The sequence below is a fragment of the Cervus canadensis genome, chromosome 18 (assembly GCF_019320065.1).
Source record: "Cervus canadensis isolate Bull #8, Minnesota chromosome 18, ASM1932006v1, whole genome shotgun sequence".
Lineage (NCBI taxonomy): Eukaryota > Metazoa > Chordata > Mammalia > Artiodactyla > Cervidae > Cervus > Cervus canadensis.
This window is the reverse complement of record NC_057403.1, coordinates 12,649,189-12,781,468: the sequence shown is the minus strand read 5'-3', so window position 1 is coordinate 12,781,468 and position 132,280 is coordinate 12,649,189. Positions and strand designations below refer to the sequence as shown.

Genomic DNA, 132,280 nt, shown 5'->3' with positions numbered 1-132,280 from the left:
CCTGAGCTCCCAGGCCCCCAGGCTTTGCCCACCTCACACCCCTGCCCTCTCTACACCCCCCAAAGGCTGCCACACCTGAAGACCCCCAGGATGTGACCTATGCCCAACTGGACCACTCAATCAAGCAGGGGGCAACCACGCCCGCCAACCAGCAGCCAGGGGAGTGCCCCGCAGAGCCCAGCGTGTACGCCACTCTCGCCTTGCACTAGCCCAGGAGGACCCAGAGCCCACCTCCAGGGGCCCCAGGAGCTGCCCACACGGACACTCAGTTCAGCCCCAGCCAGCCTGGACCCCTGACACCAGCAGCCCTGGGACCTCCCAGGTAGGCCAGGCTGCGAGCACAATGCTGCAGGCAAATCCTGAGTTGTAACCTGCAGATTGGCACAAGAGCCCCAGGCCCCCAGGGCACGCCTGCAGCTGCTGCGCTTGCTCAACCCCGATTTCTCATTTCCTGAGACCAAGACAGAGAAAAGGGAAGCCTGCCTCCCGCCTGACCATGAGGTCTTCAGCAGGGGGGGGGTTGGTGGCAGGGCTCCCCCTTCCTGTTTGGGAAATGGCCCCTCTCCGAGAACTGGTTTTGGCTGTTGGGTGTTCACTGGGAAGCAGGGGCTTACTTCCTCCACCAGGGACTGACCGTGAACCCGCATCACAGCAGGGCAAGGCGGGTTCACTGGGACCGCCAGTGAATCTCTTAGTTTCGTCTTTGCCCGTACTGTGGGTCCCCTGGAAGTGTGACGGAGTGATGTGTAGATGTGTGTCAGGATACAGTAAACCCAGGCCTGAGGAGAATGAAGACCACCATCCAGCAACGGCCCCCCGGGCGGGAAGGAAGCTCAGCCGCTCCAACCAGCCCAAGGCGGCGGCCGCTGCCGCAGGGTGTGTGTCAGAGGGGGAAGGAGACAGCAGTAAAGACCAGTCCCACAGCGTGGATATCCTGCTTTATTATCTGAGGCCCGCCAGCGCTCCGCCAGCCCAGGGCACTGCCCGGGCTCAGTCCTCCTCCTCGTCGTCGCCGGCTCCGGCCCCGCCCTGGCCCTTCTTGGCGTTCTTCCTCTTCACACGGCCCGGGCGGCCCCCGCCGTACGGGGAGCGCAGGGAGAAGTCGATGTGCTTCTGGGAGTCCAGGCGCACGATGAAGGACGGGATGTTCACCACCTGCTTGCGGACCCTGGGGGGGAGCGGCGGGTGAGGGCCGGGCCGCGGCCGGCAGGGCGCTCCAGGCGCAGCGCGCGCTCCTGGTCCTCCGGAGCGCCTGTGTCCTGGACACTCGCTCACCTCTCACGGAGGGCAGGGGAATCCCGGCCCAGAACGAACACGGGGGTGGCAGCGTGTTCACACTGAGGCCTGATTTTCAAACACTGAAGTGTGCCAGACAGCTCTGAACTGCGTGCCTCCCACTGAGCTTTCGTCTCCACCAGGGGTCCTCTCACTGTCTCTCAAGCGCCACCCCACGAAGACCGGGGCGGTTTCATTCCAGACAAGCAGCATGAGAGGCTCCTGCCCATGAGTCACGGGGGCTCCTGAGAGGCTACACAGCCCCCGTGACCGGGGCCCCATGTTCATGGGGTAAACTGAGCACCCAGATAGATCCATCTGGCCTCTGCTCTTCACCACGGCAGCTGCCAGGAGTGCGCGCTGTGTGACCACAAGGGCCCAACCCACCCAAGTCAGCTGAGCTCCCGGGACGGCTCTCCATGGGGCACCAAGAGCTGTTACCTGCCAGCTCCCGGCTCGCCTGCTGGAGCCTTCGCAAGGTGTACGGCTCCGGCCGCAGTGACCCTTGCGCAGGGCTCTGGGGGGTGAGGCTGCCCCCAGCCCCCCCATGAGCTGTCTGTAGGGACCACTGTCCCCTTAAGGTGAGCTCACACCATCACTTCCGAGGGCTGCACAGAAGACAGGGGCAGGGGGCTCAGAGAGGGCGTCCCTTCAGGGGGCAGGGCGGGGGAGGCTCCGGGAGCCCTGAGGCGGTACCTGATGTGGCGCTGGCGGATGAGCACGCGGGCGTGGTGGATGGACTTGGCCAGGCCCAGCTTGAAGACCTGGGTCTGCAGGCGTCTCTCCAAGAAATCCTCAATCTTCAGGCCCAGGATGTAATCCAGCTTCATCTTGCCTTCGTCCAGCACCCCGATACGGACGAGCCGCCGCAACAGGGCGTTACCTGGTGACGGGGCAGAGGCTTGTCTCAGCCTTCCAGTTTAAATCCAGCACCTCCACACCATGGCAGTGAGACCCAGCAGGAAGGAGAGCTAGTTCTGATACAGGACTCAACGCACTACTGCATGAGCCACCGTGACTCCCGGAATCCTCACTACCCTGAGGCAGACGACAGCCCACACCTCGTGTGACCCTCCAGGGCTCTTAGAAGAGTGCAAGTCCACGCGCCGCTGCCCCTCCACTAGTCCCCCCGTAACACAGCATGGGGCTATGAGCTAATACGCTGGAGTCCAAAAGGCCCTACCAATCAAACGCACTCAAACCACCTCCCTCATCTGACACTGGAACAGCGTCAGTACCTGTCTGTTAGGCCTGCAAGAGACTCGGCATACTTAAGAACTGAGTACTTGTCATCCATTTCATCACTGAGATTTTCTACTAAGATGGTGAGGATAACCTCAATGCCTGGTAAAGTAAACTAGTAACGACTGTCACCTTCTCCCTGGCACGCAACAACTCCAGGTTCAGGAGGCCTTGCCTGTGGGCATCCAAAGCTCCACTCAGGTGAGCTCCTGGGACGCTGCTGGCTCGCACTCCGTGGGCTGGTTATCATCACAGAGGATTTTAATTTATCAGCACCTAAAAGCACCATTACCACCACCCCCCTCTTGCCCCCAGACAAAGCCTGAAGGAAAGCTGGCTGACTTTGTGACGGCAGTCTTCCTGGCAGACTAGGAGCCAAGGAGAATCTAAATGGAGAAGCATACTATACCTTTTCCAACACCCCAGGTACTAATTCGCACTGAAGAAATACTGAACACAAGTCAAGGATACTCTCCCATTTACAACTGCATAAAAATTTTAGTTAAAAGCCTGCACAATGAAAACTTCAAGACATTAATCAAAGAAATTAAAGACACAAACAAAGAAATTCAGTGCTCACAGACTGAAACAGCAGTTAAAAAAATGCCCATACTACCTATAGCATTATACAGATTTGAGGCAATCCCTATTAAAATTCCAACGCCATTTTTCACAGAAAAAGAACAAGCAATCCTAAAATCTTTATGGAACCAGAAAAGACCCTGAATAGCTAAAGCCAATCTTGAGGAAAAACGAAGTGGTAAAAAAGACAAAAACAAAAAGTAAAGAGAAAAAAAAACCCCACAAAGTTGTACACATTATAGTAATCAAAATAGTATGACACTGGCCTAAAAACAGATCAAGGGAATAGAATAGAGACTAGAAATAAACCCATATATATAAATGGTCAATTAAGTTACAACAGAGGAGTGAGAAATATACAATAGAGAAAGAAAAGTCTCTCAATAATGGTGTCTAGAAAACTGGACAGTCACATGCAAGAACAAGACTGAACCCCTATCTTATCCTGTACATGAAAGTTAACTCAAAATCATGAATTTCCAAAAGATCCAGCAGTGAGGACTCGGGGATCGGTGATTTCACTGCAGTGGCCGGGGCTGCTCCACTGGCTCAGTGGTAAAGAATCTGCCTGCAACACAGTTAATTCGTGTTCAATCCCTGGGAAGGGAAGATCCCAGGGAGAAGGAAATGGCAACCTACTCTATTATTCTTGCCTGGGAAATCCCATGGACAGAGGAGCCTGGTGGGCTACGGTCCATGGGGTCCACTGGGAGTTGGACATGACAGCGGCTAAACAACTGGCAAGGAAGATCCCTTAAGCTGTACAGCAGAGGGGAAAAAACTCCAAATGGATTAAAAACATGAATGTAAGACCCGAAACCATGAAACTCCAAGAAGAAAACTAGGCAGTAACCTCCCTGACCTAAGTCTTGGAGATGACTTTTTGGATCTGATTCTGAAGTAAAGGTAACAAAACCAAAAATCAACAAGTTGGACCACATCAAACTAAAAAGCTTCTGCAGAGCATAACAAAATTAAAAACAACCTACAGAATGGGAGAAAATATTTACAAATCACGTATTTCATAAGGGGTTAACACCCCAAATATATAAGGAAATCATCCAACTCAACAGCAAAAAAAACAACAAAAAACACTTCAATTGAAAAATGGGAAGATGATCTGATGTTAGCTAGACTTACCATGGAGGTCATTTCACAATATACAAATATATCATTCTGTTCTGTACTAATGTCAAATTATACAATTTAAAAACTGAACATAATAATCAATTATTATTACAAAACATATCCAAAGGTAAATAAAAGTGAGTTTGGAATTATCTACCAGTTTGGACACTTCATGTCTTTTTGTCCTTACATTAGAAAATAGACACCTGACAATCACTCAACCTGTATTACTTCAAAAACATATTTCACTTACTATTATTAGCCCACCTACATCCTTTAATAGTGGGGAGGGCCATCAATACAGAAAAAATCTTACTGGATATGAAGACAAAAATAAAACTGATAAACTTGCAGCCTTCAACAAGAGGAGTGTGTCCAGCTACTAAAAATTGATAAATGGCTTTCATTTGGCCAAAAAATGAAATAACAATCAGAATCAGCCAAATCAAAGTTTGTTTCTTAGAAAAAAACAAAACAACACTGTATGCCAGTAGGCACCTCAATGGCCAAGGGGCCCTTGTCTCAATGGCATGAGGCAAGCATTTAAGTGCCTTGGTTTCTAATATGATGTGTTACTCACTCAGTGTGTCCCAACTCTTTGCCAGGCCCCTCTGTCCATGGAATTCTCCAGCTAAGAACAGGCTGGAGTGGGTTGCCATTCCTACTCCAGGGATCAAACTCCCACTAAGGTGTGAGTCTTATCTGACAAAAAGAGTTACTGGTTCATTTCAGTTATTCACAGGTATCAACTTTCACCTCACACCAGCACAGGGTAAAGAATCTGCCTGCAATGGAGGAGACCCAGGATTGGTCTTTACCCGGTGCTGGTGTGAGGTTAGAGTTGATACCTGTGAATAACTGAATGAAATGAACCAGTACTCTTTTTGTCACATAAGACTCACACCTTAGCAGGAAAAGCTGGACCTCAAACAAGGCCAAGCTGCAGCAGGAGCAAACACCTCGGAGCTCCCAGGCTTCTCCTCTCCATCCCAGCAATCTGGCTTCACTCACCAAATCCCTGGACACCCGCTGGTCAACCCTGCCCTGTGCCATCTCTGTCACATGACTGCTTGCACCTAAGTTTCTCTGTGTTTAACTCTTCAGCAAGTTCCTGAGACCAGAACAAGCTGAGGTCTGTCCCCCAAACTCTGGGACAGAGTTCCACCCAATACCAACATCCACCAGGGAGATTCCCAAATTCTCATGAGTGTCAAAAGAGCTTCCAAACTAAGAAAGGTTAAAAATGAAAACCTCTCACACCCTTGGAACTGGGATAGATCAAAGTGATGAACCTGTCTGTGTTAGTACAACACCTCTCCAAACCTCTCTCAACCTCTCCTATGGATGACCACTCATGCTTAACAGAAGTATAAGAGCACTTCCATCCTTAACCATGGTTTGGGAGAAAAATCAGACTAGCCACTCCAATTGGACATAAAAAGCCAACTGCCCAAGTGAGCCCAGTCCCTCCTAACTTTCACCAGCATCAAGATTTCCTAGGGTCAAACCAAAAGCAGCATCAAGATAATACCGAAGAAACGGCCAATTTTAGAGGTAACTAAAAACAAATCTTAGATACTGTGAGCACACTTCCTGTTGTGTCAAGTTTATCCTAATAAAAGGCGCTACAAAAAAGAGAATCACCTACAGCCAGACTAGCATCTGTTAGAATCACAAACTGTGTATCAAGCTCTTCCACACCCAGGATACAATGTAGCACAAATGCTAACCAAGTTTACTGACTACTCTTACATTTAGGAATGGTTTCAACTTTTGGCATGTTACCTAAGCATCATCTAAGAAGCCTCCTTCAACTCCCAACCCTGAGCTCACATGCACTCCAGTCCCATCTATTGCCGGAAGTCTCTGATCACTTGCTCATTTGAAGACTATGATCAGTACCCCTGCCAATCTACTTGTGCAAATCAAATAATGTACACCAAGAGCTTAGAAAAAGATATTCACTGAGCCTTATAAAGTACCAGCTTTCTTAATATTTTCAACATCTTACAACCTGAGAGGTCCTACTAAAATATGAGTGATATAGTCCCTTCCAAAAGCCAATCAACCTCACATCTTACAGCAGACATTTAGACCTTAAGAGTCTAAAAGATGGCAGTTTGTAAAGTATACTGCACCATAATTTTTTAAATTTTAAACCATATGGTATCATCTGTATTCCCTCTAAGATCACCTGGAACCGTTCTTTCCTGTGAAACCCACAGGTCCTCTACTGTTCAGACCCTGAGTAAATGTCCTTCACCATCGTGTTAAAGAAGGCAAAAATACACACTCAAGTTCCACCCTGGGTGGAACTTCTCAAATTTCACTGTCTAGTCCCACCAGCAGTAAACAATAACATAAGGAGCAATACTGTTCTGTTATAGATATATCCAGGTGCCCAATGCTTGGCATTGTTAGTTCTAATCCCCTGGAAATCGATTCTCAGTGTTTGAATAAACCAGTCTAGATCAGAAAAAAGGTAGGTACTCGGATTCAGACCTATTTTCCTACTCCATAACTCCTATTAAAGGCTGGATACAATGTCGTGCTCCATGTGTCGCACAACCCTAGAAGGAAGAACAGCAGCAGCTCTCCTGGGGGCTCACATACATACCTTCGAACAGACGCCGCGGGTCTTTCTCATCCAGCGTCAGCAGCTCCCGGGCAGCCTTTCGGATCTTGGCCAGGGTGAATTTGACCCTCCAGACCTCACGTTTGTTCCGGAGCCCATACTCGCCTGCAGAATGAGTGAAAAAACTCAGTCCCATGGACTAGTGAAAAAGGATTAGTGATTTCGGGATACAGAAAAACAACAGACGATCCCGAAACTGGGTGAACACACTGGAGATTATTAAACAGAACGAGCACGTGGGGGGCCTCACCCATGTGTCAGCTTCCCCAGCCCGGGAAACAGAAACCTAGCTTTAGCCACTCACCGATCAGCTTCAGCTCTTGGTCGAGCCGGGACTTCTCGAAGGGTCTCCGCGGGGTCACATAGGTTTTGCGACAAACCCAGCTCCGGGCGACCGGCATGCTGGCTCTGTTTGCCCGTCTGCGCCTGCGCGAGAGGGAGAAGGTGGCCGGGGGGGGGGGGGCCTGTGAGGACGGCGCCTGCGCAGTCCCAGAACTACGCTATGAACCTCGCGGCACCTAGGGAAGCTATCGCGAGAACCGTCCCTGAAGAGTTTTATAACCGACTATCATTTCTACCACTTTCCAGTTACGCTCATTTCACCTCCAACTGCTTTAGCGTATTCATTAAAGGTCGAATAGCCCGCAAGATTTTACGACCCACACCCAAAATACAGAACACGGCTGCAGAGCTCACCTGAGCGAACGCTCTGGAAACCAAGAAAGAGGCGCACGCGTTCGCCGGCCGCGTTCTTATAGCAACGTCGCCCTCTTGTGACGTCAGCACGCACAGCGCAAGTCTGCACCAATCAGGAAAGGCCTTGGCGGGCGGCCAAAGCTTTCCAGAGGAGAGGTTGGACTAGAGTGGCGTGCTAAACTGGGAGAACTGATGAGGGATTAGTGCTACGTCTGGTGCGACGTGAGGCCTCCTCTCCGCCCTTGGGTATTGACTTACGTCACCACTCAGCTAACGTCTGAGTCGCGGTATAAAGTTGGAGTAGTCACTGCCACCGCCGCATGCTCCGTCTCTCTGAAAAGATCTCCAGAGGATTGGACCTATGCGAATTCAAAGCTCCTTCCAAGATGCTCTGTTATATCCATGAATAATAAAAAAAAAATCATTTTTCATATCAGAATGTCTACCCGAGGCACAGCCAGAACTCAATCTGCCCTTTTGAACCCTTCAACAGCCCCTCTATTAGTGAAACTTTGAGCCTAAGGGAAGAGGGGGAAAAATAATAACAAGATTATTTCAGATTGCTGCTGTGAAGAAAATAAATTACTGATAATGACTGAGCTTCCCTGATGACTCAGTCGGTAAAGAATCCGCCTGCAATGCGGGAGACCTGGGTTCAATCCCTGGGTTGGGAAGATCCCCTGGAGAAGGGAACGACTACCCACTTCAGTATCGTGGCCTGGGGAGTCCATGGACAGAGGAGCCTGGCAGGCTACAGTCCACGGGGTCGCAAAGAGTCGGACACGGTTGAGCGACTAAGCACATCTCTCAATGACTGAGGGAAAATGGTATTTCAGAAAGAATGGTCAGGGAAGCCTCCTTAAGAAGGTAACTGACGAAAACTGTGTGTGTGTGTGTATACGTAAAGGTAACTGACTTTTTTTTAAACTTGAGATCCAATGATTGAAAGACTTTGTGCCTCTTTGTGAAAGACAGCAGTTTATATCCTGAGGTTTCCTTTGGGTTTCCAGAACAGGGGAAATGTTCTGAAACCTCTTGCTATAAACCTGGAACAATTTATATATATCCTCTCAGACAGCCCCAGGATTATTTCCTCTAGTGCTTTTCTGTCTGGGATAATCCCATTCACACCAATGACTTTATCGTGGTTAGATAATATTTAACAAGCACTCTAAATGTCCTAGGCTTTGGGCTAAACACCTTACAGTTTGGGGGGTTTTTTGTTGTTTATGTTTTAATTCGTGTGACCCATTATTTCTATCACTAAAAATAATAATAGGTGGCATTCTAGAATACTTAAGTACAATACATCAGGCCCCGTTCAAAGAGTTGTACCCATGTTAATTTACTTAATCCCGGGCTTCCCAGTGGCGCTAGTGGACAGAGAAGCCAGTCAGGCTACAGTGTGTGCATACTAAGTTGCTTCAGTCGTATCCAACTCTTTGCAACCCCGTGAACTGTAGCCCACCAGACCCCTCTGTCCATGGTTTTCTTCAGACAAGATACTGAAGTAGGTTGCCATGCCCTCCAGGGAATCTTCCCAGCCCAGGGATCAAACCCACGTCTCTTGTCCCTTATATTATCAGGCTGGTTCTTTGCCTGTAGTGCCACCTGGGAAGCCCTATAGTTCCCTGTGCTATCTAGTAAATTCTTGTCTTTCACCTACTTTACATATTGTAGTGTGTATATATTAATCCCAAACTTATAATTTATCTTTCCTCCCCTCACTGTTCCCTTTGGTGACCATAAGTTTGTTTTCTATGTCTGTGAGTCTGATTGTTTTGTAATTAAGTTCATTTTTATCTATTTTTTTTAAGATTCTACATGAAAGTGATTACCATATAATACTTGTCATTGCCTGACTTCATTTAGTTATCATTACCTGTGATAATCTCTAGGTCCACTCATTTTGCTGCAAATGGCAATATTTCATTCTTTTTTATGGCTGAGTAATATTCCATTGCATATATGTACCAAATCTTCTTTATCCATTCATCTGTTGATGGACACTTAGGTTGCTTCCATGTCTTGGTTATTGTAAATAGTGCTGCGTGCATCTTTTCAAAGTATGGTTTTCTCAGTATACATGCCCAGTAGTGTGATTGCTGGGTCATTTGGTAGTTCTATTTTTAGTTTTTTAAGGAACCTCCATACTGTTCTCCCAAGTGGTTACACCAATTTACATTGCCACCAATAGTGTAAGAGGGTTCCCTTTTCTCCACACCCTCTCCAGTTCCTGGTTGGGAACTAGATCCACATGCCACAACTAAGACCTGGTGCAGCCAAATAAATAGATAAAAAATTTTTTAAAAATCAGTTTCTTAAATATTGGAAGTTGGTACTGGTAATGTTCTAGTAATTTGTTAAGCAGAAAGGCAGCTCTGCAGATTGTTTTACAAATGCATATTTCATACGTATGTGTTTTAGCTTTTGTAAAAAATTGTGGAATACAGCATACATATAAAGGAGGATCTAGAATATAAATGTACGGTATAAAAAGTAATTCTCCCAACACCTGAATAAACAATACCCAATCCAAGAGCAAGACCACCTCGGATATTCCCCTCCCTACTCCTTAAAACTGCAACAGTTGCCTCCTGTTTTTCATGAGTTATTTTTTATTTATGCCTTTGTATGCATCTGAAATGTCTTAAAGTTTTTCCAAGGTAAGTGTATGCAGTGGAAGAGCTCAGACTTCAGAGTCAGAAAGACCAGGTTTTAAACCCCAGCTCAGATGGTAAAGAATCTGCCTGCAATGCAGGAGACCTGGATTCGATTCCTGGGTCCAGAAAATCCCCTGCAGAAGAAAATGGTTTCCCACTCCAATATTCTTGCCTGGAGAATCCCCATGGACAGAGGAACCTGCATTTAGTTGCTCAGTCATGTCCGACTCTGTGTGACCCCATGGACTATAGCCCATCAGGCTCTTCTGTCCATGGAGATTCTCCAGGCAGGAATACTGAAGTGGGTTGCCATGCCCTCCTCCAGGGGATCTTCCCAACCCAGGGATCGAACCCAGGTCTACCACATTGGAGGCGTACTCTTTACCATTTGATCCACCAGGGAAGCCCATGGTCACAAAGAGTTGGACACAACTCAGTGACTAACACACCTGCTCCTTACTAGAGGTGGGACCTGGGGCAAGTCATTTCCCCTCCCCCAGGCTTTTCCTCATCTGCCCAAACACCTGCAGCAAATGCCCACATCTCCCAGGATTGTCTTAAGGATTCAAACCACAAACTCCACACTGATTCAACAAATTTATTGAGACCTCTTGGGACCTAAGCCCTGTAGAAAAGAGAGATGAATCAGCTTTCACACTCAGGAAGGTCATGGTTGGAAACTGGTAACTATAAAAACAACACAGCCACTAAGTGCTTTGGATTGGGAAGGGATATAAGGAGGATGTAGTGTTTATAAATCTGGAATCGAACACTAACCGCCAAGAGAGGCAGGAGGTTGGGCGGGACCTCCCACGAAGAGATGAGCTTGGAACCATCTAGAAAGGGTCTTGCCACTGACATAGCCGAGTGCCCACAGGTCTCTGGAGCTCACTGCAGGCTGGCCCACTGCAGGGACGTGTAGACCACCTTACCATCGGGCTGCGGGGAGCAAAGCAGCAGTGTCTTTCTGACACTGGTGCCCAGGCGGCCAGCCGAAACCAGGTCCTGGAGTGGGATGGGATCCCCGGGAGCCCAGCACTGGGCGATGTAATGAGCGTGGAAACGCAGCGGGTCGCCTGGGTGAAGGAGAGAGGCAGGTAGCAGTTTCCACTGGTGGAGAACTGGAAGACACCGGGACCTCCAACACGGAGGGGATCTCAATGCATCCAGCCATCACTACCAATATTGCAAAAGACACCCTTGGGCCTGGGGGGTGGAGCAAGTTGACACATTATGTATATCTTATTTAAAAACAAGTAACTGAATATATCACTGTCAGTCAAAGTCATGAGGAACTCAAAGGGTATCATGTATATCGTATCATAAATATCCAATGAGAAGTGACTCAGACTAAAAGAAGAGAACGATTTACAACAGGAGGGCATAATAAAATAGAATTAAGGAGTCAACCAAATTTTTCTGAAAAGGGTCAGATAGTAAATATTTTCAGTTTTGTGGGCCATGCTGCAAATACTCAACTCTGCCAATCTAGCACCATAGCATCCACTGACCATATGTAAACAAACAGAGCTGTGTTCCAATAAAACTTTATTAAAAAAAAACCTGTCTGTGCCTCATTTGATGGGCTAGGGGGAGGGGGGCTATACTCTGCTCCCAGGTTAGATGAACCTGACCAAGTAGAGTAGGACCCTGAGTAAGGCACTATACAGAAAACTAACAGGTAACATAAATCTAAAAGAGCAAGTCTTCCAGCAATTCCCTGGGTATTTATCTGAAAAAAAGTGAAAACACTAATTCAAGAAGATAAACGCACCCCTATGTACATTGCAACATTATTTACAATAGCCAAGATATGGAAGGGCTTCCCAAGTGGCTCAGTGGTAAAGAATCTGCAATGTATATGTATTATTAAATATAGTAATGTACATAACACTACAAAATAAGATTTACGTTTTATTCTATATGTCTTCTGTGAGAGTTTTTTTCCCCCTCTTTGTTCATTTACTAAACTGCTCTCCAAAAAAGCTTGGGTTCCCAAGTGTTTCCTGTTTTTCCATGGTTTCAGAGGCTGAGAAAAGGAGACCAAAAAAGGGGGGAAACGCAGACCGTGGTGGGATTGTGAAGAAAAATGTCACCAGAGGTCCCGACACAAACTCACCAGGATAGACCAGGAAGTCGCCCCCGAACTTGCCAGCGGCACTGAGGAAGAAGCCTCGTTCCCACAGGTCTCTGTAGATGCTGTAGCGAAGCTCGTGGGCAGGGCGGCCAGCATGGGGCCAGTCTTTGGACTGGACACGCCAGTCCAGGGGCCTAGCCTTGATGGGCCGCGGCCGAGCAGTGGCCAACTGGATAAGCAGAGCAGACCTCGGTAAGGGGGCCACTCCATTTGAAGGCCCTGGCTGGGGAGAGGAGCCTGGTGGGGAAGAATCCAAGAGAGTTTGATGAATCCAAGGGGCAAGGCTTTTTTGTCAGGCCCCAGGGAGGATCAGCCAAAAATCCCCCAAGGATCTCTTCCCTCTTTCCCCTGGTCCGTGGACTCCAACCCCCACCTTCAAATGCTTCCTCATGCTCTCCAGCAGCCTGGCCAGCACTGGCCTCATTCTCTTCGGCAGCTTGCTTCCCACCGGCCTCCTGGCTCCCACTGGTCCCTGATTCCTGTTCCAGCTTTAGCTTCTTCGCAGCCTGGCCCTCTGTAATCTTCTCTAGGAGCTCCTGACGACGGATCTCTCGGGCCTCAGCTGCCAGAGCGCTTTGCTCCTGGAAACCCTGCTCTTGCTGACGCTTGAAGGATGCCAGTGCCTGAGAAGTAAACTTTGCTGTATTATCAGGATTCAGACATGCCCTGCCTTAGAAATCCTAACTCTGGCCCTTCCAAACCTCGGGAAGTGAACCCGGGGATCCTACTATCCTACTCTCACAGAATTCCAGAATCCAGGACTCTCAGAGCCCTCCCACCCAGGAATCAGTCGTCCCCAGCCTCTCCTCCTGCAGGTCCCCTGGAGGGGCGCCCCTAGCCTGCCCCCACTTACCAGGCTGTGTTGGCGGGGGTCCGGGCGCGGGGCGCTGACTAGGGTCACTGCGCCGATCTCGGCCAGCAGTCGCGCCTCCTCAGGCATCAGCAGCAGTGGGAGGCCCAGGCGCGAGTTCTGGCGGGGCCCGCGGGGCAGGGCGCCCACCGTGCGGCCCCCCACGCCCAGGCGCTCCCGCAGCGCCTGCACCGCCTCGGCCCCCCATACCAGGGAGCGGCCGTTCGCCACCTCCACCACCAGCATCCTCCTGCGGGAAGCCAGGGGCACAACAGTCACACACCGGGCAGCACGCCTCTCGCCGCGGGATTCGCGCCGCTGGGAGGGTGCCCACCGCCTAGCTGGGGGTCTCGGCGAGGCCCCGCCCCTGAGGCTCGTGGGGCGGAGCCTCGCTCCGAGCTGCGTTCGCCACCTGCTGAGCGGGAGCGCCAGTCCCGCCCCCTGGGCGCCGGGCTCCGCCCCCGGGCGATCCCGCCAGGCCCCGGGGCTGACCCAGACGAGGACCCGCCCCGAAAGGAGCGCCGGGGCCCCGCCGGGGCGCCTCGGGCCCTGCGGTCAGCATTCTGGCCAGGGGCGAGACTGGCCGCGCGGGCCCCCGCGCCTGGCGGCAAAGCCTGCCGTAGGGCGGACCACGCCCCCTCCGAAAGGTCCTTTTCGGCGTCGCCCTCCGGTGTTCCCGTCAGGTGTCGGGACCTCCGGAGACCAAAGCCCCCCGAGGCCACTACCCCTTGGGGGTTCCTCGGGGACCCTTCTTTCTGAGCCCTCGAGGTCCAGCCTCAGGTCCCCGCTCTGAGTCCGGCTCGCAGAATGCGAAGCCCCGCCCCCGCCCGAGCGCGGCCGCTTCGTACGTTCGGAAGTCCTCGGCTCAGCCCATCGCGGCCCCGCCCCCTCCCGAAGACGCGGGGTTAGGCGTTCGGACATCCTCGGCTCAGCCGATCGCGGCCCCGCCCCCTCCCGAAGACTAGGCGTCAGGCGTTAGGACGGCCTCGGCTCACGTCAAGCCCACAACCTGAGGCCCCACCCCCTTCGGCCGCGGGCTCTCTCCCCGGTTGGAGTTCCCGCCACACGACCGAACCCACAGCCGGAAGCCCAGTGCGTTCTCCGCTCGGGCGGGCTCAACCCGCTCGTGAGCGCTCCCTTCAGAATGTGGCACCGTCCTCTGACGGAACCAGCTATTCACCTCGTAAACACCAGCTCGCAGTCCCGGCGGAGCCACCCCCTACGTAGCGCGCCACGCGGGGTTTCCTCCACCCCCCCATGCCGACCCCCTGCGTCGGTGTCGTCACGCCGCCACCTCAGCGGAGCGGGAAGTCTGGAGCCCGCCCCGTAGGGCCGAAGCCCTGCCTTCCCCCTAAAGTGTAAATCCCTCGAGCCCGCCCCTCGAAGCGCACCTCCCTCCTCGGTTCCGGAACTAGGAAACGGGCAGCTCGCCACGCTGGCCCCGCCCCTTGAGGTCGGACGCTGTTTGCTCCACCCCCTAGGGGGGGGCTTCTGGGCCCCGCCTCTTTCGTAAGGCCAAAGCCCGTGGCTCCGCCTCCGTCCTAAACCTGAGACTCCGCCTATGAGCAACCCAAGGTCGCGTCTACTCGACTACCTCCGAAGGGAGCCGAGACTGTGGCCCCGCCCACGTCCGGCCGAAGCTCTTGGCTCCGCCCACAACCGAACCTACTCGACCACCTCCGAAAAAATCCGAAGCTTGTGGCCCCGCCTCCAAATCGCCCCCGGATTCTGGCTGAAGGAACCTGGAGCGGAGGCCCCGCCTCCCCCTGACAGCTCAGCTCCAGGTCCCGCCTCTTTCCGGGGTCCCGCGGCGCCCTCGGAGCCCGAAGCTTCTGGCCCCACCCCTTCCCGAGCCGAAGCCCCGCCCTTGGCGTGCTCGCAGCGGGGTAGATCCGAGCCTGGCCGGGTCCCGCCGCCGGGTAGTGCTCTCGGCGCCGCGACCGCGCTCCTTCCCCGTCCAGCCCGGACACCGCTAGGCGCTGCGCGCACGACCCCGGACCGCGCAGCTCTGCAGGCCCCCCGAAAGAGGCTGGGGGGTGCGGGGGCGTGCTGGGCGGGGTAGGCGTGGCCGGACCCACGATAGCCCGCGGGCCAGGACTGCTCGGCCGCCTCTTGCCCTGCGGGCGGCGCAGAGCCGCGGGTCCAGGTGGGCCGGGGTGTGGAGGCGCCCAGGAGACCGGGAGGGGTCTGGACAGTGTGGGGTCGCTACGGATCGGCGGACTGATGGGGTGCGGGGGCGGCGCCGGGAGCGCGGCCGAGCTCCGGGGTGGCATGGTCGAGCTCCCGGGTGGCGTAACCGCCTGTGGCTTTGCCCAGAGCGGATATGAGCCGCGCTTGGTGATATGAGCCCCGGGACTCGGGCTGGTACTGGGGAGCGGGCAGGTTCTCCGGCTTCAGACAGGAGAAGGAACTCGAGCTCGGAGAAAGGTGGAGGCTGGAGACCTGGACTCCTCTGAGGCCCCCTCGAAGAACGGCAGGGGCTTTGGAGAGCAGTGTTTTCGGAGGAGGGAGCGCCCAGGGATAAGAGGAGAGGGGCTGGTGTTGCTTGATCGTTTACGGAGGAGGGGGCCGCCAGGTTTGGATTCCTGAGTTCTCAAAGGAGAAGAGATCTGGGGGGCCTGGATTCTCAAAAGAGAGGTCCTGGGGTTAACCCTCTATCCTCAAAGGAGGAAGGGCCTGGAGGTCGGGATTCCTGTGTTCTCAGAGGAGAGGAGCTGAGGGTAGGGCTCCTTGATCTTTGACAACTGGGAATTCGGACGGGGGCAGATTCCTAAATCCTCTGAGGACGAGGGGCTGGCGGCTGGACTTCTGGGTTCTCACTGTGAACGTCTGCCCCTCCCCTAGAACATGTCGCCCGAAGAATGGACATATCTAGTGGTTCTTCTTATCTCCATCCCAATCGGCTTCCTCTTTAAGAAAGCTGGTGAGTCAGGTTCCCTCCTCAGCGGAGAATAAGGGGGGGCGGGCAGAATGGGGGACCCCGTGGAAAGTTCTACACTGATGCTGTGCCTTCTCCCTGCAGGACCTGGGCTGAAGAGATGGGGGGCGGCGGCCGTGGGCCTGGGGCTCACCTTGTTCACCTGTGGCCCCCACACTTTGCATTCTCTGGTCACCATCCTTGGGACCTGGGCGCTCATTCAGGCCCAGCCCTGGTGAGGATTTGGTGGGAGGAGGAGGGGGAGCACAGAGCGGGTGGAGGATGCAACCTGTTTCCTCTTGGGGTCTTTCTCTGTTTCCGCCTCGGTCTCTGGATGTCTCTTGTGCGCCTCGAGATTCTCTGTGTCACATGTCTGGTCTGTTCCTCCTCTCCTGCCTTTTTCTGGGTCTCGTCCCTGTGTGTTTGGCCTGTCCCTTGACGGCCATGTCATGGATTTAGGAGAGAGGAGGGCGTTACTGGTCTGCTGGCCCTGGTATTCTCTCTCTTTCTCCCTCCCCTCTCTCCCTCCCTCCCAGAAACAAATGGAGGCGTGAAGGGTCTTCACCCCGCAGCCTCTCTCTCCATCCCGTCCTTGTTCCGTGTTGCTGTGTTTCTCTGCAGCTCTTTCAGTCATGTTCATTCCATACACTCCCCTCTCCTGTCTCTGAAAGTGGGTGGTGGGGGGTGGGATCTGCAGCTGGAATCCAGGGGGGACCGAGGCAAGACCTCCGGCACCCAGCGCAACAGACCTCCTGTCTTGTCTCAGCTCCTGCCACGCCCTGGCCCTCGCCTGGACCTTCTCCTACCTGCTTTTCTTCCGTGCGCTCAGCCTGCTGGGCCTGCCCACTCCCACGCCCTTCACCAACGCCGTCCAACTGCTGCTGACGCTGAAGGTCAGGCTCCCCCCACACCCCCAGCCCTCCCTGGGTGCCCGTGAACCAGCCCATCTTTACCTTCTCCTCCCTGGGGAGGCAGAGGAGGCGGGTCGGTCTCTCCCACGCACTCCGCTGAGGGCAGGACTTCACCTCTCAGCTCTTCCCCAGGGTAAAAAAAGTACCCAAAGCTATATAACTGTGGGTGTCAGTGGGTGGCTGGGCTAAAGTGCATCTTTGTAGCAAGCCACGTTGCAAAGGAGGAAAAAAAAAACAGCTTTGGGCAGAGAGCACTGAGCTGAGGGCACAAAAGCAGAACACCATGTCTGGCTTCCCATGACCTGGGAAGATGAGAGAAAACAGGTCTGCAGGCCCCACCGAGGGAGAAGAGGTTGCGCGCTCCTCCCGGGTGCTTCCTCTCGGTGATCGGAAGGGTCAGGCGGCAGTGGCGGCAGGGCTCTTCCAGCATCCCGTATTCCCGGGCGGGAGCTGAGGGGTGGGCAGGAGTGGGTCAGGAGTTGGAGGAAACCAGAGCCTCTCGGGACGCAGGGAGCAGCATGCTTGGAAGGGAGCCGGCCGCGTGCCGCCAGCCGTGTGCCAGGCACATGGACTGTCCATCAAGGGGAGACCGCAGCGCTGGCCAAGTCGGGCAGGGCCTGGCTGGCCCCAGTGAGGAGTTCCAACTTCTTCCTGTGGGGGCCCAAGAGGTTTTTCTGAAAACCTGTGAACAGGTTTACAGGTTTAAAAATACTTCCTCCAGATGCTGAAAAAACTGCAGCAGGAAGGGTAAGGTGAGGTGACATGGGACTCCTTTATCTAAGTCCAGCTGACAAACTGGCGGCTTGAGGCAGGCCTGGGGCAGCTAATCAGGGCCCCACCAGGAGGCCTGGCATGTAGGATAACCTGGGGCGAGTTTTTGTTGATGTTTACCTCGGCCAGGGCTGGATGAGGAAGGGTCCTGGTCCCAAGGGGCCGAGAGGAGGAAGCCCAGAAGGAAAAGGACTTGGGTAGATTCGAGAAGGTCGGTCAAGGGTCACGGCCAGGCCCCAGGCAGTCTTATCAATAAAGGGATTAAAAACACGGGAATACAAACCCAAGGTTCACTCCTGCCTGCCTCCACCATCTGCCAGCTGAACCCCGGCTGAAGCTGGAAGACACATGTCAGGCCAGCCTGGGGTCTGTGTGCAGAAGGATAGAGAGCAGGCTGGGGGGCCAGGCTCAGCATATTCAGCCCAGTGGTGGAGGCAAAGTGAAAGGGACAGACTCAGAGACTTCAGGGACTCGACCTGGGGAGCGAGGAAGGTTTCCAGTCTAAGCAGCTTTTGAATGCTCATTAGCATTTGATGGGGCTTCCCTGGTGGCTCAGCTGGTAAACAATCCGCCTGCAATGCAGGAGACCTGGGTTCGATCCCTGGGTTGGAAAGATCCCCTGGGGAAGGGAAAGGCTACCCACTCCAGCATTCTGGCCTGGAGAATCCCAAGGACTGGCATTTGACGAGGGGAGAGACCAGATGAACACCTGCTTCGGGGAATAGCTAAAACCGTTTTACACTTGGGATGTGTTAAATTCGAGGTGCCCAGAAGTCATCCATCCATGTATTAATGACAAGATGCAGCTGCTTTTTTTTTTTTTTTTTTAATTTATTTTGGCCATGCCACATGGCTTGTGGGATCTTGTTTCCCAACCAAGCATCATCAAACCCGGGCCCTGGTAGTGAAAGCAACAAGTCCTAACCGCTGGACCCCCGGGGAATTCCCTGGAGGCAGCTTGGTGGACAGGCTTGGAGCTTGGAACACGGAAAGATGGAACTTAGAGAAAAAAAGACAGAGGGGCCCAGGAGGGAGCCCTTACTCGTCATTAGATGCTCAGAGCTGCCCGAGGAGCAGCGCCTTGGCATCCAGCCCCATGGGGCCGCCCAGCACGGTCGTGAACGGGAGGTGGGTGTGAGGAGGCCGGGGTCTGAGCTGTCCTCCCGCATGCCCCTTCCTCCCAGCTGGTGAGTCTGGCCAGTGAAGTTCAGGACCTGCACGTGGCCCAGAGGAAGGAAATGGCCTCGGGCTTCAGCAAGGGGCCCCCCCTGGGGCTGCTGCCGGACGTGCCCTCTCTGATGGAGACCCTCAGCTACAGCTACTGCTACGTGGGAATCATGACAGGTGAGCGTGCCCGCCCCGGGCCTGCCTCTGCCCGGACTCTGCTGTCTGTTCTGTGTTCCTGCCCCCCGCCCCCGGCCCCCCATTCCAGCCTCTGCTGCTCTGAGCGTGAGCCTCTGAGCCCCAGTCCATGTCTCCCTCTCCCACTGGCCCCAGGGACCCTCCAGAGTAGACACAGATTGTTCTCAGCCTCAGTGATTCCTTGTAACTTACTGGGAGCACACAGGAGATTAAGGAGAAAGATGGATGTCACCCTAATGTGTCTGCCGCCCAGGCCACAAGGATTCACAGCGTATGATCCCATTTTTAGTTTCAGGACGTATTTTTCATTACCGTTGACCTCGTAGAAGGTTTTGACTTCTGTAACAACTGTATCGAGCTGTGATTACCATATTCACCCATTCACAACCACATCCAGTTTGCTGGGTTTGAGTCTCTCTATGGAGAAAGAAATGGCAACCCACTCCAGTGTTCTTGCCTGGAAAATCCCATGGACGGAGGAGCCTGGTAGGCTACAGTCCATGGGGTCGCAAAGAGTCGGACACGACTGAGTGACTTCACTTTCACTTTCACAGAGTTTTGCAACATGACTACTGTGCAATTTCGTCACCTCAGAAAGAACCCCTGCACCCTTTACCATCATCTGCCCAACCTCCAACTGCCTCCATTCCCTGAAAGCACTAATTGACTTTCTCTATGTGTTTGCCTACCCTGAACATCTATAAATGGAATCATACAGCGTGTGGTCCTCTGTTAGACTTTCAGCACTTCTGTTAAAGCCCTCTGCTCCCTCCCCAGGCCAAGCCATCATTTTATCCAAAGTGTAGCAGTCCCCTCTTTTCCGTCACTGTCCCTCTGCAGCCCCTCCCTGCTCAGTGGCTGAGGGGTCTCCTGAAAAAGCAAAATAATAATCTAGCCCTTCCCTGGTGGGAGAGGCCTTCAGTGTTTACCCTAGCGCTGAGAAAAAACCCCCAGAGTCCTTGGAGAAGGAAATGGCTACCCACGCCAGTACTCTTTCCTTGGCAATCCCACAGACAGAGGAGCCTGGCGGGCTACAGTCCATGGGTTTGCCGAGAGTTAGATGTGACTGAATGCATACACATGCATGCTCAACAAATACAAACAAGTTGGTGGTTTTACACAAACAGAAAGCATGCTTACAGCCAGCACCCCATCAGGTAATCTTCCCAGCACACCGCTGGTCCCTCCTGCTGCCTTAGTTGCTGCCGCCCGAGGGCAACCACTCTCTGGACTGCTAAGAGCATAGGTTAGTGTTGTCTGCTTGGGGACATTATGTGAATAGAATCAAATACAGTATGTGTTCTTCTGTACTGGCTTATTTGCTCAATGGTATGCAGGACTTCTGCTGCATGGACTTGTACCTGGTTTGTTTTCCTGGCTGGATAGTATTCCATTGAGTGGATAAACCACAAGTTATCCAAAAATATACATACATATATATAAAACCAAACCCAAAGCCCTGGTCAGATCCCCCCCGGGTCTTGCCCCTGACACCCTCTGATTTCTTCTCAGGCCCCTGTCTTCCTCAAGGGATGCGCTGGTGCGCCTCCTGTTCCTCCCAGACCCCCAGGCCCCCCTGCCCACCTCCCTCCAAGTGTGCCAGGACCCCCTGGTTCTCGGACTCCTCTGTCCGAGACGCTCCCTAAGTGTCTGCTCCTCTTTCCCGCCGGGTCCCCTGTCTCCCCCTTTGTCCGCTCTCCCTTGCTCTCCGTTCTCCTCTCTCCCTGGTTCCCCCGGGCTCCCTGGTCCCTGGCCCATCTCCCCCGCCCGGAGACCGGCGCTCTGCCCGCCATCCCCACGCGCACATGCGCCTGACCGCGGCCCGCCCTCCCGCCACAGGCCCGTTCTTCCGCTACCGCACCTACCTGGACTGGCTGGAGCAGCCCTTCCCGGGGGCCGTGCCCAGCCTGCGGCCCCTACTGCGCCGCGCCTGGCCGGCCCCGCTCTTCGGCCTGCTCTTCCTGCTCTCATCACACCTCTTCCCGCTGGAGGCCGTGCGCGAGGACGCCTTCTACGCCCGCCCGCTGCCCGCCCGCCTCTTCTACATGATCCCCGTGTTCTTCGCCTTCCGCATGCGCTTCTACGTGGCCTGGATTGCCGCCGAGTGCGGCTGCATTGCCGCCGGCTTCGGGGCCTACCCCGTGGCCGCCAAAGCCCGGGCCGGGGGCGGCCCCACCCTCCAATGCCCACCCCCCAGCAGGTCAGGCGGCGGGAGGGAGGTGTCCCAAGACCCGGCCGGCCCCATCACCGCGGGCTGGCCCTGCCCCTAGCAGGGAGGAGAGTGGGGAGCAGCGGCGGGAGGGGGGCTGGTCTCCCACCGGTTGTCAACAGAGTGTCCCCCTTGGCCAGCACAGCCCTCCTCCCCTGTTCTCGGAAAACTCCTGAAACCTACAGGTCGCCCCCTGTTGTGTGCTTGTCAGCCCCTGGGGTAGTGAATTGCTCTCTGTTGCTAGGAAAAGGAAGGTGTATTCTAGCAACCACCGTGCTGCCCCTCTGTTGCCATGGTAGTGTCAGCCCGGTAACCCGGTTGTTCCTGGTTGCTCAGGATGCCATCGCTGGGCAGTGAGGAGCAGCCCCTTGTTGCTAGGGAAACCATTCCCTAGCAACAGAACTGCCCCTTTTTGCCTTTGTTGCTATGAGAACGGCGTCCCCTAAACTGCCCCCTTCTTCTCACAGGCCCTCCCCGTGAGACGTCATCACATAACATTTAAATGGCATTCGCTTTATTTATTTCTGGCTGCTGGGCACAGGCTTTCTCTGGTTGGGGCGAGCGGGGGCTACTCTTCGTCTGGGAGGCAAGGTTCTCCTTCCGGTGGCTTCTCTCCTTGCGGAGCACAGGCTCAGGAGCTGTTGCCCACCACCTCAGCTGCTCCAGGACATGTGGGGTCTTCCCAGACCAGCTATGGAACCCGTGTCAGCCCCCTGCATTGGCAGGCGGATCCTTACCCACCTGGGAAGTCCCAGAAATGGCATTCTCCACCATGCTGTCCTCTGGCCTGGGGTGGGGGGGGGGGCGGTGGCAGCGGACACCATTCTTAGTAACCACCAGAAGCCCTAGTAACTATGGATTAAGCTTGTTGCTGGCGAAGCTACTAGCCTAGTTCCTTCATCACGAGGCAGAGCACACTGCTAGTAGCCAGGGACTCCCTTGTTGCTAAGGATATGTTGCTCCTGTGTTGCTGGGGAAGTGGCACCCTGGCAGTCAGGAGTGGGCCCTCCCTCGGTTCCCTGCAGCTGTCCTCTGGCATTCAGGCTGGGGCTGGAAAAGCAGCCCCCTGATGTAAATTTTGAACGACTCCTTACTAGGGTTGGGCCATCCCCTCATAGTCACAACAGCCATTCCCTTGTGGGGGAAGTGGTGCCCCCACGCAACATTTCTTCCTTCTGCCAGAGTAACCAAAGGCAGGCCTCCAGTTGCTAGCGGGTATCCCCCAGAAGACGTCAAGCAGGAGCTGAAAGCTTTTCTAAACCTTCTGGGCCCTGCTCTTAATGGAAGCCCCGCTTCCATTATCAGAAGCAGCCAGTGGTTCAGGCAGGTCAGTGATAATCCCCCACTGCTCTGAGCGTTGGCACTGGTGACCCCGGAACCGCTGTATTGCTGGAGCTGATCCTTCTAGAACAGTCCTACAGACTGATAGCCAGCAAAGGCCTTTTCAGGACGCTTTTTTTAAACATCCTAGGCTTGTCGCTAAGCAATGCCCTTTCCCTAGCAACAGAGACCATCTAGGTGACAGGCGGGCCTAGAACATCTCCCTAGCAACCATGGACCACCTCGCTGTTAGGGCTGCTGTTTCCCCAACCACTGAAGGGTCCGAGGAGTTTAGAAAGGACTACTTGGAGGCTTCTCTGGATATGCTGAACTTGGTTGCTAAGGAACGGCCTTACCCTAGCATCTGAGACCATTGGCAGGTCAGGTTGCTAAGGACTCATAGCTTAGCAACCGTAACGCTTGCAGACTTTTCTGGCTGTTGCAGGCCCCCTTCCTAAGAGAAGGAGAATCCTATTGCTGTGGATCTGTGCACGTCCCACCCCACCCCCCAAAAAGGCACCCTCTGGGCTCCCCTCCCCTGTTGCCCTAGCAAATGCGACAGCCTGGGAGCTGTTGCCTGGCCAGACTCCCCTCCTTCGCGTCCGGGGCTGGGACAGGAGCCAGCGTCGGGAGGGGGCCTGGCTGAGCTGCATGTCTGTCCCCCACCCTGGTCCTCCACCCCTCCCCCAGTCCGGAGACGGCGGCTTCCGTGGAGTACGACTATGAGACCATCCGCAACATCGACTGCTACGGCACGGACTTCTGCGTGCGCGTGCGGGAGGGCATGCGCTACTGGAACATGACGGTGCAGTGGTGGCTGGCGCAGTACGTCTACAAGAGCGCGCCCGCCCGCTCCTACGTCCTCAGGTGAGCCCCCGGGCGCGGAGGACGGCACCAACTACATCCCCCAGCGGCCCCGGGGGCGCCCTGCGGCTCCCCCGGCGGGCCTCCGCCCCTGACGGTCATGGGAGCTGTAGTTTCTTGCGGCTCGGACTGCGTTACCGGGGTAAGCTCGTTCCTCTTTTTAATTTTTCTTTTCTTTTCTTTTTTTTCTTTGCTTTTTTCCCGCTGTGCTTTGCAACCTGCAGGATCTTAGCTCCCCGACCAGGATCTGAACCCACCCCCAGCAGTGAAAGGGCAGAGTCCTAACCACTGGACTGCCAGGGAGTTCCCTATCTATTCTTTTTCAGATTATTTTCCCTTATAAGCTATTACAGAGTATTGAGTAGAATTCCCTATACACAGTAACCAATACATTAAGTCCTGGTTGGTTATGTATTTTATATAGTTGTGTATGTTAACCGGAAACTCCCAATTTGTCCCTCCCCACGACCCAGTGTCCCCAACTCTTAAATGTGAGTAATGCTGTTAACCTGTTGTCATAGGTTGACGCAAGGAATAAGTGAGAGAAACTGTTAAATGCACTTACTGTGAGGCCTGAGCAGCTTTTATTATCCTTCACTCACCTGGTAATTCCTGAGTGGAGACTTTCTGTAAAGATAAGATAAACTGACAAATTTAGGAAGTAGGAGATCTTAAAGATGAAGAGATCTAGGCTCAGAGAGGTCAGGCCACCTGCCGAGTATCCGTCCGTCTTCCCCTCGACGCCAGGAGAGGTCAGGATGGATACACCATAACATGTCCTCATGATGAAGCAGTTAATCATGGCACCTCTGGAGCTAGACCTACCTGGATGTGCTGTCTAGTTTGGATTTAAAGACCCGCTCTGACCTTGTATGGGGAATGGAATAAAGGTGGGGAGGGGAGCAGGAGATGAGGCAGGGACTGGCCCGGTGGGCACTGATGGTGGCCTAGCGTAGGGACCAGTGGCCTAGAAGTGGATGAACTGGAGAGGTGAGGTCAGGGCTCGGCCCCCACCTGGATGGGGGTCGTGAGAGGAAATGCAGCGGGGTGCCCAGGTGGTGGGCGTGGGTGATGAAGGAGAGGAAGTCTGCGCAGGAGGAAGTTTCAGAAGCTGGCAGGCCAAGGAAGCCAGACTTGGGTTTAGTCTCGTTGAGTTTGAGGTGACGGTTGGATTTCCAGCCGGGGTGATTGGATAGACACCGAGTTGTGTGATTCTGGTGTGTTAGGGAGAGGTTGGTGTAAGAAGTGGACCCGTGAGCATCGTCAGCTGTGGTTGGAGCTTAAAGCTCTGGGGTCAAAGCACAGAGTGGACCCACATTTAGACCAGGGATTTTCAATGTCTGAGCTGCTCACTGGTGTCTGACTCTCTGCAACCCCACGGACTGTAGCCCGCCAGGCTCCTCTGTCCATGGGATTCTCCAGGCAAGAATACTGGAGTGGGTTGCCATTCCCTTCTCCAGGGCATCTTCCCGACCCAGGAATTGAACCCAGGTCTCCTGCATTGCAGGTGAATTCTTTACCATCAGAATCACCAGGGAAGCCCCGGACACTCTCAATGAGGGGGTGAGGGTGGGCAATTGTGCTGCGCCCCCAGGGGGCATTTGGCATGTCTGGAGACGCTCTATCATAATGGAGTCTAGTAGGCGGAGGCCTAAACGCCCACCCCCACCCCCACCCATCCTGAAGAATGACCCAGCCCCAGATGTCTGTAGCGCCAACAATGAGGGACCCTGGTGTAGACTGGGGGCCAGAGGAGGGGCCGGTGCAGACTCAGCCAGGGAGATAGGACAATGGCAAAGCATTTCTTCATTCCCTTCAGAGGAGCGAGGGTGTCAAGGAGGAGAGGCAGGAGGGAGGGTGTGTCTGCCCAGGCCAGGAGCTCCGGGGGGCGAGGGCAAATGTGACCCTGGGTGCGGGGGGGGCATGGTGGGAGGAAGTCCCCCGCATCCTTGCAAGGTGAAGTGAAAGCAAGATTGGAGTGGGTTCAAGAGAGGATGGAGTTGGGAGGCTAGAAGATTCTCAGGAGAGTGTTCACTGCATGGGGGAGGGCGGGGCCCGAGAAACTGGGAGAGACAGTAGCTGAGGGAGGGGCCAAGAGCTGGCTGTGCACACCCGGAGTTGGAGATGCTGGGCTCACTCTCACGAGCGTCCTCCTGTAAAGTCCTATCGGTTCTGGCAGCGCACAGCCAGAGGTAAAAGAAAGGAAACAGTATTGGTCCTGAGTGAGCATTAAACCAGATTTCAATGCGCAGCACAAGTAACCTCCTGCTGAGAAGTATCAAGATGGAAAGAAATCTCACCCTTTAAAAAAAAAAAAAAGTTCATCCATTTTATTTTTATTTTTTAAGTTGGAGTAGAGTTGTGTTCGTTTCAGGGGTACAGCAGAGTGAACCAGTTATATACATATACACGTATCCATTCTTTTTTGGTTTCTTTTCCCATACAGGTCATCACAAAGTATTGAGCAGAGTTCCCTGTGATATACAGTAGGTCCTTATTGAAAGGGAAAGTGTTCGTCACTCAGTCCTGTCTGACTCTTTGCAACCCCATGGTCTGGCCATGGAATTCTCTAGGCGAGAATCCTGGAGTGGGTTGCCAGTTCCCTTCTCCAGGGGGATCTTCCCCACCTAGGAACTGAACTCAGGTCTCTTGAATTTCTTCACCAACTGAGCCACCAGGAAAGCCACAAGAATACTGGAGCGGGTAGCCATTCCCTTCTCCAGGGCATCTTCCTGACCCAGGGGTCAAACCCAGGTCTCCCACACTGCAGGCAGATTCTTTAGCATCTGAGCCACCAGGGAAGCCTGTGGTCCTTATTAGTTATCTAGAAACCTCTCTCTTTTTTTACTATCCACTGCCACTTACAGGCCTTTACATAGCATGTTCTCAAGAGACACACAGCACTGTCCCTGCTTCCAGGTTCATCTGAAGTTCCCCTGGCAATTTCTTTGCCACCTGTGCTAGTTAAGGGTCTTTATCAACAAACCGCCTATCTCTGTCACCAGTGGGATAAAGCCACACAGCTGCAGGGAGATGGCTCCCAGGCCCTCAAGGAAAACATTCCTGGGCAGTAACAATTTCTAGAGGCCTCTTTCACCTTTTCAGAGATTGATATCTGCATCCAAAGAACAAAGGAAAGATGCTCAAACAGTAGATTTTTTTTTTTCTTCAAGGAACTGGCCTAAGGAAAGAAAAGGAGGGAAACATCTCCCCTGTCAACAACAGGGAGAATTTAGCCTTTTTATGGACATTGCTCCCTCCCCCACCTACCCCCACACAGCGGTCAGCGTCATTCCCTTCACTGAGTTTTTTGTTGTTGTTCAGTCACTAAGTCATGTCCGATTCTTTGCCATCATGGACTGCGGCACGCCAGGCTTCTCTGTCCTTCACTATCTCTTGGAGCTTGCTCAAACCCATGTCCGTCGAGTTGGTGATGCCATCCAACCATCTCGTCCTCTGCCGCCCCCTTCTCCTCCTGCCTTCAATCTTCCCCAGCATCAGGGTCATATTTGTACTTTAAGCACCCGGACATGCCAGAGGCCAACCTTGGTGCCCGTGGGCAGGAACTCAGACCACAGTCCTTGGCTGTAATTTGTGGGCACCCCGTGGAAGTGGGGGTTGGAGCCTGAATCTGTGGGTCTTCAAGGGCTAGCATTTTTGGAATCAGTAAGGAGAAGGGACCATGGCTGGAGATGTCTGAGTCTTCGTGGATCAGGAATTATACTCCTAGATCCTCAAATCCTTAGGAAATGGTGGGGACTTGATTCCTAGGTCCTGACGGAAGAGTGTTGGGAGGGGGTTGCTGAGAAGACAGTAGAGACTCCTGGTTCTGAGGGAGGAGGCTAGGGCCTGGACCCCTGATCTGAGGGAGGAGAGGCTGGGGGTCTGCACCCCTGGCTTTCAGGGAGAAAGGGCTGAGGATCTGGAAGTCTTGGGTCTGAGGGAGGAGGGGCGGGGGCTCTGGACCCCCGGGTCTGGAGGAGGGGCGGGGGGTCTGGACCCCCGGGTCTGGAGGAGGAGCAGGGTGTCTGGACCCCACCGGTCTGGAGGAGGGGCAGGGGGTCTGGACCCCCGGGTCTGGAGGAGGGGCAGGGGGTCTGGACCCCCGGGTCTGAGGGGGGAGGCGTGGGGCCTGGACCCCCGGGTCTGAGGGAGGAGGGCGGGGTCTGGACCCCCGGGTCTGGAGAGGGGTGGGGCTCTGGACGCCCGGGTCTGAGGGAGGCGCGGGGCCTGGACCCCCGGGTCTGAGGGGGAGGCGTGGGGCTGGACCCCCGGGTCTGAGGGAGGAGGGGCGGGGCGTCTGGACCCCCGGGTCTGGAGAGGGGCGGGGGCTCTGGACGCCCGGATCTGGAGGAGGGGCGGGGGCCTGCACCCCCGGGTCTGAGGGGGGAGGCGTGGGGCTGGACCCCCAGGTCTGAGGGGGGAGGCGTGGGGCTGGACCCCCGGGTCTGAGGGGGGAGGCGTGGTGCCTGGACCCCCAGGTCTGAGGGAGGAGGGGCGGGGGCGTCTGGACCCCCAGGTCTGGAGGAGGCGTGGGGGCCTGGACCGCCGGGTCTGAGGGGGGAGGCCTGGGGCCTGGACCCCCGGGTCTGAGGGGGGAGGCGTGGGGCTGGACCCCCGGGTCTGAGGGGGGAGGGGCGGGGCGTCTGGACCCCCGGGTCTGGAGGAGGGGCGGGGGCTCTGGATGCCCGGCTCTGGAGGAGGCGCGGGGGCCTGGACCCCCGGGTCTGAGGGGGAGGCCGGGGTCTGCACCCCAGGCCCTGATTCCCGCCCCCCACCCCGCCCCCCGCAGGAGTGCGTGGACCATGCTGCTGAGCGCCTACTGGCACGGCCTGCACCCTGGTTACTACCTGAGCTTCCTCACCATCCCGCTGTGCCTGGCAGCCGAGGGCCAGCTGGAGTCGGCCCTCCGGTGGCGGCTGGGTCCCCGGGGCCAGAAGGCCTGGGACTGGGTGCACTGGTTCCTGAAGATGCGGGCCTATGACTACATGTGCATGGGCTTCGTGCTGCTGTCGCTGCGCGACACCCTCCGCTACTGGGCCTCGGTCTACTTCTGCGTGCACGTCCTGGCGCTGGCGGCCCTGGCGCTGGGGCTGGCCCTAGGCCGCCGCGGCCCCGGGCGGCGGAAGTCGGCGGCCCCGGCCCCCAGCCCGGCCTCGGGAAAGCTCCGGGAAGAGTGAGCCCTCGCCACACGCCCTCTGCCGCTCGTCCGGCCCCCGCGCTTTGGTCTAGGAATCCCATGAACCAGGCTGCCGCCGCCCTTCCCAGGAAGAGATTGGAATTTGGCCAGGGGCCTGGAGAGGATTCCCCGGCTCAGCGGCCTGCCTGGCAGACCAAGGCCGGGGCGCGCCTGCTTCCCTGGCTGCCACCACCCCCGCCCCGGTGATCAGTTTTCCCTCCCGTAAAAATCAAGATAAATGCCCAGAGAGAGTCTCCGTTGTCCCTGCCCAGGGCCTGCTATTCAGAGAGCTGTGTCTCCCGCCGCACCGGGCCGACGGGCCACAGGGCTTCTTGGGCAGACGGCTGCACGGTGTGGGGGTCGGAGCCTCAGGGCGGGTCCGGGGGTCGGGTGGGGGGAGGTGGGCGCTTTCTGGCCGCTTTCGCTCCACGTCCTCTCGGTAGACCCGCACGGAGTGTGACCCTGTTGGAAGGGAGAAGCCGCGGTGCGGAGCTTTCGTGGGCTCCATCTGAGCCAGACAAGGGTTCCCGCGCTCCTGTAGCCTCCTGTCATCCCCGGGCCTGGGACAGGTTCAGAATGTGTAAATCTTTCCCAATAAAGTGTCACACGGAGACTCTGTGGGATGTCTGTGGACGGTCAACCAGGGTGGGGGGACCGCATACCTCCAGCATCCCGCCGCGAGGTGTCACCGCCCGGGCCTCTGTGGGTCCCTGCTCCCAGGAGGCCTACCGGCAGCGGCCCTGAAGTTTCCGGGAAGGAGCGGGCACTGCCTCCGGGCCACCTGGCGGCCAGGTGCGCGCCCGCCTCAGGCCCCGCCCTCGCCCGGGGCGGTCCCCGCTCGGGGGGCCCTGGAGACGGAAACGGATCGGCGGCCGGGACATGGAGGAGCGCCCGCAGTGGGACCCGGAGGCCTGGGGCTCCGCGGAGGGGCGGCCGGCACCCCGGGCGGCCAGAACAGGTGGGGGGCCTGGAGAAGGTCGGGTCCGGTCCGTCTGGCGGGGAGACGGCCTGGGGGAGGCGGAGAACCGGGGCCCCGCCCGGGGCAGAGGGGACCCAGGGGCCGGGACTTCGAGGTCCCTGGAGGAGTGCGCAGACCCAGAGCCTGGGAGGCGGAGAGCGCTAGAGGCGGGAGGGGCCCCGACGAGTCGCCGGGGAAGGAAGTCTGGAGCCCACCCCTCAGCCTGAGGTGGGAGCGGCCTCGCTTGGGTGCTTGGAGGGCGGGGGGCGGGGAGGGGCGGTGTCTGGGGCTGGGGGTCCAAACCCCCGGGTCTGGGGAGGAGCGGATGGGGGCCTGGACCCCCGGGTCTGAGGGAGGAGGCCTGGGGCCTGGACCCCCGGGTCTGAGGGAGGAGGGGCGTGGGGCCTGGACCCCTGGGTCTGAGGGGGCGGCCTGGGACCTGGACCCCCCGGGTCTGAGGGGGCGGCCTGGGGCCTGGACCCCCGGATCTGAGGGGGAAGGCGTGGGGCTAGACCCCCGGGTCTGAGGGGGACGGCGTGGGGCTGGACCCCCGGGTCTGAGGGAGGAGGGGCTTGGGGCTGGACCCCTAGGTCTGAGGGGGGAGGTGTGGGGCTGGACCCCCAGGTCTGAGGGAGGAGGGGCGTGGGGCTGGACCCCTAGGTCTGAGGGGGGAGGCCTGGGGCCTGGACCCCCAGGTCTGAGGGAGGAGGGGCGTGGGGCTGGACCCCTAGGTCTGAGGGGGGAGGCCTGGGGCCTGGACCCCCAGGTCTGAGGGAGGAGGGGCGTGGGGCTGGACCCCTAGGTCTGAGGGGGGAGGCGTGGGGCCTGGACCCCAGGCCCTCCCAGCGCCCCGTCCTTGCCCAGGCCCGTCGCTGTCCTCTGTGCTGAATGAGCTGCCCAGCGCTGCCACCCTTCGGTACCGAGGCCCTGGGGTGCTGCCCTGGGGGGCTGAGGAGGGTGAGGACGAGGAGGCATGGAGGAGCATGCAGACCTCCCCAGACGCCTCACATCAGGAGCTGCCGGAGCCCGGCCCCTCCCGGGAACTGCCGTGGCCCATGCAGGCCAGGCGGGCACACAGGTGAGGCCACCTTCCTGTCCCCTCCAGGCCTGGGCCCCCTGCCCACCAGCTGGCCGCTCCGCCCCCTGCTCGGTCCCTGGTCGGTCCCTGGGTCTCACCCAGCCGCCCCTCTGGGTCTCCTTGCCCCCTTCTGTGTTGGAGCTTCTCGGCTCCAAGGAGTCCTGTCTGCAGGATCCTGGTGCTCTCTCCCAGATTCCAGTGTCTTGTGTCTTTTTCCCTCCAAGCCTGACTGCCTCTGTCTGAAATCTGTGGTTCACTTTTTCTCTCTCTCTGAGCTTTATGTCGGTCTCTGCCTCCTACCACTCTGTTAACGTCTTTCTCTCCCCTGTCCTGCTGCATAATTGGCAGGACCCAGTGAAAGCCGGGTCTCTCGTTCCACAGTTACTATGCATATGGCACAGCAGTGCAAGTCAGCCGGAGGCCCTTCTGAGAACAGGCCCCTGGCTGCTCCTCAGGTGACCCTTGACACCGATCCTTGCTCCTTATATAATCTGGGCACAGTCCCAAGGTGTGGGGAGGTTCCCTCATGCCAGGCAATGCTCTGACTCTGGCTGGGTGTCCAACAATGCAACTCAACTTTGATACTATCTACCTGGAGACATAAAAAGGACACTCTCACCACTTAGGAAATTCTAGGCTCTAGGAGCCCTGTGCCAATAGGACAAAGCCCAAATAATATAGTTCTTTTTATTTTATCTTAACCACTGGGCCTCCAGGGAAGTCCTCCCTGCCCCCTGCTTTATTTCGATACAGTTGACAGATAGCATCTTATAAGTTTAAGGTGTACAGTGTTACATATACACTTATATGTTGCAAAATGATTACCACAGTCTTGCTAGCTGACATCTCCACCTATCACATAATTACTGTTTGTTTTTCTGTGGTGAGAACACTTACTCTGTTGGCAACCTTCAAGTATACAGCACAGCATTATGAGCTATGATCACCCAGCTCTACATTAGATTCCCAGAATTCATTCATCTTTTAACTGGAAGTTTGTACTCCTTGACCAACTTCAGCATTTACCTACTCTACCCCCTGGTTACCACCATCCTACTCTCTTCTGAGCTCGGTTTTTTATTTTACTTCATTTCATTTCATTTTTTGACTGTTCAGTGCAGCTTGTGGGATTTTTAGTTCCCCAACTGAGGATTGAACCTCCGCCCTCAGCAGTGAGAGCACAGAGTCCTAACCACTGGACCGCCAGGGAACTCTCAGTTCAATTTTTTTTAGATTCCACATGGGATATCATACACTACAAAATGTGTTTCTTATTGTAAGTCACACTATCACACCTACCTCCTTTTTAACTTTATGATGATATTTGCTGACAGAAAAGTGCATGAGACATCATGCAGAGGCTTACAGAGTTTTCCCAAAGCAAGGATCCAGATAACTTCCACCTGGGGCACCCGCATCTCCTTCCCAGACTTTCGCAGAGGATCACTTCCTTGCTTTTCCTCACAGCTTCGCCATCTGTGTGTGCATCCCTGAACACTTTGTGCTTGCTCTGGGTCCTTCTTAAATTGAACCCTGCAGTGTGTATTTTCTGTCTTATGCTTAGCATTAGATGTGTTTCTTTTTGTTGCTATGGAGTATCCCCTGTTAGGAATACACAGAAACCTACTTCTTCGTGCAACCACTGGGTTGCCTCTCCCTGTTGATGGTTTCCATCTGGGGCAGCTAGGCCCCTGCTTTTCCGTCTCTGACTCTGTTTCCGCCCCCACCCCCACCCCCAGGCAGAGACTTGCCAGGGACCGAGTGGCCCAGGGCGCGGGGTCCACAGGGGCCCAATGGACTCGGCTGATTCGGAGGTCCAAGGAGAAGGTGCGGGAAGGCCTGCGCTCCCTGCAGCCCTGGGCGTGGACGCTGAAGAAGATCGGGGGTACGGGGGATGGGGCTAGGCTGGCGACTTGGGGCAAAACTGGACTCCTGGCCTGAGGGAGGAGGGGCTGGGCCCCCGGGTCTAAGGGTGGCGGGGCTAGGGGCCTGGACCCCCTGGTCTGAGGGAAGCGGGGCTGGACCCCCGGGTCTGGGGAGGAGGGTCTGGGGGCTGGACCCCCGGGTTTGAGGGAGGAGAGGCTGGGGGCCTGGACCCCCGGGTCTGAGGAAGGCAGGGCTGGACCCCGGGGTCTGAGGAAGGAGGGGGCTGGACCTCCGGGTCTGGGGAGGAGGGTCTGGGGGCTGGACCCCTGGGTTTGAGGGAGGAGAGGCTGGGGGCCTGGACCCCCGGGTCTGAGGAAGGAGGGGGCTGGACCCCCGGGTCTGGGGAGGAGGGTCTGGGGTCTGGACCCCCGGGTCTGAGGGAGGCGGGGCGGGGCCCCCGGGGCTGCGGGAGAGGAAGGAGGGGGCTGGACCCCCGGGTCTGGGGAGGAGGGTCTGGGGTCTGGACCCCCGGGTCTGAGGGAGGCGGGGCGGGGCCCCCGGGTCTGAGGGAGGAGGGTCTGGGGGCTGGACCCCCGGGTCTGAGGGAGGAGAGGCTGGGGGCCTGGACCCCCGGATCTGAGGAAGGCGGGGCTGGACCTCCGGGTCTGGGGAGGAGGGTCTGGGGGCTGGACCCCCGGGTCTGAGGGAGGAGGGTCTGGGAGCTGGACCCCCGGGTCCAAGGGAGGCGGGCGGGGACCGGACCGGGAGCGGAGCCCGCGGCCTCTCTGCTGCCCCCTGCAGGACAGTTTGGCGCCGGCACCGAGTCCTACTTCTCGCTGCTGCGCTTCCTGCTGCTTCTCAACGTGCTGGCCTCGGTGCTGACGGCCTGCATGGTTCTGCTGCCCACCTGGTTGGAGGGGACTCCCCCGGGCCCCCCTGCCCCGAACGCCTCCTCGCCCTGCGGCTCCTACAACCCCGGCTCCCACGGCCTGGTCACCTTCGCCACCGAGCTCTTCAACTTGCTCTCCGGAGAGGTGCGTGCCTGGGTCCCGGGAGCCTCAGGGACCCCCGACCCTGGTGGCCCCGCTCCTTGAGCCCCCTCGTCCTGCCTTTCCTTCCGCAGGGTTTTCTAGAATGGTCTCCTCTCTTCTACGGGTTCTACCCGCCCCGCCCACACCTGACCATCACCTACCTGTGCGCCGCCTTTGCCATTGGCCTCCTCTACCTGCTGCTCATCCTTCACCGGTCAGTGACAGCCCTGCACCCAGACCCCCTGGACCGTGGCGGGGAGGAGCGGTGGGAGGAGCGCCCTCCCCCATAGGCCTGAGTCTCGCTCCAGGGTCCCTTTCTCTCTGCTTGAACTGCAGTCAGATTTTAAAATGCTTCATGACTGGCTCCAGGCCAGGGATAAAGATGGGAGATGTCTCCCTGCTGCGACTTAGTCTAGTGGGGAGGGTAAGATATTAAATAAACAAGGAAATTAATTGCATCTTTTCTGGAGGGGAGAGTGGTTGAATAGGAAACGAACGGGTGATTCATTCACTCAGGGATAGATATTAACTGAGCAGATACTATGTGTCAAGCATTGTTCTAGGCATTTGACAAAACAGAGCCAAAAAAAAAAAAAAATCCAACAGAGTCTGGTTGGCCCTGGTGGAGCTGACATTTTAGCAGGAGAGACAAGTAATAAGCAATAGACCATAATGAGTGGATTGTATGGCATGTTAGAGGGTGATCATCCGAGCTGCCCAGCCCCCAACCACCGTCATTTGTATTAACACTATAGCTTGCTTTTGGCCCATTTTCTTCTTTATATAAAGGGAGACTCTACATATGTTGAGACTAAAGCCCACAGGATTCCCTAATAATTGGATGCGGGGTGTGGTGAATGATGGAAGTTAAGAATGACTCCAGGTGTTGGAACTTCCCTGGTGGTCCAGTGGTTAAGACTCTGCCTTCCACTGCAGTGGGCGCAGGTTCAACCCCTCGTCAGGGAACTAAGGTCCTGTATGCCTCAGCGTACAGCCAAAAATTAAAGAAAATAATAAAGAATGACTCCAGGTGTTTGCCATTTGAGATGGGGAGGGCTGTAGAAAGAGCAGGCTTTGGGCGGGGAATATCCTGGGTGCAGTTTTGGATCGGTAGATTATGAGGGAATGTTGAGTAGGCACTCAGGCAAGCCTGCGAGACTCCCAAAGGAAGGGACTAGGGTCAAGAAAGAAACACGACTTATATATATATATATAGTGTTCTCAGAATGTCAGGCACTGTGCTTGGGTCCAGGGACACCAGAGGGGTACAGCTTACAGTCAAGTAGGGGAGATAAATTTCGAGACTGACTGTTAAATAAACAAGCCAATCAGTATTTGTGGTTTGAGAGCTGTACTATATAGAAAACAAATGAGAGCAGGGATCAGCAAATTTTTTGTTTTCCTAGTAAAAAAGGGAAGGCCAGGTGGGAAGTAGTTGCATCTTTGCAGGTCACGTGATCTCCATCTCCACTACAGTCTGCTGGGCAAAAGCGACTGTGGACAGTAGGAAAGTGAGTGGGCATGGCTCTGTGCCAGTAAAACTTTATTTACAAAAAACAAGACTTGGTCTCAGGGCCATAGTTTGCTGGCCCTCTTTGATGCAGAGTAACGCGCGGGGACCGTCTTTATGCGGAGTGGCCGTGCGGACTCTCTGAGGAGGTGACCTCTAGGCTGGAAAGGTGGCAGGGAGGCAGCCAAGTGAACAGCCAAGATTCGGGCACTTCAGACAGCGCAGGCTGTGACTGCAAAGGCCCCGTGGTGGAAAGAGGTGGAAATGAAAGGCGGGGAGGAGGAGGAGGAGGAGGGACATGGTTTGAGCTTGGAGAAGTAGGTGGGGTCGTCTCAGGGAGACTATGCTATGAAGGTGCCCAGGATTCAAGAACGAGGAGAAGCTGTGGAGTAGGTTTTAAGTGGGAGTGCCATGGATCCCCATAAAAGGAAGGTTGGACTGGCTCACGAACAGGGGCTGGGCGAGAGGGCACAGGTGGAAGCAAGGAGTGCAGGTGGGCGCACTCGGGGGCGATGGGGCTGGCAACGGGGGTGGTGAAGGTGGCCGTGGAGTCTTTTTGCCCCTTTTTCTGTTTTAATCCTTTTCTCAGGTTTTCTGTCCCCTCCCTAGGTCTTTATCTCCCCCCCTCCCCAGTCTCTTTACCGGCCCCCTCCTTCCTCTGAGTCTCTGAACCCAACCTCCCATCTCCTTCTCTCTTACTGAGTCTTTGTCCCCTTTCTTGGACTCTCTGCCACTTTGGGGTTTCAGTCTTCCGTCTGCATCTCTCTCCGGGGTCTCTGTTCCTTTCTCTCAGGAGAGCTGGTCTTATCTCTTAGGGTTCTGTCTCTCCTTTCAGGTGTCGGTCCTCCAGGTCTGTTACTCAATCTCTTCTTCACTCTTTGGCATCAGTGGCTGGACGTGTCTCCATCAGGCAGCCGCTCTCCAAATGCCCTGTGTCTCAGAGTTCATCTTCCCTAATTTGCCCCATCAGAGGGCAGGGCTGTCCCCCAGTTCACGGATGTCTTGCCTACACTCCATTTCCTGGTCCTCCCCTCTCTTAGCTCGGTGTCTGGACTGAAGCAGACGTTGTTGGCTGAGTCAGAGGCCCTGACCCGCTACAGCCACCGCGTGTTCTCCGCCTGGGACTTTGGACTCAGCGGGGAGGTCCACGTGCGACTCCGCCAGCGCCTGATCCTATATGAGTTGCAGGTGCGCTTAGCGGTGGGGCCCGGTGAGCTGGGGGCACCCGAGGGGGCGGGGTTGAGAGAATGGGCGGGGCCTGGGCCAGGGACGGGGCCTCCAGAGAGACGCTGGGCGGAGCTTTCTTCTTAGGAGGCGGGCCTTGAGGGAAAAGGGCTGAAGGCCACTACAGGGATGCCTGAGGTCAAGGGTACAAGGAAAAAGCTAGATCCGTTCGCAGTTAAGAGCAGGGCGTGTCCAGAAAAGGCTGGGTAGAGTAGAACCGAAACGCCAAAGGCCAGGCAGGAGTGCTGGGCGGGCCCTAGGAGGAGCTTGATGTGTTGGGCGGGGCCTTAGAAGGGCGGAGTCAATTCTAAATTGTCAATCTGGAGGGTCTTGGGTGGGCTGGGACAGGACTATAGACGTTCTTAGAGATCCGATGCAGCATCAGTTCCCGTTGAGCGTGGACCGCCGGCTGGACCTGGGGCACTGGAACACGAGTGGGCGTCTCTTCCGGCCTTAGGTAGAGCTGGAGGAAGCCAGAGTGCGACGCAAGGCTGCGGTGCGGACCCTGGGCCAACAAGCCAGGCTGTGGTCGGTGCGCCTGCTGCTCAACCTGGTGGTGCTGGCGCTGCTGGGGGCAGCCTTCTACGGCATCTACTGGGCTACCAAGGCCCCTGTGACGCTGCAGGTGTGGAGGGCCCTGGGGGAGGAAAGGCCCTGGAACCTACCTTTCCAAGGGTGGAGGAGACTGAAGCCTGTGATTCTTGGAATCTCAGAGAGGAAGGATTGGGGTCTGTGTGTGTGTGTGGCGATGGTGGTTATGACTGGCCGTGGACTTTCAGGGTGCTGAAGGAAGAAGAGGCTGGGGGAGGATAATGGTAAGCATGGCCTCAGCAGGACCCCAGAGCCTCTTCTCTTGGTCCACCCTCCCTCCTAGGACAAGCCTCTTATCCAGCGGACGCCAGTGCTGAAGCTCATGGTCGATTACCTTCCATCCATCTTCATCTCCGGTGTCAACTTCGTGCTGCCACCTGTGTTCAAGCTCATTGCCCCCCTGGAGGGCTACACCAGGACTCGCCAGATCGTTTTTATCCTACTCAGGTTCTGGACTCCTGGTGTGGGCTGGGTCTGGCTGAGGGACATTGGTTCTACCAAATAAGAGACTGACATTGTCAAGATTCAGGATCCGGTGGGATCTGGATTCAGATCCCGACTCCTCCTGTCACTGAACCTCAGTTTTCTTCTTCTGTGAAGCGGGGGGACTGTGAGCACGCTCCACACAGGAGAATCCGGGCACGTGGTGGGCGCTCTGTCAGTGTTGATTCCCCTTTTCTCTTTTCCCCTTGCCAGGACAGTGTCTCTCCGCCTGGTCTCCCTGCCGGTCCTGCTCATCTCTCTCTGGAGTCAGATCACTTGCGGGGACGATGCGTGGTGCAAAACCTGTGGCTACAATTACAAAGAACTTCCGGTGAGGATGCGGCGGCGGGACGGGGGACTCCTGGGCCCTTGAAGGAAAGGAAGAGCCCGGTGGGTTCCAGATTCTTGGTTTGGGAGGAAAGAAGAGCTTGCGGTGCTAGAATACCTTCCCCATGAGGACAGGGGTATGGATTTTTAAAAAGAAGAAAGAACCCCCAGATAAAGTATTGATAGAGTCTCATACTCTTGCAATTTGGAGACTCAGCTGTTTGGGTCCACAGGGTCCTGAGGTCTTTCTGACCTGTTCTTCCTCCCTCAGTGCTGGGAGACCCGCCTGGGACAGGAGATGTACAAACTCCTGCTGTTTGACCTGCTGACCAGCCTGGCAGTCATCCTGCTCATCCAGTTTCCTCGGAAGTGAGAGTCCCGCCCCTTGCCGTGGCCCCGCCCAGCACCCGTAGTCTCTTTCCCCGCCCTTTCTAGCCCCGCCCCTGCTCTAGGCCCTCAGACCACGCCCCCTCCACGGGTCTGGTAGTCCGGTCCATACAGCCACGATTAATAACTCTACTCAAGCCCCGCCCCCTAGACGCACACCCTCCCCGCCCCCCGCCGGGTCTGGGAAGTTTCTCCCCGCCTCCAGATATACTCACTTCCCATTGGTGGGCGGGACGGTGAAGGCGGGGGAAACCCGTGGCCCGCCCGCCTCTGATTCCGTGGGTCTCACCCTGCCCCTCAGGCTGCTCTGCGGCCTCTGTCCCGGGGCGCTGGGCCGCTTTGCGAGGACCCAGGAGTTCCAGGTGCCTGACGAAGTGCTGGGGCTCATCTACGCACAGACAGTGGTCTGGGTGGGGAGTTTTTTCTGCCCTTTACTGCCTTTGCTCAACACGGTGAAGTTCCTCTTGCTTTTCTACTTGAAGAAGGTGAGCGGTGGGGAGCAGCCTTGGGTCTGAGGCGGGGAGGTACTGGGGCTTGGATTTCTGGATTCTGGGAGAGGAGAATACTTAAGGATGTGACTGCTGGGTCCTGGTGGGGGAGGATGCCAGGGTCCCTGACTACGAGATTCTGATAGAGGACAGGTCTGGAGGACAGACCCCTGGATGTGGGAGGAGGGGTCCAGGGCATCCCAACTGTTAGGTCTGAGGGAAGTGGGGGACCCGGACTCTTGTGTCTTGTGGTGGAAAAGAACTGGGGTTCCTGGCTCCTGATTGAGGAGAGGGGGCCAGGGATTAGGGCTCCTGGGTGGTGGAGGAGAGTCTGGGGCTCAGATTCCTGTGCCTCATATTCCCTTCATCCCCTCCTGCCAGATCACCCTCTTCTCCACCTGCTCCCCGGCCTCCCGCACCTTTCGAGCCTCCACTGTGAATTTCTTTTTCCCCTTGGTCCTCCTCCTGGGTCTGGCCATCTCCGCCGTCCCTGTGCTTTATAGTATCTTCCTGTAAGTGTGAGAGGCACCGGCCTCTCTCTCCCACCGTTCACCCTCCTCTGTCCAGGGTTCTGACTTTGCGCCATCCTTGAGCTCTGCCTGTCTCTGACTCCAGGATCCCACCTTCCAAGCTGTGTGGTCCATTCCGGGGTCAGTCGTCCATCTGGGTGGCGATCCCCGAGTCTATCTGCAAGCTGCCTCAGACGGCCCAGAATTTTCTCTTCTTCCTGGGTACCCAGGCTTTTGCTGTGCCCCTTCTGCTGATCTCCAGGTGAGGGCGCTAGACTCCTGGGTCTGAGTCTGAATGTCTGACCTGGGGTCCCACCGCCTGCTTCCGAGAGAGAAGTGGGCTGGGGGCCCAAACTCTTGGGTCTGAGGGAAGGAGGGGGCTGGGATGCTTCGACTCCTTGAGTCTGAAGCAGGAGGTCCAGACCCCTGGTTTCTAAAAAGCCCTACGTGGAAGATATTCTGAGAACGTTTGGGGAGTGTCTTCCATTTTATCTCCTCTAGCATCCTGATGGCGTATACCGTGGCCCTGGCTAACTCATATGGACGCCTCATCTCTGAACTCAAACGCCAGATACAGACGGTGAGCCAGGCCTGGCCCCTGGGAAGGGGTCCTGGAGAGTATGAAAAGGAACACAGGGGAGAGACTTGTCTCACCTCCCACTCTCTTTACCCTTTCTCTCAGGAGGCGCAGAATAAAGTCTTCCTGGCACAGCGTGCTGTGGCGTTGAGCTCGGTCAACAGAGCTCTTTGACCTCTCCAGCCTGGCTTGGGGTGACGTCCCACTTCCAGCCCCAGACCTGCCCCCAGATCCTTTTTTAGCTTCGTCAACATCATTTGGAAAATGAGCGAACTGGAGAAGACCCCGTGCTTTTCCAGCCCTGGGATTCCCTGCTGAGTCCCCCGACCCTTCAGTGAACCTCTTTCTAGTACTGTATCAATAAATCTAGTACTGTATCAATAAACACAGCGGAGGCCGCTAAGTGCTTTTTGAATCTCGGGTCCAGAAGCTAGGGGAAAGCCTTCAGCGGGACATAAACCAATCAAATGTGTGGGTCTGAGAGCGTGGCCGACTCTTCCGCGAGAGAACCCGCGCCAGCCAATCAGCGGCTGCGTTCAGGAGCGTCAGGGCGGGGACACGTGATTGAGTCAGAGTCGTGAGAAGCGGCGGTCGCTAGGCGACGCCACGCGCGATTCTCGACGACGGAGGACGTGGGCCCGGCAGCCAGTCACCTCTCGCTACAGCCCTCTGGGGGCGTGTCAGGCAGCGCAGAGCCAATCCGTGGCCGAGGAAGCAGCAATAGGGCGGGGCCTTCCCCTCGCCAATTGGAAGTGCCAGGAGGTGGGCCTATCGGTCCGCGGACGGCTGAGGCGCCATGAATATTTTACCCAAGAAGAGCTGGCACGTCCGGAACAAGGACAATGTCGCCCGCGTGCGGCGTGACGAGGCCCGAGCCCGGGAGGAGGAGAAAGAGCGTGAGCGGAGGGCGCTGCTCGCTCAGCAGGAGGTGAGCCCCGGGCCCGGGCGGACGCGGCGCCGCGGCTCAGCGCGCAGGCGCCCCGGGAGGCGCCGGGAGCTGGGCAGTGCCAGACGCGGGGCGGCGCGCAGGCGCGGGGCACCCCGGGCGGACCTCGGGCCGGGCTCCCGGGAGGTGCCCGCGGACCGTGCCGACGCCCGCCTCGACCTCTCCTTGGTCCTTTTCGAGGGCCGGAGTAGGGGCTCGTGAAGAATCCGAGCCCTGGGCAGCTCACGGAAGTTCGCGCCACTTGTTCGTTTACCTGTACAAACACCCAGTGTAGTGAGCCCCTGTTGTCTCCTGGTGGCTCAGACAGGAAAGAGTCTGCCTGCAGTGCGGGAGACCCCCTGGGGTCGGGAAGATCCCCTGGAGGAGGAAATGGCGACCCGCTCCAGTATTCTTGCCTGGAGAATCCCCTGGATGAAGGAGCCTGGTGGGCTACATACCATGGGGTCGCAAGGGGTCGGACACGACTGAGCGACTTCACTTTAGCTTTTCACTGTTGTTCACCCCGTGCAAAGCGCTTGGTTTGCAAAGTTTCTCGAGCCCTGTTCGTTCTTAGCGGGGCAGTTCTCTCCCTTCGGCGGAGAAGTGAGATGGCTTCAGAGGAGAGACAGCGAAGCGACAGTGGTATTAGTCCCGCTGCACCGGGCGCGCCTTTTGCCTGCACCGCTGCACGCAGACACTAGAAGCTCTCGTTGTAACTCCTCACCTGTTTGGTTTACACCTAGCTTCCAGTCCTTTGACTAATCCGATCGTCAGCACTGGCTGGGAGGTAGTCAGGGTTTTTAAAGTTCACATTTATGGACTTCTCTAGTGGTCCAGTGGCTTCCAATGCAGGGGGCCCAGGTTCAGTCCCTGGTCAGGGAAATAGATCTCATATGCTATAACTAAGATCTGGTACAGCCACAGTAATATTTTTTAAGTTCACGGTTATCAGTAGAAATTGGAAATTAAATGGGCATAGTGACTTGGTGCCCTGCCTGTCCTAATAGATGTTTTGGCTGCCTTTATGGCTGTTTTCATTGTGTCAAAGATGAAACCCCCTGGTTTAGGAACCCCCTGGTTTACTGTTTGGAAGGTGGCTTACAAACCACACCTTGCCTCATTGCTCCCCCCTCTCCCCAGGAAGGGTCAGGTGCCTCTTCTGGGTTCCCAGCACCCCTGCTCCCTTCCTTCGAGCCCTTAGCATCACAGCCTGTGATTTTCCATGGTTGGCACCAGGCTCAAGAGTCCCTTGGGTTACAGCTAGGTTCTCAATGTTCTGCCTGTGACTTTTTCCTCCAGGCCCGCACAGAATTCCTACGGAAGAAAGCTAGGCATCAGAACTCACTTCCTGCACTTGAAGCAGCAGAAGCGGGAGCCCCAGGCAGTTCTGGCCCTGTGGATCTGTTTCGGGAGCTGCTGGAAGAAGGGAAAGGGGTGACGAGAGGCAATAAAGAGTACGAGGAAGAGAAGCGACAGGAGAAGGTAAGTCGGTCTCACCCTCTTCCTCAGATCCTGGGTGGAGCTGGGGGTGGGGGTGCACCTTGCCCTCAGGAGTGACTACGGGAGTGTTTAGGGGTATGGTGGCGATTAACCAAGCTAGAGAACTCAGACCGGCATTAGAACATAGCGTGTAGGAGGTGCTGGTTACTGCCGGGTGCTAGGCACTCTCTAACCTGACATGCAGACCCTGAAGGTGTTTGGGAAGTTAAGCTTTTAAAATGTCAATCAGCCGCTGCTCTCACCTGCCCTCAGGGATTTCCCATCAGACGGAACTGCCTCCACCTCAGTCACTCCTCTGCCTGGCTTGCTTCCAGGTTTATTATCTCCCCAAAGATGTTGCCTTTGAACCCTAACATAAACAGCTCCCTCCTTCCTGTGCTGTTTGCTGCTGAAGCTGCCCTTGTGCCCCAGAGCGGGGCGCCCCGGGTACTGGCCTGTTTAGCCCGAGCAGCTGGTGGAGTCGGCTCCTGACAGGCTCTGCTGGCTGAATGTCTGGTTCTGCCTCCGCGGGAACCTTGGCTCCCTCAGAGGGAACATGCTTCCTGTTCTCACTTTCACATCTTCTGTCTCCCTCAGGAGAGGCAAGAGAAAGCCCTGGGCATCCTGACATACCTGGGCCAGAGTGCAGCGGAAGCCCAGACTCAGCCCCCATGGTACCAGCTGCCCCCAAGGCGGGGCAGCGACCCCTCTGGTCCAGGACCCGATGAGAAGATCAAGAGCCGTCTGGACCCGCTGCGGGAGATGCAGAAGCACTTGGGGAAGAAGAGAAAGCACAGCGGAGACAGCGGCGGTCACAGCACCAAGGAAAAGAAGGGGCTCGAGAGACAGCGACCCAAAGAGTGAGGGGCCTCCCTCGGCCGCGGCCACCACGGGAGCTCTGGTTGAGGCGGGGCTCTGGGGCCTGCAAGGTCAAGCCCGTTTTTGTAACTCCTTTGAACGTTTCCAGCCTGTTCTCAGGTCTGCAGAGACTACGTGATATCATAAGGCCACTGCTCCGATGGCTGGGGGGACATCTGCTCAGCTGCTTGCTGAGACCTATCGTTCACGTTGTATAGGTTAGGTCCTGACAGATGAAATTCAGTGAGAGGGAAGCTCTGAGGCTGTTTCTGAGACCAGAGTTTGAGGAGCAGAGGTCCAAGTAAACAGGCGTGCTTGTGTTCCTAGGACGCCAGACCCCCAAGTGCAGCTGGCACCCTGCTGGGCCCTTCCTCCCACAGAGGAGGGGGTGAGCCAGACAGTGCGCAGGGCCGCCCAGCTGAGGACTGACGGGGGACACTGCCCAGGGTCACTGCCCGTCGGGACAGCGAGGCCAGCTGCCGGGTCCCAGCGTCAGACCCCTGCCCTTCGAGGGGCTGGGCCTCCAGCTTCCCACACTGTCCTCTTCCCCCAGGCCTCCGTCCCTGGAGCAGCTCCGAGCGGACCGACTGCGGCGGGAAGCGGCTGAGAGGGCGCGGGCGGAGGCCTTGCTGGCCCGGGTGGGCGGCGCAGCGGCCCTGGAGGAGCAGCCGGAAGAGATGGACGAGCGGCGGAGGCGGTACAACTCGCAGTTCAACCCCCAGCTGGCCCGGCGCCCCCGCCTGCAGGACCCACCAGCAGCTCCCTGACTCTCAAGGGGGGACAGGAGAGGCCGCTGCTGCCAGCCGTCATATAAAACTATTTATTCATAAATATTTTCCAAAATGAAAATAGGTTTACCAAAAAATGTCCCTCACTGGGGAGGGGAGGGAGCGGCCCGGGCCCGGGCCCGGGGCGGGCTGGGGGAGCCTCTGGCTCCCCGCTGCCGGGGGCGGGGCTGCCGAGGCCGGGCACCGTCCCCAGGGCGGGGCCCTCACCTGGGCGGGATCGCATGCGGGGAGGGGAGGCGGGGCCGGTGTCACTGGAGGTCCCGGTCCTCCAGGTAGCGGTACTCAAAGGTGAAGCCTTCCTTCTTCCGCTGGCCCCACTTCTCGTAGTCAAAGTAGATGTAGGTGCCCTGGCCGGGGGAGAAGGCGGTCAGTGAGGGCACAGTGCTTGGGGTCCGGCCGGAGGGCTGGCGCTCAGGGCCCGATTCGCGCACGCACCCCCTCCCTGCATCCGCACGAGGGTCCTCTTGGGCGGGAATGTGCTCGCCCCGCGTGGAGCGGGGGCCTGGCTCCCGCCGCTCCTTGCAATGGCTGTGCCCTTGGAGCACTGATCACTGCTGAGTGTGAGGCACACCCTCGAGGCCTCGGAACAGGCTGGAGCCTCCGTCCAGACATGCTGCCAGGACAGATGTTGTATTGCAACCGCGGTGTTGCTGGAACTTCTGAGGGGCTGACAACCTAGAAATACACTCCCTTCAGAGGGTTACGGCCGAATGGGCAGGGGACAGGGCTGCAGTCAGTGTCCGGGAGACACCATGGGGAGGGCGGGTTCTGAGTGAATGGTGGGCGTGCTTCAGAGAACCTATAAGAACGGGAGGGAGGCCCTTGTTCAGGACCCTGGGCTCTGCTGAAGGCTTGGCGGAGAAGCCACTGTGGGACACGCCAACTACAAGTTGAAACGAAGCACATCACAGCCAGGACACTACATACCAGGCACCGGTACTACACTTACATGTGATCAACTCATTTAATCCTCACAACAACTGCGTTAAGGGGGGCCCTGTCACCCCATTTTTACAGATAAGGAGATGGAGACACATGTTCACGTGAACCGTCCAGTCACCAGCCAGAGCTGGGTTCAAACCCAGGTGGTCTGGCTCAGTGAAGTGGAGGCACTTGTACTTGTTAGAATGAGAACACTTCCCCCTCCGTGTTGCCGAGCCCCTGCCCTGCTGGGTGTGGGGAGTGTTGCGTGCGCCCCGATCTTGGGTGGGAGACCCTGCATCCCCCACCCCTGGCCGGAGGCGGGGCAGGGCCAGGCTGTGCGGGGCTCGGAGGCACCTCGGAAGCTGGTTCCTCTGGCCTGACCCGGAGCCAGCCAGGCCGCCCGAGGGGCGCTACATGGACTCAGCCCGCAGGGCCCAGGCAGACGGGGCGCGGGGAGGGGCCCTCACCTGCTCAAACTCATCCGTGATGGTCTTGGGCTCCTCGTGCCTCTGGAACCACATCATGTACTTGGTGTGGAACCGCCAGGACTGCTTCTTCAGGGCCTTGGCCGCCAGGTACTGCGCCTTCGTGCCCTGGGGAGTGGAGGCGGGGGGCTCAGGGCTTAGGGCTGGGGCAGGGCGGCAGGCTGAGCCCCGGCCCCGCCACAGACCACACCAGCGCGGCTCAGAAGGGAAAGGAGGCAGGAAGTGGGAAGTGTTTTCAGAAACGCTCTGAAAAGGAGAGAGACTAATCGTGATGAGAGCTGAGAGCAGGCAGTTTAGAGACTTTCCCAAGACGGGCTGAGGGCAGAGATCACGGCGGACTCACTGGGGTTGCAGAGGGGGGACGGCTCCCTGCTGGTCCTCAGGGAGACCCGAGAACATGCCCACAGTGCCGGGCCGTCGGGGCAGGTGGGCGGGTGCTGTGGGCCGTGCCTGCAGTACTGGGGCGGGCAGGCTCCCTGCTGCTGCCCTGGACAGGCCAGCCCCAACCTCAGCAGCCCTGACCCTCCTGCTGGAGCGAGTGGGGGTGGGCTGGGGGGACTGGGAGGGTGCGGTCCCGGAAGCCGCAGAGGGGCACCCACCTCACCCCTGCAGCCCAAGGGGGCGGCAGGGCTGGCGGGGAAGCTGGGGGGCCCTGCTGTACCTCCAGATAGTAGAAGATGAAGAAGAGCGTCTCAGTGGACAGGCGCTGATAGAACTCCACGGTGTCTGAGTGTGGGGGTGGCATCTGGTGGTGGTAGGGGGGCGTCGGGCAGGGGTTCCGGGGCAGGTACTGCCTATGGGGGGCGGGGGAGTCAGGGCCAGCGAGGGCAGCGGGCCGCGGCCCCGCCCCTGCTCGCCACGGCCCTCACCGGATGCGTTCCGAGTCCGAGGGGTGGGGCATGTGGTGCCAGGCAGCCTCCTCCATGGCCTGCTGGTACAGCTGCTCCTTGGTGAGAGGCACCGGGCCCAGCGGGCACACGCCCAGCGACAGCGGGATGCTCACCTCCGACAGCTGCAGGGGGGGCTGGGCCGAGGCCGGGGGCGCCGCGCTGCTGCTCAGGAGGATGTCTGCGGGGCGGGGGGCAGCAAGCGTGAGGCCGCGGCGTGCAGCCGGCCTGGCGGGCCCACCCCAGCCCCGCCGCTCACCTCGCTCGGTCAGGTGCAGCGTGGGCACGGGGTCCTCGATGCCAGAGCTGATGGCCGCACGCTCCGCCATGGACTTCAGGGAGCTCAGGGGCTCGGGGGCCTGGGGAAGAAGGGTGGCTGGCTGAGGCCGGGGCTGCGGGCGGGCCCTGGTCCTCGCGGTTGGCACACCCGCCGCCCCGCTGGGGTTCGGCTGAGCTGAAGCTGTGCGTGTAGGACAAGGGCTGGCAGCGCTGAGCGGTGGGGAGAAGACCCGGGCACAGCCAAGCGCCTGCCGACCGGGGCCCCCGAGACCCCACACTGCAGACGGTCAGCAGCGTGGGAGCCCCACTGGGCGCCCCGCATGCCGGCAGGGCCCCCACTCGGGCCCGCAGCTGCTCTGCCTCCTCGCCCCGCGCCGCAGTGACGAGGCTCCGCCTGCTGCTCGGGCTCCCTTACTCCACAGCGTGCTGCACACAGGCCCCACGGGGACCTTTCCACCCGGGCCTCTCCTGTCATCTCTCCTCAAAACCTTTCTACCCGTCCCCATCGCTCGCTCAGTAACCAGAAGAACCAAAATGTGGACCAGTGTCAGGAACCTCAAGACTTGTTTTTCTCCAGAAAAATAAATGCACACACGGAGTTTCCTATTCATTGTACATCTCTGGGCGAAAGACAGTTCTGAGCGCATCATGAGGCCCGTTCCAAAGAAGCCCTCACGCTGGAGGAGGGACTGTGAGCCCTTCTGTTTTCCAGTTGAAGGAAGGAAGGGGCAGGGGACAGTGCAGGCCTGGGCCTCCCGAGGAGCCAAGGGCAGACTCACCAGCCCAGGAGGCTGAGCCTGGCCCTGCTCGCGCCCGTCTACTGAACCCGCCCAACCCGCCACTGTGTCCTGGCAGCTGCTCCTGCGGCCGTGAGGCCGCCCGCCCCTGCCTGGGTATGAGCCCTCCCCTCGCCCCAGCCCTTGCTGGGGCCTCCCCAGGTTAAGGCAGATGTGCCTGCGTGGTCCGCAGCACCCCGTGCCCTACCCTGACCAGACCCGCCCCAGCATCTGCAGGGAAGGTGGGAAGCGAGTTCAGCCAGCACAAAGTGGCTCAGAGCAGACGAGTCTGAACTCAAGTGTTGTTCATCTTCCAAGGGAAGGGGACTGAGCCCCGGACAGTCAGTCGTGTGAAAGGACAGGCTTATGGGGCGAACTGGGGACAGATTGACGGCTGGAAGGAAGCAGGTGACAGTGGTCACAAGGAGTGAACACATACAAGCAGGAGTGAGGCAAGGGTCCAAGGGGACAGAAACCCCAGCGCGGAGCGGCAGAGGCCAGAGCCGAGGTGACGGGGCAGGTGTGCTGGAGAGGGGCTGGGGAGCCGCGCGGGCTGGAGGAGAGGCCCCAGGGGGCGTGGGGAGCTGGGGCGGAGGCGTGGGCCCACCTTGATCTCGGGTGCGGCGCTGAACTGCGGAGGCCCGTTCAGCAGGCTGCCAGCTGCCTTGGCCTCACTGAAGCTGGGTGTCGGGGAGCTGGGGGGGTTCACAGGGAGCGGCACCAGGAGGCTGGGTCCCCCCGCGTTGTTCCCTGAGCCTGGGGCCACGCCCCCGGCACCGGCTGGGGCTGTGGCGCTGGGTTCCTTCCTGCAGAGGGGAGCAGACGGGCGCAGGCTCAGGGGAGGGTCCCAACTGGGGCGGACAGGAAGACTCAGGGGTCGGGAAGGTCACAGAGGGAGCGCGCACAGTGGGGCCGGCCGGGGGGGGCGCGGTCAGCCGAGGACAGGGGCGCTGCCTGGGAATGTGAATCCTCAGGAGGCCTCCTCAGCAGTGGCCAGTGCAGGAGGGTGTGGGGAACGCCCACCCAGAGCCCGGGGAGGCACCTGGGGTCAGCCCGCGTCCCCCACGGGAGGTGAGCACGCACTCCTGGAAGGAGAACCCCGCAGGGGAAGGGGGGCTGCCCTGAGACCTGGAGGAGTGCGGAGAAGAGGTGGGTGGGGACCCGCACTTGGAGAAGTGAACGCAGACCCGCCCACAGAGCCGGGCCCTGGGGCAGGACACAGCCAAGTAGAGGCAGAGCACCCAGCAGTGTGGGGCCCTGGGAATAGCCCTGCTCGGCCGGGGGCTTCTGGGGAGGGGCCACTGGTGCAGATGGCTTGTGTCTGCGCCCTGGGGCAGTGGCCGTGCTGAAGGCTGCCCGCCCCTCTGGACACTCACGTGGTGCTGGGAGGCGGGTTGTGGGGGCCGGGCGGGGGGCCCAGGGCCTGGCCACCTGCGCTGCCGCCCCCTGTGCTGTTGAGCGCCGCCTCCGCCGGGCTGTCCGCCACCACCGAGCTATAACCTGGTGGGCGAGAGGGGTCAACAGCGGCCTCCAATGCAGCCCCCCAGGTCTCCCCCACCGCCCCCACTTACTGGTGGCGCCGTTCTGCTTGCCAGCGCCTCCGCCTCCGCCGCTGTTGCCCCCACCACCTCCGCCGCCGCCTCCCACCCCAGGCTGGGCGCTGGGGGGCCGGGGCTGGGCGCTGCTGGGCCCGCTGGGGGCTGGCGGCGCCACAGCCTGGGCGTAGGGGGCGGGGGTGCCCGCGCTGTGGCTGGGCGCCGGGCTGGCCTTGGCGCCCAGGGCGCTCGTGGGGGCGGCTGCAGCCGGGGCGCCGTTGCTGCCAGGGGCAGCGCTCAGGGCAGAGGCGGCGGGTGGGGGGCCGGGCGGGTAGCTGGGCGGCACAGCCGGGGACTGAGGGTGCTGGCTGCTGTGGACGGGCTTGGAGCCGTTTTTGGCTGGAGACTGTGGGTAGGAGGGAGAAGAGGGTCAGGACTCAGGGGGCCGCCTGCACACCCTCCCCCCAACAAGGCCCATCCTTGGCCTTGGCCTTGCCGCCCCGGCCCTTACGGGGACCTGGTGGCTTCCAGCTCCACGCTAACACCACTCACACGTTTCCAGCCCGCATCCAGCCCACCACATCCTGCCTGGACAATGCCCTGCGACGTCCCACAGGGACCTGAGACCCCATCTGAGACCTGAGACCCCGTCTGATGATGGCGGACACCCCCACGACGTCCCATAGGGACCTGAGACCCCATCAGATGATGGGGGGACACCCCCACGACGTCCGGCAGGGACCTGAGACCCCATCTGATGATGTGGGGACACCCCCAAGACGTCCCGCAGGGACCTGACACCCCATCAGATGATGGGGGGGACACCCCCATGACATCCGACATCTGATGACCCAGGGGGTGGGGGAGGTAGTGGGAACCACAAATGTCCTCAGGATGAGGTGGCTGGATCCAACATGCTGTGTTTAAAAACACAACAGGAATTCTCAATTAACCTGTCCCTAAAATAACTTGGGAGGCCACTGGTGACCCCCACGCCACAAAGTGGAGCCCGGAGCCCAGTGCCAAGCCCATCCCGCCCCGAGGCTGAGCTGCTGCCGCCCGCGCTCATGCCCCAGGGCAGCCGGCCCCGCCGCCCACCCCCGATCGCCCCGCTGCCTCCCAGGCCCTCGGGCCCACCGAGCGCCGAGCAGGACTCATGACCCAGACTCTGCCTCTGCGCCCGTCACCCCATACCATCCCAGCTTCACCACCCCGGCCTCAGGGTTCCCCTGGGGACCAGCCCTCCCAGGAGCCCACACTCCCTCTGCCTAAGACCCTTCGGGTGTGACGGGATCCCTACAGCGTGCCCCCATCCAAGCAGAGGCTCGGGAGGGGAGGCCTGTGGTGCACACGGCCAGGGCCCAGGGCGCCCCTAAGCAACGCAACCCGCGCGGTTCCTGACCTCTCACTGCTCAGGCTTGCTGGGCCCCTCCAGCGCTGCTCCACCAGGAGAGCTGCTCCACCACCGTGGACCCCTCAGCCCCCAGCCTAAGGTCCCGTACTCCGTGAGCCCAGCGCGCCTGGCCAGCTCCCCGCCACGCTTCCCAGCCCCATCACGACGGGCCTACTCCCCGCCGCTGCCTCACGGGGGGATCCTCCTCTAATGCCCAGGCCTGCCATCTCTGCAGGGAAGCACCCGCCGACCATGCCCGGCTGCTGCCGCAGGCCTCCCCAGGCCCGCCCAGCGTGTCCCCGGAGCCCCGCATGAGGGCCATGCTCGGGTCTCAGTCAGCCCTCGGGAGCCGGGAATGGGTGAGCGCCGGCCCGTCAACGGCCAACCCCTAGCACACCCACCTGGCTGACTTCACTGTCCGTCGAGCGCCCCCTCTTCTTGTCGTCTTCCGAGTTTTCCTGAGGTTCGAGAGGTGCGGTCAGAACCTGTGAGTCTCTAGGGCCCGGACAGAGCCGCCAACCCCTGAACCCCTGATCTGATACCCGCAGGCCACTTCTGGCCCCAGAGCTGTTCAAGCCCCCATGACCTTCGTCTCCAAGGGAACCTACCTAACCCTGCTACCCAGGGCACCTGGCTTCTGGCCCCAGGGCTGTTCAGGCTTTGTGACCTTCGTCTGCAGGAAAACCAACCTAACCCTGTTCCCCAGGGCACCTGTGTTCAGGGGCCACCACCCTCGCCAGCTCTCAGGGACCCAGGAAACAGCTCTCCTTAGGGAGTCCCCCCTCCCCCTCCCAGGGGTCCAGCAGCCTAGGCACACCTCCCCCCGTCCTCCACACCCGGACCCACAGCGGCCCTGACTGCCCTGCCAGTGATCTACGGCCGAGGGCTTAGAACCAAGACACGGAGGCTCCTGGCGGGACACCCCTGAGATCCCACCTCCGCGTCCCCAGTCCTGGAGCCTCCCAGCGACGCGGCCCCCAGGCCTTACCGTGGTGCAGTTGGCCGGGCTGGGTGGGATGGGGGAGCTGGAGGTCGTCGAGGTGGGCGTGCTGCTGGACTGGTTGAAGATCTCGTCCTCCATGTGGCTGTGGCTGGGGGGGGAGGTGGCGACCAGCGCCTGTGCTGTGGGAGCGGGCAGGCGCGTCAGCGGGTGGCCCCCTCCCTGGGCCCCGCCGCCCCCACAGGCCTGCACTGCGCTCACGAATGTCCTCGAGGTCCAGGTCGTCGTAGAGGAACTCGTTCTCCTCGAAGTCAGGGTCCTGGGAGGAGTCCACGTAGTACTCGACGTCGTCCTTGATCTTGCGGATGGCGTCCACCAGGATGGAGTCGTTGTCCAGCATGCGCAGGATGGTCTCCAGCATCCGCACGTGGTAGCGGTGTTTCTCGATGTGCCGCTTCAGGCCCTCAATCCGGTCCTGCTTCTGCTGGCGAGCCCAGGGCCAGGCTCAGGGGCTGCGGGGCCTAGCGGCCCCCTGCCCCACAGAGCCCGGCCTCAGTCCCTGGGCCCGTGGAGACCCTGGGCCCACCTTCAGCGCTCCCGAGCCCGCAGGGGCAGCACGCGCCTCTCACCCTGAGAGCGCTGGGAACGGCAGGGAGAGCCAGGGGTCCCCGCAGCTCCCTGCAACAGGCCCCAGCCCACCCACCCGACCGCCCGCCTCTCAGCAGCAGCCCTCACCAGAGCCCGCCCACCAGCCGGGACCACCCTCTGGAGCACAGAAACCCCCTCGCCCCTGCCTCACTCTAACAGCATAACGGTCACCCCCACCTGGGGGTGCGTACTGTTCATAACTGACCGTTTCTGTCACCACGCTGACACCCCACCCTCATCCGTGGACCCCTAAGAGGGGGCCGGGATTCAGAGGCCTGCCGCAGAGGCCCCATCACCTTCAGGACCTGATGTCTCAGTTCTCACATCTCAGCGCCAGGTGCCATCCCTCCGCTCTGCAAGGATCCACCTCCCTCTGGCACCCACCCGCCCCCGTGCCGTCCTCTGCCCTCCTCTGCACACAGACAGGGGCACCCCTGGAACGCAGACCTGGTGGTCCTGGCTCTCCGGGACTCGGGCCCTGGGCTCTGCCTTTGTCTCAGAGCATGCCTCTCCTCGGGCCAAACCAACCGTTCCTCCACGTCGCGCTGTCCCCACACCTCCTGCCCTCCTCAGGTCCTGGGCCCTCGGCGGCTGGGAGGCCACAGCAGCAGCTCCCCAGCCTCCTGCCCTTGGGGCCTCAGGCCTCACGCCTACCCTCCACCCAAGCCGAGCTCAGCACCTTCCCCCAGACTGCCCCTCCTGGTGGCCCGCTGTTCACCCGGACGCCAGAGGGCACCCAAGGGCCTTACCCTTCCCTGCACCCCCGCCACCTGCCCCCCTGCCAGCACACCCCTGCCCCTGCCCCCTGCTCTCTGTGCTCCAGGCCCCCCACCCCCGCCCCCTGCCCTCTGCACTCCGGGCCCCCCACTCACATCCTTGTCGCCCTTCTTCTTGCGCGTCTGCACCGACAGGGACTCCACTTCGCTCTCAAACTGGTCCACCTGCATGTTCAGGGTGTCGATGGTGTTCTGCACACGAGGGGAGGCAGCAGTCAGCGGAGTCCTCGCCCCGCAGACCTGGGGCCCCGGCTCGCTCAGCCCCGCTCTGCCCCGACGCACCGTGAGCCACTGGCCGACCTCCTCCTTCTCCTTCTGGGCAGGGTCCACCTTCTGCGCCAGGCCCAGGCCCTCCTTGCTGTAGGCCTTGGTCTTGGTCTCTCGCTCCACGACTTTGAACCGTTCCATTTGCTGTGGAGAGCGCCGTTGGCGGGGTCCCGCGGGCAGGAGAGCAGCTGACTCGGGGCCGAGGAGCCCCACGGGAGCCCCAGGGCCGCCGCCTGCCTCCCCCGCCACCTTACTCTTCTCAGGGCCTCGGTGGCCCCGGGACTCCTGCCACCCCTGCCTCTCAGACACCAACCCCGAGCTCCTACCGTCTCAATGAGCTTGCGGTTGTCTATGAGCTGCCTCTTGTCCTTGATCTCGTTGGACGCTACCCATGTCTTGATCTGGTCCCTCAGCCGCTGGACAGGGCAATGGCAGGACGGTCAGGCGGCCTCAGGGCGGCCTGGCCCCCAGCTCTCCAGCCCTCGGCTCCCCGGGACCCAGCAGTCCACGCTCCCTGTTCCCGCCGCCCTCAGGACACAGAGTCCAGGCCCCCAGCCCCCTCACTTGAAGCTTCTTAATCTCCTTCTTTAGATCAGCCTCATACTTTTCTTTCTGGTTCGCGTTGGCTGCATTGTGGAGCTGCAGGACGGAGAGAATGCAGGCGTCAGTGTGGTTCTGGCTGCCCGACGGCCCACTGCAGGGGAAGACTCCAGTCTCTCTGCGGGCCAGGGACTCTGGGGGACCCACCCCCCGCGCCCACCAATCCACCCCAGAGCGGCTTCTCTGAGGTCCTTAGCATCTGGACAGGCAGGCCCTCTCCCGGTCCACACTCAGGAGCTCCTCAACCTTGTCCTGTTCCCCCATCCCTGGAGGTGCACCTGGATTTTTAGGCCCAGCCCCTGTACCTTCTGCCAAATATCTTCAAATTGCTCCACGCCCTCAGACACCTTCTTGAGGCAGCGGTCAATCTCACCTGGCAGGGAGGAAAGGAGACTGTGAGCGTCCTGCCAGAGGCTGCAGGCGCCCGAAGAAGAGTTCCGAGGAGTGAGCACGCGGCACGCTGGCGCGAAGCCTGGTACCTTGGAGTTTGCGCTTGTCCGCCATCTTCCCTGCCCTACAGACACGCTCTCTTCATACTCCCCTGGAGATGGACGCTGCTGGGACAGAGCGAGAGGAACACACGTTTACTCCCTGGCTGATGAGGGCCACGAACGAGGCCGGGAACTGCAGGGTGCATGGAGGATGAAGGGGGAGATGCAGTAGCTATCTGGTGACGGAGATCAGGCTCAGTTCTCCTCCTCCGGCCTTGACTGCCCAGCACAGGTCTGACCCACAAGAGGACTCTAGAAGTTTCTGACCAAGGAAATAGACTTTTTGCATGCCTCTGACCCAGGAAGTGGAAAATTCCTAGGACATGAAGCACCTTCTCCCCCAAGTGACACTCAAAAGGATTTCTTGGAGCAGGAAAATGGCACACGGCCAGGTCAGGCTGACTGCTGGGGACAAGACCTTAGACCCAGACCATGATTCCCTCAGAGGAGTCACGCACACAGGTGACCAGAATCCTAACACAGGGTGAGGTCACTCCTCAGACAAGTCAGGAGAGAGAGACCGCTGCATCCTACGGAGAGGAGTCGGATACCGTACACACATGGTGAAGTTGTAAGGAACAGAGGGGAAGCGTGGTAGGGGCAGACAGAAGGTGCCCACAACTGAGAGAACTAAACCCACCCCCTTACAGAGGGCTGGACCCCAAGCAGAAGACGGCCTTCGACCTCTGATAAGTTTACTCCAGACGAGAATCCTTAAACCAAAGGAGATAACGCTACTAACCTATAGTGCCAACACCAAAAAGGCTTAGAGGCGTGGGGCACCGAGCGCCACCCAAGAGGCCCTGGAGAGGCGAGAACTCCGACAGAGATGAGGGCAGAGGGAACCTCGGTGGAGGCGGGGCTATCTGCACCCATGCAGGAAGGAATTACAGGTCAGGTGCGGCGGTGCTGCAGACTCAGGGACACCTAAGCCCTCTGACAAGCCTCCTCTACGCAGAGATGGGCATTTCCAGCCTACAGCAAGTGACACGCAACCCAGAAGGGACTGAGATCACAGGAGAGCCACCAGAAGCTTTCCCTGGGGGGACGCCGCCCCTCAGGACCCAACCCCAAGCCCGGGAGAGATGGAGAGCCTCAGGGAGGGAAGTCCCTGCAGAGGGGGGGAGGACCCGAGCAGCCCCAACTGCCCAGGCAGAACGAGCAGGTCGAGGAGCCTCGACCCAGACAGAGGTCACGCCAGGAGGGCCCCCAACACAGAGAAGGGAGCCTCCAGGAGAGTCCTGTGCCGCAGAACTTTCCATGGGGACAGGAACATCCTGCATCTGTGCCGTCCGTGAACGTAGCGAAGGCAACGTAGAACGCAGCTACAGGCTTTGCTACCTGGTTGAGATTCCAATAAAACGTGCTAGTAGCCACCGGAGGGACAGTGTCTCAGGGAGCACGCCTTCGAACCAGCAGCAGCCTGGGACGGGCCCGCCCTCCAGAGGGACCCACTCTGGTGACGCCGACCTCTGAGCGGTGGGGGAGAGGGCAAAGCGAGAGGAAGAGCAGCACCCTCAGCCAGGGCTGGCTGACACGACAAGGCGGGGAACACAGGGCAACTCCAGCTCCAGGAAGGCGGGGCAGCCAGAAAAAGCACCCAGGAGACAGCAGCACAGAGGGGCTCAAAGCGAGGTGAGGCAGCACCTGGATCGCCACGAGGCGTGCAGGGGTGCGTCTGAGCCAACACCCCGATGCTGGAGCGCAGCCTCCTGCCCGGGGGTGTGGGGGCCTAAGAGTTAGACAGAAGCCTCTGCTCCCCGCCTCCACTCCAGAAGCCCCACGTGGGGCAGGGATGGGCGCTCCAACCCGGAGGGTTTACACCCCGACCAAGGCCCCGCAGGCCTCAGGGAGGGAGGTCCCCACACTAAATGGGCCTGGGCACCCAGCCCAGGAGAGGAGTTGATACCCTCTGGAGGGGGCAACAGACTGTGGCAGCAGAAGTCCTGAAGGAAGCAAGGTGACAGGGCCAAGGAGAGCCTGAGCCGAGGAAGCGATGTTTCAGACAGAGCCTCCAAGTGGGCAGGGCTGAGCCCGAGAGAAGACACCACCTGAGCTGGGGAAGGCAGCGGTTCCAGAGGAGGCATGTATGCCCGCAGCCCAGGGCGGGTCAGTACTACAGGAGCTAAGAGCCTTGGCTGCAGAGGCACCGTGCCCCTCCCCCCCCACAGAGAACCCCCACAGCAAGGGGGAGCCTGTACCTCAGGCCCCCAGGGAAGGCCTAGAAAGGGGGCTGGAGCCTGAGTCCCGAGGCAGAGAAGCCTCCTCACAGAAGAGCCCCAGGCTGACAGGACTGGGGTGCTGCCGCTCTCAGCGGGGCCGCCGGGGAGCTCCGGGGCAGGCAGGCGTGGCAGGGGTCTCAGGGGGAGAGGTGCAGGTGCGCTCACCGCCCCGAGTCTCAAACAGCACCCAGGACTCTGGGAACCCTGGCCCAGGAGACTTAACCAAAACACTCCATCCAAGAGGAAGGCACATCCCCATGAGTCAGGAGCCTACACTGGGGGTAGCGGGTGAGCAGTGAGCCAGACCCACAGGAACCAACAACCACTCGAGCGGGGCTAAAATTCACACAGAAGAGCCCTCCAAACCATCACTTCACGGGAGATCACTCTGCCACATACAGGCCCGAGGAGCTGAAGCCTTAGTCCTGGAGAACTAATACCAAGCGGTCCCTAACCCTGGGGGCTGCCACGTGACGTGGGGTGAGGCGCTCTGGCCTGCTGGGGAGTGGTGCTGGAAGGCCTTCCTTAACCTGGGAGGCCACTGACACCAGGAGGCGGACGCACTAGGTTCTAGGGTGGAGGGGGTTATCTCCCCGCTGCAAGGCCCGGACCAAGGCTGGGGGACTGGGAAGCCCACCCTGGGGTCTTTGGTCCTGCGAAAGTGATGACGGGGGGTCTTCCCCTCAAGTCTCAGGCATCTTGCCCCCCACAACAATGAAGCTGGGCCTGAGGAGAGAGCAGACGCCGAGTTCCGTTGCTTGTGGGACATCACCAGAAGGACGGAGGCGTTAGCCCTGGGCACCAGCATCGGGAAGGGTCCTCAGTCCCACGGTGGGGGCACACAAAAGAGCACAGACACCTCAAGTCCCACAGTGGTCCATGCCAACCCAACAAAGACAGGACCCTACCCCTGGAGAAGGCAGCAGAGAAGCTCCTCATCCTGGGGGAAAAAGCCCCACTGCGGCCCCCAAACCCCGCACCGCACAGTACAGGAAGCTCAGCTTGAAGAAACCTTACACCCCGAGGGGGCTCCAGAAGGGTGGTCTGGGCAGGCCTGGGCCCGGGTTCCAAGACTGCTTACACCAAGAGCAATCTTTACGGCTGGGGAGCTTCCACAGCCACAGTGAGGAGCCCGAGATGAACACCCAGGGCCTGGGACCCTTGCCCCCTGGCAGGATCACACCCCAGTGGAGGGACTGATGGGAATGGAGGCAGGAGCCTCAGACTGAGGGAAGTGACAGTCGACATGATGAGGGCAGGGGGGGCAGGGAAGGAGCCAAAACAACCAGCACCAAAGGACAGGAGCAGCAACTGGGCGGGAGGGGATCGCCCCTGGGCTGACAGGCAGGTCCTACTCAGAAAGAGAGGTGCTGGTGCTGCCCGCCAACAGGAGATCGCTGACCCACAGGAGCTCAACAGTCCCACCAAAAAGACGCTGAGGCAGGAGTGACATCAAGAGGAAGTCCACACCCGGAGCGGGCTGGGCAGAGAGTCTGGATCCAGGAGACAGAGCGTCCAGAAGAGCCAGGAACAGATACTTAAAAGTAACAGCCGAGGCCCAAGTGGGCAACACCGAGGACAGTCGTGACACCCGCGGGGGTAAGGCCTGGGCCGAGGGCCGTGCAAGCCTTAGACCTGGTGGACTTGTCAAGCCTTAGACTTGGAGGACTTGTTACTACAGAGGCAGAAACTTGGGCTGAGACTCCAAGCTCTGGAGCTGATGTCTTCACTCCAGGGAACTGACACCCACCCCGGCCCCGACCCCTTCCCCAAAGAGAGTGGCGCCCGCGGTGGGAAGGGAGCGGGGAAGAGGGATCCCTGACCCCGGGAAGGGTGACCCCCCCCTCTCCTCGTCCGGGGGACTCGCAGCCCTACACCCACGCGAAGGGGGCAGCCTCGCCCGGAGACCGCCCCCCCCCAGCACAGGGGCTGCAGCCGAGGGGTGGGGGGCAGGCACCTGAGCCCCGAGAGGGCGGGCACCTGCGGCCAGGGGCGCCTCCATCCTTCCAGCGAGGAGCCAATACCGACGCGGAGAGGGGCGGGCACCTCGCACCCTCACACCCCACGGGGGCCCGACGCGGACGCCGCGCGGGGCCGGGGTCGCGGGAGGACCCCCGGGCGCGGCTGAGGGGCGTGGAGGAGGGAGGCGGGCGTGCGGGGGCCGCGCACCGCCCGGCGGACTGCGAGCGCCAGGGCCGCGCGGGGGCGGGGGCGCCGCGCCGGCCATGTCGCGACAGGCGGCGGGGTCGCAGGGGCGGGAGGCGGCGGGGAAGGCGGCCGACGGCGCCGAGGGAAGAGGGGAAGGGGTCCGGCCCAGTCGAGCCTGACGCTCTCACCACAGGAGCTGGCGCCGCCGCTGAGGAGCGTATCGCGACAGGCGGGGGAGGCGAGCGCCCGCCGCCTTATTCTCGCGCCCCGGGCCCGGGCGCTATCGCGATAGCGGCGCGAAGCGGAAGTGGGGTGGGGGGATGTGGGCCCGGGGTTGTTCTGACGACGGGGTCGGGGCTCAAGGGAGGCCGCGGCGTCTGCCGAAGGCTCCGCGGAAGCTGACCGGGCCCGGTCCAAGATGGCGGCGGCGGAGGAGGCCTCCCCTCCTCTCTTCTCGTCTCTGGCGCCGACCCGCCCCCGACCCCCGAATATAGGCCTATCATTGCTCCGGCCGCACGTCGCTCTTGCCCGTCGGGTTCGCTCTATTGGTTCTTGTTGGGGATGCGGCCGGCCCCATCTTGATGATTGGACAATCCCTGCAAGGCGCGGCGTTCGATTGGCTTCCCGCGCGGGCTGCTAGGATTGGCTCAGGCTTTTATTCCCCGCTCCGCCTCCTCCTCCCGCCTCGGGGCACAACACGCCAGCGCGAGGACTTGTGCGTCAATCCAGATGCCTGTGTCGCCCTGATTGGGTACACCCGCCCCGCTCTAGTAACCCAATTGGTCGGAGGGAGGAGCTAGGCTGATCAGGGGCGGGAAGTCGTCCGTCAAGTTTGGAGCCGTCTTCCATTGGTTGTGGGGGGATATTCTGCCCTGAAGTCATTGGCTGGTCCAGAGAGTGGGTGGGGAAAGCGGAGGAAGGCATGGCGAGTAGGCGTTAAAGGCCGCGTACCTAATCGGAAACAGACAGGTGCCTTCAAATCGGGGGCCGGGTTGAAGGTACCTGCCAATCAGGGCAGCCCCAGGGCGGAGCCAGGCAAGATCGCCCGCCCCTTCCCGTTCGTGGACCCGGCTGTCGTTCATTTCTGGCCGTCCAATGATGTGACGAGTGGGCGGTACCCGCTCCTGGAAGCGTGTGAAACCGGGAGTAGCAGGCAGGCTTGGGACTAGCGCATCTTTCCGCCTGCCTTGTGTCTTGGCCAGGCGGACAGGTCTCTCAGTTGCACGGTCTTTCTCCAAGTGCCTGTGACCCATCTTTGAGACTCAGAGGATGGAAGAAAAGGAAGGAAACAGAAGACAATGCCCCAAGTCACTGACATCACGCATAGCTGCATTGGTTGGGAAGCGGCATGGAGGCATGGAGTTTTTGTCCTTCCTCTGAATGGTGACGTGATTGTGGGACAGGAACTCTCCTCCGCACCTCCGTTCGCTTGTTGTCGTGAGGACGCCGCAGAAGGTACAGATGGGATTCCCTGTCCACCCCCCACTCCCGTGCGCACCTCCCCCCACCATGATTGTCGCCTACTGGTCCTTAAGATCTCAGCTCGGTGGTCTTCTCTTGGAGGGAAAACTTCCCTGATCTCCCGTTCTGAGTGGTCCCATGAGCCCTGTTCATTAGAATCTACTTTTGCGAGTATGCCATCCTTTTGCTAATGATTTGAGTCTTCTTCTCGCAGTAGAAAGCAGTCGGTAACCGTTTGCTGAATGAATACATGGATGGATACGGGGAATGACTTGTGGTTAAGACTTGCTAGGTACCGGTGCTTCTGCAAACCAGGAGGCATTTGCCCTGGGTCACACAGTGGAGATGGGAAATCAGGTCTGCCTAGCTCCTCTAGGAGGAGGAAAGTAAGCTAAGTCCAGGGGAGATGCAGCTGAGAACACTGGAATCACCTGTGGCAAGGCAGGCGCTTTTAGGTTCACACAGACCTGGGGAGTGAAGCCTGGGGATCTCTATTTTTACAAACGTCCTGGGTGAGCACTAGAGTTGAAGAGTTACTGATCCAGAACAGCCTTGTTATTCAACATGTGGCCCCTGGATGGAGTAGTGCCTTTAAGATGGCTCAAAAATCCCTTGGGGATTTGTCAAATGCAAATTCTGATTCAGGAGGTCCCAGGCCTTGCTTTCTAAGATTCCCAGGTGATGGTGATGACCCACAGTTCACACTCTGAGTAGCAAGGGTCTAGAGCAATGGTTCTCAAACTTGGCTGCACATTAGAAGCACCTGGGGATTTAAAAAAATTCAGATACTCAGGCCTTGTCCTAGACCAATTAAATCAAGAGTTTCTTGGGATGGGAACCAGACATTGGTAATTCAGACTCTGAAGATGATTCCAACATGCTATAATCTGGTAGAGAACTTTCTAGAGCAGTAGTTTTCAAAGTGAGTCCTGGCATCAGCAGCAACAAACACCACCTGCGAAGTTTAGTCATGTGTCTGAGCCCCACCACAGACTAACTATGTGTTTCCCTGGTGGATCAGCAAGAAAGAATCCTCTGCCAGTGCAGGAGACGCAGGTTCGATCCCTGGGTGGGGAAGATCCCCTGGCAAAGGGAATGGTCACCCACTCCAGTATTCTCTTCTGGGAAATCCCATGGACAGAGGAGTCTGGGGGGCTACAGCCTATGGGGTCACAAAGAGTCGGACATGACTGAAAGACTAAAAACACACAGGTACACATAGACCAATTGAATCAAACTCTCCTTCCAGCTGATCCTGAAACATACTGAACTTGGAGAAACTGTTCTAAGAGGATGCAGCACTGTCGGGTGACTTAGATTCCTTCTTGAGACTCGCACCTCCATGCCCCCATCCACTGGTTCAACAGTTCAGTCTGGCCAGCGGGGGACGGGGACTCTGACAGGTGGCTTTTCCCTGGCACACCCACAGGCAGAGGTCAGCAAAGGTCGTCACTTTCAAGCAAGGCTGATCTACACAGTTCCAGGGTAAGTCTGGGAAGACAGTTCTGTGGCCTGGGGTTATCTGACCTTTGGAAAGAACCTCCCAGGTGTGCAGACTCTCTCACGTGAGGGAGGGAAAGAGAGTAGCCCTGGGATGAGGGGCAGACTGGGGTCCAGAGACACAGAGCCCTGAGTGGTGACGGGGGAGTCCCATGGAGAGAGATTTCAGCCAGGACCCCATGAGCTGGGGAGAGACCCAGAGAGAAACTGTGAGCTGGAGAGGCCTGGCTTCCAGCGGGGCTGCTCCTCCAGTGTAGCTGAGGATGGCTGACCTCGCAGGTCAGCAAGTAGCTCTGAAGCCAGCTCCCAGCCCAGAGCAGGCGGCCCCTGGAGGCACAGCACTCCCCTAACCTGGCAGGTGCTCTCGTAGTGCTGGGTTCCCCCCCCCCAGGGCAGGGCACCTGTCTGCCCCACACGGGCAGGGCTTGGCGCACCAGGGTGGGAGCGGGAAGTCCTCAGCCAACACTGGAGTAATAGCAGTGCCCCTGTCACGGGGCCCTGAGGGTGAGCTCAGTGCTGAGTGCTTCCTGAGCATCCTTCTGTCCTCACGTGTGCGCCTGGTGATGTCAGTGGGGAGGCCTGGAAGGTGGAACAACCGCCCAAGGTGCCACAAGCAGCCAGGTGGCCTGTGCTGGAAGCTGGGGCCTTGGAATGAGCGGGGTTCTCGAAGGGGCCTGGAGATGGAGAGGGTGCTCCTCGCCCCGGAACTGCACGAGGAGGAGGTGACAGGCCCAGGGGTGGACCTGGGTCCTGTGGGGCCCGAGCTCTGTTCCCCAGACCCCAGGGCGCTGACTCCTCAGCCACCCAGGGGGCTGACAACGCTCACTTGCCAAGACTGGATCCTGATGATGTGCTTTTAATTACATCCATTCCAAAGGTACCTCCTTTCCCAGTTAAAATAAAGACGACACGTGATGAAGCCTGGCTGTGTGTCTGTGGAGGGGGCGGCGAGCTCCGCGCGGGGGGCTGGGCTCCTCCCAGGCCTCCTGGCCATCACGCCACAGTGGCTGGCCTGGGTGCCTCTCCCTGCCAGCACCCCCAGCCCCTGCAGACCCCGACCCCCTCAGAGAGGGGGGCCCCGTGTCCCTCCGGCCGGCGACAGCCGGGTGCCCCCCTCAGGTGGACGTGATGCCGCTCTTCTCGCCCTTGACCTTGAGGAACTCGGCCATGCTGGAGAAGTACTTCTGGCTGGCCTCCGCCACCTTCTTCTCCGCTGCCTGTGGGTTCACAATCTCCAGGCCCTGGGCAGGGGAGGGACACAGGGCGGGGTGGGGAGACGGCCTGGTCTTTAACAGCCTCCCCGTGAGGGAATCGTGGCATGTCAGGGGCCCACGGCCCTTCCTGATGGGCCTGAGGTTCTGGGCAAGCATGTGGAGGGTGTGCCAGCCTCCAAGTCTCCCCCACGCTGGGAGATCCTCTGTGGTTCTGGGGGTGAGGGGAGCAGGGAGGACCTGGATCCCTGAATTTGTAACAAGTTCCCCAGGCGATTTTAAAAACACCATTTGAGAAAGGCTGATCCCGTTCGGTTCCTGAATGAGGAAACTGAGTCCCTGAAGTAAGAGGTTTGCCCGCAGTCCCAGCACGAACCGCCCCAGCCCCAGCGAGGATTTAACAGCCAGCGCTGGGGGCCTGACATGTGGCCGGCGTTGCTCCAGATGTCTTACACCCAGAGATTCCCACCTCACTGAGGCTGTCCCGGAGGCGCCGTCTCCTTTGGTCCTCTCAGTCCCCAGCACCTCCCACCTCCGGACACACTGTATCTTACTTGTTTGACCTTGAGATAAACTCCAAAAGGGCAAAACTCCCGTGTGTGTCTGCCTATCTCAGCGCCTACGACAGTGCCCCCGGACTTCAGCAGGCATTCCTCAGGGGTGGGAGCAGCTGGGCCTGCTTGGGGCCACAGAGACTCAGCGGTCCCTGCGAACCTCGCCGTGTGCTGGGAACCCAGACACAACCTCGGGGGCTTCTTTGGAGCCCCCCCCAAGCCCATGGCAGCCCCGAAGACGGGCACAGGTAAGGAAGAAGCCCAGGATGGGGAACACGGCTCTCCCCGGGCCTCCTGCCTCCAGAGGGCCGGTACCTGGAGTGGAGTGAAGGCCACGCTAGAGGCGGTTCCCGACGAGCGGTCACGGATGGTGGACTTCCCACCGTACACCACGCTCTGCTTCTGCAGGGTCCGCTACAAGGAGGGCAGGGCGCTCAGGGCTGTGGCCTGCGTCTGCGCGCCCAGGCCTGCCCCCATCCCCGGGGCCTGGCCCGTACCTGCAGCGTCTTGGAGATCCTGGCTTTGGTGGCCTCGTTCACCTGTGTCTGCCGCACCCGCCCGCTGCCCGACTTGCCCAGGTGGCCCAGGCTAAAGCCCAGGTCCTCCTGGTAGGCGTCCTCCTCGATCTGGTGGGAGGGGAGACATCCAAGTGTCAGCCGCCGCTCAGTCGGCCCAGGGCTCCATCCCATCAGCGACCACCTGGGCCCCGAGTGCAGTGAGCCTTGCTGGGGCCCCGGTGAGGAGCACGGGTCCTGTTACTACTGCTTGAGTTGAGAGGGAATGTGTATGTGTCTGTGCTGTGTGAAGAACCGAAACAGTTTTCACTGAGGACACATGAGCTAGTTCTGGCAGGACCAGCGGGGTGATGCTCGGGTAGCAAGGGCCTGGCAGGAGTGGGGTCTGGGAAGGCCTGGACAGCACGGCGATGGGGGGGAGGTGAGCCTGGGGGCCTGTGCTGTCATGGAGATCCCTCTGGGGCTGGGAGAGAGTGGAGGCCAGGGGACCAGGAAAGAGGCAGAGGTGCTGCCATGGCCACAGGAGAGGAGGGGGTGGGGGGGCGCGAGGTAGGGGGGTGTGACCTCTCCGAAGCTCATGCGGTTGGCCTGCTTCCGGATCTCTGTCAGCCCCAGCCGCTCCTTCATCTTGCGGTACCTGGGGCGGGGCAGGGGGTCAGCGGGGAAGGGGGAGCCTCGGCCCTTCCCGCCCGGATGGTCCCCGCCCCGCCCCGCCGGTCCCCGGGCCCCCACCTGCGGCCGCCTCGCTTCTTGCGCTGCCCGTCAAGGGGCGCGGGCAGCGGCTTCACCTGCTTCACGGGCGGCGGCTCCTGCCACTTGTCGAACTTGCGCTCGATCTCGTCCTTCAGCTCGTAGCCCACCTGGGGAGGACGGGCTGGGGTCTGGCAGCAGCTCCCACGGGCCTGGCCTGCCCCCCCGCCGCAGCTCCCCTCCGGTCAGTCAGGGGGACGCCCTGGAGACCGCCGCACCCGAGAATCCCGCCAGGCTCTTCCTTCAGGAAGGACCCCAATCGGCCCCCGTCAGCTCCTCTGAGGAGCCAGGCTCTCCCCAAGGTGCACAGGCTTGACGTGACCCCCCCGTCCCGCCAGCTCTGCCCTCCCCGGGGCCTGCTGGGCTCTAGCCTCGGCCTGGTGCTGACGGTTCCGCTGCTTCAGACCCCGTCCCCCAGCGTCCAAGGGACTTGCCTGCTCCCTGTGTGCAGGTCCACGTTAAACCCTCACCTCCTCAGAGCAGCCCTCCCCGCCTTCCAGGTTCATCAGTCTAAGCTCCCTCAGCACCTCCATGCCCCTCTCCCCCCAGCCTCTACTCGGCACCCCGGACGCCCTGCACATTGACCGGCATGGGTCTCCCCATCACTGCCCGCCCCCAGTCAGAGTGAAGAAGCCACGGGGGTAGGACTTTCATCTGGGCGGGTCGCTGCCATACCCCATGGTCAGAGAGCCCCAAAGGCTGTGCCAGGCTGGGTGCCTGGAAAACCGAAATGCATGGGATGGACACATCTCTCACAGAACAGGTCTGCCCAGGAAGACAGGCTGACGGAATAAATACCAGCACAGCGATGGTGCTGGCAGAGGACACAGACCCGGTGCAGCAAAGAAGTTCCTCCCCGACCCCAAGGTGTCCAGAGAGAGACCCTGGTGCAGCAGAGAAGTACTTCCCCCGCCCCAAAGTGTCCAGAGAGAGACCCCGGTGCAGCAGAGAAGTACTTCCCCCGCCCCAAGGTGTCCAGAGAGAGACCCCGGTGCAGCAGAGAAGTTCCTCCCCCGCCCCAAGGTGTCCAGAGAGAGACCCCGGTGCAGCAGAGGAGTTCCTCCCCTGCCCCAAGGTGTCCAGAGAGACACCCCGGTGCAGCAGAGAGAAGTTCCTCCCCCTGCCCCAAGGTGTCCAGAGAGAAACCCTGGTGCAGCAGAGAAGTACTTCCCCTGCCCCAAGGTGTCCAGAGACAGACCCTGGTGCAGCAAAAACGTTCCCCCCACGACCTCAAGGTGTCAGCGGCCCTGGTCCCTGTGAGCTCGTCACCACCTGACAAGCGGGGCTCTGCAGGTGTGACTGGGCTGGGGATCTCGGAATGGGGAATGAGAGCTTAGTGGTGTGTGTGGGCCCAGTGGGATCACTGGGGTCTTAAAGGGTCAGAGAAGTGCAGACAGAGGCAGAGCCAGGGAGAGCGTGCAGAGGCTGTGCTGGCTCTGAAGACGAGGCAGGGGCCCCGAGCAGGGGGCGCAGTGGCCCTGGCGAGCTGCAAACAGCAGGGAGCGGCCCTCCCCCAGCTCGAGCCTCCGGAGGAGCAAACTCGGGCAGCACCATGGCTTCAGCTCGGGGAACCCCCGTGGGCTTCTGACCTACAGGACCCTAAGAGCGCAACCCCGTGTCCCTTTAGGCCACTACATGTGAGGCCATCGTCATGGCAGCGTGGGGGAGGGGGCGCCACCCTGGGTGGGACCCAACGACACCCCCGCCCCACCCTGTGAGTGCCCGTGCGGGGGGTCCTCCGATGGCGGCCCTCCTCGACAGGGCACAGACCACACGGACACCACTGCCGCCCTCACCTTCCCTTCCGTGCTCTCGTGGAAGCTGTCCACGCGGGCTGCCAGCGTGCACTTGGCGGCCACCAGCCGGGCTGCTTTCCGCCGCAGATCCTGGGGCAGGACAGGGAGGCGGGTCAGAGCGAGGCAGCGTCAGAGCCCAGGCTTCCCAGAACTGCTGCCTTGCTGCCCTCTCTGCCCGCAGCCTCCACCTCCACTGCAGCTGCGGGCCTGCACTGATACCCTACAGTAACCAGTGATCACCGCTGGTGTATTCTTCCTCCTCCTCTCGCGTCTGCAGATGAACCAGGTCCAGTTCGCCCACATACAGACGGGGAGGCCAAGGCTCAGAGCTCGGGCTCTGTGCCCGGCTGGTAGGTGGCGCGGACAAACTCCAAGCTGGCCTGTCGGCTCCGGCCTCCTAGTGTCCCCTGTGCGGCCCGCCCTCCAGCTCCCGACGCCTGCCGCCAGCAGTGACCCCAGGGCCCGGGGGGCACTCACCGGGGGCAGGGACTGCACGATGTCGCTGTGGTAGATGTAGCCGGTGTGGGGCAGCACCGAGGTGGACGAGAAGCCCGACAGCGTCTTGCGCTGCGCCCCAAGCAGCATGATGTTGCAGGCGGGCATCTTGGAGAGGTTGGTCAGGCCGCCGGCCACCCCTGCGGCGGGAGGGGGGTGGGCGTCAGTGGGGGTGGGGGTGTCTGCCAAGCGCTGCGCCTTCACAAGAGTTTCTGGCCGCAGTTCCAAGGGGGCCTCCGCCAGGGAACATCAACATGTCCCATCTCAGGGGGATTCGGAGGGGCTCCGAGGGGCGAAGCGACGTGCCGGAGGGCGCACAGTGAACCACTGGTGAACCAGGAGCCCGACCCCGCGTCTGGGAAGCCACGCGGGCCTGTCTGTGCTTCAGGGGGTGGTCACCGTGGGGGCCCGGCGTGAACCGCCTCTGGGTTCCGAGAGCGTGTCTGCAGGCGCGGCCAACACCTTCCCCCCTCCCCCAGTCTCCAGAGTGGAAACCAAGGCATGTGACATGGTTTGCCCAAAGATGTGAGGTCAGAGGTGGTGGGGAGTGGGGGAAAAAGCAGTTCATCCTTCCCGCAACCCCGCACCTGCCTGCCTCACGGACTGAAGTGTCCCCCCCACAAATACACTTGCTTAAGTCCTAAGCCCCCGCCACCTCAGAGTCTGGAGACAGGGCTGTTACAGAGGTGAGCCAGGTGAGATGATGTCCCAGGCTGGACCCCAACCACAAGGCAGGTGCCCTGATAGGAGGAGGATCCGGGACGTGTAGAACATCCCCCGATTCACAGGAAAGGGAGAGGCCTCCCCGAGGTCGCGTGGTGTGGGGCCGGGCCTCACCCATGATCTTGGCGGCGGTGGAGGCCCCGATGATGATGGAGAGGTTGGGGGCGATGAAGGACATCCGCGACTCCACGTACTCGTAGATGCGGTGCTTGGAGGCGTTGAGCTCTAGGGCCATGTCGCAGGCCTCTTCCAACCGCTCCAGCTCCTCCTCTGACAGCTGCTGCCTGCGGGGTAGGGGTGCGGCTGAGACGGACCGAAGGACCCCAACCTCCGGGGCTCCTGAGTGGTGAGAGGCCCCACCCTCCCTGCGTGTGTGCGTGCATGCACGCGTGTGTGTGCATGCATGTGCACCTTCGGGACGATTACTAGCCCCGCCAGCCCCGAGGCCTGGAAGCAGGGGCCGCAGGGAAGCAGCCCGTGGTGGCACATCCCCGCTGGCCCGCTCTGTGGCCTTGTCCTCCGCTTTCCCTTCTCTGCCTGGGGGAGGCAAGCTGGCCCAGGCCAGGCTGCAGCCAGGCTCTTTGCGGGTGTTTCCTCTTACCGAAACCCTCCCCCCAGCTCCCCAGACCCTGCAGGTCTCGGCCTTGGCGACCAGCCAGGTTCTCGTCCAGCTGCTCCCCTAGGAGCACCGTCACCAGCAGCCGTCGACCTGCCATTCACGGCTTGTCTGGTCAGAGCCCTGTTGTAGGGTGACAAGCCTCTGCCCTTCTCTCAGGCCTGCCACAGACACTGAGGGGCAGGGGGAGACCCGCATGCCCCTCATGAGGGGACAGCACCCCAGAGGGACGCCACTCCTAATTACAGGCCTGTGCTCCGCCACACCCCTCGGGACCACAGGCTCTGGGGGGACCCTGAGCCCAGAGCCCGGCTTGCAGGAGGTGCTCGGCGAACACGTGGAACTGCAGCAACCGGTCCTCCTGACACCGACACCCGTGCCGCAGGGGCCCTGCGACCGTCATCCGTCAGGTGGACTGCCGGGTACGCACCCCTGGGTGGTGGAGGCGGTGACGCTGACGACCATGATGGTGGCGTTGGTCAGGATCTGCTGCAGGTTCTCGTTGTTCTTGCACTTGTCCAGGCTGTTGCCCAGCTCCTGGGGGAGGAGAGGGTGAGAGGGGGAGGCTCGGGGACTCAGGAGGCCCTAGAATCTCTCCTGCAGGGACAGTGGCCGCCCCCGTCTGCCCCCAGTTCCCACAACGCCGCGGCTCAAAGCATCCACACTGTCTGCCCAGGGCGGGCTGACCCGGAAGCACACACAGTCCACCTGCGGAGGATGGGCTGCCTCCACAGGCCTGCTGCCACATCCACTCCCAGTGCAGGTCTGACTGCGTCTTCTCCCCACCCCCATCTGCTCGACTCTCGGGGGAGCCTGGGTGCTGGGTGGTGTCCCGCCTTCACGTGCCTGACCCTCCCGTGGGGACCTTCCCCTCAGACCTGGAGCCTCGGAGACCAGGTTGACCTGATGACCTCCTTACACTCGCCTCCTCCCTCTCCCTGAACGCTCCAGGGCCTGTTGCCATCTCGTGGTCTTGGCTTCCCCCAGTCTCTGTTTCCTGTTCCCATCCTGTCTCTGGCCCAGAGCTGAGTGACCCCCCAACTCAGACCCGGAGGGTCCAAGAGCAGGGCGCTCTCAACAGGCGTGGTCACTGGGGGCCCCTCCTCCGTGCTCACCTTGACCGTGCGGATATAATCCAGAGCGTTGGGGACCAGGGACTCCAGCTCGGGGAATCGCTTTGAGTACTTATCCCGGATGAACTTATGGATGATGTCTGGGGGCACAGGGCGGGCAGGAGCCCGATGAGGGGCAGGCAGATGCCGCTGGCTCCCCCAGCACCCATCTGCCCTTCGACCTGCAGTGAGGGAGCCCCTCATGGCAGCTGGGCTCACAGACACACAGCACAAAGGCTGCCCCTACTGCTGGGTGCAGCTGTGTGGATCAGTTCTGGTCCACAAGGCATGAGTGCAAGTCACACAGGCAACCTCCAGGTCACTCTCTTACAGGAAAAAATGTGCCCTCCTCCTCCTCTCCCGATTTTTTTTGCTGATGGGGATGTGAAGGTGATGGCTGGAGGTGGGCAGTCACTTTGTACCATGAAACAGGTGGCATATCAGTAAGACGCAGAGAGCCTGGGCTGCTCCAGACTTTCCCATGAGAGAAAAATACACTTCCTTCTCATGTCACCACTCTGTTCAGTAGGTGAATTTACATCTGAACTAACACAGGGGCTTGGGGCAGGACCCTGGGAAAGGCCAGTGGGGAAGGTGGCCTGGGATCCTGCCCTCCAGTGGGGACAGGAGAGGCTGTGGGGGACACTGGGCAGGGCTGTCTCTGCCTGCCCTTCCCAGGACTCACTCAGCTCGTTCTCAATCTCCACTGTTAGGTTGTTGGCATCCACGATGACCCGGTACTCAGGGGCCGCCTCCACTGGTCCCATCACTGTGGGGATGAGAAACAGCCCGGTGTGGGTATGTGTCTAAGCACCCACCCCTTCCCGGGTCCCGCAGCTGGGCAAGGCTGGGGATGCGGCTAGAGCGGGGCACGGAGGGGCTGAAGAGGAAACTAGGGAACAGGTTTGCGTGTCTGCAAACCTCCCGTCTTTCCGTCCCGGCCAGTCTAGATTTGACCTTCTCTCTCCTGGAACTAAACCCTCATGCCCTGAGGACTAAAAGCCGTGCTCCCCAGTGTGATGTCTGAGGGCTTCCCAAAGGCTGGAAGCTCCGGGGCTGGGGCAACCAGCGTTGTGCCTGTTTCCTAAGCTGCACCCTGGGGTGTCTGGCCCATGGCTCCCTGTCCCTGGTGCAGCTCTTCCTCGAGCCTGCTCCTGTTTCTTCACGCCCTGATCATGACGGCGGTGACAGTACTGTCACGAGTGGGAGGGGAGAAGGCACCTTCTGAAGCTTTGGCCTGCTTGCTGATGTACTCCTCAATCTTCATCATGATCTCGGCGAACTGTGTGGGGAGAAGAGGAGAGTCAGAGCCCAGGTACCGCCAGGGAAAGGGGGCTGCTGCCCGCATCGGCCTGCCCGGGACCTCCGCTCACCATCTTGCTGTCCCACAGCTTGGCGATGCTCTTGACCGAGTCCCCAGAAAGATCCAGCTGTGTCTCCTCCTGCACATCCTCGATGGCCGGCTCCTCCTCCTCCTCCCCGTAGCTTCCTCCCTCCTCCTCTTCTGCTGCCTCCTCGAGGTCGGCCAGGAGCTCGTCGGCCAGAGACATCCTGAGGCCTGTGGGGAGGCAGGGGCGGGGCTCCCCCTCACTACAGGGAGGGGGCTCCCCTGGCCAGAAGGCCCTGGTCCCCACTTGCACACAGGCGCCGCAGGGACAAGGAACGTTCGTTTGCTTTGCTCTCCGGCTCCAAACGGTGCCTGGCACATGACAGATGCTCAGCAAACACCTGCTGCGTGTGAAGCGGCCTCCCAGAACCAGGCGGTCTCCGGTCACAGCTCACCCTTCCCACCCTCACTTCACGGGACAAGACACCACACACCCTCACACCAGTGTCTCTAAGACTTCTTAGGAAAAGGTACACCCCATCCTCTTAATGAGATACGACCTCTTCTTACATCCTCCTTTTCCTCCACCCATTGCAGAGGCCCCACCCCACCAACAGATATTCTGAAATACTGCTCTCCTCAGATGTCAGGACAGCCAGGCAGGGCCTAAAATGTCTAGAGCCTGAAGGCCAATCACCTCGCAGGCGGAGCAGCACCTCATCCACCCCAGGGTGCTCTAGACTGTTTTTGTGAAGCCCACGCAAAGCACTATTCTACAAGGTACAGTCCCCTCACTCTGTCCTCCCCAGTGCTTTTTCTTTTGTTTTTTTTTTAAATAAGAAACTGCTCCCTCTTCCTGTTCTTTTTTAGTAAGACACATGTATCATATACATGCTGCTGCTGCTACTATATATAAAATAGGTCACCAACAAAGACACTGTATAGCACACGAAACTCTATTGAGTATCTTCTCATAATCTCTAAGGGAGAAGAGCGACTGACAGTCCAGTGGTTAAGACTCTGAGCTGACACTGCAGGGGGAGTGAGTGTGATCCCTGGTCAGGGAACCAAGACCCCACATGCCCTGCAGCTTGGCCAATAAAACAGAAACACAACACTGTCAGTCAACTATACTCCAAAAAAAAAAGATAAAGTTTGAAAAAAAACTTTAGGGAATTTCCCAGAGGTCTAGTGGTTAGCACTTCATGCTGACAAAACGTCTAGTATACGGTAGGTATTCAAGATATATTGGGCAAATGAAAGAATGAGTGACTAAAATCCTTATGCTAACCACGTCTGGTTTTCTTTCTCCAGTCTCTGAATATATTATTTTTTCATTCCTAACGCAGGGACACAAACAATATTTCTTGCAGCGTGGATCTTCCCAGACTCCGAGACTGGATCCTATCCTGTTGCTGCACAACTTGTGAACCAGTTTGTTTACTTCAACCCTTGAAATTCTCTAAGCTTCTAACATTTTGTTTGATGTCCACCTTCCCTATTAAGCTAAAAGTTCCATGAAAACAGGGACGTGTCCATTTTGTTCACTGTATCGCCCAGCTTAGCACCTGGCACGGAGTAGGTGCCACGACCTCGCTTGACGCCAGCCCACCTTTCTAGCCTCAGCCCCGGCCCCTATCCCCCATACCCCACGAGTCCTCACATTTCTTTCTCTTATCCACTTCTTCCCCTCACTTTAGGTCTTCATACCCTCCCTTTTTTACCAGCTCAACACCTCCTTATCCTTCAGTTCTCGTCCTCTTCCAGCTCCAGAGTAGATAGCTTGCTTGGTAACAGACACAGCACACGCCCTGTGTGTACCCTAAGGCGCGTCACACATTACTTATTCAAGTAATGACTTGATTAAGCCTGTCTCCCCAGGCACCACCATGCAAAGCCCTGACACCCAGGAACGGTTTTCTTGCTCCCGCTACACCCCAGAGATGTGACCCTGACGGCGCTCTGAGACCCTTGGGTCGTCGGCCTACGAAGGCCCGGGAATCCGACCTCCAGCCCTTCCCTCATCTCCATCACGCTCACCTCTTCCCTCCTCACACCACGGTTTCTAGGAAGATAGCTTCCCAACAGCGGTCGACGCTCACTGATGACGTCTCACCCTCGCGCCTTCGTCGAAGCAAAGCTGCGCTCTGATTGGCCCCCGCCTCGCGTCTTTCCGGGAGCGTTTGGAACAACAACTTTATTAGCACCTGACGCTAGGCGGAAAAGGGGTGAGCGGGGAAAGGAGAGACGCCTTATCCAGCTCGTGGCCCGCTGTGGACTGAGCCCGATAAACGGAGATTTGCCGCAGTCTCGCGACAGGGTGTCACGATAAGAATAAAGGGCAACTGGGACGAACGGTAGAGGCGTTCAACGAGAAAACAAGCCTTAGTATAAGCCGGGAGTCGGGGTGGAGGTGGAGGGGTTACGGAGCGGAACCGGAAATAGGAAACTACCGCTCCCAGAAGGCGTGGCGGCAGAGTCCTGGATGTTGGGGCCGCGTAGCCTGACGGAACGGGTAGTTTTGCGGACCACTTAACCTACGGAGATTGCCGAGGTTGGAAGTTCTGGGGCCTGGGGCTCCCCGAGCAGGAGAGATGGAACTGGAGCAGAGAGAGGGGTGAGTGATTTTGAGGAAAACTTCGAATCGCAAAAGACGTTGTAGCTGCATGATAGCAGCCTGCGCTGAGGACTGACGCGGCGCTGCAGTTCCTGCGGTTGCTTTAGCTTAGGACTCTTCAGGGACTGGGGTCCGTACTCAAGCATCCTGAGGCAGGAGGCTGCGGCTTTAGACTCCTGGTCTGAGGGTCGGGGAGGTCGGAGGCCGGGGCTCCTGGGTCTGGGTGAGGGGTTGCGGCTTGAGCAGTCCAGTGAAGAGATGTGGATCCTGGGAAGGGGTGGGCTAGGGGCCTGGACTCCTGGATCCTGGGAAGGAGTGGGCTAGGGGCCTGGACTCCTGGATCCTGGGAAGGGGTGGGCTAGGGGCCTGGACTCCTTCCTAGACCTCAACGAGGAGGGACTAGGAGCCGGGGCGTCGGGGTCCCTGAGCCCCACCCCGACCTTACAGGACTATGGCAGCCGTGGGCTTCGAGGAGTTCTCGGCGCCGCCAGGCTCGGAGTTGGCGCTGCCTCCGCTCTTCGGTGGTCACATCCTGGAGAGCGAGCTTGAGACCGAAGTGGAGTTTGTGTCCGGAGGTCTGGGCGGCTCCGGGCTCCGGGAGCGAGATGAAGAGGAAGAGGCAGCTCGGGGCCGTCGGCGGCGCCAGCGGGAACTAAATCGCAGGAAGTACCAGGCGCTGGGTCGGCGCTGCCGGGAGATCGAGCAGGTAGGTGAGTGTGGATCCCCCCGTTTGGGGCTCCTCTGGCCTGAGTTAGTAATCCTTCCCAGTGTCTGCCTGTCTAGGTGCCCAGCCTTCCTTGCCCGGGTGAATGAACCTTCCGTCTATTCATTCATTCATTTATTTAGCACCTAGTGTGTGTCCGGGCACCCTGCAAGGCACCTTGGAGGGCTGTCTCCTCTAGGAGCTTCATTTGACAACCCAAAGCAGCTCACTGCTGTCTCACAGGTGCCTCCGTGGCTCCCCATTGTTCTGACTTTTCAGATCTCACACCCCTGACATCATTTGCTCAGGTCCTGTCCGTTCTGCCTCCCCTATCTCTCTCAGCTTCCTCTCCTCCATCCCCACAGCCTTTGCCAAGACTCAGGTTCTTTCCGCTGAATCACTGCATTAGCCTCCTTGGTGAGAATGAGGATGGAGCAGGAAGCCGGGTCCAGATCTTGAAAGGCCATGAACAGGACAGCAAGAAGTTTGGATTTTTTTTTTTTTTTTTTTGAGTGAAGGGAGCTATCAAAAGTTTTCAGATCGGGGAGGAACAGGGTCAGGTCCTGGTGTTTGAAAGACTCTGTTTTTGGTTGGACTCATTTCCTAGGGGTGCTGTATCAAGAACCACAAACGGTGGCTCAGTGACAGAAATGTACTGTCACAGGGTCTGGAGACTAGAAGTCTGGGCTGAAGGTGTCAGCAGCAGTGCTTCACCCTGAGCACTGTGAGGGAGAACCTGATCTGTTCTGGGCACCGTCCCTGGCTTCCAGTGGCTTGCTGGGGATCTTTCGTGTTCCTTGGCTTGCAGATCTTGGCTTTCAGCATCATATGGCATTCTTCCTGTGCTGTGGGGCGGGGGGTGTCCCTGCCATATTGGATTAGGACCCCATCTATAATTGCCTCATTACTTAGCCTGATTACTTTGTGAAAAGCCTTTGTCCAAATAAGGTCCACATTCTGAGGTCCTGAGAGTTAGGACTCCCACACACCATGTTTTGGGGACAAAGAGTTGGACACGACTTAGCGATTAAACAACAAAAATCCAGCCCACGACAGTGGTGTTGGGTGAGTTCCGGAAGAGGGGGGCAGCTAGTGTAGTGGCCCAGGCAGGCGAGGAGGCGGCCTGCACTCGGGTAGGAGCAGAGGAGAGGAAGAGGCAGGGATGACAGAGAACTAACAGGGGAGCGAGGTTTGAGCCGAGGCTTAGGGTAAGCAGGAGCCACGGAAAGCTGGAGAAGTATGTTCGGGACTTCACATAGCACAGGGCTTGCTCAGGACTGGAGAGCCATTTGGTTTGATGGGGATGTTGGGGAGGGGATTTGAAGGCCAGGCTGAGGGCAGCAGGACCAGTGGCAGTGCTTGGAGCACAGTCAGCTCTGGATGTTAAATTATATACATTCCCCTAAAGTGCACGAACGTTGAACCTACGCGTACCCTGTGGCCAGCAGTCCCAGTCCTCCATAAATACCCAGCAGACACGCAAGACAAATGCGCCCCACCGACAGTTACCAGACGTTCCCAGAAGTACTCTTTGTAATATGGTTTTATGTCTGTGTATAGATAGGAAGTCGGTAAGGTAAGTACAAGTAAGTGAGTGACAGTTGCTCAGTCATGTCCGACTCTTTGCAACCCCGTGGACTACATGGTCCATGGAATTCTCCAGGCCAGAACACTGGAGTGAGTAGCCTTTCCCTTCTTCAGGGGATCTACCCAACCCAGGGGTCCAACCCAGGTCTCCCACATTGCAGGCGGATTCTTTACCAGCTGAGCCACCAGGGAAGCCCTAATACAAGTATACATAATACCTAATATAAGTATACATATTATATATAAACCAGATCCACTTATTTTTATTATTGTTGTTTAGTTGCTCAGTCATGTCCATGGGCTGTAGCCCACCAGGCTCTTCTGTCCATGGGATTCTCCAGGCAGAATACTGGAGTGGATTGCCGTGCCGTCCTCCAGGGGATCTTCCCAACCCAGGGATTGAACCCATGTCTCCTGCATTGGCAGGCGGGTTCTTGACTGCTGGGCCACCTGGGAATATTTTTCACCAGGAGGCTTCGGCTCCACTCCAACCTTCAGCTCCTCTCAACCTCTCTTCCCTCCGCGACCACGCGTCTCTCTTTGAAATCCCCCAGTGATTTCAAGGCTCCTCGTGTCCTGTTCACAGAGTCTTTCAGTGCAAGGGTGGCGCTGGCACAGTGAGCACTCTCCCGAGAGCACCCACTCTATGCCAGGCCGGGAACTTTCAGCCACGGCCCCCCGCCCTCCCCCCAAGCAGCAGCAGATATCCCGAGCCCTGTTTAACAGCTGGATGCTGGGTTCCAAAGAGACTCACCATTTGCTCAAACGGAGCTGCATTTGAGTCTCTGCTCTTAGCCCAACCCCAACCAGGAATAAGTTACGTTATTATTCTTTGACCAGTGCAGAAACTTGAGGCTCAGAGAGGTTAAGTAACTTACCCAAGCTCACACAGCTGAGAAGGGGGCAGGCTGGTATTCCAACCCAGGTCCTTCTGACCCAGGAGCAGAACACACTTGTTCACACCTTGTCCACACATCTCCTGTGACGGCCCTACCTAAAGCAGCCACCTCCTGCCCTAATCTCCAGCCTGTCTCCCGGTCTGGGGTCCTTGAAGCACTCTATCACTCTGCGAATAAGTCCTCTGGTTGGCAGGGTTTAGGGAGCACCCCCCTGCCAGGCTCTGCTCCAGGCCATGGGGACAGGGGCACAGATCTCAGTCCGTTGGAGCTTCTGTCCTGGTGGTGGAGACAGTGAGGACGCTGAGTAGAGGCAGAAGCTAGAAGGCGGTGGAAAAGCGGAGCTGAGCAGAGTGGACGGGCGGGCGGGGCTCTGGTGTGGGAAGTGGGGGAGGCCTGAGCAGGGAGCCTTTGACGCAGGTGTTTTTCTCTTTTTTTTGCCCACACCACGGGGCACGTGGGATCTTAGTTCCCTGACCAGGGATTGAACCTGTGCCCCCTGCTATGGAAGTGCAGAGTCTTAACCTCTGGTCCTTCAGGGCGGTGCCTGAGCGCAGTCTGGAGGAAGTGAGCTGCACAGGCACCTGGGGAGGAGCGCGCTCAATGCCCCCAGGCCCGGCCCGTGTCAGGGGACTCAAGTGTGAGCGCAGCGGACAAGGAGCGGAACCGGAGAGGCAGTGAGCAGGGGGAGCGGCACACACACGGGCCCTGGAGGCCCCGGCCTGTCTCCCTGGTGCCCAGGGGGCCCCACTCACCATGTTGGGCGCTCGGAGCCCAGCTCACCCGTGCTTTCTCCACCTCCCCGCAGGTGAACGAGCGGGTCCTGAACAGGCTCCACCAGGTGCAGAGAATAACTCGGAGACTCCAGCAGGAGCGGAGGTAACCCCCTCCGGCCCGCGTCTCAGCCCTTGTCCCCGCCAACTGGGGCCTGGGCAGCAAGCTGAGTCCCAGGCCTGGGGCGGCGGGTGTGCCCCCAGTGAATGGGGTGGGCGGAGTGCAGGAGACCAGCCCGAGGGTCACAGACCCAGCCTTGAGCCCTGCTCCGCTGGGTGCCTCCAGGCCAGCCACACCCCCTCTCTGAGCACCAGGCTGCCATCAAGGCAGGGCAATGGATCACACTGGATCACAGGGCTGCTGAGGACCAAATGGGAGCCCTCAGGGCATGCACTCTTCAAATTTATTCACCTGAAGTCGAAAGACGAGTTCCTCGGTGCGTGCTTAGCGGTAACCAACCACCAAGTTGGTTCATTAAGAAGTGAAATTAGAAATTCACTCCCTCGGTCCCACGAGTCTCATTTCACATGCTTGGTACCACTTGATTCCGACTTTCATCCCAACTAAATAAAAGTAACCGGAATTGACCATTTTCACACGTCAGTCACTCTCACTTGGTTCTGATTTTCATCCCAACTAAATAAAAGTAACCGGAATTGACCATTTCTGCACATCAGTCACTCTCACCACGTGCCAGGTACCCGAGGAGAGGACAGGTGGCCCGCGGCTTCCGTAGCGGACAGCCCCCAGGGCAGCTGGCACATGCTGGGAGAAGGCGAGGTCGTGCGTGGAAGAGGCTCCGCCCAGGCACTGGCTTATGGGAACCATCTGATCAGAGCTCAGCAGAGACAGAAAACCAAAAAGCTTTTGGGAGCAGGGAGCAGGAAAAGAAGAGAAGGCAGGGTCATGAGCAAGGGTCCTGGGCCCGCCTCTCAGCTACCAATGAAAATGACAGTGTACGTGTCAGTGAGCCGACACCCCACCGGGGCATGTGGCGCCATCAGGCCGCCCCGTTGTGGGGGTCACCCTGGTTTCCAGAGCAGGAGCTGAGGTGCAGAGGCCCCCGTCCTGCCCCGAGTCCACTGGCTGCTCGAGGGCTGGGCACCCGGGTGTCTCAGACCTTCAGAGTCAGAGCTGGGCTGCAGCCCCTTCCCGCCCACCGGGTGGAAGGTAAAGCTGCCCCCTGCCCCGGCGGCTTCTCTGCAGGTTCCTCATGAGAGTACTGGACTCCTACGGCGATGACTACCGCTCCAGCCAGTTCACCATCGTGCTGGAGGTGAGCTGGGGTCGCGGGCAGGGGGCTCGGAGCCCGGGACACGGCCTTCACCTGCCCCCCTTCCGTCTGCCAGGACGAGGGCAGCCAGGGCACAGATGCCCCCACCCCCGGCAATGCTGAGAACGAGCCTCCAGAGAAAGAGGGGCTGTCCCCACCTAGAAGGACGCCCGCGCCCCTGGAGCCAGGTAGCCCGGCCCCTGGCGAGGGGCCCAGCGGGAGGAAGAGGCGGCGCACACCCCGTGACGGCCGGCGAGCGGGGGCTGCGCTGACCCCGGAACTGGCCCCGGTGAGGGGGGGGCGGGAAGGGAGAGGGGCGCAGGGGAAGGGAGAGGGGCGCAGGGGAGAGGAAAGGAGAGGGGCGCAGGGGAGAGGAAAGGAGAGGGGCACAGGGGAAGGGAAGGGAGAGGGGCGCAGGGGAGAGGAGAGGAGAGGCGCGGCCCAGGGGAACAGGGGAGTGGGGAGAGGCCAGGGAGAGAGGGCCTTGCAAGGCGGGGGAGAGGGGTGAGGCTGGCCTGGGAAGGAGAAAGAGCTGGAAAATGCCAAGCGGGGTGGAGAAGGAAGACCTGGAGGAGGTTCTGGGGAGAAGGGAAGATACCCTGGCGGGCAGCAGAGGAGGGAGAGCTGGCGGGTGGGGGCGGCAGCTCTGGGGATCTCTGGTGGGGCCGTCGGGCCAGGGCCTCCTCACGCCCCTCTCTGTCTCCCCTAGATCAAGGTCGAGGAAGACTTCGGCTTTGAAGCGGATGAGGCCCTCGACTCAAGCTGGGTTTCCCGGGGGCCAGACAAGCTGTTGCCCTACCCCACCCTAGCCAGCCCCCCTTTTGACTGACTCCCCCCAATAAACCAGCCCCCACTCTCACCTTGGCCACTGTGCCCACCGCTGCCCACACACACTCAGGCTTGGGGTGGTTTTCATGCATTTATTGGGGCATCGGGGCAGGGGCTGCTCCCTGTCAACGGAGGCGCTCACAGTCTCTTCAGCCACTCCAGGCTTGGGCCCTGGGGGTCCTGGGGGTGGCTGGGCACATCAGGCATGTTCCCGTCATCTCGGAGGGGCACTGTGGACAAGAGGGGGCCGCTGAGACCAGCAGATCACCAAGGCCCCCAGAGAAGGGCTGGCCTGTCAGCTTTACATTCAGACAGAGAAACAGGACCCCAGGGGAGAGATGAGAAAGGAAGGGTCAGAGAAGACTTCCCTGGTGGCCCAGGGGCAGAGAATCTGTCTGTAATGCAGGAGACAGGGTTTGATCCCTGGGTCGAGGAGATGCCCTGGAGGAGGAAATGGCAGCCCACTCCAGCATCCTTGCCTGGGAAATCCCAAGGACAGAGGGGCCTGGCAGGCTATAGTCTGTGGAGTCACAAGAGTCGGACAAGACTTAGCCACTCAAGCACCACCACCAAGGGTCAGAGAGTCAGAGATGTAGGGAAGCAGGGAGATAGAGACCTAGAGACATGAAAAGCCAGAATGATGGACATAGAAAGGAGCCCCAGGAAAAGACCCAACAGAGATGGGGAAGCAGGACAGGCCTGGAGAGGCAGAGACCCAAAAAGTCAACAGTCGGGAAAGCAACAGAGGCTGGGAACCCAGACAAGGACATAAATCTGAAACTACCACAGAAACTCACAAAGTGCAAAGATAGACAAGAGGGGCCTCCCCGGTGGCCCAGTGGCTAAGACTCAGTGCTCCCAAGACAGGGGTCCGGGTGCAACCCCTGGTCAGGGAGCTAGCTCCCATGTGCCACAAGTAAAGATCCCACATGCTGCAGTGAAGATGACGATCTCGAGTACCGCAAGTAAGACCCGGAGCAGCCAAATAAATGTAAAAAAAGAAGTGAACTTGATGGCATGTGGAGTCTATCTACTGAAGGATGAGAGGACAGAGTCCAGACTGCACTGCAGAATCTTGGATCCCTGCGGACGAAGCGCCTGCCCACGGTTGCCCTCCCCCAGCACAGGGAGGCCTCACTCACCTGGGTAGTTGTACGGTGTGGCCCGGTTGATCATGAGCGAGTACTTGGTGTAGGGGCTGAGTGTGGGCACGATTACAGCTGCGGAGAGATAACAGGCGTGAGGCCCAGGGGAAGGAGGAGACCCCCGCAGACAGAAGCCGAGCTTTGGCCAAATGGGGGTCAGCGGGAGGAGGGAGGGCGTTCAGCACCTCCAGGACGCCCCTTGGCACCCTGGGAGCCCCATACATCAGAAGGGCTTATAACACTTTTCAGAGGCTGGTGAAAGCCAAGTACTCACAGACACGGGACCTGGAGGGCAAGGGAGGGAAGAAGGGTGGTCACGGAAGGAGTACATTTGAGTCGTGGAGCATATTGGGGGGTATGGGTCAGGGGGTGTCTTGGGAATGTTCCAGAGGCATCAGAACTGTTAAAAAAACTGAGGGGGAGGGGGAGGTTCAAAGAACAATCATTGAGAAACCACAGTCTGTCTGGGGTGGGAGCCGGGAGTCATGGGGAGGTGGGGCAGAGCGTATAAAGGCGTGTTCCAGGCCAGCACTGTCAGACAGGAAGGTAAGAACCAGCGATGCAATTTACATGGACAGGGAGGCCTGGTGTGCTGCAGTCCATGGGGTCGCAAAGAGTCAGACATGACTGAGCAACTGAACTGAATAGCCACATTAAAATTAAAAGGCACAAATTAAAAAAATGAACCAGGTATATCCAAAATATTATTTCAATATATCAAGGGTATATACTTTTTGTTATAGTAAGTCTTTGAAATCCAGCACATACCTTACATGAGCCTTACACCGCCCATCTCAGTTCATACCAGCCCCTTTCAAGAGCTCTGGGGCGGAAGTGGGCCGTGGCTGCCGAGCCGGACAACTGTGGTCCGGAACTTCACCCAGTGTGGGGCGTGTCCGCCAGCGCTACTTAGGCCTGGGAACTTAGCGCAGCAGCCCGGGTCGCTCCCAGCCCGACTGAATCAGAGGGAGAGCCCCACTCCCACCCCTGAAAGTCTGAGCAGTCCAGTTCCAGGGCTGAGGCTCTCCATCAGGGAGGCAAGTGAGAGTCACCGGAGAATTTTCACCAGATACCAGATTCCCGAGCTCCACCTACCCCCCTCTCCCCCGCACCACCCCTCGCCCAACTCAGTTCAGAATCTGGTGGTGGGGGGGTGGTGAGGGGCAACGGGGAGGAGATGACATTACTTTTCATTTATTATTTTTTTAAAGGGGTTAAGTATTTATAGTGGACAACTAGGATTGAGAACTTCTTTCAAGGGATTATAGAACTCTTGGGTGGGTGCATATGGGGTGAGGAGTGATGGGGTGGTGGAGGGGTCAGAATATTAGGGGTTGGGTGTTGGATAACTAGCGGGGACACGGAATGTTGAGAGTGAGGGTCGGGGCTGAGGGTACAGGATGGAATGATGGGGGGACACGGGATGTTGAGGGCAAGGGTCGCGGCTCGGGGTACAGGCTGGAATGATGAGGGGACAAGGGATGTTGAGGGCGAGGGTCGCGCCACAGAACGGAATGATGGGCAGGGAGCGATGGGACCTATACGGGATGGAAGGTAAAGCTGGGACGCCGGTTGCGGGTGATGCACATTCGTAGCAGGGACACTCACGCACCGAGGCCCGCAATGGCGAAGGATGCCACTAGCACAGGTTCCTTGGCCCAGACATTCTTGAGGAAGGCTGCGACTCCTGTAAGGAGGGGTGAGAAGGGTCACCCTCGCAGGTGATGCCTCCGGTGACCTCTATCCCTCTTGCGTCAACACCGCCCTGGAGGAGACCCCTCGTAACCTCCGCACCCCCCTCCAGCCCGGACCCCACTGGCTCCACAGGGGCTCCGCGTTGCCCTAGCTGCTGCACCACCCGGGGTTCCTAGAACCAGCTTCACGCGCCGGCAGAACCCGAACTCACTCTCAGCCATCTTGGTCGCGGCGGCGGCGGCAGGGCGCGGAGCACTCTGGGAGTTGTGGTCCCTGAGCACGGCCCCCGCAGGCTGAGTCCGCGCTTGCGTAGTGGCGCAGAACGGCTATCCGAGGTGGTGGCGGCGCGGACTACTCTGGGAGTTGTAGTCCATACCCGCGAGCCTCCACGGGCTGAGTCAGCGCGTGCGTAGTAGTGCAGAACAGCGGTCGGTGCTGAAGGCTGTAGGGAAGACGGCGGCGCTGTGGATTTAAACGCGAGCCTGTCGCGGCACACCTGCCGCGGCTCGCTTTTCTCAGAACGTCGTTACGGAGGAGTAACTTCCAGTCCTCCTACTGCAGCCCAGCTAAAGCGGAGTGCACCAGTCCTCATTTACAGTTTACTTCTGAGAGCCCATCTTACAGATGGGCAAACGGAGTCTGCGAGAGGACAAATGATCAATCTATCAGTTGAGGTCTTAGCCCAAAACCAGTTCGTCCTGCAAACCCTAACTCTCATTCCTGAAGGGTCAGGGACCTTCTGTGGGTCTCACAGTGCCCCGTGTGATCTCCATCCTGAGAAAACGTAGTGAAAGTGTTAGTAGCTCAGTCATGTCCAACTCTTTGCGACCCCATGGACTGTAGCCCGCCAGGCTCCCCTGTCCATGGAGTTCTCCAGGCAAGACTACTGGAGCGGGTTGCCATTCCCTTCTCCAGGGGAATCTTCCCTACCCAAGGATGGAACCCAGGTCTCCTGCATCGCAGGCAGATTCTTTGCCGTCTGAGCCACCTGGGAAGACCCCCATTCTAGCGCACGTCTTTTCGTTCCGTTTTAACTAACCTGGTCGGGATGTGGCTTTCCTGATAGCAGGCTGGGAACTACTGGAGCACAATAATGGGGTCTGACTCTCCTCTGTCCCCCTCCACCGTCCGCCCCCCCACCGGGCAGCACAGGTTCTGATACGTAATAGGCGCTAGCTTTTTTTTTTTTTTTTTTTTTAGCCTAATGAACACAACAGTGATGACCGCCCACTCTCCTGACTTTTCCCAAAGCACCATAAGGCCATGACACAATCACCCAGGGGCCCCCACCTCGCTCCTCCTCCCTTCCCTGAGCACGGCTCTGATTTTCTGAAGTTGCCTCACTTTCCGGTAGGTGACGGGACACGGCTGAGCCCCGGCTGCTCTTCCCGCTCCAACCGAGAACTGCCCACTATGGCGGAGGTGCTGAGCCTGCAGCTGCTGACTCTCTGTGAGACACCCACCCCTTCCCTCTGGGTCCCGGGCTGGGCTGGGTCTCCCTGAGGGCAGGTGCGGGTGATCAAGAGACCCTAGCTGAGGGTTCAGAGGGAATTCTAGGTTAAAGTGACAGGACGGGGCTCCGACCCCTGGAACCTAAGGTAAGAGGACAGGGGGATCCCAGATTCCTGGGCTCCTGGGAGAGGAGGAAGCTGGGGAGCAGGATGCTCTAGATCTTGAAGCAAGAGAGGGCTAGGGACCTGAATTCCTGGGAACCGGGACTGTCCAGTCCTAAATCTTGATGTAACAGAGAGATGGCAGCTGAGACACCTGGGTCCCTGGGAAAGGGGGAAGCCGGGGACCCAGACCCCCACGCCCCAGAGAGGAGAACTATGCGCTCAGATTATTGTCTCCTGAAAAAGGGGGAGTCCAAGCACCTGAATTCTTGGGTGTACAGGAAAGAGGGGTTTGGGTCTAGGCTTTGTTTTGTTTTTCTGGCTGTGTGGCGTGGCTTGTGGGAGTTTAGTTCCCCAAACCCGGGATCGAACCCCAGCCATTGGCACTGAGAGCGCTTAGCTGTACCCACTGGACCGCCAGGGAATTGCCTGGGTCCAGGCTTTTGGTCTCTGAGATAAGTGGGCATTGGAAGTCTGAGTTTACGGCTGCTGAGAGAGGAGGAAGTTTGGGCAAGATTCCTGTTTCTTGGAGGAAAGAGAGCCCAGGGACTTGGATTCCTGGGCGCGCAGGGAGGTAGGGCTGGGAGCAGGTGAAGGCTCTGACAAGACCAAGCCCCCCCCCCCACCCCCCCAACCCTCTATAGGGCTGGTGTGTCCTGCAGACATCACTCCAGCTGGTGAGTAACACCCCCCCCCCATTCTCCCACGTGTTTCTGACATCCCATTTCCAGCTACTCAGCCTTTATTTTGGTGCCCACCCTCACCCCAGATTTCCTTACTTCCCTGTCCTCTCTTCTTTCTTTCCCTCCTCCCTTCCTCACTCACTTTATTTTTATTTACTTTTTGCCGCGCTGGATCGTGGTTGCTGCGCTGTGTGTTTTCTCTAGCTGTGGCCACAGGCGTCTCCCTGCCGTGGCTTCTCTTGTTGCCGAGCCCAGGCTGTCAGTGCGCGGGCTTAGTAGTGGCAGCACACGGGCTTGGTTGCCCCGTGGCATGTGGGATCCTTCCAAACCAGGGCTCGAACTGGTGTCCCCTGCACCGGCAGGGGGGTTCTTACCCACTGTGCCACCAGGCAAGTCCCGTATTCACTTTAGTGAGCAGTGCAGAGAAGTCGGGGAGGTCATGCACATTGGCGTGAAGGAGACCTAAACGGGAACCCCGGTTTCACCCTCATATTCATTTATGACCTTGAACAAACCGCTGCATGCTAAGACTCAGTTTTCTCTGTAAAATGGGCTGTTGTGAGGATTTAACAAAATCACATGGCGAAGTGTGGGGCTCAGGAAATAGGGTCTCCGGCAGCCCGTTATTATTCCCCCATTTGGAAAGTGTGGTTCTCCACCCTGAGATGACTCTGGGTTTCTTTCCAGGGTTTCTGATGAGGGAGATCTCGTCTTCCTCTTAATTTCCCCCCAACTACACTCCAAATAAGAGTCGCCTAGAAAACCATTAATACCATAGTTATCAATTTTTAAAGTTTTAAATGCTAAAGCTAACATATATTCATGGTTTTAAAAATTAATTATCATCAGACTTCCCTGATGTTCCAGTGGTTGAGACTCCATGCTTCCACTGCAGGGAGCATGGATGGGTTCAATCCCTGGTGGGGTAAGGGTCCACAGGCCACACAGCGAGGCCAAAACCCCCATTAATTACTATTAAAGGATGTATAGCAGCTGCTGTCGTCCCTTTCCTCATCTTCCTGATATAATTTCTGAATCCTTATAAAAAAATGTCCATGCATTCTAACACACACATGTAGTTTTGTGCTTCTTTTTTCCCCCCCCCCAAAGCAAAACTGGTATGTCGTGACTCACAGTGTTCTACATCTTACATTTTTCACTCTGTAATTGCTCTTGGATACATTTCCATGTCCTTATAGATGGTTCTACTTTTTTTCTCTCTCTTTTTAAAAATTGCTATCTGGCATTTGCCATTGTAGGGATGGGTTCTAGTTTAGTTGGTTCTCCTGGTCTATATTCAGGTTGCTTCCAGTGCTTACCCTCACATTCATCGCTGCAGTGCGCATTTCAGTGAACTTTTCATGTTCACTTAAGTGCATTTGTCTAGGGTGGACTTATTGAGTGGCTGGTCGTATCCTTTGTGTATCTTGATAGAAACTGACAAACCGCTGTCTCAAAAGGTGCGGTTGAATGCACCTAAGCACCTGTTTTACTACATATTCTCCCAAACACAAAGTTAACCATTATTTTATTTATTTATCTATTTTTGACAACCTGAGAGGCAAAAATGTCTTACTATTGTGTTAATTTTTTAAAAAGTAGTATTACCATGGAGTGACTTTCACATTGTAACCCCCAGATGTGTTTTGGTCAATTGGACTTCTTCCTCTGTGAATTGCCTGTTCATATGTTTTGCCTGACTTTCGGTTGAATTGGCTCTAAGATTTCTTTTGACGCTTTTTTTTTTTTTTTAAATGTGGACCAGGTTTTTGAAGTCTTGATTGAATTTGTTACAATATTGCTTCTGTTTTATGGTTTGTTTGGGGTTTTTTTTGGCCACAGCCATGTGGGATTTAACTCCCCCATCAGTGATCGAACCCACACCACCACCCCCCACCCCCACCCCCGCGTTGGAAGGCAAAGTCTTAACCACTGGTCCACCAGGAAAGTCCGTCCACACTCTTAATCTATGTGGTTTGTGAATAAGCCATTTCTGACAGTGCTGTCACTTGTCCTCTAGCTTCGTTAACATGTCTTTCCTCATATGCAGCTTTAAAAGGTTGAAATGGCCAAATTAATTAACCTTTTCCCTTCTGAACTTCTCATTTTACATTTTGAGACAGCCTTCTCAACCCCAAAGACAAATACATTTTCCTATATTTTCTCCTGATACTTTTATAGCTTAAAAAAAAAAGCACATGTAATTCTTTACATTAATCTGGAATTTGCTTGGGGGAATGGTGTGAGGTAGGGACCCAACAATTTTTCCCCCCAGATAGATGGCAAGTTTGGGCAACTGTTGAAATATGTCAAATATGTTACAAGTATTCTGAAGGGCAATTTGAGTTCGCAGATTTCTGGGATCCAATCCCTTGAAATGATATTTGAAACAGGAGACGATGCCTCCGCTCCTCTGACGTACAGCCAGTTTTGAAAGCCTTGGTTGGGGTCCAGTGTCTCCCCATTTTAGGAGCGGGGATCTGAGGCTGAGAAAGGGGCAGTGATTCTCAAGGAGCCTCTCCTCCTCCTCCAGCTGCGCGCGCGTCTCCTTGGGCTCCCGGGAAGTCCGAGGACCCAGGCAGCCACGTTTACTCAGGCTCCCCAGCCTCCAGCCCCAGGCCGTGGCTGGGCGCTCAGCCCGCTGCTGTTGTGACCCCTGGGGTCAATGTCACCTTGAGGTGCCAGACACCCCAGCCCGCCTGGAGGTTTGCACTCTTCAGGTCTGCAGAGCCCACTGCTGTGATTCACCGGGATGTACCTGCGGAACAGGCGGAGTTCTTCCTGGAGGAGGTGACCCCAGCCCAGGGGGGCAGTTACCAATGCTGCTACTGGAGGCAAGGCTGGGGGCCAGATGTCTGGTCCCACTCCAGTGATGCCCTAGAACTGCTGGTGACAGGTGAGGTCCCAGGGGAGCAGGCTGCGGAGAAGGGACACAGGTGGGATGGGGGGACAAGGAAGGACCCATCTATATATGGAGAGGAGCTTGCACAATGACACATACAAAAAGAGCTACATGGAGACAGAGAGAATTCTCAATCAGGGGTGATTATGCACCTCCCCCCGCCCCCCACCCACCCATTTCCCCCCCCCCTCCCCCGGGTCTGGCAACATTTGGAGACATTTCTGCTTTTCCTGACAGGGGAAGGGTGTGCTATGGGCGTCACATGGGTTAGAGGCCAGAGATGTTATAACACACCCTGTATACAAGACAGTATAATCCCCCCCAACACCCACCCCTAAAGAATCATCCAGACTTATCAAAAAATGTCACTAATGGGAATCACCCGTGGTCCAGTGGTTAGGTTTCCAAGCATTGACTGCCGAGGGTGCAGGTTCAATCCCTGGTCGGGGAACTAAGATCCACCAAGAAGCTGAGAAACCCTGTGAGAGAGAGACAGCCTCTGAGCCCGACGGAGAGCAAAACGTGCATGACGGGGAGGTTAAAAGCAGAGCATTTTAGTGAGCACAGGGACCGTGGGAAGAAGTGGCGGGAGAGAGGGAGGCAGACACACAGGGGCTGGGGGAGACCACGGAGAAGGCAGAGGCGTGCAGACACTGGCCGGGACTGCAGGAGAGGGATGGGCAGGGAGACAGGGGCCCAGAGAATGGGGGTCGGGGGGCGATGGGGGGAGGAGAGTGCTGAAAAGCGGAAGGAGGGGGTGGGGAGAGGGGAGGGGAGATAATGGGGTGGGGGGAGGGGAGGGAAGAGGGAAGGAGAGAGAACGGGGAGAGGGAGGGGGAGGAGAGAGGGGGAGGGGAGGGGAGAGAAGGGGGAGGGGAGGGGGAGAGGAGGGGAGAGGGAGGGGAGGGAGAGGAGCGGGAAAGAGAAGGGGAGAGAGTGGGGGAGGGATGAGGGAGGGAGGGAGGCGGACCCCCGACCCTCCCACCTCCTCGTCCGGCAGACGAGCTGCCGCGCCCCTCGCTGGTGGCGCTGCCGGCGCCGGTGGTGGCGCCCGGGGCCAACGTGAGCCTGCGCTGCGCCGGCCGCCTGCGGGGCATGAGCTTCGCGCTCTACCGCGAGGGCGAGGCGGCCCCGCTGCAGTACCGGGACTCGGAGCAGCCCTGGGCGGACTTCCCGCTGATCGGCGCGCGCGCGCCCGGCACCTACAGCTGCTACTACCACACGCCCTCCGCCCCCTACGTGCTGTCGGCGCGCAGCGAGCCGCTGGTGGTCCGCGCCGAGGGTGAGCGGCCGGCCCTCCGCCCCCAGACCCGGGGTCAGGACCCGCACCTCCGCCCGCAGACCCGGGGTCAGGACCCGCACCTCCGCCCGCAGACCCGGGGGTCCAGACCCCGCACCTCCGCCCCCAGACCCTGGGTTCAGACCCCACACCTCCTCCCCCAGACCCTGGGTCCAGACCCCACACCTCCGCTCGCAGACCCGGGGTCAGGACCCACACCTCCGCCCGCAGACCCGGGGTCAGGACCCACACCTCCGCCTCCAGACCCGGGGGTCCAGACCCCACACCTCCTCCCCCAGACCCTGGGTCCAGACCCCACACCTCCGCCCGCAGACCCGGGGTCCAGACCCCACACCTCCGCCCCCAGACCCGGGGTCAGGACCCGCACCTCCGCCCCCAGACCCGGGGTCCAGACCGCACACCTCAGCCCCCAGACCCGGGGGTCAAGACCCCACACCTCCGCCCGCAGACCCGGGGTCAGGACCTACACATCCGCCCACAGACCCGGGGTCAGGACCCCACATCTCCGCCCCCAGACCCCGTGGCAGACCGCACCTCCGCCCCCAGACCCGGGTTCCAAGACCAGCACACTCACCCCGACCGGGGGTCCAGACCCCACACTCCGCCCCCAGACCCGGGTCAGACCCGCACTCCGCCCGCAGACCGGGTGTTTCCCCAGACCCCACACCTCCTCCCCCAGACCCGGGGTCAGGACCCACACCTCCGCCCCCAGACCCGGGGTCAGGACCCGCACCTCCGCCCGCAGACCCGGGGTCCAGACCCCACACCTCCTCCCCCAGACCCGGGGTCCAGACCCCACACCTCCTCCCTCAGGCCCGGGGGTCGAAGCCCTGCTCCCAGGCAGCCCCTTCAAGGGTGACACTGGAAGTTAAATTCGCAGCTCCGCTCTGGAGGTTAGAGACCCAGAGGACGGGCGGGGATGCAGGTCTGACGGGGACGCTGACCGCCTCTCTCCCTTGCTGGCCCCGCAGGCTCGGGCGCCTCGGACTACACTCAGGGCAACGTCCTCCGCCTGGCGCTGGCGGGCCTGGTCCTCATCTCGCTGGGCGCCCTGGTCGTTTTCGACTGGCACAGCCAGCATCGCGCCTCTGGCAACGTCTGAGCCTGAGCCCGGGCGGGCAGAGAAGACTTCCCAGAGAGGAGGGAGAAGACCCTGGGGTCCCATGGCTGGACCGGCCCTGCCAGCAGCCCCACAGCCCAGCTTCCCCAGTAATATTGACCTTGCACCGCGCCCTGGATCGTCCTTCTGGGTCGTATCTCCAGGACCTCCCAGATCAGTAGAAGGCACTGTCGATGGTTAAGCCTTCCTAACCAGTAAGTCCTGAGATCGAATCCCAGTGCCGCTACTCACTCCTTGTGGGATATTAGGAAAGCGACACTTCCCAGCCTCCGCAGCCCTGGCGGGAAAATGGAAGCTTTGGAAATACTTGATTAGGATTACGTCGACAATGCTCAATAAATGTCAGCTCCTGTATAAGAGCTGCTTCTCTCAGACTCACAGAACCGAACGAAATTCTCGTTGTGATTGTTGCTTTTCACTTGTTCATGCTCCAACTCACCTTTTATTTTTTTATTATTAATATATATATATTTTTTATTTGGCTGCTATGGGTCTTGGTTGTGGCATGTGGGATCTAGTTCCCTGACCAGGGATTGAACCTGGGCCCCTGCATTGGGAGTGTGGAGTCTTAGCCACTGGGCCACCAGGGAAGTCCCTCCAGCTCACCTTTTTAAACAAGTCACCATCATTCTCTTCATGACATCACTCTTGGTGGCCACACAAACCTCTTCCAAAGTCCTGTGCAGATCTTCCCCAGAGGAAGACCAAGTTCAGACCCTGCGGAATTTCTTCTCCGATTACAGATTCATGGGCTCACAGCTACTTTCCCAAGCCCACCTTATCAGTAAGAGGCAGGGTCTGTTGCTCAGGCAATAGCCAGTGGCGTCTGTGCAGTCGACCTTTGACCTGGACCCTAAACTCTCCCTTCTGGAAGCCCTGGCTACTCCCATAGTTTCTCCTGGGTTTATTAATTTAATTCTCATTTTATCTGGCAATCTGATGCCTTTCTCATGCTCATACACACATTTTCCGTTCCTAAGCAAGTCTTAATCACTCACTCATGTGTTCTTGATTTATGCCTAATTTTGGTGGATCACATCCTCTTCTGTTTTTACTAAAATTCTCAACTTCTCCTTTCTCTCCTCCTACTTTACAGAGGAGAAGATGACTTCCTTTTTTTTTGTTGTTTTTGATTTTGGACAACCACAGCCCCACCACTCACTGGGTGGATAGCTTTGAACAACCTACAGATCCTTCTGAGATTGCACCTGTGAAAGGAGAAACTAAAAACATCTCCCATGTCAATTCTAGAGAGAATTGAAGCAGGGGTCCCTACCCTGTGGGATCTAATGCCTGACGATCTGAGGTGGAGCTGATGCAATAATAGTAGAAATAAAGTGCACAGTAAACGTAATGCACTTGAATCATCCTGCAACCATCGTACCCCCCTCGGTCTGTGGAAAAACGATCTTCCACGGAATTGATCGCTGGTGCCAAAAACATTGGGGACCGCCAAATTAAATCAATACCTTGTCCCCAACACGTGAAGAATTGAAACAAAACAGGACCGGATGGTCATTGCCCTGCCCCAATGTCCTCTGCCTGCTTTTTGTCTGTGGGAAATGTTAGTCAAAGACTAAGTTTAATCAGAGAAATGAGAACGTGTGAAAACAAAGGAAAGCTGTCAAAAAGAGACCAAATAATAATAATAATGTCATTAAGCATAGTCGAGGACACTTAGTTCTTTCTCAAGGGCTGTGGACATTATTCTGAGCCATATCCTGTGAGCTGTCTTATAGATACTGAAACCCCAGGTGGAGAAGTTAACTACATGATGGCCAGACTCTACCCAGGACATGAGCTGCCACGTGGTCATGGCATGTGGTCAGCTGAGAACTGACCACGAAGAAGTGGGAACAAGTGGACCCTGGAACTGAAGATTCAGTTCAGTTCAGCTCAGTCATGTCTGACTCTTTGCAACCCCATGAATCGCAGCATGCCAGGCCTCCCTGTCCATCACCAACTCCCGGAGTTTACTCAAACTCATGTCCATTGAGTGGATGATGCCATCCAGCCATCTCATCCTCTGTCGTCCCCTTCTCCTCCTGCCCCCAGTCCCTCCCAGCATCAGGGTCTTTTCCAATGAGTCAACTCTTCACATGAGGTGGCCAAAATATTGGAGTTTCAGCTTCAACATCAGTCCTTCCAATGAACACCCAGGACTGATCTGCTTTAGGATGGACCGGTTGGATCTCCTTGCAGTCCAAGGGACTCTCAAGAGTCTTCAACACCACAGTTCAAAAGCATCAATTCTTTGGCGCCCAGCTTTCTTCACAGTCCAACTCTCACATCCATACATGACCAGGAACTGAAGATTAGCTGTACCTAAAACAACCAAATGATGCTGCTCAGACCACTGATGGCCACTTTTAGAGATGACTGTGCTGTTTCTGCATGTAGCACCCCCCCACCCCCACCATCTGTCTGTAAGAGCTATCAGCCCCTGCTTGTCCGCGGAGGGGGGCGGGGAGCTGGCTCTCCGCTCAGTTGCCGGCATCTGAAATAAGGCAAACTTTCCTTTCCACCAACCTGGCCTGTTTATTGGCTTCTGAGTGGCGAGCAGCCGGATCCACAAACTCCTTTCAGTAACAGGTGTTGGTGCCCAGCGTGGAGCTGGCTACAGCTGCCTCCTGGGCTTTCATAGCGCCTGGCTCTCCTGGGTCTTCTAGGGGAGAGCTGTGGCCACAACAGCATATCGACCTGCTGCTAAGTGGTTAGCTAGCCCCGAGTAGGAGATCTGGGGGATGTTCCCAGCAGCTGCCAAAACCTTTTGCTTTGAGGATCCTCCCTGTTTCTCCCCTGTTCGGCACCGGCTGCCAACTCAACACTTTTCTTGGTGGGATGAAAACTTGCATTTGGGACGAGCAGACGAGCTCCAAGACCTGATAAGCCCACCGGTGTGCACACAGCCAGCCTTCCCATTTGTGAGTGCTAGCACTATTTGGTGGGGAAGGCAATGGCACCCCACCCCAGTACTCTTGCCTGGAGAATCCCAGGGATGGAGGAGCCTTGGTGGGCTACAGTCCATGGGGTCGCTATGAGTCGGACACAAATGAGTGACTTCACTTTCACTTTTCCCTTCACACATTGGAGAAGGAAATGGCAACCCACTCCAGTGTTCTTGCCTGGAGAATCCCAGGGATGGAGGAGCCTTGGTGGGCTGCCGTCTGTGGGGTCGCACAGAGTCGGACACGACTGAAGCGATTTAGCAGCAGCAGCAGTGCTATTTGGGCACTTTGCCAGTTGGTTCTGACCTGTGTCTGATGTTGATGATCATTTGTGAGCGCTGACTGCGATCTGGGCATTTTTGCCCATTGGTTCTGACACCTGTCTGCCGTTGCGGGCCGTTGGTGAGTGCTGAGTGTCATTTGGGCGTTTTGCCAGTTGGTTCTGACATCTATCATTGAGAGCCGTTTCGGGGACAGGTTTGTTTGCGATTCTACGGGTCACCCTCGGAGAGAGGTTATGACTGATCTGTCGTTTGGCGTGTGAGTGTGTATTCCATTTGGGTGACTGGTACTCTTGTTGCGTTATGTAAAATGGGAGATTCAGGTTCAATTCATTAAGAAAAATTTTAGCTGTAAAATTATGACCAAAGAATGATTTTTTTGGACAATGTATGGCAGCAGTATTCTTCAGGCTCCAGAGAAAACTGGTTAAGATGAAACTCTTGAAATTCCAAAAAACCATTTCTTTTTGCATATGCAATTACAGAAATCTAGTTTGATAAAACTCTTTTATCAGACCCTGGGAAAACAAAAATGTGCCTAGGAGAAAATTTGAAGTTAATGGTTATCATGTCCTTGAAATACAAACACAGTCCACTTTGCCTGGATCTTCAGCCTTGGGTTAAATATAAAACTTCAAGTCAAGGAAAAAGAAAAGATAGAAGCCTTTTAAAACTGAGAATGTAAATTTTACTATTCTATTATCCATAAATTGGTAAGTTTAATTGCAGTGCCTAATTCAATAAATGTAAAAAGATGAAGCAAAGAGATCTCTGTTTGTCTGGAGGTTTGTATGTCTCAGCATGTGTTTTTGCCATTAGATAACATTGCTGAGGTTTATTTGTAAAGGGGCTCTATTTAATTGGCCTTAAAAAATATAAGTGCTTACAAATCAAACAAATCTAAATTTACCTACTTTTGTCTTCTCATAAGACCAAGAGGGAAACTAAAGATGTTTGGGTTTATTAAACATGCATGATGTACCATTAAAGAAAAATTATGCTGTGAAAAAATATATACTTTTAGAAGTATGAAGTATGTTCCTTAAGTTTGCAATCAGAAAGTGCTGGCATATCATTTCGATCACTTGGTTTTGTTAAGGTTTCAAGGGTTAAAAATTGTGATATATAAAAATGATAAGGGAAACATTTCTATGTGTAAAACAAGTAGAACATGTGTTGTTGGTGAAGAGAAAGGATAAAGAACAGAGGTATTTTTGATGGAAAAAAAATTATAATTATTTTGTCCTACAGTTGTTTGTTTCTGAATGAGAAAATACAGAACAAAGTTGTTTGGATCCAGAAATGATAAAAGATTTATGAAAAAGGAACTTTGAAAAAAGAATTTTGTATGTTGTCAGGATTAAGATTAGACTGAATTTAATTAGGCTTATGAATGTCGTTATTAACAGTAAAATGATACAAGACTGAGTTTATTTTGTTTTGTCTCTGTTAAGAAAGCAGAGTTCTCCTAGAATATTGATCTGATTTTGATAACAGAGACTGCTGATGGAAAGTCATTATTTTGTTTCTAATCCTACTTCTGACCCCAATGTTCAGGATAGAAAAATTGCCCAATAAAGTTGTCACAGAGTATAACTATTTATGATGTGTAACACTGCTGGCTTTAAGTTGTCTGCTTAAAGCATATGTACAATGTTTGTGTGACCACTGTGTATAGATGATAAAATGAACAGCCTATAAAACATTTCCCTGTTAGCATACCTCGGAGCCTGTTCATGATATCTGATGAAATTTCATGGACAACTAGGCATTATATAAACAAAAAGTGGGCCTAGCATCAAAGGAGATGGCTGGACCCAGAGCAGGCAGAAAAAAGAGCCACACTCTCAATGTTGGGAAAATATATTGATGATCAATGATTCCTGTGAAAGGAGTCACAATTAAAAGGGGGAAAGGATGGAAGAAATGTTCACATATTGAGGTATGGGGAAGTCATTCTGGCCTCTACATGGTTTAATTTAAACTTTAGGCTAACCAAAACAGCCTGTTGGGGACGCCAGCAGTGAGAATGAGTCCTAACCATTGGACCACCAATGGGTTCTAGCAGTCTAATTTATCAACTGAATTCTCATTGCCACCCTATTGTTGTGAAATAATTTGACAACAGCCCTTAGTTCTTAGCCAGTGGGCATGTCTACCAGCCAACCGATGCTTGCCGGGAATTTCCAGTATCCTCAAGGGCAAAGTGCCGTCACCTCTTCAGGAATCCTTCAGGCTCATGCCTAAGGCATCTGGAGGGCTACCTATCTGAAGCCTGAAATCTGCCCGAGGCAGGTGAGGATTTTCTGTGAGCCAAGTTCTTGTGCAAGAAACGTGTTGCAATCGGCATGCTTAACACGTTTCCGGAAGGGTGGGGAGCGGGAACTGAACTGCCCAAGGAAACTGTTGCTGTCCCCACTCTGGAGTCCAGGGGGCGGGGGCGGTGAGGCGCTGGTCACTCCAGCTTTTCCCCTCTCTGTGGCTGCAAAACCGAAGGACCCCTGGACGAGCCGACATGCCACGATGCTCTCCAAACTGCTTGTCCTCCTCTGCCTCAGTAAGTCTCACAGGGCCGTACGTGGAGAACGCAGAAAATAAGGTAACTGGTGAGAAGTTTACACTGGGCTTGGAGACAGAAAGGACATCAACTTTAGTTACTGAGTGCATATCATGTGTGGGAAATTGGAGTGCAATATACATGTTCCCTCTAAACCAGTGTTTAACAAACTGGGATTGCTCTTGTCTCAACTCTGTTTGTAACAACTCTGTTTGTTAATCCCATGCCTGAACTTCATAGGCTTTGTGCTTTTCTTTTTTTCTGGCCTTGTGTTTTTCTTAAGACTGACTCACACTGTTTTGCTCATGTAAAAATATGTAAGTTAGAGCCTCTATATCAATACCATTCATAAAAGTCCAGTGTCACATAGAAGGTAACTATAAAAAAATGCAGCGAGATGATAAACGTTAGAAGATGCTAACTGTGTACTCTTCCATGTTAGGTTTCTCAGCCTGAAATACACAATTTCTTTATTAGAAAGGCGATCAGCCATGATCAAGATACATTGGAGGCTAGTTTCAAATAGACTTCTTGTTGATATCATTAAAGGCAATATGAGAGTACTTATGGCACGCTGTCATGCAGGGATTTTTTTTTTTTTTTACTATTACTTAAAGAATCTTTTTATTTTGATTTGGGGTATAGCCAATTAACAAGGCTTCCCAGATGGCTCAGTGGTAAAGAATCCTCCTGCCAATGCAGGAACCTCAGGAGACACGTGTTTGATCCCTGGGTTGGGAAGATGCCCCTGGAGAAGGAAATGGCAACCCACTCCAGTATTCTTGCTGGGTTAATCCCATGGATGGAGGGGCTTGGTGGGCTACATACCGTCCATGGGGTCACAAAGAGTCAGAAATGATTGAGCGAGTGAGCACGTATAGCCTATAAACAATGTTGTGATGGTTTCAGGTGAATGGGGAAGGGACTCAGCCGTACATATACACGCACTCATTCTCCCCCAAACTCCCCTCCCATCCAGGCTGCCCCATACCTCTCAGCAGAGTTCCCTGCGTCTATGGTATGTCCTTGCTGGTTCTCCAGTTAAATACAGCAGTGTGCATGTGCATCCCAGCTCCCTAACTATCCCTTGTCATGCGGTGCTTTAACCTTCCTTCCTTCCACCAAAAATCATCATATGTAACGCCAGTGGAATATATTCCACATTTGGGAGATACCACCCTGATCCTTGGCCAAACAACCAACCAACCAGCCAACCAAACCAAAACCCTGCAAGAGCAGATCAGGCAGGTCCGTGTCGACAGCTTAGGACTCGGATGTGAGTTTGCAGAACCAAGGGGCTTGCTTCAGATTGCACAGGTGGTATGTGAGGAAGCCAAATTCAGCCTAGAAGGGTCTAGCTCCCCAAACGATTCCACTCAGGCACGACGTTCAATTAAGAGAACGTACACACGGGGTCTTCGGTATGGAAGCACCCTGGGCATGCCTGATGGGACTTATGGGCTGGAAAACGCCCAAGGAGGGAAAAGATGCGTGGTTCAGAATGCCCCCCGCCCTCCAGCTATGCAGCTAGGAGGTGACACATGATGAGTATTTCCAGAAACCAACAAGGCCTGGTATTCACAGCAAATCTGGAGAGGAGAACTCGCCTCCACGAGGACCTTTGCCCTTGGCTTTCTGCTCTCATGGCAACCCACTCCAGTATTCTCATCTGGAGAATCCCACGGACGGAGGAGCCTGGCGGGCTGCAGTCCACGGGGTCGCAGAGTCAGACACGGCTGAGCGACTAACACCTGAACTTCCTTCACTTCTCCTATCATCAGACATTTCTGATGCCCAAACTGCTCCTCGTGTTCCTCGCGTCAGAGGCTGTTTTAGAGACCTGTCTTAGGCGTGTTCTCAGAGGGAAACGCAGGGCTGCAGCACGTTCGCTGGAGACGCAGCTCCTGCCCGCGCCCTCTGCGGGAGCTCTGGGAAAACCGTGCCAATGTCTGAACGTTTCCTCCTCTTTCAGGGTTACCTTCACGATTAGGGTCAAGCATGCATGGCATTCTTGGGCGGGCCACAGCCCATGGGGTCACGAAGAGTCGGGCACGGCTGAGCGACAAACACAGCCCAGCACGTGCTACGACATAACACACGCAGTCCACGCTCAGGAAGTGCTAAGTGTTTAACTAGGTAATTTTTTAATTCTTGTCTGCGTTGGGCCTGCGTTGCTGCGTGTGGGCTTTCTCTGGCCGCAGCGAGTGGGGGCTGCTCTCCGGTTGTGGTGATCGGGCTTCTCACCGCAGTAGCTTCTCTTGTTGCCGAGGGCGGACTCAGTAGTCATGGCGCACGGGCCTAGGTGCCCCGCCGCCTGTGGGATCTTCCCCGGCCAGGGCTCGAACCCGTGTCCCCTGCACTGGCAGGAGGATTCTTTTTTTTTTTTTTAATTAATTTATTTATTTTAACTGGAGGCTAATTGCTTTACAATATTGTGGTGGTTTTTGCCATACATTGACATGAATCAGCCATGGGTGTACACGTGTCCCCCATCCCGAACCTCCATCCCTCACGACTGTCCCAGGGCACCGGCTTTGAGTGCCCTGTCTCATGCATCAAGCCTGGACTGCCGATCTGTGCCATATACGGTAATATACATGTTTCAGTGCTGTTCTCTCAAATCATCCCACCCTCGCCTTCTCCCACAGAGTCCAAAAGTCTGTTCTTTCCATCTGTGTCTCTTTTGCTGTCTTGTATATAGGGTCGTTGTTACCATCTTTCTTAATTCCACATACATGCGTTAATATACTGTATTGGTGTTTTTCTTTCTTACTGCACTCTGTATAATAGGCTCAAGTTTCATCCACCTCGTTAGAACTGATTCAAATGCATTCTTTTTAATAGCTGAGTAATATTCCATTGGAAAAAATAGCTGAGTAATATTCCAGTGGAAACAGTGTCAGACTTTATTTTTGGGGGCTCCAAAATCACTCCAGATGGTGATTGCAGCCATGAAATTAAAAGACGCTTACTCCTTGCGAGGAAAGTTATGACCAACCTAGACAGCATATGAAAAAGCAGAGACATTACTTTGCCAACAAAGGTCCATCTGGTCAAGGCTATGGTTTTTCCAGTGGTCATGGTATGGATGTGAGAGTTGGACTGTGAAGAAAGCTGAGCGCCGAAAAATTGATGCTTTTGAACTGTGGTGTTGGAGAAGACTCTTGAGAGTCCCTTGGACTGCAAGGAGATCCAACCAGTCCATCCTAAAGGAAATCAGTCCTGGGTGTTCATTGGAGGGACTGATGCTGAAGCTGAAACTCCAGTACTTTGGCCACCTCATGTGAAGAGCTGGCTCATTGGAAAAGACCCTGATGCTGGGAGGGATCGGGGGCAGGAGGAGAAGGGGACGACAGAGGATGAGATGGCTGGATGGCATCACCGACTCGATGGGCATGAGTTTGAGTAAACTCTGGGAGTTGGTGATGGACAGGGAGGCCTGGTGTGCTATGATTCATGGGGTCGCAAAGAGTCAGACATGACTGAGCGACTGAACTGAACTGAACTGAACTGAATATTCCATTGTGTCTATGTACCACAGCTTTCTTATCCATTTGTCTGCCGACGGACATCTAGGTTGCTCCCATGTCCTGGCTATTGTAAACAGTGCTGGCAGGAGGATTCTTAACCACTGGATTTCCAGGGAAATCCAAGTACCTCTTTTTTATGTTTTCTATTCCTTTTCTTTTTGCAGCCATGCAGGGCAGCTTGTGGCATCCTAGCTCCCCAACCAGGGATTGAACTGGTGCTCCCTGCAGTGGAAGTTTGGACTCAACCACTGGACTGAGGGGGAATTCAACGTTTATTATTCCTTTTATCATTCAGTCCCCTCTGACCTGGTTAGACATTGCTTCCATTAACAATCGCTTCCAGAGATCTTTTAACCTTTAAACTTTTAAAACCTTCTCCTTTCAAACATTTGCAAGTACGTGCTTCAGAGGTATTCTGGGCATTCACAACGTTGTGCAAAGCGTCAGCCCACACTTTTGCATCATCCCCGACATAAACTCTACTTGTTAACCAATAACCTGCTTCCTCTTTCTCCTCAGCTCCTGGTGCCTTCTACTGTACTTTCTGTCTCCATGAATTTGCCTGTTTTAAGTATTTAAGTGGAGTCATACAGTATTTGTGTTTTTGTGTGTCTGGCAAGTTTCACTTAGACTAATGTCTTCAAGGTCCATCCATGTTGTAGCGTGTATCAGAACTTCATTCATTTTCATGGCTGAATAGTATTCCATTATGTGTATGTGCCTCATTTTTGCAATCCATTGATCTTCTGACGGACATTTGGGTCTTCTCACCTTTTGGGTATTTATTCTTCTGCTTTTTTTCAAAACATGAAACATAATATTTTTGATTGACTCATGCAATTTTAGCACAAAGGCTTGGTAACTTCCCTCTTTCATTGCAAAGACACAGAACTGTTTGTCCACACAGGGGTAAAAAGAGGAAATCTCTTAGCCACACAGACCTAACCAACATCTGTTGAGTTAGATCAATCTCTCTCTTATAATAATGTTGGAAAACAGGCTTGATATTAGTTTTAAAGAGATGTTAGTACTCAGGTAAACCTGTATCTACCATATCCAGGCATTAACACTAGTATGTGTGTATATACAAACATATGCACACTTTTCAGATTGTTTTCCCTCACAGATTATTACAAGATATTGAAAATGGTTCCTTGTGCTATACAGTAGGTCCTTGAACCTGCTCATCCCAAGCTCATAACTTATCCCTCCCTTCTCTTTCACCTTTGGTGACCACAAGTTTGCTTGCTACCTCTGTGGGAACTAGGAGCCCACGGGCAGCACAGCCAAAGAGAGAGAGAGAGAAAGACGTGTCAAACTAAGCGTGGCTCTGGTAGAAGGAGAGGGTAAGAGGCTCGGGGGGATTCTGCGGAGCCAAGAAAGGTCCTGGGGTCTTGGGGGGTGAGCGCAGCCCAGGAGAAGCCCTGAGGTCAGGGTGGAGGAGCGCCCAGGCTCCAGCGTGGGGACGTGCGCTCGCCCGCCGGCGGGAGTCCAGGACGGCCCCTGGGGGCCAGGAGGTGACGACGCGGGCTCCAGCCTGGTGTCTGTGTCTCTTCCTTGCAGGGCTGTGTGTCGGCCAAGCAGACAGAGGAAGAGCTGGTGAGTGGTTCTCCATGGACCCTCCTGATCCTTCCCACCCCCCACCCTCTCCAGGGGCCCCCACTTTCCCCTCCCCCCATGGGCTTCCCGAGAGCAGGTGGGTGGGGCGCCCCCAGACCTGAGACCCGCTTCCTTCCAGAGGCGCTTCCCAAGCCCTCCCTCAGGGCCTGGCCCAGCTCGGTGGTCCCCGCCGGGAGCTCCGTGACCCTGCGATGCGGGGCTCCCGCCAGGAACGTAAGCTTCACTCTCAAGAAGGGGGGACGCCTCTGGGAGATGGTCCAGTCACCCGACTCCACAGAGGGCCGGGCTGAATTCCACCTCCCGGGTGTAACTGTCCAGCACGCGGGAGAATACAGCTGCGAATACCACCGGACGGGGGACCCCCGCGTGAGCTCAGGGCCCAGTGACGCCCTGCTGCTGCTGGTGACGGGTGAGGGGGCGCCTGGGAAGGACGCCGGCCCGGGGCCAGGGGACGAGGGAGGGAGCGGACCAAGAGACGGAGAGCGGGTCTCCCCTCCAGGGTTGTTGGGAGGGGAGATGGAGAGAGGCAGGGACCGAGGTGATGCCTTGGCTTGATCCAGGGCTTGAAGGAGGGAAAATCTCCTTGTTGGAGTCGGGCAGAAAGAGCAAGAGGTCATTTGCAGTCCCGCAAGAAGCCCCTGCCGGAGAACAGGGCAAGCGGGGCACCCAAGGCTCCTCTCCGTGACCTGGGAGTCCCCCTTCTCACAGGGTATCTCAGTAAACCTTCCCTCCAAGCCCACCGAAGGGGCGCTGTGATCGAAGGACAGGAGGTGACCCTGCAATGCCAGCGGCCGGCCACGGACCTGAGGACCGTCATGTTCGCTCTGCTCAAGGCAGGAAGCGCAGCGCCGGTGCAGGTCCGGGCACCGGCCGGGCGGGAGACCGACTTTTCCCTGCGGAACGTGAGCGCCAGAGACAGCGGGAACTACAGCTGCGTGTATTACCAGGCCAGGGCCCCCTTCCTGACTTCACAGGCCAGCCCGCACCTTGAGCTCTGGGTGGCGGGTAAGGTTCCGCGCGATTGGAGGGTTTTTTCAATCGAAGTCAGGCATTGACTTACCCCTTGGCTCTCGTTTCTACACCACTTGCGCTTGTTTTTCTAAAGTTGATTCATTTATGTACTTTTGGCCGCACTGGGTCTTCGTCGCTGCCCCTGGGCTTACTCTGGTTGCCCGGGCGGGGCTCTGCCGCAGGGGGCGGGCTTCTCACTGCAGCGGCTTCTCTCCGCGTGGACCACAGGCTCTCGGGGCTGGTTCAGTAATTGTGGCGCCGGGGCTGAGTGGCTCCACGGAATGTGGGGTCCTCCCGGACCGGGGATCGCACCTGCGTCCCCAGCATTGCAAGGCGGATTCTTAACCCCTGGGCCACCAGGGAAGTCCACACTATCTCCTCTTTTTAATGTCCTTTCTTTCCTACTTTCTACTCCTTTTTTATTGCTGTACATTCTTGGTCAATTTCTCCTGCTTTTCTTCAAAGCGATCAAACTCACCATCCTCAGAATTCCGTCTACCACTCTTGCATCTCTTAAAGTTTGGCTTATCCTGGTGATCTTGATTTTATTCTCAAGAGCAGTTTTTGTTGTTGTTGTTCTCAGCATGTGGTGATTTCTCAATTTAGAGAAACGGATGCAACATCTTTCCGTATCTCAGGTCACTTATTGTTTGAATTTGTCTGGGATGATTTTTCTTCCTGGGGGAATTCTGTTCCACCGAATGTTACAGGCTTTCCTTTTCTCAACTCTGTCAACTTCTCTCTCTCTTTTTAAATTTATTTTTATTATTTATTTGGCTTCACTTAGTTGCAGCACACAGGATCTTTAGCTGCAGCATGTGGGATCTAGTCCCCTGATCAGGGATCAAACTCAGGCCCTCTGCATTGGGAGGGCATAGTCTCGGCCACTGGACCACCAGGGAAGTCCCCCCACGTGAATGTTTATGATTAGAAATCAGGGTCTGTGCGCTCAACCCCAAGATGGGGAGAGGGCTTACTGAGCAAAGTGGTGTCATTACGAATTTCTCCCAGGGGCCTTTGCCTGCAGGGAACACTACTGGTGACAGTTTAGAGAAGAGCTTGGCACTGACTGGGATGTGTAGGTGAAGACACGAACACAGGCTTCTCTTTAGGAACCAAGACCAATGCCAGGCCGGAGCCCTTCTTGGCTGAAGCGGAGATCCTCTAAGGTCCAGATGCTGAGCTACTAAGCTCAGTTTTCTAGACTCACTGCCGGCGTGGAGGTCTGTGCGGTGGAGGGGGATGCAGATGAAGCTGCTGAATTATTGCAGTGCTTTGCGGAGCACCTTCGGTTTTCCGAGTTGTTCCTAAGGCTGTGTGTGTGAAGTCACTTCAGTGGTGTCTGACTCTTTGCGACCCCATGGACTGTAGCCCGCCAGGCTTCTCTGTCCATGGGATTCTCCTGGCATGAATACTGGAGTGGGTGGCCATTCTCTTCTCCAGGGGAATCTTCCTGATCCACGGATTCAGCCCGCATCTCTTAATTCCTGATTCATGGAGGTAGAAGGGCAAAAGGACATGTGGGAAAGTGGAAATGTGATAAGGAACAAATAAATGGAGACTTCCCTGGTGGGCCAGTGGCTAAGACTCTGCAGTCCCAATGCTGGGGGCTGGACTTGGTTCCCTGGATCCTACCCCATCAACTAAGATGTAACACAGCCAAATAAATATTTTAAAAAATAACAAATAAATGAAAGATAAATGGCAAGGCAGAGGGAATTAAAGAACAGAGGAGGCAGGTGGAACCACTGCACTGTTTATTTTTTCCATGATTAAAACCTAAATGCCAGTACAGCTGACCACTGGCCAGGAAAACCGGGCGGGTGTATGGGAGTCACGCTGGGTAGACGACACCCTTGCATGGTCCGTGCTCATCCACTTCTCTCTTTTAGCTTCCCCACCTTCCATAACCTCGGATTACACCACGGGGAACCACATCAGACTAGCTCTAGCCGCTGTAATCATGTTTATCACAGGGGCTTTCCTGCTGGAAGCCTGGTGTAGGCAGAGACACATCGGCGGGGAGTCAGGTAAAAGCAAAACAGTCCGGGACACCTCTTTTCACGGGCTGCTATCATGATACAGGGGTTTTCAATCTCCATAGTCTACCATAGAACTTATTCTTTAAAAAATTTACTTACGTGTCTGCACTGGGTCTCAGTTGTGACCCTTGGGATCTTTAGTTGCGGTCAGGGGGGCTCTAGTTCCCTGACTGGGGATCGAACCCAGGCCCCCTGCATTGGGTAAGTGGGGGTCTTAGCCACGGGACCCCCAGGGAAGTTCAGATGGTGGCTAACTCTCTACAGTCAAATATTCCTACAACACTTGCTCCTTTTCTCCTTGCTTACCTTCAGGATGAAGGATCTCAGGTCCCCAGAGCTGGAGAAGCCTGTGGAATGACTTATTCTGAACCGGACAGCAGAGCCCTAAGTGAAGGTCTTCCCAGCCAGAGAAGGAAGGGAGAACTTCCAGCAAGGAGTGGACGATGAGGGAGACGCCCCTCAGGGGACTGGGCAAGGGGGAGGCTCCTTCCTCAGATCGCCAATAAACGTGTGTTTCCTTCTTCTAAAGAATCTCTTTTAAGTGAGAGGTATTATTCACATAGAATTAAAGGCACACATCTCAAGGGCACAGCCTCCATGACTCTATTTATCTATCATCCATCCATCCTAATCTGTCATCTATCTGTATATCCATCCATCATTCCATCTATTTATCTATCACCTATCTATCCATCCTAGTCTATCATCTATCCATATATCCATCCATCATTCCATCTATCTAGCTATGTACCTGTGGTCCGTCTCTGATGCCATGATTATTACCCTCATGGTCTGGTCCAGTGGCTTCATGGTGCTTCTCCTGCACAGACACCACCAGAGGGTGCAGTATATTCACACCCGCACTGGGCACCACAAATGCCCCCCAGAGACCAGAGCCGCCCGCACCATCCTGATGCTGGTGGTCACCCTCGTCACCTTCTACCTGCTGAATTCTGTGTTTGTTCTTTATATCACTGCCTTTTTTGATATTCATCTGTGGTTGATACAGACCTCTAATGTCTAGGTTTCCTGTTTCCCCACCATTTCTCCTTTCCTGCTGCTCCTTAGGGATCCTAGAACTGCTGGATTCTCCTCTTGAGTTGACAGCAAATATGATTAAGGTGATAAATATTTAGTAGACTGCTGGAATAATGACAGAAATTATTCTGTGACTACTCAGTGCCAAGTGTTTAAATCGAGTTATAACCAACATATAATATTACATTAGTTTTAGTTTTTCGACATAACGAATGGGTACTTGCATGTGTTGCAAAATGATCCCCACAGTTCTTACTATCTGTGCACACACACCCCCACATTGTACAGATCCTTTCTTGTGATGGGAACTTGAAGTTTCAGTCCCTCAGCATTTTCAAAAAATGCAACAGTGGAAACATCTATTTCTGCTTTACTGACTATGCCAAAGCCTTTGACTGTGTGGATCACAATAAACTGTGGAAAATTCTGAAAGAGATGGGAATACCAGACCACCTGACCTGCCTCTTGAGAAACCTGTATGCAGGTCAGGAAGCAACAGTTAGAACTGGACATGGAACAACAGACTGGTTCCAAATAGGAAAAGGAGTACGTCAAGGATGTATATTATCACCCTGCTTATTTAACTTATATGCAGAGAACATCATGAGAAACGCTGGGCTGGAGGAAGCACAAGCTGGAATCAAGATTGCCGGGAGAAATATCAATAACCTCAGATATGCAGATGACACCACCCTTATGGCAGAAAGTGAAAAGGGACTAAAAAGCCTCTTGATGAAAGTGAAAGAGGAGAGTGAAAAAGTTGGATTAAAGCTCAACATTCAGAAAACTAAGATCATGGCATCTGGTCCCATCACCTCATGGGAAATAGATGGGGAGACAGTGGAAACAGTGTCAGACTTTATTCTTTTGTGCTCCAAAATCACTGCAGATGGTGATTGCAGCCATGAAATTAAAAGACGCTTACTCCTTGCAAGGAAAGTTATGACCAACCTGGATAGCATATTAAAAAGCAGAGACATTACTTTGCTAACAAAGGTCCGTCTGGTCAAGGCTATGGTTTTTCCAGTGGTCATGTATGGATGTGAGAGTTGGACTGTGAAGAAAGCTGAGCACCGAAGAATTGATGCTTTTGAACTGTGGTGTTGGAGAAGACTCTTGAGAGTCCCTTGGACTGCAAGGAGATCCAACCAGTCCATCCTGAAGGAGATCAGTCCTGGCTGTTCATTGGAAAGACTGATGCTGAAGCCGAAACTCCAATACTTTGGCCACCTCATGCGAAGAGCCGACTCATTGGAAAAGACCCTGATGCTGGGAGGGATTGAGGGCAGGAGGAGAAGGGGACGACAGAGGATGAGATGGCTGGATGGCATCACTGACTCGATGGACCTGAGTTTGAGTAAACTCCAGGAGTTGGTGATGGACAGGGAGGCCTGGCGTGCTGCGATTCATGGGGTCCCAAAGAGTCGGACAGGACTGAGCGACTGAACTGAACTGAACTGAACCAACAATAGTACTATGTTGGACATCCCATCCCCATGACTTATTTACCTTATAACTGGCTGTTGATACCATTTGACATTTGTACTCAACACCATTTTTTAGTAAAATCCCATGAACACAAAAGGTCAGCTTATGGCAGGTGCTGCCTTGGGAGATCTGAAAGTCAATCCATGAAATTACCAGCTCAGAGAAGACACAGCTTCCATCTTGGCATTGTTGCTTGCATATTTAGTTTTCATCACTGCAAAATGGAAACTTGGCATTTGTTTTCTGTTTGTCCTGTTTCTTTCTGATTTTTTATTTTTAAAATTTTGCCTTTAAACACTAAGGAATTAAATGCCTTTGTGTTATTTTTAGCTTTTAAATAATTGATTAAAATAACTTCAGGAATAATATATTTTCTTCCTCACTTAAATACTACTCCAATTAGTAACACTTTAATACATTTTGTTTATCAATTACTTTCTCTATATTTGATCCCTTTATCACTAGATTTTTATCCAGCCACTTCAGAGCAATGTGTGAACATGATGAATTCCACCCTTAGCTGACTAGCATGGTTTTACCTAAACAAACACACCCTCCTACATGACCAGCACACTGCTATTTGATTTAGAAAACTGACGTGGATACAGCATTACTACCCATAGGTCCTGTTCAGAGTTTCTAAACGATCCCAAATATCTCCTCTTCTTTTCTGGTTGAGATTTCCAACAAGATGTGTGTGCTGCATTCAGTTCTTACGCCCTTTCTTTCTTCCCCAGTCTCAGTCTTTCTCTGTCTTTCCTCTTTTAATCCTATCTTTGACCTACTTAGAGCGACCCTCCCCTTGGTGTTTCTGATGACTCCTCATGACAGGATCAGTTTACATTTCCTATTCTAGTTCTATGGAAAACGCCATTGGTAATTTGAAATGGCTTGCATTGAACCTGGAGATTGCCTTGTATAGTGTTGATACAGAGCAGGACCCTGTGGTCTTTGCTGAGTCCTCACAATGCCCTCTACCTGCCTTTCGTCTGTGGAATAACTTTAGCCAAAGAATAAGTTTAATCAGTTCAGTTCAGTCGCTCAGTCATGTCCGACTCTTTGCGACCCCATGAATCGCAGCTCGCCAGGCCTCCCTGTCCATCACCAACTCCTGGAGTTTACTCAAACTCATGTCCATCGAGTCGGTGATGCCATCCAACCATCTCATCCTCTGTCGTCCCCTTCTCCTCCTGCCCTCAATCTTTCCCAGCATTAGGGTCTTTTCCAATGAGTCGGCTCTTCACACCATGTGCCCAAAGTATTGGAGTTTCAGCTTCAGCATCAGTCCTTCCAATGAACAGCCAGGACTGATCTGCTTTAGGATGGACTGGTTGGATCTCCTTGCAGTCCAAGGGACTCTCAAGAGTCGTCTCCAACACCATAGTTCAAAAGCATCAATTCTTCGGCGCTCAGCTTTCTTCACAGTCCAACTCTCACATCCATACATGACCACTGGAAAAACCATAGCCTTGACTAGACGGACCTTTGTTGGCAAAGTAATGTCTCTGCTTTTTAATATGCTATCTAGGTTGGTCATAACTTTCCTTGCAAGGAGTAAGCATCTTTCAATTTCATGGCTGTAATCACCATCTGCAGCTGCTTTGGAACCCCCCCCCCAAAAAAAAAGTGTGACACTGTTTCCACTGTTTCCTCATCTATTTCCCATGAATTGATGGGACCAGATGTCACGATCCTAGTTTTCTGAATGTTGAGCTTTAAGCCAACTTTTTCACTCTCCTCCTTCACTTTCATTCAGAGGCTTTTTAGCTCCTCTTCACTTTCTGCCATAATAGGATAAGTTAAAACATGCAAAAACGAAGGAAAACAGTCAAACGAGTCCAAACAATAATAATGTAGCTATTAAGCAAAGTTGAGGACCTTTAGTTTCTTTTCAAATGCTATAGATAATATTCTGAGCCATATCTTGTGGGCTGCTTGCAGACACTGAAACCTCCCACTGGGTGGAAGAAGTTAACTACATCATGACCATACTGTAGCCTCACAAAAGGTGCCACAATTCCAAGAACTGGCCTTAAAGAAATGGGAACAAACCACGGAACTGAGCAGTAACTGCACCTAAAACAAGACTACACTGGTCAGACCACCAAGAACGAATTTCAAGATGACCGTCAGAGCTGACGGTGCTGTTTCTGCATGTAGCGCCTCGCCCCTGTCTATAAACCTCTCACCCACTGATTGTCAGTAGAGGGACTTGGCCATTGGACAGACATCACCCCACACCCCCATGTCACCTGCATCTAAAATAAAGCAAACGTTCTTTTCACCAACCTGGCCTGTAATGGCTTTTGAGTGGTGAGCAGCTGGACCCTATTTTCGGTAACAGTATAATCATCTTAACAGTATTGATTCTTCCATCTGAGAGCAGAATATATCCGTCCCTCCTTTGCGTCACTTCAGTTTCTTTCATCAGCACCTCAGACTTTTCAAGTATAGTTCTTCTATCTCCTTCAGTAGGTTTATTCAGAGATATTTTATTCTCGATGCAATGGTAAATGGACTGTTTCCTTAATTTCTTTTTTGAAAGTTTGTTGTTCTAATGTACAGAAATGTGAGGGATTTCTGTGTATTAATTTTGTCTCCTGCAGTGTTACTGAATTCATCAATGAGCTCTGGCAGTTTTCTGATACACCTTTAGAATTAGTTATATATAACACTGCACCATCTGCAAACAATGACAGTTTCACCATTTCCTTTCAAATGTGGATTTGTCTGATTTCTTTTTCTTCTCTGATTACTATGGCTGGAAATTTCAAAATTAGCTTGAATAAAAGTGGTGAGATATAGTTGGTTTAATGTGTTTTTTGATTTGTTTTCTGTCTGGGTGATCTGTCCATTGATGTAATTGGGATGGTGAATATTTCCCTTATATATTGAGGTGCTTCTCTGTTGGGTGCATATGGATTTACAATTGCTCTATCTTCTTTTTAAATGTAACCTTTCATCATTATTAGTGTCCTTCTTTGTCTCTTGAAACAGTCTCCATTTTAAAGTCTACTTTGTCTCCTTTCCAGTCTGAATAACCCAGCACCTGGAGATGGGCTGGTGGTCCAATGAGAGACCCAAGGAAAAGGATCTGCGGGTGACTTATGGCAAATTATAGTCTCCTTGCAGAGTATGTGGATGTGAGGGACATCTGAGTTTTCTAAGGAGGGAAATACTGTCTTCAGAGTTGTGTTTCCAGATAAAATAGACCTGAGAACATAAATAGAACGGGCTGTGGGCCTTAGGAGAAAGCCCAGCCTCCAGATCACATGCTGATGATCAGTGAGAACACACTTTGGAACAGTCTGGAAAAGTTAGACCATGAAGGAAAATGCCCAACAGGAAACAGTGAAGGGAGCCCTGGTGTACTGTGAGTGTCCCTCCCCGTTATGATTTTCACTCTAAACTTGGGTTCTCCCACAGGGAACACAGAAAACTCTCCCTGCCCTCTGCTCAGCTGCCCATGTGGACCTTCCCAATAATTGCCAGGAGTCGTCACTAGTCCCCAGGCCTGGATGAGGGTGATGAGCACGGGGGGTAAGATCTGCTCCTCCCTGGAGACGCCCCAGACTCTCCATGCAGACAGAGTCACCTCCGCTGCAGATGACATGATAATGGCTCCTCTGCGGGGAGATCGGGCCCAGGGGCCCCGTCCCTATAACTGGGGCCCATCCTGACTGACACTTCCCTGCACAGAGTGTGGAGCCAAGTGCAGGCAGGTGAGTGCTCCCTTGTATTCAGTCTCAGGGCAGGAAACGGGAGAGCAGGCTCTCCAGCAGGAGAGGCGCTCAGAGCTGTGCTGTCAGCAGCTTGGGCAGGACAGGTGCTCCCCGGCCTCGTCCTGAGCTGCCCCGTCCGTGCCCTGGCTGGATGGGTGGACAGTGGGAATGTGCTGGGGTTGTATCTGAGTGGGAGCGGAGCCGTGAGCTCACTGCAGACCCCTGTGTCCTGGGGCCCCTGACACTGTGGGGGACAGGTAGGGGGTCACTGTGGATGGAATCTGTACCAAGTCCTGTGTGACCAGAGCAGCGAGCTTCTCAACCTTGTATAAAAGTGTCTACTGACCTCGGACCTAATTGATTAGGGTTGGGTGTGAATATGATGGAATAGGTTGATATGTAAGAGTTTGGGTTAGAACCTGAGAGTCCTGAAATAAGATCCAGTGACAGACACATACAGACAGAAACACAGAGAGAAAGGCCGCCCTGTAACAACACCAACATTCTCATTCACTGAATGAAGTCGGCCCAGTAATTTCTGCCATGATTTGCCTTCACGATTTTGTGTTTTATGTTATGTATGTCAGTGTGGCTCATGTCTTCCTCTCTCTAACTGAATGGCAAGATGCCCTCAGCCTTATTACCATGAGCAGCAGGGGAAAGAAAAAAGAATTTGCATTGAGACAGAATCCAGTTAACTTTCCAACCTGCCATAGTAGTGTAAATGTTAGAACATAAGCATTGTTAGATTTTTAAAAGATTGGAATTAGGAATTGAAGGAGTACCCTCTGTGAGGATTCAATGTTTTATATTTGGAAATACGGTGAAATGTACCCTGGGCCATGCCACAAATTGATGTTTGGGTCCCACAAATATTCATATGTTGAAATCCTCTACCTTAAAGATGAGGGTGTCAGAAGAGCCTTTGGAGATGCTTATATTAAGTGGGAGGCCCTTTGTGAATAGGATTCCCACCTTGTCCAAACTGGGCTTCTCTGGTGACTCAGACGGTAAAGAAACTGCCTGCAAGGCAGGAGACCCAGATTCAACCCCTGGGTCAGGAAAATCCCCTGGAGAAGGAAGCAGCTGCCCTCTCCAGAATTCTTGCCTGGAGAATCCCATGGACAGAGGATCCTGGAGGGCTACAGTTCATGGGGTCGTAAAGAGTCGAACACAACTGAGTGACTAACTTTTTTTCACTACCTGTCCAAATTCATGGACACTTCCATGCCCAGGCTGGTCCGCCCACACCTGTGGGTGCAGAGAGGCCCCCGGGGGCGGCAGGCACTAGAATGCGTATTCCTGTCTCAGCACAGGGGCCCCTTCTGTGGGTTCATTTCTGACCCTGGCTGTGATGGTGCCTCCCCGGCTGTGACTGTTTGCGGCTGCGGGTCATGGGTCGTGTGGGGGCAGGTGTGTCCTGCAATTCTGGGTGATAACTGTTGGTTTCAGGGAGGCACTTCCCCTGTGAGGTGATCTTTGTGTGGCCCACAAAATGGACAAGCAGTAGCTATGGCCACATCACTCACCCCAGCAAATACTCAGCCCAAGAGGAAAGAGGTGATGGACCATAATCGATTACTGAAATTGCAGTGAATCTAAAATGTACCTCATGATTTAATATATGTACACATTGTGAAGGAGTCCGCAGTTGACTGAACTGATGCATCCATCGCCTCACATACTAGGTGTCATCACCTGTGGTCACCAGGTTCTACATTAACCCTCAGACCTTGTTCACCTTATAACTGAAAGATTGTACCCCTTTACCATCTTCTCCCCTTTCCCCAACCCCAGTTCCCAGGCGACCACCGTTCGACTCTCTTTCTATGAGACTGATTTTCTTTTTTTTATGATTCTACCTATAATTGACAGAAATGGAGAAGGGAATGGCAGATATCTATGTCTGGATATTTCACACACCAAAGTGTCCTTGAGTTTTATCCATGCTGTTGCAAAAAGAAGGATTTCCACCTTTTAAAAACCAAGTTATATTCCTGTATAATACACCTCAGCTTCCTAATCTGCTCATCCATCAGTGGACACGGGCTGTTTCCACATCTTGGCTCTTGTAACAATGCAGCGATGAACACAGGGGTCGGTCCAGAAAGTGCTTCGGGATCTTGATTTCATCCCCTTGTATATATGTACTAGAAGCAGGACTGCTGGGTCGTATGGCAGATCTCGTTTTCGTTTCTGAGGAAATTTAACATTTTCCGCAGAGGCTGTACCCATTTCTGTTCCCACCAACAGTGTGTAAGTGTTCCTTTTTCTCAACATCCCTGCCAATTTGTTACCTCTTGTCTTTTGGGGAACAGACACTAACAGGCGAGAGACGCTATCACATTGGCATTTTGATCTGATGACTAGAGATATTGAGCACCTGGCCCTTTGTTTGCTGTCTTTGGGAAAATGTCTATTTGAGTCCTTTGTACATTTTAAACTGGGTTTTGGGTTTTTCCATAAACTCTTTTTATATTTTGGATGTTCACTCATCACTGGGTATGTGGATTGCTAATATTGTCTCCTACTGCATAGCTGCCTTTTCATGGTTTCCTTTGCTCGCAGAGGCCTTGTGTGATACACTCCCATTTGTTTCCCTTTGCTTTTGTGGTTAAATTCAAACCATTATGACCAAGACCAGTGTCAAGGAGCTCACTTCTTTCCTCTCAGAGTTTCACGGTTTCAACTCTTACATCCCAGTCTTAGCCCAGTTGAGGCTATTTTTGTGTGTGATGTAAGATAGTCTGCAGCTTTTCTTGTAGTTTTAAAAATTGGGCCATAACTGACATAACATTCTATCAGATTCATGTGTATAAAATAATGATTCAGTATTTATCTATGCCACCAGTTGGTTACAGTAAGCCTAAGTAACATCTCTTACACATGCATTACATTTTTTTTCATTCAGTCAGAATTTGGTAGGTTTTTTTTTTCATTTATTTTTATTAGTTGGCAGCTAATTATTTCACAACATTGCAGTGGGTTTTGTCATACATTGACATGAATCAGCCATGGAGTTACATGTATTCCCCATCCCCATCCCCCCTCCCACCTCCCTCTCCACCCGATTCCTCTGGGTCTTCCCAGTGCACCAGGCCCGAGCACTTGTCTCATGCATCCCACCTGGGCTGGTGATCTGTTTCACTTTAGATAATACACATGCTGTTCTCTCAAAACATCCCACCCTCGCCTTCTCCCACAGGGTCCAAAAGTCTGTTCTGTATATCTGTGTCTCTTTTTCTGTTTTGCATATAGGGTTATCATTACCATCTTTCTAAATTCCATATATAGGTGTTAGTATGCTGTAATGTTCTTTATCTTTCTGGCTTACTTCACTCTGTATAATGGGCTCCAGTTTCATCCATCTCATTAGAACTGATTCAAATGAATTCTTTTAACGGCTGAGTAATATTCCATGGTGTGTATGTACCACTGCTTCCTTATCCATTTGTCTGCTGATGGGCATCTAGGTTGCTTCCATGTCCTGGCTATTATAAACAGTGCTGCGATGAACATTGGGGTGCACATGTCTCTTTCAGATATGGTTTCCTCAGTGTGTATGCCCAGAAGTGGTATTGCTGGGTCATATGGCAGTTCTAGTTCCAGTTTTTTAAGAGATCTCCACACTGTTCTCCATAGTGGCTGTACTAGTTTGCATTCTCACCAACAGTGTAAGAGGGTTCCCTTTTCTCCACACCATCTCCAGCATTTATTGCTTGTAGACTTTTGGATAGCAGCCATCCTGACTGGAGTGTATTGGTACCTCATTGTGGTTTTGATTTGCATTTCTCTGATAATGAGTGATGTTGAGCATCTTTTCATGTGTTTGTTAGCCATCTCTATGTCCTCTTTGGAGAAATGTCTGTTTAGTTCTTTGGCCCATTTTTTGATTGGGTCATTTATTTTTCTGGAATTGAGCTGCAGGAGTTGCTTGTAGATTTTTTAGATTAATCCTTTGTCTGTTGCTTCATTTGCTATTATTTTCTCCCAATTTGAGGGCTGTCTTTTCACCTTACTTATAGTTTCCTTTGTTGTGCAAAAGCTTTTAAGTTTCATTAGGTCCCATTTGTTTAGTTTTGCTTTTATTTCCAATATTCTGGGAGGTGGGTCATAGAGGATCCTGCTGTGGTTTATGTCGGAGAGTGTTTTGCCTATGTTCTCCTCTAGGAGTTTTATAGTTTCTGGTCTTACATTTAGATCTTTAATCCACTTTGAGTTTATTTTTGTGTGTGGTGTTAGAAAGTGTTCTAGTTTCATTCTTTTACAAGTGGTTGACCAGTTTTCCCAGCACCACTTGTTAAAAAGGTTGTCTTTTTCCATTGGATATCCTTGCCTCCTTTGTCAAAGATAAGGTGTCCATAGGTTCGTGGATTTATCTCTGGGCTTTCTATTCTGTTCCATTGGTCTATATTTCTGTCTTTGTGCCAGTACCATACTGTCTTGATGACTGTGGCTTTGTAGTAGAGTCTGAAGTCAGGCAGGTTGATTACTCCAGTTCCATTCTTCTTTCTCAAGATTACTTTGGCTATTTGAGGTTTTTTGTATTTCCATACAAATTGTGAAATTCTTTGGTCTAGTTCTGTGAAAAATACCGTTGGTAGCTTGATAGGGATTGCATTGAATCTATAGATTGCTTTGGGTAGAATAGCCATTTTGACAATATTGATTCTTCCAATCCATGAACACGGTATGTTTCTCCATCTATTTGTGTCATCTTTGATTTTTTCATCAGTGTTTTATAGTTTTCTATATATAGGTCTTTTGTTTCTTTAGGTAGATATATTCCTACGTATTTTATTCTTTTCATTGCAATGGTGAATGGAATTGTTTCCTTAATTTCTCTTTCTGTTTTCTCACTGTTAGTGTATAGGAATGCAGGGATTTCTGTGTTAATTTTATATTCTGCAACTTTACTATATTCATTGATTAAGCTCTAGTAATTTTCTGGTAGAGTCTTTAGGTTTTTCTATGTAGAGGATCATGTCATCTGCAAACAGCGAGAGTTTCACTTCTTCTTTTCCTATCTGGATTCCTTTTACTTCTTTTTCTGCTCTGATTGCTGTGGCCAAAACTTCCAAACTATGTTGAATAGTAGTGGTGAGAGTGGGCACCCTTGTCTTGTTCCTGATTTCAGGGGAAATGCTTTCAATTTTTCACCATTGAGGGTAATGCTTGCTGTGGGTTTGTCATATATAGCTTTTATTATGTTGAGGTATGTTCCTTCTATTCCTGCTTTCTGGAGAGTTTTAATCATAAATGAGTGTTGAATTTTGTCAAAGGCTTTCTCTGCATGTATTGAGATAATCATATCGTTTTTATCTTTCAATTTGTTAATGTGGTGTATTACATTGATTGATTTGTGGATATTAAAGAATCCTTGCATTCCTGGGATAAAGCCCACTTGGTCATGGTGTATGATTTTTTTAATATGTTGTTGGATTCTGTTTGCTAGAATTTTGTTAAGGATTTTTGCATCTATGTTCATCAGTGATATTGGCCTGTAGTTTTCTTTTTTGGTGGCATCTTTGTGTGGTTTTGGGATTAGGGTGATGGTGGCCTCATAGAATGAGTTTGGAAGTTTACCTTCTTCTACAATTTTCTGGAAGAGTTTGAGTAAGATAGGTGTTAGCTCTTCTCTAAATTTTTGGTAGAGTTCAGCTGTGAAGCCATCTGGTCCTGGGCTTTTGTTTGCTGGAAGATTTCTGATTATAGTTTCGATTTCCTTGCTTGTGATGGCTCTGTTAAGATCTTCTATTTCTTCCTGGTTCCGTTTTGGAAAGTTATACTTTTCTAAGAATTTGTCCATTTCTTCCAAGTTGTCCATTTTATTGGCATAGAGCTGCTGGTAGTAGTCTCTTATGATCCTTTGTATTTCAGTGTTGTCTGTTGTGATCTCTCCATTTTCATTTCTAATTTGGTTAATTTGGTTCTTCTTTCTTTGTTTCTTAATGAGTCTTGCTAATGGTTTGTCAATTTTGTTTATCTTCAAAAAAACAGCTTTTAGCTTTGTTGATTTTTGCTATGGTCTCTTTAGTTTCTTTTGCCTTTATTTCTGCCCTAATTTTTAAGATTTCTTTCCTTCTACTAACCCTGGGGTTCTTCATTTTTTCCTTCTCTAATTGCCTTAGGTGTAGAGTTAGGTTATTTATATTACTTTTTTCTTGTTTCTTGAGGTAAGCCTGTAATGCAATGAACCTTCCCTTTAGCACTGCTTTTACAGTGTCCCATAGGTTTTGGGTTGTTGTGTTTTCATTTTCATTCATTTCTATACATATTTTGATTTCTTTTTTGATTTCTTCTTTGATTTGTTGGTTATTCAGAAGCGTGTTATTTAGCCTCCATATGTTTGGATTTTTAACAATTTTTTTCCTGTAATTGAGATCTAATCTTACTGCACTGTGGTCAGAAAAGATGACTGGAATGGTTTCTATTTTTTTTTTTTTAATTTGCCAAGACTAGATTTATGGCCCAGTATGTGACCTATTCTGGAGAAGGTTCTGTGTGCACTTAAGAAAAAGGTGAAGTTGATTGTCTTGGGGTGAAATGTCCTATAGATATCAATTAGGTCTAGCTGGTCCATTGTGTCATTTAAGGTTTGTGTTTCCTTGTTAAGTTTCTGTTTAGTTGATCTATCCATAGTTGTGAGTGGGGTATTAAAGTCTCCCACTATTATTGTGTTACTATTAATTCCTCTTTCATACTTGTTAGCATTTGCCGTACATATTGCGGTGCTCCTATGTTGGGTGCACATATATTTATAATTGTTATGTCTTCTTCTTAGATTGATCCTTTGATCATTATGTAGTGTCCTTCTTTGTCTCTTTTCACATCCTTTATTTGAAAGTCTATTTTATCTGATATGAGTATTGAGATTCCTGCTTTCTTTCGTTCTCCGTTTGCATGAAATATTTTTTTCCAGCCCTTCACTTTTAGTCTGTATGTGTCTCTTGTTTTGAGGTGGGTCTCTTGTAGACAGCATATATAGGGGTCTTGTTTTTGAATCCATTAGAATTTGGTAGGTTTTTTACTACCAGTTTCAGTCTTTAGATGTGGATGTTCAGTTTTCCAAACAGCACTTGTTGAATAAACTATCTTTTTTCTGTTATATATTCTTAGTGCCTCTGTCAAAATTTAATTAACCAGTGGAGCTTGGGTTTGTTTCTGCCTCTTCATTCTGCTCCATTGATCTGTGTGTTTAAATGCCCATACCATAGTGTTTCTGTTACTATAAATTTGACATACAGTTTGAAATAAAGAAGTTTCGTGGTTTGTTGTTCTTTCTCAAGATTCTTTCACCATTTGGGTATTTTTTGACTGCCTACAAATTTGTTTCTTTGTTTGTTTGTTTTTCTGTTTCTGAGAATAATGACGTTGAAAATGGTTGAATTAAGCCAACAATGTTGCTGAAGAAGGCAGACATGTTGCTAAAGTTGACAGACAGACCTTACATGGAGATAGGAGATCAGGATATAAAAGCAAATAGAAAGCTGTTGTATAACATGGGGAGTTCAGCTCAGTGATGACCTCAAGGGGCACAGTTGGGAGACAGGGGAGGCTCAAGAGGAAGAGGATATATATTTATACATGTATACTTATATCTGATTCACACTGTTCTACAGCAGAAGCTATCAAAACACTGTAAAGCAATTAGCCCCCAATTTAAAAAATTTAAATAAAAGTAAATTTAAAAATATAAAATAATAACGGTGGATGCTTTAACTGGTATCAGGAGCATGTTATCCAGGTAAACGCACTTCTCTGGACTATGACAGTGTCTTCTCTTTTCAGGAGAAGTAAAATGTGGGAATCCTTGTCCACTGTGAGTTACGTAAGAAGATTGCTGGTATCTCTACCTGCAGAGTCTCCTGTCTGCTCCAGGCCACTCCGAAGTCCTGTCCATGTCTTTTCACAAAGATGCCCTGAGAACCATAAGCCAGGCAGCCCTGAAAACCACGTATCTGACACAGATAGGAGTTGGGTCTCTGGCCAATGCCATCCTTTTCTCCCGCAGCATCTCTCCAGTCTTGCTTGGCCACAAGCAGAGACCTCCACACACAATTCTCACCCACGTGGCCCTGTCCAATATTTTGTTTCTTCTGTCCTCTGGGGTTCCCTACACAATGGCTGCTTTTGTTTTGAGGATGAAGCCCCTGTCCGGCTTCGGGTGTAAGTTTGCATATTACATCCAGAGGGTGGCTCGCAGCACCACCCTATGCTCCACCTGCGTCCTGAGCACCTATCAGGCCTTCACTCTCATCCCCAGGAGAGCGGAGTGGGTGATGCTCAGAGGAAGCGCCCCCAGGGTCACTGGTCCTTCCTGCTGCACTTGCTGGATGCTCAGTCTCTTAATATACATCCCTGTTCCAGTGAAAATCACTGGTCCGTGGGACACACACAACTCTACGGATTCCCAAGGCAATTGGTTCTGCTTGGTCTCAGGTAATGCCACAGGCTGTGGCTACTTGTGGTCCGTCTCTGATGTCATGTTTATTGGCCTCATGGTCTGGTCCAGTGGCTCCATGGTATTTCTCCTGCTCAGACACCACCAGAGGGTTCAGTATATTCACACCCCCACTGGGCACCACGGATGCCCCCCGCAGACCAGAGCAGCCCGCACCATCCTGATGCTCATGGTCACCTTCGTCACCTTCTACCTCCTGAATTATAGTTTTGTTTTTCATATTAGTGCCTCTTCAGATTTTCCTCTCTGGTTGCTCCAGGTCTCTAATGTCTTGGCTTCTTGTTTCCCCACTATTTCCCCACTCCTGCTGCTCCTGAGGGATCCTAGAACTCCTAGGTTCTGCTCTTGAGTTGTTCGAATGAATGGATAAAGTGCTAAATATCTAGTAGACACCTTCAATAATAATTGTATCTATTCTGAAAGTACTCAGTATCATTCTTTGTTAATTGATGTACAATTATATTAATTTCAGATAGACAACACAATGAATGGATATTTGTATCCAAAATGATCACAGTAAGTCTAGTTACCGTCCCTCTACCTTCACAGATGATATGAATTATTTTCTTGTGATCAGAATTTTCCCACATTTATTTAGTTTTTGGTTATTATTTGGCTGTGCATCATGTGGGATCTTAGTTCCCAGACCAGGGATTGAACCTGCACCCCTGCAGCAGAAGCTTGAAGTCTTAACCACTGGACTGCCAGGGAAGTCCCCATCAGAAGAACTTTGAAGGTCAAGTCTCTTAGCATTTGTCAAGTATTCAATTATTATAATTGACTATATTCACCATGAGGTACATTATACCCCCTTGAATTGTTTATTCTATAAGTTGATAGCTTTTGATGTTTGCACTCAATACCCTGGAGGAGGAAATGGCAACCCACTGCAGTATTCTTGCCTGAAAAATCCCATGGACTGTAGCCTACCAGGCTCCTCTGTCCATGGCATTGCAAAGAGTCGGATACAACTGAGCAGCTGAGCACTCAATACATTTCTACATAAACTCCATTGAACTGAAAAGGTTCACTGGATGCAGTGATGCCTTAGTAAAGCTGAAACTCCGTCCATGAAATTATCTGCTCGAAAAACCTACCCACCATTATTGAGGAAATGATTTCCGTCTTGACCAATGCAGCCATCTGAAAGAAACCTCCTTTCTCAGGAACATTTCAAGAGTTTCCACAAACTTTATCTCCATGTGTTGTGGCTAATACCTGACACATTGGCACGCAATCCAATATAGGTCTCCATAAATATTAGTCTTGTGCGGGTGAAGATTTGATTCCTGAGATGAACATAACACACAGGAAAACAGAGGATGTGTTCTTCTATATTTCCTGTAACTGTACTTCACTCTTAATTCGCCAGTATGCTGTAGTGTTACACAGAAAATCCATGTTGTTCAATGGCTTGCTTCTCCTTTAAACCTGGATTGTTTACATGGAGGACCCTCAATAAACTTAATTGATTAGATGAATCTTATAATCTGAAGGACAGACCAGAAGTTGCTTTTTAAAAAAAAAAAAAATCTGTTCCTTGACTATATAGTTTTCTTGATGGCATTTTGCAACCTGAGATTTGTTTCCATTTGTCCAATCTATTTTTTCTGTCTGGTTTTTTTTGCCATCTTTTTGGAGTGTAATTGTTTAAGTCCCATTTTAAAACTTTAAGGTTTTAAGGTATAGCTATTTTTCAGTGATGTTTCAGCCATCATGTATGGATTCCCAAGTAGTGTCTATTTCAAACCCACCTGCCAATGCAAGAGATGTAAGAGACGCAGGTTCAACTGCTGGGTGGGGAAGATCCTCTGGAGGAGGGCACAAGAGCCCACTCCAGTATTCTTGCCTGGAGAATCCCATGGCGGGCTGCAGTTCAGTAGGTCACGAAGAGCTGGACTTGACTGAAGTGACTTAGCACGCAGGCATAAGTTATTATTGACAATTAATGCTATGATTTTTCTCTGTCATGAACTGGGTGTGTCTTATACAAAAAAAGCAATGAAGAGGTATAGTTTATGCATGTATCAATATGATTACGTTTTCCAATGGTCGTAGTTCTTTTTTTTTTAAGTGTTTTCCTCTTTGGTGTAACTTACCTTTTGTGTGAAGAATTTCCTTTAACTTTCACGGAATTTGTTTTAATATGAGTGAATTATTTCAATGTTTATCTAAAAGTACCATTATTTTACTTACTGTTTTTCCTATTAAAGTGTATGAAAAGGTAATAAAATGTGACCAATAAGAAAAGTATACTTAGCGATAGACAATCTCCTTTGAAACACTAATGAGCTAAATCCCTATGACTTATTTTTATTTTTAACATAATTGACTGGAAACAATTTCAAATCTACTTCATTTTTCACACTGCTGTATATAAACAGATAACTAATAAGGACCTACTGTATAAACAGCACAGGGCTGGGCCGCCCTGCCCACCGGGTACAGTGGGATGGGGGTTCCCGAACGTGAGTCAGCTGAGCTGAAATGGATGACGCGAAAGCCTGTTGAACAGAGTGAGGTCAGAAAGAGAGAAAGAAACATCGTGCATTAACACATATACACAGCACAGACGAGCCTGTTTCGGGGCAGGAACAGAGTCGCAGACGTAGAGAGCAGACATGTGGGCAGGCAGGGTGGGGAGAAGGTGGACGGATTCAGGGAGCAGCACTGACACATACACACGCCCGCGTGTCAGACAGCCAGTGGGAAGCCGCTATGTACCGCAGGGAGCTCAGGTCAGTGCTCTGCGATGACCTAGAGCAGTGGGGTGGGGAGGGAGTGGGGGAGGAGGCTCATGAGGGAGGGGATACACATACTATGTCTGACTCACACTGCGGCATGGCAGAAACCCACACAGCATCATAAAGCACTTATCTTCCCACAGGACACGGAAGCAACCGAGATGTCCATCGGCAGACGAGTGGATAACAAAGCTGTGGTACGTATACACAGTGGAATGTTATTCAGCCATTAAAAGAATACTTTTGAATCAGTTCTAATGAGGTGGATGAAACTGGAGCCTGTTTTACAGAGTGAAGTAAGTCAGAAAGAAAAACACTAATACAGTATATTAATACATATATATGGAATTTAGAAAGATGGTAACGATGACTCTGTATGTAAGACAGCAAAAGAGACACAGATATAAAGAACAGACTTTTGGACTCTGTGGGAGAAGGTGAGGGTGGGATGATTTAAGAGAATAGCATTGAAACATGAATATTACCATATGTGAAATAGACCGGCAGTCCAGGTTGGATGCGTGAGACAGGGTGCTCAGGGCTGGTGCACTGGGATGACCCTGAGGGATGGGATGGGGAGGGAGGTGGGAGGGGGGTCAGGATGGGGACACATGTACACCCATGGCTGATTCATGTCAATGTATGGCAAAAACCACTACAATATTGTAAGGTAATTAGCCTCCAATTAAAATAAATACATTAATTTAAAAAAATAGATGGAGGTTCAAGGGGAAGCTCAGGCTAGGGTGTCTGGTCCACAGGAAGACGCGCACCACCGCTGCCTTCACACACATCAGCTCGGGCCACAACGGTGCTCTGGCTGAGGTGGTGGAAGCCGTCAGGATCAATTACAGTGACAGATATGAGGAGATGTGCATCACTGGGGAGGCCGTGTGTGGGTCCAAAGTGAGTGGCTCCCGCTGCCAAGCTGGAAAAGGCGAGGGTCAAAGAACAGGCCAGCAAACTGGGCTGAATGTACACTATTGAGTTTTCCATACATGGGTGTGATAAATACTTCTTTTGCCAACCCCGCTACCCCACCAAGAAATTTTTTTTTTGGCTGTGAGACATGTGGAATCTCAGTTCTCCAACCGGGGATGGAAATTGGGCCTCCTGCACTGGAAGCTCAGAGTCCTAACCACTGGACTGCCAGGGAAGTCCCTCGGAACTTTGTAAATAAAGTCATAGGCACACTAGACCTGGGATCCAGTGATGATGCTCATTATTGTGGAGACACGAAAATGCATTGAGTGTCATGTGTCAACCTGGCTGGGAGGGGAGCTTGAGGGAGCATGGATACATGTAATATGTATGACTAGTCCCTTTGCTATCCACCTGAAACTGTCACAACATCGTTAATTGGCTATACTTCAATACAAAATAAAAAGTTTAATAAAACATCTGAAACAAACAAACCAAAAAAATGAAGGATATGGGCTTTCTTTTCACATTGATGAAAATTTCCTAAAACTGAGTGCAGTAGAGACAACGGGCTTCCCTGGTGGCTCAGGGGTAAGATTCCGCCTTCAATGTAGGAGATGTGGGTTCGATCCCTGGGTTGGGAAGAATCCCTGGAGGAGGAAATGGCAACCCACTCTAGTGTTCTCGCCTGGGAAATCCGGTGGACAGAGGAGCGTGGCGGGCTAGAGTCTATGGTGTCACAAAGAGTCGAACACGTCTTAGCCACTAAACAACAACAACAAAGACCACAACTCTGAATAAACTAAGATCATTGAGTGGTATACTTTATGGTTTTGTTTTCTTTTTTTCATTTATTTTTATTAGTTGGAGGCTAATTACTTTACAATATTGTAGTGGTTTTTGCCATACATTGACATGAATCAGCCATGGAGTTACATGTGTTCCCCATTCTGATCCTCCTCCCACCTCCCTTCCTATCCGATCCCTCTGGGTCTTCCCATGTACCAGCCCTGAGCACTTGTCTCATGCATCCAACGAGGGCTGGCGATCTGTTTCACACTTGATAGTATACATGTTTCAGTGCTCTTCTCTCAGATCATCTCACCCTGGCCTTCTCCAACAGAGTTCAAAAGTCTGTTCTATACATCTGTGTCTCTTTTTCTGTCCTGCAAAGAGGGTTATCATTACCATCTTTTAAAATTCCATATATATATATGCGTTACAATACTGTATTGGTGTTTATCTTTCTGGCTTACTTCACTCTGTATAATGGGCTCCAGTTTCATCCATCTCATTAGAATTGATTCAAATGTATTCTTTTTAATAGTTGGGTAATATTCCATTGTGTATATGTACCATAGCTTTCTTATCCATTCGTCTGCTGAAGGGTATCTAGGTTGCTTCCATGTCCTGGCTATTATAAACAGTGATGTGATGAACATTGACATACACATGTCTCTTTCAGATCTGGTTTCCTTGGTGTGAATGTCCAGGAGTGGGATTGCTGGGTCATATGGCAGTTCTATTTTCAGTTTTTTAAGGAATCTCCACACTGTTCTCCACAGTGACTGTACTAGTTTGCATTCCCACCAACAGTGTAAGAGGGTTCCCTTTTCTCCACACTCTCTCCAGAATTTATTGCTTGTAGACGAGTGGTATACTTTAAATGGATAAGGTATATGGCATGTGAATTAAATCTCAAAGAACTGTTGCCAAAATAAAATTTATTAACACCTGACAAAAAAGCAAATATATATAATGCTTTGAGGAATAACCCCAATTACAAGTATAGTTTAAAAGAAGTTATTGATGCACCTTAAAGTGTCCCTATGGTACCCAATGACAACTTTGATTCTGAATTCCCTTTTCCCACAAGGAATACAAAAAAGTTTTCTGCCAGCTATTTGGCTGCCCATTCGGATATTTTCATTGATGGCCACAAGGTGTCCTTAATCACCCAAGGAGGAAGGTGATGACTTACACTGGGGATAAAATTTGCTCCTCACTGGCAACGCCCCAGACTCCCCATGCAGTCAGTGTCACCCACACAGCAGGTGACGTGATAATGGAATCTCTGTGGAGAGACCAAGGCTAGAAATACCGTCCCTACAACCATGATCTCAGGTGCTCGGGGCTCATCCTGAGTGGCACGTCCCTGCACAGAGCTCTGAAGCAAAGACCAGACAGTGAGTGCTTCCTTCTGTTCAATCTCAGGGCAAAGACTGGGAGAGATGTTGCCTCCAGCAGGAGAGGGACTTAAGACTTAACTCACACTGGGAGGGACAGGGGCAACACGGCCTCCCTTGAGCATCCACATCCATGCTCTGCTGGGCGGAGGGTGGCTGTGTGCCCGGGAGAGTCTCAGGCCGGGAGCAGAGGCGGGTGGTCCATCACAGATCCCGTGCCCTGGAGTCTCTAAAGATGAGAGAGGAGGGATGGGGTCTCTGGAATGTGTGCCAAGCCTTGGATGATCCAGTCACTGAGCTCCTCCCTGTTGTTAACATGGACTCTGCTCATTGTAGCAGACTTCACAGATCTATGCTTGCAGGGGAAGGAGTCCCCCTGCCCCCTTTCTCAGTGTATCTCCACGTGGGACCTTATTCCAGGCTCCTTTAGTCCTGTTGCCCACAGCTCATGATGATGCTTCTAAGCAGCTGATTCTCAGCATTCCCTAGCACTGGGCTACACACCAGCTCTGATTTCAGGGCTCACCTGTGATGAGTTACACATTCCTGTCAACACAACAGAATTCCAGCTGCTTCCAGTGTATTGTAAGCATTTTTATTCACAGAAGTAAAAAAAGAAAAGAAAACCAAGACAATATAAGGAAACCAGTGTAGCAAGAAGTGCTCAGGAGCAAAAGAGAGACAGAACTGCCTTTACATTGTGTTTTGTGAAAGCAGAGGTGTGTCATCAGAAAAGGGGCTGGAAAACAGGACTCTGGGGTTCTCTGCTTTCTTTCTAAGAAAGGTTGCTTCCAGCTCGTCCTGTTACACAGAGAGAGGGACCTTCCCAGTCTAGTCCCCACGCACCTGTGGGTGCAGAGGCTCCTGAGGTGATTCTGAGCAGGTGGGGCCAGGAGGCTGAGCCTGAAGGACCAGACCACTGAAGTGGCGGGAAGAGGGGCTCCAGGAAGAGGGGCGACTAGCAGCTGGGAGGTGAGGCCAGGACGGGTTTCCTGCTTTGAGGGGAAGGAATGCCTCCACTCTGGTGGAAAAGGAGTGAGGGCGGCCATGGGGTTAGAAACGCCTTAGGTGTCCGACATCACTGTTCCCTCCTCACGTTCCTGCCGGTGCTCAGTGACAAGGGGAATGTTCATCCTTCCAAACGCCAGCTCGTGGTTTCCTTGGTGTTTTCCATTGTTTTTCTGTTTATTTTTTAATTAATGTATTTATTTTAATTGGAGGCTAATTACTTTACAATATTGTAGTGGTTTTTGCCATACATTGACATGAATCAGCCATGGGGGTATTGTTTTTCTGGACCTTATTTCTTTTATTTCCACTCTGTTCTTTCTTATTTCCTTGTAGTTGCTAACTTTTGCCTGTTTGGGTTTTGTCTTGTTTGGTTCCATGTGGTAAAAAGTTAGCTTGATTATTAGAATATTTTTTTCCTTAATCTAGGCATTTGTTGTGAAAACATCTCTCTTAGAGAAGCTTGTGCCAAATCCCATAAATTTCAGTTTGTGTGTTTCCATTCATAGTTGTCCAAAAATGCCTTTGGATTTTTCTTTGACCACAGTCTGTTCTGGAGTGGTTGTTCATCTCCATGTATCTGTGAATGCTCCACCTCTCCTGCTGTTATTAGCAACTTATCATATCACTGTCTTTGGAAAAGATACTTTATGTGATTTCAGTCTTAAATCTGTTAAAGACTTGCTGGGGGACTTCCCTGGTGGTCCACTAGTTAAGACTTCGCCTTCCAATGCAGGGGATGCTGGTTCGACCCCAGGTTGAGGAGTTACGATCCCACATGCCTCTCGGCCAAAAAAACAAAACATTAAAAAAAAAAAGAAGAAGAAGCAATATTATAACAGAGTCAATAAAGGCTTTTTTAAAAAAAAGACCTGTTTGGGTCCGAACATGTGCTCTGATCTGGTGACTCTTGAGAAAAATGTGTAGTTTACTGCTGATGAGTAGATGGGTCAGGATATGTCTATAAGGTCCAGCTGTTCCAATGTGTAGCTCGGTCCAGTAATTCCATGTTGATTTTCTGTCTGATGAAAGTGGGGGTATTGCAGTCCCCACTGTGACTGTGTTTCTCACTTTTGGTCTGGTAATATTTGCTTTATCTTTTAGGTGCTCTGAGGTTGAGTGAGAACTTGTATAGGAGGCTTGTCTATGGACCGGGGTGATGATTGCAATATCAAGTATAACCTTTATGTTCACTGGGATGCCAAATCGTTTACGATTCACTTTTTTGTGACATTGACTTTACTGCTGTGGTCTGGAACCAAAAACACCTCTCAATTATGCCAATATTTCTGCTGTGAACCTCAAAGAACCTCACAGTTTCTTTAATTTGGGCTGAATTTGTTATTCTTTTATAGTTCCTTGAGGCATAAGGCTATTCTGTTTATTTGAGACCTTTCTTCCTTGTTCATATAGACATCCATCGCTATCAGTTCAGCTCTTAAACTGCTTTCCATAAGTTTTGTTATCTTGTATTTCCACTTTCATTTCTCCAAAAACGTTTCTTCTTTTTTGATTTTTCATTTCATCCATGAAGTTTAATCTCCACACATTAGTGATTTATCCTATTTTCCTCTAATAATTGTTTTGAAGTTTCATATCATTGTGGTTGAAAAAGATGCCTGAAATGACTTCAGTCTTCTTAAATATGTTACGACTCACATGGAGAATGGTCCACGTCCACACGAGAAGACTGTTTTCTGCTGCTGTTGGATGCTTAAGTACATCCGATCTCATATGTAGTTTAAATCCAATGATTCTTTATAGATTTTCTATATGATTGCTCTACTGCTGAGTATGGAATTGATGTCCATATTATTGTTGTATGATTGCCTATTTTCCCCTTCATTTTTAACAGGTGCTTAATATATTGAAGTGCTCCAATTTTGGCCTTACAGACATTTACAGGTGTTCGATTTCCCTGATGAACTGATATATTTGTCATTATGTAATGGCCTCCTTTGTCTCTTGTTACATGTTTTGGCTTACAGTCTATTTTGTCTGAGATGACTACAGTTACTCCTACATTCTTTTCCATTTCCCTGGACTGTCTTTTCCATCCCTTCTCTTTAGGTCTACGTGTGACCAGTGAAAACTGATTTTTTGTATTACATAGTCCTGTGGGACTCAAGTAGGCTGAGTACCCTTGATTGTTGGGGCGAGGTGATTGGAGGGTCCACCCCTTGGGGGTCAGCCACAAAGGCTGGGGCATAAGATGTGTGGACAGGCCCTTTCCAGGCAGATGCTGGTGGCTTGATTTTACGTTTGGTTCAAGCCAGAGGGAGAATGTGGAAACAGTGTCCACTTGCTCCTTCAGTTCCCCAAGAGCATCCCAGTCAGCTACTGGATGCAGGGTTAGATGCCAGAGCCTCAGGCAGCAGTGGATAGTGTGTGCCATCCAACTCAAATGAGGTGGTGGGTGTCCAAGCCTTTTCCTGCTGCACCGAGCCTGGGGATGAGGCCATGGGGAGTGCTCTTTTATTTTCTTAGTCCTGTTGGGCTCAGCAATGTCCATCTGCATTGGCTACCAGATCTAAGTGATCTGAGGGCCTCTTCCTCTGATGCCAGCCTTTAAAGTTAAAATGCTCAACATCACTCATCATCAGAGAAATGCAAATCAAAACCACAATGAGGTACCATCTCATGCCGGTCAATGGCTGCTGTCAAAAAGTCTACAAGCAATAAATGCTGGAGATGGTGTGGAGAAAAGGGAACCCTCTTACACTGTTGGTGAGAATGCAAACTAGTACAGCCACTATGGAGAACAGTGTGGTGATTCCTTAATAAACTGAAAAAAGATCCGCCACACGACCCAGCAATCCCACTGCTGGGCATACACACCGAGGAAACCAGAACTGAAAGAGACACGTGTACCCTAATGTTTATCGCAGCACTGTTTGCAATAGGTAGGACATGGAAGCAACCTAGATGTCCACTGGCAGATGAATGGATAAGAAAGTTGTGGTACATACACAGAATAGAATATTACTCAGATATTGAAAAGAAAGCATTTGAATCAGTTCTAATGAGGTGTATGAAACTGGAGCCTGTTACACAGAGTGAAGCAAGTCAGAAAGAAAAACACCAATACAGTATACTAATGCATATATATGGAATTTAGAAAGATGGTAATGATAACCCTACATGCAAGACAGCAAAAGAGACAGAGATATAAAGAACAGAATTTTGGACTCTGTAGGAGAAGGCAAGGACGGGATGATTTGAAAGAATAGCATTGAAACATGTATATGACCATATGTAAAACAGATGACCAGTCCAAGTTCAATGTATGAAACAGGGCATTCAAAGCCCGTGCACTGGGACAACCCAGAGGGATGGGGTGGGGAGGGACGTAGGAGGGGGTTCAGGATGGGGGACACATGTACACCTGTGGCTGATTCATGTCAATATATGGCAAAAAAGTACCCACCACAATATTGTAAATTTATTAGCCTCCAATCAAAATAAATTAATAAAAGAAGTTAGGTTACTGGTATGAGGTTCAGATCCTTGACAGAGAAGCAAGGCATTGGGGGTTTCATTGTGATTGGAAGGCACTGTGTTGGGGGTGGGGTTCATGGTGAGCAGGTGTCCCAGAATTTCCCACCTATTTTGACATGGGGATTTCTAACTCATCCGATGTGTACAAGTCATTCAATGTACAAGTCATTCTGCATTTCTCTCAAAGGAACTGATCCATGTGTATTTTCACTGTGTCCATGGGAGGAAGGAGCCTCCTGTGTTGCCATGTTGGTGACATCACCATGACATCACCCGATGCATTCTTGTAATGAGCAAGATGATCGTGAATTCTAAAGGGGAAGAGTTTGTCTTTATCTCCTGTCACTTATCCATATACTTGTTATATATTTTAAAAATTATTATGGGTCAACAATGTTGTTGAACAAGACAGACATGGTCCCTACGTTCATGGACCTTACTCATATGCGTGTGGAGAACAGGAATACATGAATCAATAGGAGTAAATAAAAGTTTACGATGGTGAAAGGTATAGCTAATGTCAAATGTATGTTCTCTAGGTGAAACCATTTCTCTGGAGCATGACAGTGTCTTTTCTTCTCAAGAGAGCTGAAGAGTGAGACTCCCTTTCCTAGCTGGTTCTGTAAGAGGACTGCTGATGTCATCACTGCACCGCCTCTCCTCTGCTCCAGGCCCCTCTGCCAGCCACTCCGCGTCTTTTGAGAAAGATGTCCATATGACTGCAAGCCAGGCAGCTCTGAAAACCATGCATCTTTTACAGATAGGAGTTGGGTCTCTGGCCAATGTCATCCTTTTTTTCTACCACATCTCTCCTATATTGTTTGGACATAAGAAGAGACCCACGGACATGATTCTCATGCACACGGCTGTGGCCAACCTTCTGGTGGTTCTCTCCTCAGGCATCCCCCATACAGTGGCAGCTTTCACGGCAAGGAAGCCCCTGTCTGCTCTCGGCTGCAAATTTGTGTACTATTTACAGAAGGTGGCTCACAGCACCACCCTGTGCTCCACGTGTGTCCTGAGCATCTACCAGTCCTTCACGCTCACCCCTGCGAGAGAAGGGAGGTCACTGCTCAGGGGAGGAGCCCCCAGGGTCACAGGCTCTTTCTGCTGCGCCTGTTGGGCATTCAGTGTTTTAATGTACATCTATGTTCCTGTGAAAATCACTGCTTCACCGAACAGGCACAATTATACGGATATGCAGGGCAATTGGTTCTGCTCATCCTCAAGTCCCAGTGCAGGGATTGTCATCCTGTGGTCCACCTCAGATGTCGTGTTTATTGGCCTGATGGTCTGGTCCAGTGGCTCCACGGTGCTTCTCCTGCACAGACACCACCAGAGAGTGCAGTATATTCACACCCGCACTGGGCGCCACAGATGCCCCTCGGAGACCAGGGCCGCCCGCACCATCCTGATGCTGGTGGTCACCTTCGTCATCTTCTCCGTTGCGACCTCTATTCTTGTTTTTTATATCACTGCCTTTTTTGATTTTCGACAATGGTTGATACAGACCTCTCATGTCTTGGTTTCCTGTTTTCCCACCATTTCTCCCTTCCTGCTGCTCCTCAGGGATCCTAGAACTGTTAGGATTTGCTCTTGAGTTGTTAGCAGGTGTGACTAAAGGTCTCACTTTAGATTTATTGTATTTAACAGACAGCTTGAATTATAACAGAAATTATCCTGTAACTAATCAGTACCAAGTTTTTTAATTGAGTCATAATGAATAAGTAGCATTACATTAGTCATAATGAAAAAGTAATATTGAAATAATGAAAAAAACCATATAGATACTTGTATATGTTGCACAATGATCACCACAATTCTCCTTACCAACTGTGCATCCCTCCGTACACATGGTAAAAACGCTTTCTTCTGATGAGAACTTAAAAGTTTGACTCCCTCAGCATTTTCCAACAACGGAATGCAGTGTAATCAACTATAGTCACCATTCTGGACATCCCATTCCCATGACTTAATTATTTTGTAACTAGCTATAGATGCTTGTTGATATTTGTACATAAAATCCAATGAACAAAGACGGTTAATTTAATGCAGGTGCTAACTTGGGGTATTTGAAAGTCAATCCATGAAATTATCTGCTCAGAAAAGACACATGTTATTATTGAGGAAGCCATTCACCCTTGACCATGGCAGCTTTCTGAAAGAACACTCCTTTCTTGTGGATCATTTCAAGAATTTCCACAAACTTTATCTCCATTAGTTGTGGGTAATACGTGGTATACATTGGCCCATGATTCAGTTATTGGTATCATTAAATATTAATCCATGGTGTGTGGAGATGTTATTTCATAGTGAAGACAAGAAATCTGAAAAGTGAAGAAGGTCTTTTTCTACATTACCTTCTGCTTTAAACCTGGATTTCCTTTACATAGTCAACCATCATTAAATTTTATTGTTTAGGCAGACAGAATAATTGCAAGCACAGATTTGAGGCTTTCCTCTTCATATTTGTCACTTGAATATTTCATTTTCATCCCTGCAAACAGCAACTTGGGATTTATTTTCTGTTTGTCCTATCTTACTATTCCTGTGTTTTATTTTTTCTTTTCTTTGGACATTGTGGCATTTGGTCTGTTCATATTTTCTATTTCTTCCTGGTTCAGTCTAGGAAAGTTGTACCTTTCAAAGGATTTGCCCATTTATTCCATATTTTCCATTTTATTGACCTAAATGGTTTCTTAAGATTTTTTTTTATTTCTGGGGTGTTGGTTGTACTTTCTCATTTTTCTTTTTGGATTTTATTCATTGAGATCTCTCCCTTTTTTCCTTAAAGAGTCTGGCTAAAGGTTAATAATTTTGTTTTTCTTTTCAAGGAACCAGCTTTTAGTTTCATTGAACTCCTCTATCACTTATTTTTCTCACCATTTTATTTATTTCTGCTGTGATCTTTATGATTTCTTTCTTTGGGTTTCGCTGTCCTTCTTTCTCAAGTTGCTTTAGGTGTAATACTAGGTTGTTTAGTTTTGGTTTTTTTTTCTAGTTTTGTGGCTTGTATCTGTATAAACTTCCCTCTTACAACCTCTTTTGCTGCATCCCATAGGTTTTGAATCATCATGCTTTCATTTTCATTTCTCTCCAGGATTTTTTATTTCTTCCTTGATTTCTTCAGCAAACCATTGGTTTTTCAGTAGCATGTTGTTTAGTCTCCACATGTTTGGTGTTATTTTTTTCAGGTTTTTCCTTTTAGTTGATTCTCGTCTCATAGCTTTACAATTGGAAAAGACTTTTAAGATCATTTCAATTTTCTTAACTTTACTGAGGCTTGCTTTATGACCCAGCTTGTGAACCTCCTGTAGAACAACCTATGTGCCATTGAAGACATTGTGTATTCTGCTGCTTTCGTATGGATGCTCAGTATGTATCAACTATAGACACTAAGGTCTAACGTGTTGCTTTCAGTCTGTGTTTCCTCCTTCATTTTCTGCCTGGGTGATCTATTTACTGGTGTGAGTGGAAAGTTGAAATCCTCTCCTATGATTGCATTTCTGTTGATTTCTCCTTTTATGTCTATCAATATTTGACTTATACTTTGAAGTGCTCCTGTGAAGAACTGATGCTCAAATTGTGATGCTGGAAAAGACTCTTGAGAGTCCCTTTGACATCAGAGAGTGCAAACCAGTCAATCCTAAAGGAAATCAACCCTGAATATTCATCGGAAGGACTGATGCTGAAGCTGAAGGTACAATACTTTGTCCTCCTGATGGGAAGAGCCAACTCAATGGAAAAGACCCTGATGCTGCAAAAGATTGAGGGCAGGAGGAGAAGGGGACAACAGAGGATGAGATGGTTGGATGACATCATCAACTCAATGGAC

General features: G+C 54.0%; 13 protein-coding genes and 2 long non-coding RNA genes across 35 annotated transcripts in view; 9 read left to right on the top strand and 6 right to left on the bottom strand.

Moving 5' to 3' along the window:
- LOC122421172 (leukocyte immunoglobulin-like receptor subfamily B member 3) overlaps positions 1-930 on the top strand; it is a 6,884-nt gene extending 5,954 nt beyond the window's left edge. For all 3 annotated transcript variants that reach the window (XM_043437031.1, XM_043437030.1, XM_043437029.1), the window contains one exon: positions 66-930. In XM_043437031.1, the coding sequence (XP_043292966.1) occupies positions 66-209 (144 nt within the window). In that variant the 3' untranslated portion in view covers positions 210-930. The remainder of the gene's footprint in view (positions 1-65) is intronic.
- On the bottom strand, positions 922-7,671 carry RPS9 (ribosomal protein S9). The gene is made up of 5 exons (XM_043437045.1): positions 7,559-7,671; positions 7,167-7,288; positions 6,845-6,967; positions 1,972-2,158; positions 922-1,168 (listed from the first exon to the last, which is right to left on the bottom strand). Exons 2-5 carry the CDS (start codon positions 7,261-7,263, stop codon positions 991-993), a joined length of 585 nt encoding a protein of 194 aa, XP_043292980.1. The 5' UTR covers positions 7,264-7,288; positions 7,559-7,671; the 3' UTR covers positions 922-990.
- A 3,134-nt stretch (positions 7,672-10,805) lies between these two features.
- On the bottom strand, positions 10,806-14,722 carry TSEN34 (tRNA splicing endonuclease subunit 34). 3 transcript variants are annotated; one of them, XM_043436999.1, is made up of 5 exons: positions 14,600-14,722; positions 13,212-13,458; positions 12,732-12,981; positions 12,341-12,595; positions 10,806-11,297 (listed from the first exon to the last, which is right to left on the bottom strand). In XM_043436999.1, the coding sequence occupies exons 2-5, from the start codon at positions 13,452-13,454 to the stop codon at positions 11,110-11,112; spliced, it is 936 nt and encodes a 311-aa protein (XP_043292934.1). In that variant the 5' UTR covers positions 13,455-13,458; positions 14,600-14,722; the 3' UTR covers positions 10,806-11,109. The 3 variants fall into 3 exon arrangements, with proteins under 3 accessions (XP_043292934.1, XP_043292932.1, XP_043292933.1); XM_043436997.1 differs by lacking the exon at positions 14,600-14,722 and adding an exon at positions 14,389-14,570; XM_043436998.1 differs by lacking the exon at positions 14,600-14,722 and adding an exon at positions 13,934-14,032.
- Positions 14,723-15,055: 333 nt separating this feature from the next.
- Positions 15,056-29,354, top strand: MBOAT7 (membrane bound O-acyltransferase domain containing 7). Of its 2 annotated transcripts, none has more exons than XM_043436993.1 (8): positions 15,056-15,354; positions 16,053-16,131; positions 16,231-16,360; positions 16,892-17,018; positions 18,992-19,151; positions 21,009-21,369; positions 23,389-23,565; positions 28,355-29,354. In XM_043436993.1, the coding sequence occupies exons 2-8, from the start codon at positions 16,056-16,058 to the stop codon at positions 28,740-28,742; spliced, it is 1,419 nt and encodes a 472-aa protein (XP_043292928.1). In that variant the 5' UTR covers positions 15,056-15,354; positions 16,053-16,055; the 3' UTR covers positions 28,743-29,354. The 2 variants fall into 2 exon arrangements, with proteins under 2 accessions (XP_043292928.1, XP_043292929.1); XM_043436994.1 differs by lacking the exon at positions 15,056-15,354 and adding an exon at positions 15,409-15,783.
- A 205-nt stretch (positions 29,355-29,559) lies between these two features.
- TMC4 (transmembrane channel like 4) lies at positions 29,560-40,173 on the top strand. 5 transcript variants are annotated; one of them, XM_043436987.1, is made up of 15 exons: positions 29,560-29,699; positions 30,564-30,777; positions 32,517-32,604; positions 33,445-33,677; positions 33,767-33,888; positions 36,225-36,372; positions 36,866-37,033; positions 37,283-37,446; positions 37,696-37,813; positions 38,081-38,178; positions 38,498-38,681; positions 39,066-39,196; positions 39,300-39,455; positions 39,695-39,773; positions 39,876-40,173. In XM_043436987.1, exons 2-15 carry the CDS (start codon positions 30,673-30,675, stop codon positions 39,942-39,944), a joined length of 1,863 nt encoding a protein of 620 aa, XP_043292922.1. In that variant the 5' UTR covers positions 29,560-29,699; positions 30,564-30,672; the 3' UTR covers positions 39,945-40,173. The 5 variants fall into 5 exon arrangements, with proteins under 5 accessions (XP_043292922.1, XP_043292921.1, XP_043292923.1 ...); XM_043436986.1 differs by having other exon boundaries at positions 32,517-32,662; XM_043436988.1 differs by lacking the exon at positions 39,066-39,196 and having other exon boundaries at positions 32,517-32,662.
- Positions 40,174-40,525: 352 nt separating this feature from the next.
- Positions 40,526-43,881, top strand: LENG1 (leukocyte receptor cluster member 1). The gene is made up of 4 exons (XM_043437000.1): positions 40,526-40,698; positions 41,995-42,177; positions 42,772-43,034; positions 43,586-43,881. Exons 1-4 carry the CDS (start codon positions 40,567-40,569, stop codon positions 43,797-43,799), a joined length of 792 nt encoding a protein of 263 aa, XP_043292935.1. The 5' UTR covers positions 40,526-40,566; the 3' UTR covers positions 43,800-43,881.
- Positions 43,839-58,648, bottom strand: CNOT3 (CCR4-NOT transcription complex subunit 3). Of its 4 annotated transcripts, none has more exons than XM_043436982.1 (18): positions 58,380-58,648; positions 53,810-53,887; positions 53,636-53,703; positions 53,295-53,369; positions 53,057-53,146; positions 52,746-52,874; positions 52,560-52,655; positions 51,301-51,523; positions 51,088-51,221; positions 50,501-50,557; positions 48,743-49,112; positions 48,548-48,671; positions 47,779-47,977; positions 46,376-46,475; positions 46,099-46,297; positions 45,891-46,023; positions 45,212-45,337; positions 43,839-44,167 (listed from the first exon to the last, which is right to left on the bottom strand). In XM_043436982.1, the coding sequence occupies exons 2-18, from the start codon at positions 53,832-53,834 to the stop codon at positions 44,069-44,071; spliced, it is 2,247 nt and encodes a 748-aa protein (XP_043292917.1). In that variant the 5' UTR covers positions 53,835-53,887; positions 58,380-58,648; the 3' UTR covers positions 43,839-44,068. The 4 variants fall into 4 exon arrangements, with proteins under 4 accessions (XP_043292917.1, XP_043292916.1, XP_043292920.1 ...); XM_043436981.1 differs by having other exon boundaries at positions 53,810-53,884; XM_043436985.1 differs by having other exon boundaries at positions 51,301-51,520; positions 53,810-53,884; positions 58,380-58,647.
- LOC122421166 (basic proline-rich protein-like) lies at positions 54,709-58,370 on the bottom strand. Its single transcript, XM_043437003.1, has 2 exons — positions 58,001-58,370; positions 54,709-54,796 (listed from the first exon to the last, which is right to left on the bottom strand). Exons 1-2 carry the CDS (start codon positions 58,268-58,270, stop codon positions 54,749-54,751), a joined length of 318 nt encoding a protein of 105 aa, XP_043292938.1. The 5' UTR covers positions 58,271-58,370; the 3' UTR covers positions 54,709-54,748.
- A 480-nt stretch (positions 58,649-59,128) lies between the features above and the next one.
- LOC122421168 lies at positions 59,129-62,071 on the top strand. The gene is made up of 2 exons (XR_006263456.1): positions 59,129-59,646; positions 60,902-62,071. It is a non-coding gene; the product is annotated as an uncharacterized LOC122421168 (long non-coding RNA).
- PRPF31 (pre-mRNA processing factor 31) lies at positions 61,993-72,476 on the bottom strand. The gene is made up of 14 exons (XM_043436991.1): positions 72,292-72,476; positions 70,298-70,482; positions 70,146-70,206; positions 69,610-69,693; positions 68,928-69,025; positions 68,243-68,349; positions 67,311-67,480; positions 66,456-66,613; positions 65,979-66,068; positions 64,165-64,292; positions 63,997-64,069; positions 63,415-63,543; positions 63,233-63,331; positions 61,993-62,393 (listed from the first exon to the last, which is right to left on the bottom strand). Exons 2-14 carry the CDS (start codon positions 70,472-70,474, stop codon positions 62,268-62,270), a joined length of 1,500 nt encoding a protein of 499 aa, XP_043292926.1. The 5' UTR covers positions 70,475-70,482; positions 72,292-72,476; the 3' UTR covers positions 61,993-62,267.
- On the top strand, positions 63,036-65,251 carry LOC122421169. Its single transcript, XR_006263457.1, has 4 exons — positions 63,036-63,165; positions 64,732-64,823; positions 64,941-65,049; positions 65,154-65,251. It is a non-coding gene; the product is annotated as an uncharacterized LOC122421169 (long non-coding RNA).
- Positions 72,477-72,731: 255 nt separating the features above from the next.
- Positions 72,732-78,960, top strand: TFPT (TCF3 fusion partner). The gene is made up of 6 exons (XM_043437002.1): positions 72,732-72,868; positions 73,316-73,574; positions 76,863-76,933; positions 78,035-78,104; positions 78,178-78,390; positions 78,811-78,960. The coding sequence occupies exons 1-6, from the start codon at positions 72,846-72,848 to the stop codon at positions 78,928-78,930; spliced, it is 756 nt and encodes a 251-aa protein (XP_043292937.1). The 5' UTR covers positions 72,732-72,845; the 3' UTR covers positions 78,931-78,960.
- A 47-nt stretch (positions 78,961-79,007) lies between these two features.
- NDUFA3 (NADH:ubiquinone oxidoreductase subunit A3) lies at positions 79,008-82,121 on the bottom strand. Its single transcript, XM_043437004.1, has 4 exons — positions 81,981-82,121; positions 81,687-81,761; positions 80,072-80,149; positions 79,008-79,159 (listed from the first exon to the last, which is right to left on the bottom strand). Exons 1-4 carry the CDS (start codon positions 81,988-81,990, stop codon positions 79,068-79,070), a joined length of 255 nt encoding a protein of 84 aa, XP_043292939.1. The 5' UTR covers positions 81,991-82,121; the 3' UTR covers positions 79,008-79,067.
- A 915-nt stretch (positions 82,122-83,036) lies between these two features.
- On the top strand, positions 83,037-89,775 carry OSCAR (osteoclast associated Ig-like receptor). 2 transcript variants are annotated; one of them, XM_043436995.1, is made up of 5 exons: positions 83,038-83,219; positions 84,027-84,059; positions 86,599-86,961; positions 87,968-88,249; positions 89,239-89,775. In XM_043436995.1, the coding sequence occupies exons 1-5, from the start codon at positions 83,183-83,185 to the stop codon at positions 89,367-89,369; spliced, it is 846 nt and encodes a 281-aa protein (XP_043292930.1). In that variant the 5' UTR covers positions 83,038-83,182; the 3' UTR covers positions 89,370-89,775. The 2 variants fall into 2 exon arrangements, with proteins under 2 accessions (XP_043292931.1, XP_043292930.1); XM_043436996.1 differs by lacking the exon at positions 84,027-84,059 and having other exon boundaries at positions 83,037-83,219.
- A 5,175-nt stretch (positions 89,776-94,950) lies between these two features.
- On the top strand, positions 94,951-103,907 carry TARM1 (T cell-interacting, activating receptor on myeloid cells 1). Of its 8 annotated transcripts, none has more exons than XM_043437625.1 (7): positions 94,991-95,215; positions 99,971-100,049; positions 100,267-100,302; positions 100,442-100,732; positions 101,059-101,328; positions 103,227-103,364; positions 103,689-103,907. In XM_043437625.1, the coding sequence occupies exons 1-7, from the start codon at positions 95,132-95,134 to the stop codon at positions 103,691-103,693; spliced, it is 903 nt and encodes a 300-aa protein (XP_043293560.1). In that variant the 5' UTR covers positions 94,991-95,131; the 3' UTR covers positions 103,694-103,907. The 8 variants fall into 8 exon arrangements, with proteins under 8 accessions (XP_043293562.1, XP_043293564.1, XP_043293560.1 ...); XM_043437624.1 differs by having other exon boundaries at positions 94,997-95,215; positions 101,032-101,328; XM_043437626.1 differs by having other exon boundaries at positions 95,001-95,173; positions 101,032-101,328.
- Positions 103,908-132,280: the final 28,373 nt, after the last annotated feature.

What these genes read in the sequence shown, in the direction of transcription:
- RPS9 (XM_043437045.1), bottom strand. Translation starts at nt 7,263, where the DNA reads ATGCCGGTCGCCCGGAGCTGGGTTTGTCGCAAAACCTATGTGACCCCG. An exon ending in CCCGCGGCGTCTGTTCGAAG is followed by an intron (nt 2,159 to 6,844) that starts GTATGTATGTGA and finishes CCCCGTCACCAG; the next exon opens with GTAACGCCCTGTTGCGGCGG. An exon ending in ATCCGCCAGCGCCACATCAG is followed by an intron (nt 1,169 to 1,971) that starts GTACCGCCTCAG and finishes GCTCCCCCCCAG; the next exon opens with GGTCCGCAAGCAGGTGGTGA.
- TSEN34 (XM_043436999.1), bottom strand. Translation starts at nt 13,454, where the DNA reads ATGCTGGTGGTGGAGGTGGCGAACGGCCGCTCCCTGGTATGGGGGGCC. An exon ending in ACCCCCGCCAACACAGCCTG is followed by an intron (nt 12,982 to 13,211) that starts GTAAGTGGGGGC and finishes TTTACTTCTCAG; the next exon opens with GCACTGGCATCCTTCAAGCG. An exon ending in CGACTTCCTGGTCTATCCTG is followed by an intron (nt 11,298 to 12,340) that starts GTGAGTTTGTGT and finishes TCCTTCACCCAG; the next exon opens with GCGACCCGCTGCGTTTCCAC.
- MBOAT7 (XM_043436993.1), top strand. Translation starts at nt 16,056, where the DNA reads ATGTCGCCCGAAGAATGGACATATCTAGTGGTTCTTCTTATCTCCATC. An exon ending in CTTCCTCTTTAAGAAAGCTG is followed by an intron (nt 16,132 to 16,230) that starts GTGAGTCAGGTT and finishes TTCTCCCTGCAG; the next exon opens with GACCTGGGCTGAAGAGATGG. An exon ending in GCCCGCTCCTACGTCCTCAG is followed by an intron (nt 23,566 to 28,354) that starts GTGAGCCCCCGG and finishes CGCCCCCCGCAG; the next exon opens with GAGTGCGTGGACCATGCTGC.
- TMC4 (XM_043436986.1), top strand. Translation starts at nt 29,621, where the DNA reads ATGGAGGAGCGCCCGCAGTGGGACCCGGAGGCCTGGGGCTCCGCGGAG. An exon ending in TCAACTTGCTCTCCGGAGAG is followed by an intron (nt 33,678 to 33,766) that starts GTGCGTGCCTGG and finishes TTCCTTCCGCAG; the next exon opens with GGTTTTCTAGAATGGTCTCC. An exon ending in ATCGTTTTTATCCTACTCAG is followed by an intron (nt 37,447 to 37,695) that starts GTTCTGGACTCC and finishes TCCCCTTGCCAG; the next exon opens with GACAGTGTCTCTCCGCCTGG.
- LENG1 (XM_043437000.1), top strand. Translation starts at nt 40,567, where the DNA reads ATGAATATTTTACCCAAGAAGAGCTGGCACGTCCGGAACAAGGACAAT. An exon ending in AAGAGAAGCGACAGGAGAAG is followed by an intron (nt 42,178 to 42,771) that starts GTAAGTCGGTCT and finishes TGTCTCCCTCAG; the next exon opens with GAGAGGCAAGAGAAAGCCCT. An exon ending in GAGAGACAGCGACCCAAAGA is followed by an intron (nt 43,035 to 43,585) that starts GTGAGGGGCCTC and finishes CTCTTCCCCCAG; the next exon opens with GCCTCCGTCCCTGGAGCAGC.
- CNOT3 (XM_043436982.1), bottom strand. Translation starts at nt 53,834, where the DNA reads ATGGCGGACAAGCGCAAACTCCAAG. An exon ending in AGAAGAAGGGCGACAAGGAT is followed by an intron (nt 51,524 to 52,559) that starts GTGAGTGGGGGG and finishes TGGGCTCGCCAG; the next exon opens with CAGAAGCAGGACCGGATTGA. An exon ending in CAAGCAGAACGGCGCCACCA is followed by an intron (nt 48,672 to 48,742) that starts GTAAGTGGGGGC and finishes CTCGCCCACCAG; the next exon opens with GTTATAGCTCGGTGGTGGCG.
- LOC122421166 (XM_043437003.1), bottom strand. Translation starts at nt 58,270, where the DNA reads ATGGCCGGCGCGGCGCCCCCGCCCCCGCGCGGCCCTGGCGCTCGCAGT. An exon ending in CCCGCCCTCTCGGGGCTCAG is followed by an intron (nt 54,797 to 58,000) that starts GTGCCTGCCCCC and finishes CACTTGCTGTAG; the next exon opens with GCTGGAAATGCCCATCTCTG.
- PRPF31 (XM_043436991.1), bottom strand. Translation starts at nt 70,474, where the DNA reads ATGTCTCTGGCCGACGAGCTCCTGGCCGACCTCGAGGAGGCAGCAGAA. An exon ending in CACCGCCGCCAAGATCATGG is followed by an intron (nt 66,614 to 67,310) that starts GTGAGGCCCGGC and finishes CTCCCGCCGCAG; the next exon opens with GGGTGGCCGGCGGCCTGACC. An exon ending in ACCGCATGAGCTTCGGAGAG is followed by an intron (nt 63,544 to 63,996) that starts GTCACACCCCCC and finishes CCCTCCCACCAG; the next exon opens with ATCGAGGAGGACGCCTACCA.
- TFPT (XM_043437002.1), top strand. Translation starts at nt 72,846, where the DNA reads ATGGAACTGGAGCAGAGAGAGGG. An exon ending in GAACTGGAGCAGAGAGAGGG is followed by an intron (nt 72,869 to 73,315) that starts GTGAGTGATTTT and finishes CCGACCTTACAG; the next exon opens with GACTATGGCAGCCGTGGGCT. An exon ending in GCTGCCGGGAGATCGAGCAG is followed by an intron (nt 73,575 to 76,862) that starts GTAGGTGAGTGT and finishes ACCTCCCCGCAG; the next exon opens with GTGAACGAGCGGGTCCTGAA.
- NDUFA3 (XM_043437004.1), bottom strand. An exon ending in CTTCGCCATTGCGGGCCTCG is followed by an intron (nt 80,150 to 81,686) that starts GTGCGTGAGTGT and finishes ATCTCTCCGCAG; the next exon opens with CTGTAATCGTGCCCACACTC. An exon ending in CACACCGTACAACTACCCAG is followed by an intron (nt 79,160 to 80,071) that starts GTGAGTGAGGCC and finishes TCTTGTCCACAG; the next exon opens with TGCCCCTCCGAGATGACGGG.
- OSCAR (XM_043436995.1), top strand. Translation starts at nt 83,183, where the DNA reads ATGGCGGAGGTGCTGAGCCTGCAGCTGCTGACTCTCT. An exon ending in CCTGCAGCTGCTGACTCTCT is followed by an intron (nt 83,220 to 84,026) that starts GTGAGACACCCA and finishes AACCCTCTATAG; the next exon opens with GGCTGGTGTGTCCTGCAGAC. An exon ending in GCTGGTGGTCCGCGCCGAGG is followed by an intron (nt 88,250 to 89,238) that starts GTGAGCGGCCGG and finishes CTGGCCCCGCAG; the next exon opens with GCTCGGGCGCCTCGGACTAC.
- TARM1 (XM_043437624.1), top strand. Translation starts at nt 95,132, where the DNA reads ATGCCACGATGCTCTCCAAACTGCTTGTCCTCCTCTGCCTCAGTAAGT. An exon ending in TGGAGAACGCAGAAAATAAG is followed by an intron (nt 95,216 to 99,970) that starts GTAACTGGTGAG and finishes TGTGGGAACTAG; the next exon opens with GAGCCCACGGGCAGCACAGC. An exon ending in GGCTCTGGTAGAAGGAGAGG is followed by an intron (nt 100,050 to 100,266) that starts GTAAGAGGCTCG and finishes TCTTCCTTGCAG; the next exon opens with GGCTGTGTGTCGGCCAAGCA.